The following is a 137,190-nucleotide window of genomic DNA, read 5'->3' as shown; positions in this document are numbered from 1 at the left end:
GCTTCTTCAGATGAATAGGGAGCAGCGCCTCATTTGTGAGCGCCTATTTGGGGAAACAATCCATAAGGGGCTGCAGGGCACGCTAACACAAAACACCCAACTACATGAGGCAGCCCCCCCTCCTCCTCCTCCTCCTCCTCCTGCCACAACTGAAACACCAGAGCCACAGCCTCAAAAGAAGGCTACAGGGAAGGCTGCAGGGCAGCGTGGAGGAAAGGCTGCAGGGAAGAGAAGAAAATGATGACCTGGGTTCAGTCTGGTCTGACAGAAGACGCAGGCTGTTGTAGGACCACAGTCTGGGGACATCTAGATCATCTGCTGGTGCTGTTGATCTCTGGGATTCTTGGACCAGATTGTGCTCCCTCTTATATGGACTCCGCAAGATCCCAATTTTCTGGTACACCGACTTTTTACAGCGTTGACTTCCTCTTTATTTTATTTTGACCATGAATAAATGGATCATTTTTTGAGTTTAGCAAAAGACTTTATGTTTTTTCTTTGAAATCATTGATTTTACACACAATGTTAAATTAACAAGGGACAACAATCTCATTGAGTTTGAAAAAAAACACACCAAAAATACATTACTAATGTTAATAATGTTCAAGTGGTAAGTCTTGAAAATCCAAAAATTTACGTAACCAAAAACGGTGCTTTGGGTTAACTTTATCTAAAAACTAAAAAATAATCACTATAAAAAAAAAAAACAGAATAATGGGTTCTTTGTGGTAACTTTACAAACCTAAAAAAAAAAAAGGGGAAAAAGTATTATTAGTATGGAAACATTGTTTTTAAAATGCATACTATATCATTCATGAGATCAAAGAGAAAAAGAATCCAGAAATCAGTTTGGGAGAACTCTGATTATGAACAGCAAAACACCTTCGTTCTTTATAGAGCCTTCGTAAAGAAGAAATAAAATGCGCTGCATTCAACGATCACAGATTTTGCAGCGTGATGAATGTGCTACCTACAATACGAACACTAGTTTTACTAGACCGAGTGCTTCCGTTTAGTTTTTGCTTATGAGCATGCGTCGTTTTTTTGTCCGTCGGACTAGCATACAGACGAGCGGACTTCGGGGTCCGTCGTAGTTACGACGTAAAGATTTGAAGCATGCTTCAAATCTAAAGTCCGTCGGATTTGAGGCTAAAAAAGTCCGTTGAAAGTCCGGAGAAGCCCACACACGATCGGATTACCAGCCAGCTTTAGTCCGTCAGCGTCCGTTGGACTTTTGTAGACGAAAAGTCCGACCGTGTGTACGCGGCATAAGGCCTCATGCACACCAGACGCTGGTGGAAACTCTGCTGAACACATGTTTTTAAAAGCTGAAACCGGCATTTAGAAACGCCCGTTTTGCCACGTTTGCATGCCGCGTTTAGCCGCGTTTTAGTCTAGAAGCGTCTGCAGAGCAGAGAATGACATTTTGCGACCTGACTTTGGGGCCACATATCTCACCAAGTGGCCCCGAGATATGGAGCCCCAAATCGGGTCGCAAAATGTCAAGCACTTCTGCAGCAGAGAATGACATTTTCCGACCTAACTTTGGGGCCCCATATCTCGGGGCCACTTGGTGCTAGGAACCCCAAATTTGGATATGTTATAGTGTAATGCTGGCCATACACTATACAAAAATCGGCCGAACACATTTTCAAAAAACTAACGTTTGACCGTGACCGCAAACAATCGTGCCATCATGTAATGACCGATAAATCATTCAGTGGACAAAAATAATTTTTTGTTCTTTTTTTACATATACCTTGTGCAGACAGTTCGGACGGGAAACACATTAACCTTGCAATTTATCGTACGTTCGGCAGAAATTTTCCTAACTTGCCGTTCGTTTTTTTCACAAAAATGTCACAAACGATTATCGATTTGTGCCCATTAACTTGCCAAAAAACGAACGAAGTGTCTATATGAACGTTTTTTCGGCCGATTTTTTGTATAGTGTATGGCCAGCATTAGTCCAACTGTGTTAGTACACCAAATTTGGGGTTCCAAGCACCAAGTGGTCCCGAAATATGGGGCCCCAAATCGGGTCGCAAAATGTCAAGCACTTTTCTGCAGCAGAGAATGACATTTTGTGACCCGACTTTGTGACCCCCATATCTCGGGGCCACTTGGTACTAGGAACCCCAAATTTGGATATGTTATAGTGTTAGTCCAACTGTGTTAGCACACCAAATTTTCCTAGCACCAAGTGGCCCCGATATATGGGGCCCCAAAATCGGGGTGTAAAATGTTCCTTTAAAAACACTTATAAACGCAAACGTGGCTGAACGCCAGTACCGGCGTTTAGCCGCATTTGGCGTCTGAAACGTGGAAAACTTTTGCGTCTGAACCCATTTTTGGCTTCTGGAAAAATGAGGTTAAACACAACTGCCTAAAAGCGAGACTGTGTACATGGACACATAGGATAACATTGAATGGGTTCAGGGGCAGTTGAAAAAAGTGTCCAACTGCCTCTGAACGCGAGTTTAACAGCGTCTCTTGTGCATGAGACCTTACACTGAGCACAAAAATCTGCTGGACTGAAAAGTGTTCTTAATAATTCTGGAATGATTATTCACCTGATTAAGGTCAGACCAAAGGAAGGTATTTGGAAAAACGTATTCAAGAGGCTGAGGATCAGCTGCAGGAGGACCTATTTTTAGCTGATCAGGTCCCACAATGGCTTTTAGATGCATTTCATCCCCATGAGGGGATACTTTTACCAGTGTGTTGCAGTTGATATAGATCTATATATATATCTATATCTATATATAGATATATATATCTATATGTATAGATATATATATCTATAAAAAATCCAAAGGGTGAGGTGCACGTCAGTCGTTGTAACATGTGCAAAAGCAATTAAGCCTTCCCAAAGGCTTATAACAGAAAAAAAATCAAGAGGGATTGCTGCACAAAAAAGTGTTTTAATGAAAAAATTAAAACATCCAAAGTATACAGGCAGTCACAGTATTAAAGGTTTCGGGTTGGTACAGATCACGCCCTTCTTCAAAACTTCATGCCCACGAATGACTACAAAGTACAGTTTATATAGAGAGAACTCATCTGCACTCTATCAAGCAATCAAACAGTCTGTCTGGAATCAATTAATTACTGGATCACAGATAACAAAAACTTTATAGTGAACTACGTAATATAATATAACAATATAGTCCCGGAACAAAAAGATCAACAGGTGTAACAGCATTTCCACACTTCACAGATGGTATCAATCGGGAATAAAAAATAAAAATTGTATACTGTATGTATACACATATATATGTATGTACATGTCTGAACGTGCACATGCAAACATATATGCACTAAAATGTGCTATATAAGAATAATGTGTAACGTGAACAATGAAAAAAATTTATATAAAAGAAAAATAAAATAAACCATTTAAAGAAATAAATACAAATCAAAATCTGAATTTAACCCGTTAGGTTGAAGGGTGTCAAGCCGATGTATCCAATTAACTTCTCTTTTTCTCAACTCTAATTCCCTATTGCCACTCCGTCTATTATTTGGCACCCCGTCAATCACCATAAATCTGAGTTGGAAAACAGTATGCCGTAGGCATAAAGTTTTGAAAAGGGGCGTGATCTGTACCTCCCGAAAACCGTTACTACTATAATATGCCTGTATACTTAGGATGTTTTATTTTTTTTCATTAAAACACTTTTTTGTGCAGCAATCCCTCTTGATTTTTTCTATACATATACACACACAAACATATATATATATATATATAAAGATTTAAATGTAAGTCTGTGAAAATCACAAAATTATATAATATATACTGTGTGTGGAGATAGATATATATATATATATATATATATATATATACACACACACACACACGTACATACATATACACACACACACACACAAACAGTATCTCACAAAAGTGAGTACACCCATCACATTTTTGTAAATATTTTATTATATCTTTTCATATGACAACACTGAAGAAATTACACTTTACTACAATGTAAAGTAGTGAGTGTACAGCTTGTATAACAGTGACCTTACTGCTCCTGTGTCCAATTGGGACCTTGTACCCAAACAAAATTGATGTCCTTTTTTTCCTACAAATAGAGCTTTCTCTTGGTGGTAGTAGATCGCCTCTGCGGCTTTTATTTTTTGAATTTTGAAAAAAAAGCAATATTTTTTACTTTTTGCTATAATAAATATCCCCCAAAAGTATATAAAAAAATATTTTTTTCCTCAGTTTAGACTGATATGTATTCTTCTACATATTTTTGGTTAAAAAAAAAAAAAAAAAAAAAAAAAATCGCAATAAGCGTATATTGATTGGTTTGCACTAAATTTATAGCGTCTACAAAATAGGGGATAGATTTATGGCATTTTTATTATTAATGGTTTTTTTAATTAGAAATGGTGGCGATCTGCAATTTTTAATCGGGACTGCGACATAATGGCGGACATTTTTGACACTATTTTGGGACCCCTGTCATTTATACAGCAATCAGTGCTATAAAAATGCATTGATTACTGTATAAATAACACTGGCAGTGAAGGGGTTAAGTGTGTCCTAGGGAGTGATTCTAACTGTGAGGGGGTTGGGCTTCAACACACAGGACAGTGATCACTGCTATCGATGACAGAGATCGGTGATCACTGATCTGTCACTAGGCAGAACCGGGAAATGCTTTGTTTACAAAAGCATCTCCCCACCTTCTTCCTTACCGTGACACGATGGCGGGCACCCGGCAGACATCGAGCCCGCGGGACCCGCGGTCATGGTCACAGAGACCGCGGCGCTCTCGCGTCACCACTTCTTAAAGGGTACGAACCTGTATGCTCTTTTTCCTACCAGTGCCATTCTGACGATGTAAATTGGCATGCGCTGGTCGGCAAGTGGTTAATTAATCAACACTTACTTGTCCCACGGTCCAGCGAAGCGGCCACCTGGAGCCTCGCTCCTCTCCCCCTCCTCTCCTCAGCGCCTCCATTGATACTGTGGGCACCCGCCCGTGACAGCTTACGGCTTCACGACTGGGCGCGCACTGCGCATGTGCGAGTCACACTGCGCTCTGCTGTTGGCCAGCCAATCTTCTGGGACCTGTGTTGTGTCCCAGAAGATCACTGGCAGGGAAGGACCGCCTAGGGCGAGAGGAGGAGTCACCTAGGCGGCCGAGAACCGTAAGAAGGAATTGCCAGATGTCCCTCTCATGAAGGGCGCCTGGGCTCGAGGCTTCCAAACCTTCCGAGCCTCCTCCTCCCCTCCTGAGTAAGGGGCGGTAGGGCCCATGCAGTACCCGGCTTGGTCTGCCGGCGAACGGGTTCCCCTTCGCTGGAGGGGAGGGCCGCTCAAAGCGATTTAGCGCCAGACATAACGGGTTACTTTCATAGGTTCTTTGGGGAGTAGCCTAGAGCTACCACAGAGATGACCGATCCGTCAAGGATCTCTGCTTGCCAAGCCCCTGAACACGCACCATGGAACAAGCATCTTTGCAAAGTAAGCATGAGTTTATGAAACTTGTTATACAACTTTACGCAACACGTATCTATGCAAACATGCATTCCTATGCGAACATGAGGAATCCTGTATATTTTAAGTAAACATGTATTAACATGCCTCATTATGCAACCATGCATGTTGAGGTGATCATGCAACTTTTAGGCAATCATGCAACTTTAGGTGATCAAGTAAACCTGTATTAACATGCCTCATTATGCAGCCATGCATGTTGAGGCAATCATGCAACTCTTAGGCGATCATGCTTTTTTAGACGATCAAGCCTCTCTGTGTGATCAAACATCCTTGTGTGATCAAGCATCCTTGTGCGCTCAAGCAGCCTTGAGTTATCAAGCATCTTATGCGATCAAACATCCTTGTGCAATTAAGCACCCTGTGCGATCAAGCATCTTGTGCGATTAAAACATCTTGTGTGATCTAGCATCTTATGCAATCAAAACATCTTATGTGATTAAGCATCTTGTGCGATCCAGCACCCTTATGCGATCCATCCAAACATGCATTTATATCATGTTACGCAATCACGTGTTTTTAATGCGATCACTGCTGCTCCCTTGCTTGAGGGCCCGGTGTGGGGAAGGGAGATCCACCACATTTCTTTCCACTCTGGGAAGAGGATGCGATTAAACAGCTCACCTCTATAGTAACCCAACCAAAGCTGAGGACAAACGTCTTCAGTAACAAACAGGGGCTGGAAGATTGGAAACAGCTGCAACTGACAATCCCAACAGGTCACCCCGATTAGCCACCTTTGGTATCTCCGGGGAGAAAGATGCTGTGGAGACATGACTAGAATCCTCAGAGTCTGATGGAGGTGCCTTAGGAGCCTTTTTTGAGGTGTCTGTACCCTTCTTGGAAGGCATAGTCCTAAGCACCAAAGCAGAGGTACTAAAGTAACCAGTGCGCCACCTGCTGAGTTATAGTCCAGCAAAGAAAAGCTGCTATTAATACTCAGCCTGATGCTGAGTAAATGTGTACTGGGAACGCCTGTATTTACCAGCTTTTCATGACCTTACTGCTCCTGTGTCCATTCAGCCAGCTGCACTGTATGCTCCAAGGCTGTCTTATGGGCTCGGCAGCCCTGCGCTGTGTGATACATGTGGATGCCGTGCCCCGCACACGGCGCCGCGCTAAGCTATGCCCCATTCCGTCCCCCAACACACACCTCCTTACTTTTAAAATTTACAATTCCCGCGGGCACCTTTCTCCAGGTCCGGCGTGAGGGGAGAGGATAGAAGGGTAAACATATAGGAAGAAACACGGGGAGCCGCCGCTCCCCCGAGGGGGGGTGGCACAAGTTATCTGTTGTAGCCTCCAACACCCTTGCTCCCCAGGGGGGGAGAAGCTGCAGTAAGGTGCTAACTTTACGTGGAATAACCAAGAATCCTCCCCTGTAATATCCTCCTGGTGGCTGAGACTAAGCATGCTGCAGACTGCTGCTGGTGGACTTAAAAGTTCCTAGGATTCTTCACTTACCTGATCCCCGCTGCAGTATTCTGCATATATCAGACAGATCCAACCTTCACCCATCACGGCGGGCTGCGTTTAGTAAACCTTCAAGGACCGGGTCCCTTTTTATCGGGGTTCCACTCCCTTGGACCTGTATAGAACCCTGCCAGGAAAACTTTATGGTAATGTGAGCATGACCAAAGCACTGGGTCCCGGGGTCCAGCCCTCCAAAGAGGGGCGTTACAGGCAAAACCTCATTCTTCTAATACGGGGTACCATCCACTTTGGCCTTAGTGGCACTTTAGATGAATCCGGTCTGTAGAGGCTGTTTAAATCCAGTAAGGATCTCTCCAGCGGAGCTCTTCAGAGCATATCTTCACTCGTGACCAACACCTTAGTCACTGGCAAAAAAAATTAGGTGCTCCCGGGAGGGGTTATATAGGGAGTGAACTTCCTTTCTTGGGGTGCCAGTGTCCATCACCTGAAGGTGGCCTATAACCCACATAGTAATTACTATGCTGTGTCCCGTGATGTACGATGAAGAAAATGAGTACACCCCTAAGTGAAAATGTCCAAATTGGGCCCAGTTAGCCATTTTCCCTCCCCGGTGTCATGTGACTCGTTAGCGTTACAAGGTCTCAGGTGTGAATGGGAAGCAGGTGTGTTAAATTTGGTGGTATTGTTCTCACTCTTATACTGATCACTGGAAGTTCAACATGGCAAAGAACTCTGATCTGAAAAAAAAAAAGAATTGTTGTTCTACATAAAGATGGCCTAGGCTATAAGAAGATTGCCAAGACCCTGAAACTGAGCTGCAGCACAGTGGCCAAGACCATACAGCAGTTTAACAGGACATGTTCCACTCCGAACAAGCCTTGCTATGGTCGACCAAAGAAGTTGAGTGCACGTGCTCAGCGTCATATCCAGAGGTTGTCTTTGGGAAATAGACATATGAGTGCTGCCAGCATTGCTGCAGAGGTTGAAGGTGGTGGTGGTGGGGGGGGTCAGCCTGTCAGTGCTCAGACCATACGCCCCACGCTGCATCAAATTGGTCTGCATGGCTGTTGTCCCAGAAGGAAGCCTCTTCTAAAGATGATGCACAAGAAAGCCCACAGTTTGCTGAAGACAAGCAGACTAAGGACATGGATTACTGGAACCATGACCTGTGGTCTGACACCAAAATAAACTTATTTGGTTCAGATGGTGTCAAGCGTGTGTGGCGGCAACCAGGTGAGAAGTTCAAAGACACGTGTGTCTTGCCTACAGTGAAGCATGGTGGTGGGAGTGTCATGGTCTGGGGCTGCATGAGTGCGGCCAGCACTGGGGCGCTACAGTTCATTGAAGGAACCATGAATTCCAAATGTACTGTGAGATACTGAAGCAGAGCATGATCCCCTCCCTTCAGAGACTGGGCCGCTGGTTAGTATTCCAACAAGATAACGACCCCACACACACCTCCAAGACGACCACTGCCTTGCTAAAGAAGCTGAGGGTAAAGGTGATGGACTAGCCAAGCATGTCTCCAGACCTAAACCCTATTGAGCATCTGTAGGGCATCCTCAAACGGAAGGTGGAGGAGTGCAAGGTCTCTAACATCCACCAGCTCTGTGATGTCGTCATGGAGGAGTAGAAGAGAACTCCAGTGGCAACCTGTGAAGATCTGGTGACGCCCAAGAGGGTTAAGGCAGTGCTGGAAAATAATGGCGGCCACACAAAATATTGACACTTTGGGCCCAATTTGGACATTTTCACTTAGGGGTGCACTCACTTTTGTTGCCAGCAGTTTAGACATTAATGGCTGTGTGTTGAGTTATTTTGAGGGGACAGAAAATTTACACTGTTATACAAGCTGTACACTTACTACTTTACATTGTAGCAAAGTGTCATTTCTTTAGTGTTGTCAAATGAAAAGAGATAAAATATTTACAAAAATGTGAGGGGTGTACTCACTTTTGTGAGATACTGCCTGTGTATGTGTATAGGTTTCTTTGCATGGACATTTCTCAAACAGATAGCACTGGAACATTTGCACAAACTGTCCTCTCTGCTTCCATTGTTTTAGTTCTGGTCAAACACAGCTATATAAATAATGGTTAACAATGGCATGACCTTTTGACATATATAAAATGTGGCATGTATGATATAGTAGTGCCATCTAGGAGGTAGAATTTTGAAATATTTCACCCATAGAAAATGAATGCAACGGAAGTCATAAGAAAGGGGCCACACCCATGTGGAAATGGTTAAACTTTCTAAATAAAAGGCCAGTAACATACAGTACCTGACCGCAAGATTGTGTTTCCAGCGCGATACCATCGCACTGGTTCTCGGCAACAGGGTACTGTGCATGTCGCGCTGGCTCACTCATCGGGAAAGGAAAACTTTGTTTTCCTTCCACAATGAGTGACAGGCAGTGCTGACAGCTGTCTGGTATGAATCCTGAGGGGGAACGCCGTGCCAAATTTTAAATGAAAAAACCGGCGTGGGTCCCCCCCCCCAGAGCATACCAGGCCCTTAGGTCTGGTATGGATTGTAAGGGGAACCCCCTACGCTGAAAAATCGGCGTGGGGGTCCCCCCCAAAATCCATACCAGACCCTTATCCAAGCACGCAGCCCGGCCGGCCAGGAAAGGGGGTGGGGACGAGCGAGCACCCCCCCCTCCTGAGCCGTACCAGGCCGCATGCCCTCAACATGGGGGGGTGGGTGCCTTGGGGGAGAGGGGCGCCCTGCGGGGCCCCCCCACCCCAAAGCACCTTGTCCCCATGTTGATGAGGACAAGGGCCTCTTCCCGACAACCCTGGCCGTTGGTTGTCGGGGTCTGCAGGCGGGGGGCTTATCGGAATCCGGGAGCCCCCTTTAATAAGGGGGCCCCCAGATCCCGGCCCCCCCACCCTGTGTGAATGAGTATGGGGTACATGGTACCCCTACCCATTCACCTAGGGAAAAGTGTCAAAAAAAAAAAAAAAAACAGTACACAGGTTTTAAGAGTAATTTATTAGGCAGCTCCGGGGTCTTCTTCCGACTGCGGGGGGGGGGTCTCCTTCCAACTTTTACCGGTGTTCCACCTCTTCTCCCGGGCCCCACCACTATCTTCTTCCAGCTCTATTGCCAGCGAGGAGCCCGGTCTGCTGGCGCTGTCTTGCCTCTTCTTCCGATGTTGACACGACGCTCTCTCCGGCTGGAATGCTTTGTGCGAGCTGCAGAGCCATTTATATAGGCGGTGACCCCGCCCCCTTGTGAAGTTTTCCTTTCCCAATGAGTGAGCCATCTCGGCGCTGGCTCCTGCGACGGAGCTCACAGGTGTCAAATCTCGGCGAGAAATGCGGCGAGATTGACACAATATCACAACATCAGAGATTCTGAACCAGAGCGCTGAGTGTTCTACACATAGTAATGATATCAGTCTCAAGTTTAGATGCTTGTAACAAGCCATTACATCTAAAGCACAAGGTTCTAAAAATTTACTCAGCCACTCTATGAAATGGTGAACTACCCTTGGGGTGGAGGTATCCCTCTTAAGGGAATCAACCCATTCTGACAACATTTAACGGATTAAAACCACTGCCAACACAAAACAGAGGGCAAGAGCAGCTGACTCAAACTTGGATGTAAGCAGAGACTAACTTCCTGTAAGTGGAACCAGTCTAGCGGTATTCCTGTTAAAAGGTGTGTCAATAGTGCATCTACAGTGGGAACACACCAATTTACAAATTTCCTTTCAAAAAGGAAAAGTTCTGACTCGCAGGTGGGGCTTAGGACTCTAGGTGTTTCCAGTCCTAAGAAGCCTGTCTCAAATAGTGGGTGTAATGAAACTGCCTTTGCTACTGTAGAAACGCTAAAAGACCCAAGTCCTAGAACAGCAGGCTGATTCTCCAGATGCAGTGTAGTATGCACTACATCAATAAAGTTCAAAACAACCCCTGAAAATCTGAGGTAATGGCAAGAGACTGCAATACCTCAAAAACAAATCCCTTCAGAGCCCTAGATTGCTAGGGCTCAGGAAGGTGAGAGACAGACTCTGCAGTGGATGTTGCAGGAAAGCACTTACACACCCCAAGCAGGTGAGCAAAAGCAGCCTCCATGTCCTGAGTGAACACTGAAGTGCCTTAGGACATGGGCAAGGGCTGCTGAGGAAAACTCAGATAAGCATATAAAAACTGGGTTCCCAGATGGAAACTCACACTTTTAAAACCACCCCCAGAACCATACATGACAGCAGGACTGTCCTCTTTGCCTTAGCCAAGAAATGTTGTATCCACACAGCAGTAATGCAGCTAGGCCTCTGCTACTCACAAACCTGGGCAGCTAGTACCGATGTGGGTTGTAGGTGGCTGGAGGTTACTACGGGCAGTGGAAACAGACCAAGAGATGCAGGTGGAGCTTCAAGGTCAGAAACAGCATTTGGATGTCTCTTTCTCCAGGTTGAATGGCAGGAGCGAACACAAAGCACATGCATTGCTCAACCAGACAGATAAAATTAGCACGCAGTCCCATTGGTGCAACAGCAAGTTCATTTCTGGTACCTTAACCCGAACGGCCTTACCCACAAGTGAGTCTTCAGAAACAGGGTCACATCTGGAACCAACGCAGTACGCTTATGTGTGAAAAGCACCACAGGGCAGCCTAGCCCCATGCGTACAGTCTAGCATGCTCTGGGTAAAGTCTGCAAAGCTAGGCTGAGTTACAGTGCATCAGGAAAGTATTCACAGCGTATTGTCTGTAGACCTCAGAGACAGGATTGTATCAAGGCACAGATCTGGGGAAGGGTACAAAAAAATATCTGCAGCATTGAAGATCCCAATGAGCAGTGGCCTCCATCATCCATAAATGGAAGAAGTTTGAAACCACCAGAACTCTTCCTAGAGCGGGCCCCCCAGCCAAACTGAGCGATCGGGGGAGAAGGGCCTTAATCAAGGAGATGACCAAGAACCGGATGGTCACTCTGAGGGGGCTCCAGCGTTTTTCCGTGAAGAAAGGTGAAACCTCCAGAAGAACAAACATCTCTGCAGCACTCCACCAATCAGGCCTGTATGGTAGAGTGGCCAGAGAGAAGCCCCTCTTCAGTAAAAGACAGCGCACCTGAAGTTTGCCAAAAAGGCACCTGAAGGACTCTCAAACCACGAGAAATAAAAATTATCTGGTCTGATGAACTCTTTGCCCTGAATGGCAAGCGTCATATCTGGAGGAAACCAGGCACCGCTCATCACCTGGCCAATACCATCCCTACAGCGAAGCATGGTGGTGGCAGCAAAAGTATGTGGAGATGTTTTTCAGAAGCAACTGGGTGACTAGTTATGATGAAGGGAAAGATGAATGCAGCAATGTACAGAGACATCCCTGATGAAAACATGCTTCAGTGCGCTCTGGACACAAGACTGAGGCGAAGGTTTACCTTTCAACAGGATAACGACCCTAAGCACACCCCATCAAGATAACAAAGGGGCTATGGGACAGAATGTCCTCAAGTGGCCCAGACTTGAACCAGATTGAACATCTCTGGAGAGATCTGAAAATGGCTGTGCACCTACACTCCCCACCCAACCTGATGGAGGCTTGAGAGGTCCTGCAAAGAACAAATGGGAGAAACTACCCAAAAAAATAGGTTTGCCAAGCTTGTAGCATCATACTCAAAAAGACTTGATGCTGTAATTGATGACAAAGGTGCTTCAAAGTATTAAGCAAAGGCTGTGAATACTTATGTACATTAATTTTATAACATTACAAAGATTTCAAACAAACTTCTTTCACGTTGTCATTATGGGGTATTGTTTGTAGAATTTTGGAGGAAAAAAAAATAATTTAATCCATTATAGAATGTAACATAACAAAATGTGCTAAAAAGCAAAGTGCTGTGAATGCTTTCCAGATGCACTGTAAATCCAATCAAGATAGCTGCAATATAGAGACCAGCTGAAGAAGTGGTGCAAGTGAAAAATCTTAATTGAAGATGAAGATGAAAGAATCCACGAAGAAAGAAGGCCCAATAAATAAACAAATAAATAAATAGGACTTTCAGAAATCTGAAGAAAAGGTTTTTAACCTTTCAGGATACTGGCAAAAAATAAAAAACACTGAGAGATACTGGCTAGAGGAGGGGTTATACAGGGTCTGGCGTAGTCTTACGTACTAACCTTCTGAAACCCAGTGTCCCTCACTGGACCAAAAAAAAAAAAAAATGTAGTTTACAATAGCTGCCCTCCTGACAATGCTAGTCAGTCCTGAATACTTTCACAGACCTGGAACAAGTATGCAAACTGGGAAAATAACAGACGTGAAACAGGTTTGTGGATCCTGAAAGAAAGAACTTCTAATTTGCACATATCTTTTGGGTCAGAAAATACTACAGCAATCAGATTGTTAAAAAGGTAATGAACTAATATTTTGTAGGAGGAAAAGTTAAGCAAGGGCAGCCTATATAGTGTTTTCCTTAAAAAATACTTTTAGGTACAAACAAAATTGAATGCCTTGCTCAACTTGTGTGCATCTCCTCTCAGCGTGGCCATTGTTCCTTCTGCTGAACACTGCAGATGCATATGAAGTTTTGGGCAAAGTGCATATTACCGATATAAGGCTTTGCGGTGTTGTCTACCCACTTGTATTCATATGATTACAGCTATCATAACAGGAATTTTGACTTACCTGTAAACTCGCTATATTGGAGTACAGTACAGGACACAGACTAGTATTCATAAACTCTGTGGTATAGGCTGGTACCTTCAGGTGACTGGACACTGGCAAAGTACTTAAGGGCTTGGAGTGCCACCCATATAACTCTATCCCACTCTGAGTAACAAATGACTAGTACTGTATTGCAAGATATGGAATTTCCAGGTAAGTAAAAAAAAAATTCCTCTTATCGTAATCATACAGTACAGAACACAAGCCCAGAGAGATCCCAATCAATTAATAGGAAGAATGGGCAACAACTTGGCAAACAGAACTTTGCCAGCTTCAGAGTGCCACCGCAAGAACCTTACAGCTCAAAGCAGCATCCAGAGGACTGGACATCTACCTGGTAAAATGTAGAAAGCGTATGAGCAGAAAACAAGGTGGTAGCCATATGAAACTGGGCCAGAGAGGCTTTGTGCTGAAATGCCCATAAAATCCCCACCAACCTGGTGGAGTGGGCACATAAAAGTGCAGGAGTTTTATCCTTTGGAGTGTAAGCTCTAGAAATCAGTTGTGTTATCCATTGATTGATGGTGGACTTGGGAGCAGGATGTCCCTTGCAAGGTTCCAGGCAATGAAGAGCAATTTCCTTTGGGTGCTTTGAAATGGGACACAGACGAAAGGAACAGGTCTTCACTGAGGTGGAAAACTGATATCACCTTAGGAAGAAAGGATTGTTATGGGCGTAAGATTACCTTGTCATTGTGAAGATTGAGGAACAGATCCCTACAAGAGAGCTATCAGCTCAGAGACTTGTCTGACAGACAGGATGCCTTTGTAGGACAGGTCCTACATTTTGACCCTGACCCTGATTTTAGATGCACCTTGAATGACGGTTTTAAAAAGGTAGAGCAAAGACTGAGGTTTTTGAAAAAAGAATAGACAAGGCCGAAACCTCTCCTTTTAGTGTTCAAAGCCAAGTTCTGATTATTGAAGGCCAGAATGCAAGGCATAGAGTCTCTAAGATCAAAGTGCCTGAGCTCACATAAGGCAAAGAAGGTTCTCCAGGTACAATAGATCTTTCTCTAGCTTTTCCTGCTTTTAAGTGGTTGTTAACCCACTTCTATTAAATCAACTTATCCCCTCTGTACCATAACAAATGTGTCCCTGTGTCATGTAAAAAATCTGGCGATCTGTATATGAGCTCGGCTCCCAGCTGACTTGTCAGCTCTCTTTGGCTCACAGTTCCAGTTGGTGGCGCCGAGCACTCCCGCTGACGTCAGCCAGGGAGGAGGGGGAGAGAGAAGCGATCCGACAGTCAGCTGAGCGCCAGGAGCCGCGCTTATATAGGTACAGATCGGCAGAATTTTCACATTATACAGACACAGGGACACTTGTTATTATGGTACAGAGGGGATAAGGTGATTTAGTAGAAGTTATGAGAGGAGCGGGGGTCTGGTACGAGCAGACAGGCAAGGAGGGGGGAGGACAGAGGAGACACAAACAGAGGAGAGCAGAGCTGCGGATGAAGAAATCACATAAACAGACCACAGCTCAGCAGCCCTGATTATCGTAGTCAGTTTACAAGGGGGGGTATAGCCAGGCAGGATCAGCCAGGGATTTGAGGTGTTACAGGGGACCAAATGACCGCACAAGAACTGTGCTGTACAACATGCTTTAAAGGCCCAGGATCTGTTTCTATTTTTTTGGGGGTGGGGGGTTAACAAACGCTTTAAGCAAGGTAGGAACAAAAGACTCAGACGACTCAACAGCCATGCCATTAAGGCTAGTTAGTAACTAAGCAGCAGGATGGAATAGAGGGCCCTGCGACAGCAGGTCTGGCCTGCTGGAAAGAGGCCAGGGATGATCTACTAGTCAGAGTATGTCTGTGTACCAGGTTCTTCTAGGCTAGTTTGGTGCAACAAGAATCACCTGCTTCTTTTCTTGCTCTATTTTGTTGAGCAGATGTAAATTTTTTACTGGAGGAAAGGCACAGATTACCTTGTACGAAGACAAGGTAATTATCAAGACATCCACTGCCAGTGCTAAAGAGTACTTGATCCTGGCCACAAGCAGAGGTAGATTGTTGTGGAATCTGGATGGCCAGAATACCCACATTTGGGGTCCCCCAGCTCTAACATATCAGGCTGAGGATATCAGGGTGAAGGTCCCATTTCACTTGATCCAGGAGGTGGCATCTGGAATTCCTTGCTTGATTGGACAAGAGCATGGGTAGGTTAAGAGGAGCATGCTCACTCCCAGCCAACAAGATGTTGTGCTGAAGTGGTATTTTTTGAAATTGTGCACTTGGAACAATCTCAAACTAAGGGATCATGAAGCTATAATTAATATGGATAATCTAACCTAGAGATGTCTCTCTGACCTCAATTCCTAAATGTGGGATCCGAAAGAAGACCTTTGCTTTGGATGTGTATCTACTCAGACCCAAGTATTCCAGGTGAAGATGAGGCTGGAGAGCAGATTTCTGGAAGCTGTTCACCCAGACAGCATCTCAATTGTCCTTTAGGAGTTGGCAGACAGCTGAAAGGGAGAAGGTTGTCTATATAATCTGTGAACTGGATGTTCTTAGAAGGGCAAGCAGAGGTGCTAGGACCATTGTGGATACCATTAGAGCACAGGACTGGCCAAAAGGCAGTGCAAAAACTGGAAATTGTCTTGCATTGCACTGTAAAGCACAGAAACTGTTGATGAGGTGGATAAGTGGGAATATGCAGATAAGCATCTAGAACCTCAGATGCCAGATGAACACCTGGCATCTTACAAGCAGCTTCATATGCCCAGAATTTAAGCCACAAGACTGAATAGAGCCACACATGTGCATAGAGATTAGAGCCATTCTAGAAAATGGTTTCATTAGTTGTTCTAGAGCATCCACACAAAAAAGAGCAAGGCAGAGAGTAACTGTTGTAATTGTTCAGTTAAGGCACGGCCCTAGAATATAGGGCCATGTTGGTTGTTCATTTCCCTAGTCCAGTTAGCTGCAGTTTAACAGACAAATCTTCTAGAAAAAGCTGGGTCTGCAAGAGTAAAGAACCTTTAAGAGCATCTCAAAGTTTCTAGCGTCTTTTTAGATTTAGCAGGTCTCCTTGTACCCAAAGGGTGCATGGTACAATGGAGAGGAATAGAGTGCAACAACCCCAAGGCTTTTGCACACAGAATTGAGGATATCCACATGTGCAAGCATACTGCATAAAGCTGCAACTTCAGGTATTTGGGAGGCTGAGGATAAGACATCTTCTTCAGCCTCCTCCGACCCTGCCTTTAAGTATCCTCCTTATTCACGTCTATGTGGGGCATATCAGGATCCGACCCAAGTAAAGACTGAACACAGAACATGGCCTTTTGTAGGCTTGGACAGAATTGACTGTATTAAATACATTAGTTGTCAGAGAAATTGTGACAGTCAGCCTTTGTCAGGTAGGCGGCTTGTAGCATGCGGATGCAGAGACTGTGGTTAAAATAGAGTCCAGATCTGATGCAGGGGAAGCATTGGCACCCTGAAGCGGAGTGTTGTGCAGGACTTTGGCAGAGCATATGTTCACCTGGTTTTTAGCAAAAATTCTCATTCTCTCTCTCTATATCTATCTACATATACACACACCTATATTTAAATTTATATTACACACATACACTATAGTTCTACCTTAATCCCAGAGTGATTTCTCCACAAGTGGAAAAAAAAAAAAATAAAAAAAAAAAAAAAAAAAAAAAGGAGGTTCATCACCTTAGGACACTGGGGGGAAAAAAAAAAAAAAAAAAAAAAGATGCAGACTCCAAGTGGAGTAGAGTTATAGGGAAGGCACCCAGGGGGCATGTTCTAAAAAGCTTTGCCAGTAAACAATCACCTGAAGGTACGAGCCTATAACCCAGGGTCTAGGAATACTCAGCCTGTGTTCTATGATCTACATTTGAGATAAAATCATTTCCTTTTATACCACAGGCTGCTTCGCATCATAGTGACACAGCAGAGGGCCAGCAAGATGAAACTTCCTCTACCGGAGTAACTGGGCAGAACGTGACTAAGACATTCCTGTCCTATAGCTAGTTTGTGGTTCTAAGACACAAACATAAATAATGCTTTTCTCAGCATAAGTAGAGATATACTATGAACTTGGGGGGTGGAAATAAAGAAACCCTTGTTTAACAATGATTTATAGAACACTAAAGAAAAGTAAAACAGGAAGGCAGAAAAGGAAAGGTAAGCGCCAAAGAGTAACAAGCAACATTATGTACATATGGAAACTTTGACACATATAATTAGGGCACTACAATAACACTACAACAGATTCTGCATTGGCTTGTTTGGTGCTTTAAGAAGAAACTTCTTCAAAACACGGAACACAAGTAGGAGTTACTTTTATAGTGTACATGGGATAAACAGCACTATACACAAGCATGTATCACACACACTAATCTGTTCTCATACGCAGCACCAGGTAATAAATGAATAAGAAGAAAATAGGCTTCCTCGTTACAGAGAAAGTTCTTAAGTCCAGAATAGCAACTGGCAGAGCAGTCAGTCAGGCTGGGATTGATGAGTAACTAGGTTCATTCCCATCCAAATAAAAAAAAAAAAATAAAAAAAAAAAAAATTACTATATACATGTGAATGGCTCGCGGTCACTGGGACAACAGCGAGCAAACAGCCAACTGTACGCGGTTGTCAGTAAACAGAGCAGCAGTCCCACTGATCAAATTTTGTCTTTGTGTTTCACTTTGGAAAGCCTGCGGGTTGCACCACTTTTATTCAGCAATTTTAGGACACGATCCTTGTGATCCAAAACTTTAAGCATGCAGTCCCGGGACTCTGTGATTTGATCCATGACAAGCTTACAGCGCTGCATGTTACCCTGTAAAAAAAAAAAAAAAAAGTAAATACAGTTATAAGGTAAACAGAAGATGATATAACCCAGTACTACACTGTTTTGGTGTTATGGTGTAAATTAAAATTTTTATTTTAGACAGTAACATTTTGTAATCACTTCATGACCAGAGCTAATTCAACTTTGCAACAGTGCATCAGTTCAATCAACAATTGTTTTTATCCTGTAAGATATCCATATGAATGCAAGACTATAGGACAACAGTTTTTCTGTCAGTAGCATAAAATCTTGATTTGCCTGTTACTTTCATAAGCAAACCCCAAGTACGGTAATAAGAAAATAAAAATGTAAAATTTCAACATTTTGCACATTTTTCTAACTCTTGAATAAAATAAAATTATTTATGTGCAGCACTTGTAATTGTAAACCCAAGAAATATGCATTAAAAAGTATTTAAAAACAGGTACCTTATAATTTTGACAAAAAAAAAAAAAAAATAAAAAAAAATAAAACTGCAATAACTAACCAAAACCTATGCCACAATTTTGCCAATTTGTACCCATTTATAACACTGGGTTTGGTGAATAATCCTATTTAAATAATAAAAAAAAACAGTGGTGCCCGGTTGCAAAGCAGGCTTGGTAAGGAGGGGGTTATTTTGCTTTAAGTTAAGCCCGCTTTCACACTGGGGCGGTTTGCAGGCGCTATTGCGCTAATAATAGTGCCTGCAAACCGACCCGAAACAGCCGCTGCTGTCCCACCAGTGTGAAAGCCCCGAGGGCTTTCACACTGGAGCGGTGCGCTAGCAGGGCGGGAAAAAAAGTCCTGCTAGCAGCATCTACGGAGCGGTGTATATATCGCTCCTGCCCATTTAAATCAATGGGACAGCGCGGCTATACCGCCGGCAAAGCGCCTCTGCAGAGGCGCTTTGCGGTGGTTTTCAACCCTTTCTCGGCCGCTAGCGGGGGGTAAAACCGACGGTAAAGCGCTGCTTACAATAGTGGCGCTTTACCGCCGACGCCGCCCCCGCCCCATTGTGAAAAAGGGGCCTTAATGATTCTCCCTAGGTTTTTTGTTTTTTAATAAATAAACCTTTCTGCTGCCAGAAGACAGTGCTATATACTGTATGTAGCCGAGCTGATACAGCTCAGCTACATCATGGCAGGAGTAACTATTTATGTTTTTAATCGAAATATTTATTACATTTTTTGTTTGGTTTACAGAGTACAAAAATAGACAAATAAAAAAGGCATACAAAATATCAGCTAAACAAAAACCGTTCCTCATATGGATTAGAAATATCACTAGAACACCTACATATCACAGTAATAAAATGTTTAGAAAGTTATGATGCACATAGCATAACATGTAAAGCACAACAAAACTTTTAAAGCAATTTGTCCTTATACATCAATTGGTTTTTGTGAACTTTTTGTAACTTCATGCTGATCATGGGAGGATTAGAGCTCTTCCACAAAGTGGAATGGCAAGATTTTGCTGCATTTACAAAGTGAATTAAAGTGAATTAGAAGAGATCTCTGGTATACTGCTGTGTGGGGGAAAAGACGATGATGGCTTGTCTGAAATTTTGTAGTAAAGTGCTGAGCCATTTCCCTTATTCCAGTGTAAAGATTTCCAGTGTTCTATACCATTTGGACAGAAAATTGAAAATGGTCTTGTGTTTATTTCAGTTATTAAACAAGAAGCCCTTATATTTAACCGAATAGAAGGCTATGATTTCATAATGAAATGCTCCTAACGTCACTTACTACAACCTGTAAATATTATACCCTTTTTCCTTGTGAAAGGTGGGCAGCAAATATGCAGTCCAAATACCAAATCTTTTTTTTTTTTTTTTTTTTTTTTTTTAATAAAACACACACACACACACACAACATAGCAATAGCATATCCACTGTCCTTGCTTTCTTTATTTCTAACAAATATGACAAGACCAGACAATTTGTTGATGCATTCCTTTTACCATAAGAACCAATAACTATCCAATATTAATTTGCAATAAACCTTTAACCCTAAACCAATAAACCCCAAGTTAAAATTCGACAAAAATTTAGTGACTACAAAACACATCTAATTCCACATACGCAGAATTGTGTGTTACGTTGTACATTGTTTTTTTTTTAAACTGGAATAATTGGAGGAGGAATCTTCTACAGGGGGAAAAACAAAAAATGAAATACTGTATTAAACATAAAATTAGAGATTGCATGTAATACCTGTATTAACTCATTGATCCTGTGCAAATCATCATCTGTGGCAGTCTTCTTTTTGGGGATGAGCCCCTCTTGCAGAACAGTTAACCGATCAAACACATCTTGTTCCAGTTTAATCTGGGAGGAAGAGAATGGTTGTTAAAATAAAATAAAAAAAAATAAATAAATAAAAAGAACAAACAACTACAAACTGAAAGGCTCACCAGCTGTAGCAACTGTGCGGCACAGAGATGCGTTTTCCAGCCCTGCACACGACAAGCAATCCCCTTCTGGTTGGCCATCTCCTGTAATGTCAACTTTTTCTCCTCTGTAACAAAGCATCACAAAAAGGAGCTCAAATTTGGTCTGTTTCCTAGCTGAAATGTTGTCACGCTCATAATTGGCTCATAGCAGATGACTCTAATGCTGCAGTCGCTCTAGAAGCTTCTCTAGTGGGTTCATACGAAGCCCTACGAAATACATAGAGTTAAAGATCCACATCCCCTAACTAGATCTATGCGCACGGTGATCAGAGCATGGGGCAGCAGTTGTCTCCTATGCTAGGAATAACTTGGGACATTACTCTCCAAACACTCCCTTATGGATGAACCCCTCTCTACCAGAATTCCAATCCATTCCGGATCCTGCTCTGTGGGCTGGTCATGGCATCTGCAATCTATCCCACATTTGTGAGGGTGGCGCATTACAAACATTTGACCAAATTAAAAATACATTTGATCTACCCAACTCCTATTGCAGGGATATGCAATTAGCGGACCTCCAGCTGTTGCAAAACTACAAGTCCCATTATGCTCTGCCTCTGGGTGTCATGCTTGTGGCTGTCAGAGTCTTGCTATGCCTCATGGGACTTGTAGTTCTGCAACAGCTGGAGGTCCGCTAATTGCATATCCCTGTCCTATTGCTTTTGGTTTTTCCAGCTCCGGCATGGTTTCACTACACAATTTGGGACATCTCCTTTGCTTTTGTAACAGCCTGATATGGAATTACTCCTTCCGGATGATTCCCTTAAAAAAAACATTATCGTCCATTTACAGGGCATTACAGCCGACTGTACATCATGGACTGGAAGGCTTTTATTCCTTCTGGGTTGCGGAGTTGGATACGGAAGACTGGGAGGATGTGTGAGAGATTCCCTTCCTTAGCTCATTGCCGCTAGATACTATCTAATCAAGTTTAAAACTATACACAAGTTTCATTATACACCATGCTGATTACATAAAATCTACCCAGATTGCCCACCATGCTGTTGGCGTTGCCAAACTGACTCTGCCAATTACTTACACATGATTTGGTCTTGTCCCTTACTGCAGGTCTTTTGGACCAATGTTCTCACTTTTATCACCAGCTTAACTATTGTTCCTATACCCCAGATGGTGGATGTCTGCATTTTAGGGCTGGAAGATGCTCTGGCCCCACCCAAAGCTGTTCGCACGTTGCCAAGTTTGCTTCTGTTTTACGCTCGGAAGAGCATTGTACTTAAGTGGAGAGCATCTTCTGCACCTACTCTCAATATGTTGAGTTGAAGTTACTGTTTAATTTGATCATCCCGCTGTATAAAGAAACCTACACATACAAGGGCTGCCTGAAGAAAAAATTTAATAAGGTGTGGGATGTATGGTTAGACTCTGATACCACCGTGACTCAACAGCAAGACCCTGACACTAATCTATCTTAACCACTTAGGGGCCGAGCATCTTTCTGAAATTTGGTGTTTACAAGTTAAAAACAGGTTTATTGCTAGAAAATTACTTAGAACCCCCAAACATTATATATATTTCTTTTAACACCCTGTAGAATAAAATGGTGGTTGTTGCAATACTTTCTGTCACACCGTATTTGCGCAGCGGTCTTACAACCGCACTTTTTTTTTGAAAAAATACACTATTTTGAATTAAATAAAAGTCAGCGACTTTACTAGTAAAAATCAATCAAAAACACCCCATAGTTTGTAGACAATATAACTTTTGCGCAAACTAATACGCTCATTGGGATTTTTTTTTTTTACCATAGCAGAATACATATTGGCCTAAATTTCCGAAGAAATTTGATTTTGTTTTAAATTATTTTATTGGATATCTTTTATACCCGAAAGTAAAAAAAATGTTTTGTTTTTATTTTTTTTCCTAAATTGACGGTCTTTTTCAGTTTATCGCAAAAAATAAAAAAACCACAGAAGTGATTAAATACCAGCAAAAGAAAGCTCCATTTCTGGGAAAAAATTGTCAGTTAAAATAATGCAGTGCCGTATCGCAGAAAATGGCCTGGTCATGAAAGGGGGTAAATCTTACGGAGGTCAAGTGGTTAAAGCAGAGTTACGCCCTCCACTTTAAAAATAAAAAGTCAGCAGCTACACATACTGTAGCTGCTGACTTTTAACATTAGGACCCTTAACTGTCCTGGAGTCCAGCGATGTCGGCACTGCAGCCGATGTTTCCATCGGCTGGTCGGGTGCTGCTGCTGCCACTGGGGGTAAGGGAGCCTGGCAGTGTAGCCTTTCGGCTTCACGACCGGGTCCCTACTGCGGATACGCGAAGCACACTGCGCTCTTGCACTGGTCCGGCTGAAGGGGAGTGAGGAGGAAGGGGACCGAGCTGCTGACGTAATTCGCCGCAGCCCAGTCTCCCAGAAGTGGGGACAGGGTAGCTGTAAAAAACAAAAAACAAAAACCTGGTATCCGCTTCCCCCAAAAGGTGGCAAATGTGGCACAGGAGGGGGGAATCAGATAAGTGGAAGTTCCATTTTTGGGTGGAACTTCGCTTTAATGTAAAAAAAATAAAAATAAAAATCTGCTTTGTAAAATATTTGGACGATTTAGTTTTTTTTGCAAAACTGATAATTTTCTATGGGACACTATACTACAAAATAGTCCCACAAACGCGGGCCATTGATTTCAACCAAGATTTGTTAGTTTGCACATACAAAAAAGTATTTTTTCCTAACAAATTCATTCAAGACCATGTTGCAAAAAGGAATTACACCCAAATGAAGGTCTAAGGAGCAAAGCTAAATTTTAGACAACAAAATCCTAAATTTACAAGAATTCAACTACAGGTGAATTTAATTATTCATTTACCAGGTTACTTAAGGAAAACCCCTCCATGTCAGCAATGGCACCACATGGGCGAGAAATGTCACAAAGCCTACGAAAATAATTTCTTTACACAAGAAAGGTGAAGGCTACAAGAAGATCAGCAAAGCTTTACTCATCAGTCAGAATCCTGTAGCAAAAGTGATACAAAAATTTAACAAAGATGGAGCTGCAACCATCTTACAGACGTCCACGGAAGTTAACACCTCGACAGGAGCGGCGTATGCTGATGAGAAGGGTTAAAGGAAAAAAAAAAAAAAAAAATAATCATCATGCAAGTTCACTGCAGTTAGCTAGAGAAGTGGAAAGCCAAACTGGGGTGATTGTTTCCCGTGACACTACACTGTGTACACTGCAGAGGAATTGCATGCATGGGTGTGGTCCATGAAGGAAGCCTATCCTGAATCCCATGCAAAAAAAAAAAAGCCTGCCTAGAATTTACCAGGACCCATGCTGAAAAGGAAGACGACTATTGGGACTCTGTACTCTGGAGTGGTGAGACAAAAATAAATGTTTTTGCAACTGATGGCTTCAAAACTGTATGGCATCGCAAAGCTGAGGAGCACAAAGAAAACTATATGGTGCCTATAGTAAAACGTGGTGGGGGCAGTGTCCTCTGGTGGGGCTGCATGAGTGCTGCTGATGTTGGGGAGCTGCATTTCCTTGATGGTATCATGATGTAACAGATGTACTGCTCTATATTGAAAGAGAAGATGCTACCATCACTCCGTGTCCTTGGTCGTCGTGCACTTTTCCAACATGACAATCATCCAAAGCCACTGTTGCATTTCTGAAGAACAGGGTGAAAGTGATTCAGTGGCTAAGTATGTCTCCTGATCTGAACCCAAACAAACACCAATGAGAAATTCTGAAGAGACAAGTTAAGCATCACTCTCCATCCAGCATTCAGGCTCTACAAGAGTTCATTCTTGAAGAATGGAAAAAGATGGATTTTGCAATATGTCGCCAACTTGTTCATTTCATGCCCAATACTTGATGCTGTCCTTACAAATCATGGAGGTCATACAAAATACTAGATGTAGAAGGATTTGTTATGGGATGTAGTCATTTTTGAATCAACTAATTTGAGTAAAACTGAAGATTTTGTAATCCAAGTTATATTATTAACCTTACTTTCATGTAATGAGCTGAACAAATGTTCTATAAAGCTCAGTTGTCATGTCAAAATTTTGGAAATTATTCATGTATTCATTGAGATACTAATTAAAACACCACTTTTTTTGCTGAGGTGTGTGTATGTGTGAAAATATATAATATATACACACACACCTCCCTGTCACTCCAAGACCAAACAAAAGCAAATACTGCATATTTTAGTATATCATTTTGCCTTTTTAGGTTACTGACCTTTGACCCGTACATCACTATAACGTTGGAAATGATGGTAAGCTGCTTTCCAAGGATTACGATAATGGCGCAGCAGCGTAATAGGAGGTCGAGGCCTAACAGGAACGTAACGTACACCTTCCTCATCTGCAATTAAACAAACAGATTTTACAAACACAAGACAATTAAAACATTGAATCTAAACAGATTAGGAGAGAAAGCTACAATACCTATGTACTCCTTAGGAGGAGACTTGCGCTTCTCTGGCCTTGATGTTAAGGGCTTTACTGTGTGACATCTTTCCTCATCTGTGCTGTTGGTCTCCATCATGTCTCCCTCTTCAGTTGATATAACATGCTGCTGTTTGCGAGGTTTCTTGCGGGGAGAGGCTCCTGGAGGCAATTCCCCAGCAGACACAGAGATATTATTGGCAAGAAGAACCAGTGGGGAGGCGACAGATCCAGGGGTCAGTGGATGAACTGCTGGATAAATGAAAAAAAAAAAAATTGGATAACTGCAGCAACAGCTTATTGAAATCTCCTATCCTAGTTAAAGAAATTCCAAAACAGCAAGCATAATCCCAACTGTCAATGGGATTTTATGTTGGGAGTTCGACAAGTTAAGTAGAAAAACTTATTAAAGTGGAAGTTCTACCTATAGGTAAGCCTTATTCTAGACTTACCTATAGGTACTGTAAATCTCTCCTAAACGTGTGGCATTCAGGAGATATTTACCATTTACTGCGCTGATGAGGTCATCAGCACATGCACTCTGAAGGTACGGCCGCCGGTGCTGTTTCTTTAGGTGAGTGTGCCGTGACCGGCGGCTCCGGCGTACATGTGCGGGAGTGACATCACGCGGTTCCGGGCAGTCACAGAGCCGGAGTCCGTGGCCCCGGAAGGAAGATGGGCGAAGATGGATGCGGCCTGCAGCGGGGACGGCGCAGGCTTTGTTTGCAGGTATCACAATGTGCTCGCATGCGATGCAGGGAAGAAGAAAGGAAGAAAAACCCACCAGTGGGGATGACGTCACTGCCATGCATGCGTGGGAATTCAGCCAAATTTGCCATTGCTGAATTTGTACAGTGAGCTGTGTGTGCCCGGTGGACAGGCAGATAAGTAGTTTTAGAGCGGAAGAGACAAAGAATGCCTTTTGCATTAAAAATCCTGCCCGTTTGCTCATTTTTATAACTTAGCCTAATGTTACAATTTAAAGGGGGGAAAAAGCCTAAAACAAATCATGAATTAAACAGACGAGGTTTATTCTGTGTGTACCCTGGACTTTATAAATGAAAAGACATAAGGGAGAAAATTGTCACACAACTCCTTGAAGCAGATTAAACTAGCCAAAACTTTATCTAGATAAAAACTAAGCAGGACATCATAAAATTACCAACCTGAAACTGGCCTAGTTATATCCATTGGTTCTGCCTCCTCCTTCACTTTCGCCTCAGGGACTGCTGCTCCTGAAGGTGCACTGCTCAGGAGAGGTGGAGGTGCAGATAAGGCAGGAACAGTAACAGGAGGAACATGGATGCTGCTGGGAAGGGGTCCAGGCATAGGCTGAGATGGTGGGCTGGGCACAGCAGCTGCAGGATGATGAGAAGAGGGCAGAGATGCAGCTGCACTCGGCTGATCACCACCTGTGCCTGGATCCCCAGTCACGCCTGGAGTCACGGAAATGTGAGGTTCGGCTTTTGGTTTTACACTAAGAAAAGAAAGGAAAAATAATTAAAAAAAAAAAAGTGTGTAAAATTGCTTTAAAAAATGCGTGTTTAAAACATAATGACAGTAATCTGCACATCTTTTGGTAGATGAAGCGTTTTTATGGCTGTCTGTATCTCTACAGGAAACACTTTGTCACTTCCTGTTTTGTTGCCATGACAGGAAGTAATCTTCTGGCTGCAGCAGGGGTTAATATAAATAACGGGCTGTCATAGGCTGTCAAGAGAGCCCTACTATGCTGGGTCAGCTCCGCCGTTCATGGAAACCATACTACAGCTTCTATGAATGAAATGTGATCTATGAATGAAAGGGTCAGACCCATCAATAATCAACCCTTCCTCCATTCATAAATCCTTTTCATTCATTGAAGCTGTAGTACAGCCTCTACGAATGCAGCAGCTGGAAGGAAAAGCCAGGGATAAATTTGGCTGATGAAAGCCTGTGACAACCATTAGTTTTTAACCCCTGCTGCACCGAAAAGGGGGAAGACTTCAACTAACAAAAGAGGCATTGGTACAAAGTACACATCCTACTGACTGAAAGTTATGTGCCTTGTGCTGATTTTTTTATTTTTTTGTCTGAACTTCAGGCTACTTTCACGCAGCCAAGGGCAGCCACCAGCAAGAATCTGTAGATTCCTGCCTGTGGTTCTAAATGCTGCCTGTACACACTGTGTGCCACCAGCAGCAGTCAATGGCAGCTGTCAGATTTGTACACCGAACAAATCAATGGCAGGTGCTGTTTGGCTGTAACTGCTCAGTTACATGTGAATAGAGCCTCCATTCGACCTTGGACACAGTGGAGTTGATTTACTAAAACTGGAGAGTGCACAATCTGGTGTAGCTCTACAATGAAACTAATCAGCTTCTACTTTTTTGTTTTGTCAGAGCTTAAAGCGGACTGCCACCCAAAAGTGGAACCTCTGCTTATCCAACTTGTTCACATTTGGTACCTTTCAGGGGTGAGCGGGTACATGTTTTTTTTACAGGTACTCTGTCCCCACTTCAGGGAGACTGGGCCACGGCGAAGTACATCAGCAGCTCGACCCCCCTCCTCCCTCCCCTTCTGCCGGGCCAGTGAGCGCAGCGCGCCTGCGCAGTAGGGACCCGGTCGTGAAGCCAAAAGGCTACACTGCTGGGTTTCCTTACTAGCAATGGTAGCGGCAGCACCCGACCAGCCGATGTAAACATCAGCTGCAGTGCTGACATCGCTAGACTCCTGGACAGGTTAAGTGACCTAAGGTTAAAAGTCAGTAGCTACAGTATGTGTAGGTGCTGACTTGATTTTTAAAGGGGCAGGCGGCACTCCGCTTTGATTGAACAAGCTAAAGTTAGAAGCCAATAGGCTACCATCCATAGCTGAATCAGACTTTTACTAAATCAACCCCAGTGTGTGCCCAGGGTAGACGTTTCTGCAGAATTCTGGCCCCACACAAACTGACCGCAGCTAATTGGAGACTCTGTATACGGCCATAGCACAGAGTGTTGCCACTTCTGAATGCAACAAACCATCTGCGCCCATGTGGTGGTGTAAATGTAGCCTAATAGGTCAATGAGATGCACAAGTGTGTGTGTGGGTCACACTTAAATCTTCACTGACGGCACACTCCAGTAACTCACTGGAAAGATAAGCCAGAATTAGATGATAGCCCCAGAGTCTACATCTTAACAGTCAATAATAGAAGCTCTCGCATTTCCTTCATCACAGGTTCCCCTTTAGATCCCCATGAATTGTACATCTGAATTACCCAGCAGGCCGAGGTGAAGCAGACGTGCTTCGCATAGAGCTGTCGTGGCGTGGGCTTACTGCATCTCCTGGATGTGGAGGAATAAGGCTTTTTCTAACAGATAGCCTGTTAAAGAAACATACAGTGGATGAGCAATAAAGTCTATAAAAAACATAGCAAAGTACAGTGTGCAAAGTTATCATTACAAAGCAAAAACTATTTATCTTTCACTAGCTGCATTGTGCAACACTATAGAGCCACTGGCTGACCAGTAAGAACTACAGTACCATGCTATAAGCAGGCAGATATTTTACCTAGAATGACAGGCAAAGAGTTTATCATCAATAAAAGGCACACCAAAATAAATTGCATTCCAAAAAACACACACATACACCATTTTTGGGCAAGATATAAAAAACTAAGGTTGCAGTGAATAAACAGATACCCAAAATGTCAAAGTCTCAAAATTGTGTGCACCTGTGAAATGATGAAAAACAATGGTACTTAAAATTTTTCATGTGATAGCATGGACAGGCAACAAGTTCTCTCTGTGGTGACATTAGGGGTTTATTAGACCCCAAATGTCTTCCCTAACACTACAGCCAATTAAGCTTAGTTCACACTTGATTAGCTGCTTCCTAAGGTAGGAAGTGAAGAAATGCTTGATGTTTCTGGTTTCATTACCTCCAGAGGAGATCAGGGAATAGGTGTTTCTTGGTATCCTTCTGCTCTCACTATTGGGGCAGTTTATTGCCACCTGGGTGCCCTGGAGGAAAGTGATCTACAGCTGTCTAAACCACGTTTACTAAATAGATGATTGTTGGCTGAAAGAAAGGGAAAGAAAGGAAAAAAGATCCCAATCTCATAGCTGCAGCCATAAACTTGTTTTAATCATTTAAAGTGGAGTTCCACCTATTTTAAAGAAGATGGCAGGGAGGGAGAAGGGAAAGGTGATCTTCCTTCCGGTGCTAGGGGAGGAAATGGGAGCTGGGTGCCTGTAAAAACAGGGTGCCCGCTCCCCCCCCCCAAAAAGGAAGTTCAATTTTTGGGTGGAACTCCGCTTTAAGTCCAGGGTGTGAAAAAAAATGGCTTAAGGCTGGCAAGTAGCTTATTGCAGTGTTTCTCAGCTCCAGTCCTCAAGGCGCCCCAACTGGTCATGTTTTCAGACTGTCCATTATTTTCCACAGGTGATTTGATCAGTTTCACTGCCTTAGTAATTACCACAGCTGTTTCATCTGAGGAAAATCCTGAAAACATGACCTGTTGGGGCGCCTTGAGAACTGGAGTTGAGAAACACTGGCTTATTGAATCTCTGGATTTGCTGTAAAGCTTTTCCTGTACCATCCAAAACCTTGATATGCTATAACAAGCAACAGTTATTGTGACAGGGAAAGATTCATGGCTAGAGTTGGTGTATCCTTAAAATAAAACTCATGTTATGATAAATAGTCAAAATTACTTTTCAAAAATATCCAGGCATGCCTGGAGACATTAGTTCCCACTCAGCCAAAAACAGGGGAGAGGGGGGTTGGAAAGTCACCAAGAAATACTTCTTACTGAGTGGGTGTCAGAGGAATCTTAAATATTGCTAAAGCACCGTTGCAGGGAATGTAGCAGGAAAAGAAAAAAAAAAATCCTAAAATTTGTTTGCATAGACACAGATTTGACATTTAAAAGGTAAACTGCAAATCTACATTTAAAGCCCAAGCTATACACTGTATACATTTAGGCTGCAATAAAATGCACAGCAGAGTGTTACTAATTGCAGAACTGTAGCTGTGGCTATGAATGGGCTTGGCAAACTACTGCATTTCCCAAAGAGAAGCACAGAGAGACTAGTCTATTTCCACAGTGATTTCAATGGAACAGAATACAATGCTACAATTTACTGTTTTGCCGCACCCTAGATATACAGCATTTCAATTAACCTATAACACCATTATTGACATCTACTACTGTGGCTAAGTTTTCCTGCTTTAGAGCTTACAGTTATAACACACAGTAGTGCTGCAGGTAAGAGGTAATTCTAGGCAGCCAAAAACTGCCACTGCAAAAAAACTATTTTATACGTGAAAATTAAGTTTGCCTGACAGCAGGGGAGGACACTAGAAAGTGAACACAAAATACTGGAATTAAATGCACATGCAAATAAAACAAGCATAAACTGATGTGATAAGACTACTTCTACATGTGCCAGCACTTTAACTTTAATTAAAAAGCAATGTCTTAGAGAATAGACAAACATACCCATCAGTGGCAGGCTTCTTGCGCAAGATGCTGGGCCTGGGAGAGGATCCCTGAGCAGGGGAATTGCCCATACCTGGACTCTGATTGTGGCTCTGCATGACAGCTGCATTAGCTGGGGTTGTGGTGAAAGTGCTTAGAGGATTGGCAACAATTGTTGCCCCTTCTGCAAGGACAACTGAAAATAAAGAAAAGACATTCACAAACCCTCCACTTTGTTTCTGGAAAGGATAAGTCACATGCATATCTAAATGGATCAAGAAATGTAATACGAAATGAAAATTAAATAGAAAAAAAAAAAAAAAACATACACAGCACTGCCCTAGAAAAGGATATACAGTGCCTTGAAATTTTCCACATTTTGTCATGTTACAACCAAAAACATAAATGTATTTTATTGGGATTTTATGTGATAGACCAACACAAAGTGGCACATAGTTGTGAAGTGGAAGGAAAATGATAAATGGTTTCCAAAATGTTTTACAAATAAATATCTGAAAAGTGTGGTGTGCATTAGTATTCAGCCCCCTTTACTCTGATACCCCTAACTAAAATCTAGTGGAACCAATTGCCTTCAGAAGTCACCCAATTAGGAAATAAAGTCCCCCTGGTTGTAATTTAATTTCAGTATAAATACAGCTGTTCTGTGAAGCCCTCAGAGGTTTGTTAGAGAACCTTAGTGAACAAACAGCATCATGAAGGCCAAGCAGGGTTAGATTATAAAAAAATATCCCAAGCTTTGAATATCTCATGAAGCACTGTTCAATTCATCATCCGAAAATGAAGAGTATGGCAAAACTGCAAACCTACCAAGACAAGGCCATCCACTTAAACTGACAGGCTGGGCAAGGAGAGTATTAATCAGAGAAGCAGCCAGTAGGCCCATGATAACTCTGGAGGAGCTGCAGAGATCCACAGCTCAGTTGGGAGAATCTGTCCACAAGACAACTATTAGTCATGCACTCCACAAATCTGGCCTTTATGGAACAGTGGCAAGAAGAAACCCATTGTTGAAAGAAAGCTATAAGAAGTCCTGTTTGCAGTTTGCGAGAGGCCATGTGGGGGACACAGCAAACGTGGAAGAAGGTGCTCTGGTCAGATAAGACCAAATTGAACTTTTTGGCTTTATAAACAAAACGCTATATGTGGCGGAAAACTAACACTGCTCATCACCCTGAGCACGTCATCCCCACCATGAAACATGCTGATGGCAGCATCATGTTGTGGGGATGCTTTTCTTCAGCAGGGACAGGGAAGCTGATCAGAGTTGATGGGAAGATGGATGGAGCCAAATACAGGGCAATCTTAGAAGAAAACCTGTTAGGCTGGGTTCACACCTACGCAGAATGGATGCAGCAGGAGAATTTTTATATTTCAGGGATGAATTCAGGCAAAGATTCTGCCTCGATTCGTTCCCTGAAACGGAGAACAGGGACAGACAGCGTTGCTGTGTGATCAGCGGCCGGTTTAGGTGGGAGTCTGCAAAAGACTTGACTGGGGCAGAAGTTCACCTTCCACCAGGACAACAACCCTAAACATACAGCCAGAGCTACAAATGGAATGGCTTAGAATGGCACAGTCAAAGTCCAGACCTAAATCCAATTGAGAATCTGTGGCAAGACATGAAAATTGCTGTTCGCGGATGCTCTCCATTCAATCTGACAATCTTAAGCAATTTCGCAAATTAGAACGGGCAAAAACTTTACTCTAGATGTGCAAAGCTGGCAGAGAATTAACCAAAATGACTTACATAGTAGAAAACTGAAAATAAACAAATGCAGCGCTATGTGATGCATCACTCACTCAGGTGAAAAAAAAAATAGATAATTGCCATGGGCAATGCGCGAGTGAATGTTGGAGCAACTTGAATTCCCAAAGAATATAAATGGTGAAAAAATATATAAATTTAAATACTTGTCAAGCAAGTGCACAGTGAAAGAAATTATATATATATATATTTTTATTAGAAAAAAAAAAAAAACACAACACACACATAGCACTGCATTTGTTTATTTTTAATATTTTATAAACAGATTATGGGAGTGTGTATATGCTTAGCGGCTGTGGATTGGATCTCTTACGTTTAAAACATTCTTTGGACACTCTTCATTGGTAGCTCGCAAGACATCTATCTATAACACATAGTAGGTGAGGTTGAAAAAAGACAAGTCCATCCTATGTGTGTGATTATATGTCAGTATTACATTTTATAACCCTGTATGTTTCGGTCGTTCAGGTGCTTATCTAATAGCTTTTTTAAACTATCGATGCTCCCCACTGAAACCAGGGCCTGTTGAAGGGAAATCCACATCCTTGCCGCTCTTACAGTAAAAGAACCCTCTACAAAGTTTAACTGCTTGCCGACCAGCGCACGACGATGTACGTCGACACAATGGCACGGCTGGGCAAATGGGCGTACCTGTACGTCCCCTGAGTGCGTGCGCCGATGCGTACTCCGTGAGCGTGCCCACAGGTTCCGCGGACTCTATGTCCGCCGAGGGCCCGCGATCGTGACGCAGAGCGGTAGAATGGGGAAATGCCCATGTAAACAAGGCATTTCCCTGTTCTGCCTAGCGAGACGATAGGGATCACCCCCCAGTTAGAATCCCTCCCTGGGACACACTTAACCCCTTGATCGCCCCCTAGTGTTAAGCACTGATCGCTGTATAAATGTCACTGGTCTCAAAATAGTGTCCGATGTGTCTGCCGCAATCACGAATATATATAGATATAGATATAGATAGATAGATAGGATATATATATATATAGATATAGACGCCATTACTAATAATAATACTAAAAATGCCATAAATCTATCCCCTATTTTGTAGATGCTATAACTTTTGAGCAAAACAATCAATATACGGTTATTGCGATTTTTTTTTTTTTTTTTACCAAAAATATGTAGAAGAATACATATCCGCCTAAACTGAAAAATAATTTATTTTTTTTATATGTTTTTCGGGGGATATTTATTATAGCAAATAAATATTGCTTTTTTTCCCCAAAATTGATGCTCTTGTTTATAGCGCAAAAAATAAAAGCCGCAGGAGGTGATCAAATACCACCAAAAGAAAGCTCTATTTGTGGGGAAAAGGACGTCAATTTTGTCTGGGTGCAACGTCGCACGACCGCGCAATTGTCAGTTAAAGCGGCGCAGTGCCGTATCGCAAAAAGCGCTCTGGTCAGGAAGGGGGTGAATTCTTCCGGGGCTGAAGTGGTTAAGGTTAAGTCTCATTTCTTCCAATTTTAATGAGTGGCCACATGTCTTATTAAACTCCCTTCCACGGAAAAGTTTTATCCCTATTGTGGGGTCACCAGCGTGGTATTTGTAAATTAAAATAGCATCCCCTCTCAAGCGTTTCATCTCCAGAGAGAATAAGTTCAGTGAACGTAACCTTCCTTCATAACTAATATCCTCCTGTCCCTTTTCTTAGCTTTGTCGCCCTTCTCTATCCTCGCTCCATTTCCAGTACATCCTTCCTGAGGTCTGGTGCCCAGAACTGGACCAGAGTCTTGTAGAGCAGGAGAATTATTGTTTCATCTCTGGAGTTAATCCCCTTTTTTAATGCATGCCAAGATTCGGTTTGCTTTATTAGCAGCAGTTTGGCATTGCATGCCATTGCTGACAATATAACAAGTATAGGCGCAAAACAAGTCAGACATCATAAACATTCTGATACAAATCTGCTAGGGTAGAAACCAATTCCTCAGCTGCAACATAACACAAGTAGAGAGGTGCCTCTAGGTGCAAATAGAAATAGCATGACTAGAAGGCTGACATGGGAACGTGGGCGGGGTCATGTAACAAGCAAGATATTAGGGGCGTGTGTATAAAACAAACACAATATGAAGCTAAAAACGAAGCAATTATAAAAAAACAGGGCAATTAAAAAACAATCATATAAGCTGTTCTGGACAAATGTCATAAGTAATATGTTACCATTGGAATGGCATTAAAAAAATAAACACATGGCCGAGGTGACGTGAAAAAAAAATAAATCTAAAAAATAATCATATTTAAGAACAATGAGACTAGGTGTAGTAAATACTATTAAAAACAACCAATAGAAGCTAGAGATAATGCCAAAAAGGTAAAAGCTAATACAAAGGAATATAGTAAGTGATTTTATAAAATGGTAGAAATTTCGATTCCTTCGTTAATGCCACTGGGTGAGAGAACGTCTAAATTTGAAATCCAGAACGTTTCTCTCGCACACAGCTTTTTAAAACACTCTGCTACTGGGAGAGAGTTAGAGATTTGCTCAATCACCCAGACCTGCAGGCCAACCGTAGACTGTTGATGAGCTTGAAAAAAGTGTCTAGGGACACTATGCGGGTCGGTACCACCTTCAATTGCTCTCCTATGTTCTCCGAATCTAACCCTGAGGGCTCGAATAATCCAGCCTACGTAAACTAGGCCGCATGGACAACTGAGCCCATAAACATCAAAATTGAAGAGCAATTGTAAAAGTCCTTCAATTCATACGTTTTCCCTTTTGTAAAGGACTTTTGACCATGCTGAGCGTATTTGCCAGTTTTGCAAAGGGGCTTACGGCACTGAAACATCTAGACCAATGGGATAAGAACAGGCTTTTTAGAGGGGTTGCATCTAGATTTAATTTTACTAGGAGCCATTTTTGTTTTCAGATTAGGCGCCCTACGGTATGTAACCCTCGGTGTCTCTGGAATGAACGGGTTTCAGTAATGGATCCTGCAATAGGATGCTCCAATGTCTGTTCAAAATGTTTTCCATTTTTTTGAAGTTACAATGAAAGGTAGTGATAAACCGTGCATTATAATTGTCTGGTTCACGGGGCACTTTAGGAGTTCTTGTCTTCCTTTTAGATAGTATTGGAAGGCTTGATCAACGTGAGCTTCAGAATAATCTTTAAACTTCTTTTTCAGTAACAAACTCTGATCAACATAGTCGCTCTCTCGTACAGTTCTGTCACAACCGACAGACCTGACCCTTCGGAATATTGTTGATCCACTTAGGAAAATGACAACTGTTGTAATGTAGGTAAGAATATCTGCAGTAGGTTTTATATAGTTTTTTGAGACTATGGTGGAGGTGACCTCATTGTGACCTAATTCAAGGTCAAGAAAAGGTAGCGTATTGGGATTGGTGACAAACGTGAAAGACAGCCCGTATTGATTCTTATTACAGTATTCCACAAAAAGGTAAATCGTATCGACAGAACCATCCCAGATTATAATTATATCGTCGGATGTAGCGACCGAAAAAAAAACGATATTTTGTGCGAAGGGGTTATTTTGGAAAATATATAGATTCTCCCAAAAACCCATAGATAGGTTTACATAAGAGGGCGCAAAATTAGCGCCCATAGCAGTTTCTTGTATCTGCACAAAAAAAAAAAAAAAAAAAATCACTGTCAAAACTGAAATAATTATGTGTCAAACAAAAAGACGTAGCATCCAAAATAAAGGATGCCTAGCGGGGTTAATGCAAGGATCCTTGGCCAGGAAATGCTCCAAAACTATTAGTCTGAAGGAGTGAGGAATGGATGTATATAATGAATTGACATCAAGTGAGAGCCAAACATAGCTTGGCTCCCACTTGTATGCAGAAAGGAGTTCAAGTAAGTGGGTTCCAACCCTAATATAAGATTGCAACTGATGGACAATGGGTTGAAGAAATTTATCGATATACAAACTTAAACCCGTGGCAACACTATCCATGGCAACTACAACTGGTCTGCCTGGAGGATTGTCAAAGTTTAAATGCACTTTGGGAAGATGGTAAAATAAGGGAATTTGATAGAAGTCCTTAAAGCGGAGTTCCACACAAAAATGGAACTTCCACTTTTCGGAACCCTCCCCCCCTCCGGTGTCACATTTGGCACCTTTCAGGGGGGAGGGGGGTGCAGATACCTGTCTAAGACAAGTATTTGCACCCACTTCCGGCATAGACTCCCATGGGAGTCTATGCCTCTTCCCGTCCCGACCGCGCTGTCTGCTGAGAACACACAGCTCCCAGGAGAGAGCGGGGACCACTAGGGACGCGCAGCGCGATTCGCGCATGCGCAGTAGGGAACCGGCAAGTGAAGCCGCAACGCTTCACTTCCTGATTCCCTCACCTAGGATGGCGGCGGCAGCTGCCGAGAACCGAGCGGGTTCTCGGCGTCCCCTGCCGACATCGCTGGACCCTGGGACAGGCAAGTGGCTATGTATTAAAAGTCAGCAGCTGCAGTATTTGTAGCTGCTGGCTTTTATTATTTTTTTTTTTGCCGGTGTGGGTGAACCCCCGCTTTAAGAAGAAAGGACTTCTCAGATTTATTCATAATATTTTTTTGGAAGGCCGTAGAGACCAGAAAATTGATTTCTTTGGTAAATTCCAAAGTAGGGTCCTTACTGATTTTTTTGTATGTGGTCACATCAGAAAGTAACCTCCTCCTTCTTTTTGGATGCTACGTCTTTTTGTTTGACACATAGATATTTCAATTTTGACTGTGATTTTTTGTGCAGATACAAGGAACTGCTATGGGCGCTAATTTTGCATTCTCTTATGCAAACCTATCTATATATTTTACAAAATAACCCCTTCGCACAAAATATTGTTTTTTTTCGGTCGCTACATCGATGATATAATTATAATCTGGGATGGTTCTATTGATGCGATTGACCTTTTTGTGGAATACTGTAATAAGAATCAACACGGGCTGTCTTTCACGTTTGTCACCAATCCCAATACGCTACCGTTTCTTGACCTTGAATTAGGTCACGATGAGGTCACCTCCACCATAGTCTCAAAAAACTATATAAAACCTACTGCAGGTAATTCTTACCTGCATTACAACAGTTGTCATTTTCCTAAGTGGATCAACAATATTCCGAAAGGTCAGTTCTGTCGGTTGTGACAGAACTGTACGAGAGAGCGACTATATTGATGGAAGTTTGTTACTGAAAAAGAAGTTTAAAGATTATCCTGAAGCTCACGTTGATCAAGCCTTCCAATACTATCTAAAAGGAAAGCCTCCTAAAGTGTCCCGTGAACCAGACAATTATACTGATCAGCATGGTCAAAAGTCCTTTACCACAAAAGGGAAAACGTATGAATTGAAGGACTTTTACAATTGCTCTTCAGATTTTGACGTTTATGGGCTCAGTTGTCCATGCGGCCTAGTTTACGTAGGCTGGACTATTCGAGCCCTCAGGGTTAGATAGTACTGAATACAAATGCACGCCACACTTTTCAGATAATTGTAAAAAAAAAAAAAAAAAAAAAAAAAAAAAAAAAAAAAAAAAATTTTTTTTTTTACTTTTTGGCCACCCTTCACTTTACCGCCTGTCAGCAAAATATAAATTTGCGTACATTTTAATTACGCAAGCGAAAATTCTCTGTTCATTATGATACCGACAAATGTCTACCCATTCTGGCTGTGCTGAATGCTATATTCTCTAAACAATCACACTCTAAACTGTGCTGTAAATGACACACTCAGATTGCCCCACTCCATACAGTGTGCTGTACCCCAAACTGCCCAACTCTATTCAATATGCCGAATGATGTACTCAAGATGCTCCCCTTCCATATATCACGTGGTATATGACATACTCCAATTTGCCTCATACTCTGAAGTAAGCTACACAATAGTCCAGACTACCCCATGTTGTACACTATGCAGACATGGAATAATAAAGCACTTCAGTCTGAATGCCGTTACATATTCCATAACGCTAAGTCATTACAGTATTAACAATGCATTAACCCACAGCTTCCCAACACAACTAATTGCATTTCCCCTTCCAAATGTCCTAACCCTCGGAGATGAAAAAGATGCATTTGTGTGAGGATCGCTAATCATAATTATTAAATATAAAACAGATCTATATATCCCCATGTATATCTATTTATATCTATTCTATATTTTTGGAATTTTTTTTTAACCACTTCCGGACCTCCCAGCGACGTTTTATGTGATGACTTTGAAGGAGGATATTGTTGTTATGGCAGCAGCTAGCAGAAGGTATCCCCTTCTTCAGCGGGCTGTCCACTAATAGATAAAAGTGGTCTCTGCGGCAGATTCGCCGCAAGATCACTTTTATCAGCGGCGGTAGAGGGGCCCCCCCTCCCGCCACGATCCGGTGCCCTCCGCCGCTTACCGGAGCCATTGGCAGTGGCGGACGCGATCGCGTCTGTCCCCTTGCTGGGTATGGAGACGAGTGAGGGAAAGATGGCCCCCACCCGTCTCCATATCACTGCAGGGCGGACGAGACGTCAAAAACGTCACTTCCGCCCATAGCTCTTAAAGGGCCATTTTTTTCCCCAATTTTTTAAAATGACTTTTAATGTAAATATGAGATCTGAGGTCTTTTTGACCCCAGATCTCAATTTTAAGAGGTCCTGTCATGCTTTTTTCTATTACTAAGGGATGTTTAGATTCCTTGTAATAGGAATAAAAGTGACACAAAAAAAAAAAACAAAAACAAAAACAAAAAAAAAAAAAAAAAAAAAGATTTTTTTCTTATGAAAATGGTGTTCAAACCACACTTGTGAGGTATTGCCGCGATCGGTAGAGCGAGAGCAATAATTCTAGCCCTAGACCTCCCCTAACTTAAAACATGCAACCTGTAGAATTTTTTAAACATCGCCTATGGAGATTTTTAAGGGTAAACGTTTGTCACCATTCGACGAGCGGGCGCAATTTTGAAGCGTGACATGTTGGGTATCAATTTACTCGGCGTAACATTATCTTTCACAATATAAAAAAAAAAATTGGGCTACCGTATATACTCGAGTATAAGTCAAGATTTTCAACCCTTTTTTTTTTAGGGTGAAAGTGCCCCCCTCGACTTATACTCGAGTCACCGCCGTCTGCCTACATGATCAGCGTGTCATGCAGACAGACGGCAGCCAATGTGTGATATTACCATTCAGCGGCCATTCCACTGTTCAAAAGCCACGCCTCCTCCTCGTCTGTGATAGGCAGAAAACTCCATTTCCCAGCAGTCAGTGTACAGCCTATTACGGACATTCTCTCATCCTCGTCTGTGGTATGAGGATGAGAGAATGTCCGCGATAGGCTGACCGCTGAAAAATTGAGTGTTCTGCCTATCACAGACGAGGAGGAGGCACGGCTTTTGAACAGAAGAATGGCCGCCGAATGGTTTTAATACACGTTGATTGGTGCAGAACGGAACATGGAGGATGGAGATCGCCACACGGGCATGCACAGGACACAGGTAGGATGCACACATACACAGGTAGGATGCACATATACACAGGGACACATGGAGGCATGCAGCTGCAGATGGCCATTGTTGACCCTCTTTTCCACTTAGCTGCTGCATTTCTCACCCTCGTCTTATACTCAGGTCAATAAGTTTTTCCGAGTTTTTTGTGGTAATTTAGGGGCCTCGACTTATACTCGGATCCACCTATACTCAAGTATATACGGTAACTTTACTGCTGTCGTATTTTTTTTTTAATTCAAAAAAGTGTATTTTTGCCAAAAAAAAGTGTATTTTTGCCAAAAAAAAGTGTGCTTGTAAGACCGCTGCGCAAATACAGTGTGACAGAAAGTATTGCAATGGTGTTAGAAAAAAAAAAATGTATAACGTTTGGGGGTTCTAAGTAATTTTCGAGCAAAAAAAAAAAAAAAAATGTTTTTAACTTGTAAACAACAAAGCTCTGAAAGAGGCTCGGTCTTTAAGTGGTTAAGCTAAACAACTAGTGATTGCATTTATAAAATACATTACCAGGAGGTTTTGCATCACTTGAAGCATGCTGGGAGTTGACAGAGGACGTCTGGACACCCTGAGTGGTTATTGATCCTGCAGGGTGGATTCCCTGTGAACTAATTGGAGGTTGCTGGATTCCCTGGGTACCAATAGGTGAAGCCTGAATGCCTTGCGTACTGAAGGGTGTAGGCTGCATCCCCTGTGCATTGACTGGTGCAGGTTGGATCCCCTGAATGTGACGGGTATGCGATGTATCCACATTTATTAGCTGCATTGGGTTCAGGTGTACAGTGGAAGCCACTGATTGGGCTGTAATTGCAGAGTTTGGAGCTTGTGCTGAAACTAAAAAGGGAAACCCAAATGAACTGAAAAACAATATTAAAGCAGTCATAAGCAAGTCTGATCTAACTTAAAAACAAACAGATTTTTTAAAATAAGTTCCTGAAATCACTGATGACCGTTACTTTTACCTATTTTTTTATGCAACAACAGAGTATCTAGTATACAATTTGGGAGCTCTATAGCACTTACTAGCTGCAGTGTGTAGACCAAATAGCAACTGATACAACAGCAGAGCAAGCTGCATTACATGTCTCTTATGTTATAATGTGCTTGTCAACTTTCAGCAAATTTAAAAGGTGGTAAAATTGGTAATTTTTTGCATCTGTCTGTGAATGTCCGTTATGGACATTCATGGACAGTTGCAAAAAATTACGGATTTTACAAACTGTTTATAAAATTTACAGACAGCTGGCAACCCTGGTGCTTGTGTTGACAGAAAACAAGGTTTCAAGGTCATAATGATGCCAATTTATAGTGCTCTAGCATTTCAAGGTGTATTGACACTTTAACTTACATCATTCAAAGAAAAATTAATAAAAAAAAAAAATTATATTCCTAACACCAACCTGGATACTGACGTATAGTGGACACAGAACTGGTTATAGGGGTGTACGTGTGAGCAGCCAGAGGATAGGCAGATTGGGGATACGTGGGCAGAAAATACTGTAGCTGTACTGGGACAGGCTGCCTGTGAAACAGAAATAAAACAAAGATGAAAGAACAAACCAGACAAAAATAATTTCGGACATCAAAACAAGACAGGTGAAGGCTAATTTTGTTTGTTTAATAAATTTCTAAAAGTCCTAATCTGAAAGATTTTCGAATTTACTATAAAATTAATCTTTTTGTCCAATGGAGGGACAGATAAATTCAAATACAGTTGAGTTATACTGCCACCTACAGGAGGAGGACTGGACACTAGCAAACTGAAAAGCAGTACTAAGGGCATAAACAAAAACACAGAAAGGCTGGATCAGTGTCCCTCAATGGATTTTCTTGTGTATTGAGTGGCACATTCAGATACTGTTGGAATAGCCACAATACAGATGAGAGGCAGGGAAAACCAGCAACAAATATTAACAGGCCTCACTAGGAGGATCAGGAACCACCTGCAGCCTAGAAGCCACCTGAAAGACCAAGGCCCAAATCTGTATGCATGAAGCAGGGCCACCTTATGAACAGAGGAACATGCCAATACAACCAAGGGGAGAGCATGGAGGATCATGCTGATGCTTTAGTCTGAGAAAGAAAAAGTCACTGCTAGAAGGGAGTAAATCCACATGCAACGGAAAAAAAAACCTGAGCCAGTGAGAAGCTGATTAACCAAAACCCAATAACAGGTGGCACAATAATGCATTTGGATACAGGACGCAAGGACCTGTTTTTAACCAACTGAACAAAAAAACACCAGTGATAACTCCCAGCAAGAAAAGATCCCAAAGGGAATCTAGCAAAAGTTCAGGCAGGAAAGCCCAGTTGTGATCTACACGAGAATGCCCCAGGCCTAACCATCCACCAAACTTGGCATCACCAACGTAAAACTCCAAATAAAGCAGGTTGCCCAGCCAGATAAGCAACCTTTCTAAGCCAGGTACACCAGATATTGCACAGTATTAGTACAAACAGGGTCAGGAAAGCGCCACAATGCAGAACACAGATTAGCGGACACGCCCTGCCATGTCGATTTGGATAGCTGCTTTATAGAAGACCCAAGCAGCAATGAACCTTGTCTGAAGAAGAATCGACAAAGAAGAAATAAAGCTAAAAAAGGGCCAGTGCAAAAACTGGTTAGAAGACTGAAAGGACATCCATCCTCCTAGGACACTAGAAAAAAAACAAACAAACAAAAAAAAAAAAACCCCCCCAACACACACACACACACACACACACACACAAGGTTGGGTAAAGAAAGGGTTATGCTGGGGCCTGACTTATGATTTTGCTGTTTGCCACTGTTCAATCTTCCAGCAGGATACAGTATAAACTAACTACATACATTCCTGTGTCCCTCAACAGAAGAGTAAGACGTACAGCTTAGTTTGTTTTGTGGTTTAAAGCCCCACTTGGTTCTAAAATGATTTTTACCATCCCAATCTCCAACCCACCCTGTTACCCACCATACTACAAAACAATCCTGGAGTGGGGCTTTTGGTATGAACCAGGGTTGCATCCCCACACACAAGCCATGTGACAAGCTTGACAGTTACAATGTTCCGTAAACCATATAAAAATTAATGATTCATTTCATCCCTAGCCTTAGGTTTTCTGTTTTTAATCATTTTTACATGAAGATATTATTCCTATTAAAAAGATAAGCTCACCTTTAAAAATAAATAAATGCGCATCTTTTTGCAGGAAAATGGTTTTATTTTTTTTCCAGCAGCCTTTAAAGCAGGGGTCTCAAACTGGCAGCCCTCCAGCTGTTGCAAAAGTCCCATGAGGCATTGCAAGGCTGACAGTTACAAGCATGACTCCCACAGGCAGAAGCACAATGGGACTTGAAGTTTTGCAACAGCTGGAGGGCCGCCAGTTTGAGACCCTTGCTTGAAAGCATTAAACCCTCAATCAACAGATCATGGGAGCAATCTCAGGATCCTTCAGACGGTCAGTGTAGATGTTCCCATACAGGCAGGCAGGAACTGCATGACAGGAAGAATCAATGAACTACCTAGAGTGCTCATCAGCTATAAGCCAACTGATGGTAGTTGTAGTTCTCCCATTTACAGAACTCTTTGAATGACCATGGACTTATCAATTACCCCATTTACGGAAAGTGAACCAAGCGCTGCTTCTATACCAAACCTGAAAGTATAAAACAAACACTCAATATGCAAATGCTGCACAACTGATTAGGATCATGAATGCACACCGATTTTCAAGGTCACACACTTCTTCAGGCAGCTTCCTCTTTGTGTTGAACCATGTGCCATGAATACATTGCATCGCTAAGGATCTGGTAATCGGATGAGTGAGGAGCATATCCATTCAAATCACACTTGGCACATTCACATGCCTACTTGATCTTTACTGTTGTGAGTGGTACAGGCAGGGAGCACGGCACCCTGGATATTCACTTGAAGAACTCATCAGCTTTTACACTCAGTTATCACTTATGGATTTTTTTTAAGATTTTTGCACTGGCACTTTAATATTTACATATCATTTTTTTTTTTAGATAATTACATATTGATTGAGGTTTGGTAAAGAAGCAGCACTTGGTTCACTATTGAGAAAATATATGTTTTGGGGGTTTTATGTAATCTTTAGACCTGAAATTACTTTAAGCATGTGTGCAAAACTGAGAATGAAATTAGAAGCAAAATCTGGAAAATACTTATCGAAGGTTAAAATAATAAGCAGATAAGGCTTTTTCCAACAGGCTCAACAAAGTGAACAAGTGGAGTCCAATTATGCGCCGTACACATGATCAGACTTTCCGACAACAAAACCGTGGATTTTTGTTGGCTCCAACTTGTCTTGCATACACAAGGTCACACAAATGTTGGCCATCAATTATGAACATGGGAACGTGGTGACGTACAAGATGTACGACGAGCCGAGAAAAAGGAGGTTCAATAGCCAGTGCGGCTCCTTCGGCTTGATTCTGAGACGCATGAACTTCTGTGTGTCGGACTTTTGTTGTCGGAATTTCCAATCGTGTGTACACAACTTTGTTGGAGGAAAATTTGAGAACCTGCTAGACAACAAATGTTCGATGGAGCATACACACGGTTGCAGCTCACATCCAACATTTGTTGTCGGAAAATCCGATCGTGTGTACGAAGCATTAGATGCAAAAAAATCCTTAGGAGTCCTAGAATTGAAAACGAAAAAATAAACTAGACTAAACAAAAAACAAAAAAAAACAAAAAAACAAAAACACACACACACACAATTCCCTTAGCATGGCATTAAAGTTAACAAAAAATGGCGGCTGCAACAGGGTAGCTTTTCTTTCAATCCACATGCCATCAGGAAAGCTGATCATTCAGTACCATCAATGTCAATCGGTTTTACCTGTTTTCACTTCTGGCCTCCATTGTCATGGGATTGGGTGAAGCTCTGTGACCAGGTATAGGTATCAGGTTACCTCTCTCTGCTCCATATTCTGACTGTATTCGAGGTGAAGTATGTGTGATCTGCTGTGGGACAACCTTAGCTGAAAAACACAATATATCAGACACATGATCACAAAAATAAAAAAATAAAAAGAATACAAGATCAATGTGTCTCAAGACCTTATACCCAATATAGATTACTGTCTTTTTTACATAAGAACCTCATACAAGCTTTGCGTTGCTCATTCAGGTGCTTAGACACATCTTTGATATTACACAGCATAATTTGACCTATTCAGTGCTAAATGTGTTTGTTCCCATATTAAAGATGCCTATATAAGAGCAGTGTGCATAGCAAGTTTTAGCAAGGAAACATGCAAAGCTTCCTGCCAGCTTCAAGCAGCCTTGTTTAACCACTTCAGCCCCCCAAGAATTGGCCCCTTAAAGACCAGAGCACTTGTTACAATTTGGCACTGCACTGCTTTAACTGGTAATTGTTTTTTTTTTCTTTTTTGCAATATAATAAAAACGGCAAAAGAACAAAAAAATAAATACATAATAATGATATTTTCTACTTCTTGTGATAAAAAAAAATCCAATAAGCTCAATTTTAGTCATACATTTAGGCCAAAATGTATTCAGCCACATGTCTTTGTTAAAAAAAAATGTCAATAAGCGTATATTCATTGGTTTGCGCAAAAAAGTTATAGCGTCTACAAGCTAGGGTCCATATTCTGGAATTTACGCAGCTTTTAGTTTATGACTGCCTATCTCATTTCTTGAGGTGCTAAAATGGCAGGGCAGTACAAACACCCTCCCCCCCCAAATGACCCCATTATGGAAAGTAGACACCCCAAGGAAATAGCTGAGAGGCATGTTGAGCCCACTCACAAGCGATTGAAAAATGACAAAAAAAAATTTAAAAAAATGGAACACACAGTTGTCACTAAATGATATATTGCTCACACATGGCATGGTTATATGTGGAATTACACCCCAAAATACATTCTACTGCTTCTCCTGAGTGTGGGGATACCACATGTGAGACTTTTTGGGAGCCTAGCCACGTACAGGACCCTGAAAACCAAGCACGGCCTCCAGGATTTCTAAGGGCGTCAATTTTTGATTTCACTCCTCACTACTCATCACAGTTTCAAAGGCCATAAAATGGCAAGATAACACAACCCCCCCCCCCCCCCCCCAAATGACCCCATTTTGAAAAGAAAACTCCCCAAGCTATTTGCTGAGAGGCATGTTGCCTTCATGGAATGTTTTTATATTTTGCCTCAAGTTTTGAAAAATTTTATTTTTTTAACACAAAGTTGTCACTAAATGATATATTGTTCAAACATGCCATGGTTATATGTGGAATTACACCCCAAAATACATTCTGCTGCTTCTCCCGAGTACAGAGATACCACATGTGTGGGACTTTTTGGCAGTCTAGCACGGCCTCCACGATTTCTAAGGGTGTAAATTTTTGATTTCACTCCTCACTGCCTATCACAGTTTGAGGCCATGAAATGTCAAGATAGCACAAAATTACCCTATTTTGGAAAGTAAACACCCAAAGGTATTTGCTAAGAGGCATGGTGAGTATTTTGCATCTCTTTGTTTTTGAAAATGAAGAAAGAAAAGGAAAGTGTGTGTGTGTATAAGATAGATAGATAGATAGATAGATAGATAGATAGATAGATAGATAGATAGATAGATAGATAGATAGATAGATAGATAGATAGATAGATAGATAGATAGATAGATAGATAGATAGACAGACACACACACACATTTTCCTTCTTCATTTTCAAAAACAAAAAGATGCAAAACACTCACCATGCCTCTTAGCAAATACCTTTGGGTGTTTACTTTCCAAAATGGGGTAATTTTGTGCCATCTTGACATTTCATGGCCTTCGAAACTGTGATAGGTAGTGAGGAAGTGAAATCACCATTTTACACCCTTAGAGGCGGTGATTGGTTTTCGGGGTCCTGTACATGGCTAGGCTCCCAAAAAGTCTCACATGTGGTGTCCCCGTACTCAGGAGACGCAGCATAATGTATTGGGGTGTAATTTCATATATGCCCATGGCATGTTTGAGCAATATATATAATGTACTGACAACTTTGTGCAAAACTTGTGGCAAAATATAAAATATTCCATGGACTCAACATGCCCATCAGCTTAGGGCAGTGATGGCGAACCTTGGCATCCCAGATGTTTTGGAACTACATTTCCCATGATGCTCATGCACTCTGCAGTGTAGTTGAGCATCATGGGAAATGTAGTTCCAAAACATCTGGAGTGTCAAGGTTCGCCATCACTGGGTTAGAGTGTCTACTTTCCAAAAAATGATGGGACGACTTCAGCATCAACGCGGGCGAGTCCCTCTCCAGCCCCATCACCTTCTAAGGACCCTGAACATGATTCTCTCTTCCTCCGGGGCAGCCCTCTCATCATTCCAGCACTGGGGACTCCCCCCTCCTCCCCAATTTGGCCGTCCACAATCCCTGCGCGGCTGATCGCCCCGGCTTCTGACTAGAAGAGTCATCAATTTAATAGACCTAATCAACAGACAAAAAAATTAAGTGTTCTTACTCAGTTTAGACGCTGAGAAAGCCTTGGATAGGCTTAGCTGGCCCTTTATGTTTTCTACCCTCGAATATCTGGGCTTTTGGGGGGCCATTCCTCAGGGCGATTAAACATCTATATGCAACTCCATCCGCTTCCATCAAAACACCTTTTGCGACATCAACCTCCTTTCCCATCTCAAATGGGACTAGGGAAGGATGTCCGCTCTCTCTACAGCTTTTTGCCCTGTGTATCGAACCCCTGGTGGCCCAGATCCGACAGGACCCCAGCATTAATGGTATAATGGTTAGGGGATGTGAATTTAAAGTTTCGTTATTTGCTGATAAACATACTCCTAACCCTAACGCAACCCCACGTGACCCTTCCTAATCTTTCCTCTACAACCCTAAGCTACCCGATAGTTTAACTTATCAGATGAGCTCACCATGGTTGCAGAAGAACCTTTTACACTATGTACAATTAGTGAATCCAGTGACTAGGGTTTTATTATCCTTTGACAAGCTTAGAACTAAACATGAGCTTCCTCACAGCGCTTTCTTTGGTTACCTCCAAATTTGGCATTATGCACTTAGCTTCACCCCTAGCTTTCAATTCTCCACACCATCCCCATTCGAATTTTAATCTTGTCTGGTCCATCACAGAAAGGACTGACCTTGTATATATATAAAATTTCAAACTCTTATGACATGGTTACTTTGGGGAAGCACAGTTACATGTGTAAATGGGGAGGAACATCTTGGAGTGGAATTATCCCTTGAACAATGGAAAACTATATGGTCCTGCGCAGCCAAGACCTCTATATATACGCTCTATAAAGACGGCACATATAAGGTACTTCTCTTTTGGCACATGATACCATCCCGCCTATATGCTATATACTCATAGGCCTTGGATCGCTGCTGGAGATGTCTCCAAGACCGGGGCACGTTACTTCACACTTACTGGAACTCACCATTTCTTCAACCTTACTGGCATTCGGTCCAGGGGCTTCCCCACCAGCTGTTTGAGGTGGATATCCCTCAAACTGGCCACACAAATGTTAACGGCGGCTAGATGCTTAGTGGCCCTCACTGGAAAAAGCGAAACCCCCCCCAACATTAGCTGATCTTTATTCTAGAATTAAGGATTTGAAGGTTATGGAGTCCATGTCAGCTCGCCTGGCAAACCGGGTGGACAGACATATAGTGATATAGGAGTGTTGGTATCTTCGGATAGATTCCTGAGATTCCCCTAGCCCTACACAATGTGGATCATTCAGAGCCCAGGTGAGACAAGACCAGGAGAGGGGAGCCTAGCTGACTTGTATTATATATATCTATGTAGATATATATATCTATATCTAGATATATCTATCTATCTCTATAAAAAAAATTTTTTTTCCCCTTAAAAAAATAATGTGCCAATGATATGCTTGGCAGATGCTCTCACTGTTATTTTTTCAGCACTATGTTCTCACTTCTTACAGAGCTGTAATTTAGCCACCTATGTTATCAGACATTATCTCATATCGGATACTTGAGAGTCGCCTATGCGCTTTCCAGAGTAGCCTGTTTTTATTATTTCTTTCAATCTCTTTTTTTTTCCCTTTTTTTCTCCCCCCTCCTAAATGTCATATTCCTTTTGTATTGAAAGTATTAAAATCCAATAAAAAATTTCAATTATATATAAAAAAAAAAAAAAATGCAACAAATTTATTCCCTAGAGTCTTTGCTAAAAAAAAAAAAAAGAAAGAAAAAAAAATTAAAAATAAAAAGTGCATAAGAGTTTGGGGGTTATATGTAATCTGCTAGAAAAAAAATACTGATTTAAACTTGTAAACATAAGATGCCAGAAAAAGCCTGGTCTTAAAAGGAGGAGGTAAACTTCCAACTCTTGCTTTTACCTATAGGTAGTGTGAATATCTCGTAAACAAGCAACATTTAGGAGATAATTTAGTGTACATGCAGGCAGTGACATCACTGGCACATGCGCTCTGAAGGAAACCACTGTGCCGTGGACAGCGGCTCACGCACGCATGCGCAGGAGAGACATTGTTGCGGCTCTGGCCAGTCACCGAGCTAGAGTCCGCCAACCCGGAAGAAAGACGGGTGAAAATGAGAGCGCTGGAAGAACTTAGTTTTAAGGCAAGTTTAACAAAATGTGCTAGTATGCATTTTTTACCTTGCAGGCACAAAACAAACAAACACACAGCTTTAAAAATGGTTCAATAAAAAAATAGTATGGGCAACACCAAGAAGCAGATTTACAAGCACTGTTCAACCACAATCGAGTTACGCAACTCACCGCATAAATAAATGTCCAATAAGTGCTCACTAGAAATGCGTTATTAAAGCAATTCCAACCTAACTAAATATTTTTCTGCCTCAGAAAATGGTCACTTACCCACAGGAATGTTGGATGCAGTCACGGCTGTAGCATGGGAAGAGTGAGTTGGCATTGTCATAGTAACAATAGTGCTGGTGGGAACTTGTGTGTGAGGTGCAGAGCCTGCATTCAGTTAAGGGAAAAAGACAGTATTAAGCTAACAAGCACAGGATACCATAACAAGCAAGTAAAAACACCCTCTCTAATGAAGAAAGATGTGCTATTCAGATTCGAATGAAAATAAAATAAGGAAACTAATCTGGTGGGGACCTGTAATATAACTGTAATGTGTGTAGCATACTCCCTATTTCTAATAAAATGCGTCTTAAAGCGGAACTTTACCCATAACAACTTGATAAAAAAATATAATAATGTTATTTAGCAAGGAATATACATTCCACATTAATAATTATGCTACCAAAATTACAGTGTTCTGTAAATTGATTTCAGCATTGCTCCCGTTTTGTCTTGCTGGAGGCTGCCATTTTACTGAAGCCCAGAGCCCCTGAACAGCAGTAAATCATAAAGCAAAACGAAACCTATTGATTTAACGGTTTCAAAACAGCTACGTTCCTGAAATGGCAGGATCAATAACTGTCACATTTGCTTGTGCTCTCAACCAAACTGTCAACCCATCAATTGGCTGGTGTCAGAATTAATCACATGTGCAGCACCATGGCAGATCAAACAGAAGCAGCTTCCTTGTCTGTAAAGGATAGGAGGGTTTAATTCCACTTTAATGAGGAAGTAAACCCTGGTGGGTTTTACTTCCTCTTTATTTCCCTGCAAAGGTAAAGCATAATGGGCTACTGTGCATCGCACCAATTATGTGTCCCTTACCTGAAACCGAAGCCTGCGATGTCATCGCTGTCCCCACTAGCAGTGAGCGTCCATCTTCAACCCCTCATCCTTCCGGGGCCACAAACTCTGTGACTGGCTAGAGTCATGTGACATTACTCCCGCGCAGGCACGTGGGATCCACCAGTCACAGCATGACCCCTATTAGGGATGGCACGATGTGTCCTGTCTAAAGTGTGCATACGCCGTAGACCATCAGCGTAAATATCTCCTAAACCGTGGAGGCTTAGGAGATATTTCAAACGCCTACAGGTAAGACTTAATATAGGCTTACTTGTAGGTAAAAGTGGTTGTACAGGGTGTGCAACCACTTTAAGGCTGTCAGCAGATTGCCTTCTACAAATTCTTCAGTGCCTAAAAATGGAGAGCAACTGAGCATGTGCAGAGCAGGGTGAGACAGTGTATTACTGGATTTTAAACAGTATAGACCTGTTTAATGTTTTACATAGCTATACCTGCAAAAGAGGGTCAGCCTGAGGTGATCTAGCATGACTTCATTTTCTGACTAAAGTTCCACTTAGATTGCATCTGTCTCCTGGCTATGATCAAGTTTAAAGGAAATCCTGCTATGCCCTGATCATTGTGGGGGATGGTTGGAGAGTTTCTCTTGGTTTGATGAGGGCATCCTTTCAAACGGAGGGAAGAATGAATTCCTGGGTTATCAGAAATGCTACAGAAACTGCAAGAATCCTCCTGGCCCAGTGCTGCCTAAACAGGGCAGATCTGCAGTTCTGGTGCCTCTGGAGTGGCTGCCCATGAGTGCCCAACTTTGGGTGTGAAAAGCCCACAATATTTTAAAGTCATGGTCATAGCACTTCAATAAGCTTCCTTATTACACTGGCTTCCTGGGCTACACCTTTTAGCAGAGACGGTATTACCCTAGCCCGTGTCTTGCACATTGGCACCCTAGGACTCATATTTTTTATCACTTGATTTGAGCAGTATAGCACCTTACTTTCACTTACTGTATAGTGTAGCTTTTTTGGCCTCCTTAAAGTATGAGGGAAGAAGGGAATGCAAGGCCAATGAGTCTGAATCACCCACATCACTTTCCTATTTAGGAGAACCCCAATCTAGTACCTAGCTGGACCAGTTTTAGCAGGTCCCCTTAGGCCCGAGGAATGGTGTCCCCGAATTCAGCTAAGTGGACCAAGAAAGGTGTCACCTTTCCCCTACAGGAGGTGTCATAAAGCTGTCAAAGTCTGGGGCCCTTTCTTTGCATATTGGACCAGTGATAAACCCTTTGCACTTTTAGGTGTTCACTTTTTATATTACATGGAGTGTTTGTTTTCTTTTGCACAGCAGTCTTCCAAAAATGTAAATAAAAAAAAATGTTGAGGCCTTGCAGGCCTGTAAACACCTGCGATAGAGGCAAAACCCAGGAGTTAAGACTTACTGGTAATGCAATTTTCATGAGTCTTCCAGGACAGCATATAAAATATAGGCTTCTCCAACAGGAACAGAAAACATCACCAAACACACTTTAAAAAGGAAGTCCTTCTGCTGAACCAGTCCATTTTAAACAGGAACCAAAGAACACTGCATGAACAAAACATATCCAAAACAGAAAAAAAAAACAACACAGAATCCTGCTGTCCTGAAAGACCCACAGAAACAGAGTTACCAGCAAGTCTAACCCTGAATTTTCCAAATAGTCTTCCAGGACAGCATGAGAGGATTAGCAAGAACTTACCAGACTAGGGAGGGATCACAGAGTCCAGAGACCTCTTTTTCTACAGGGTCAACCACAAATAACACAGATATGGTATATCCCATTATATTACAATTCTCAGCAGAGAGAAAACCAAGACAGGAGACTAACTGCAGGAAAAAAATTGAAACCAGAACGGAAAATAGGAGCTCAGTTACACAGGATTGATTCCAAAAATGCTATATAAAGTTAAAATGGGACCAAACCCTAGTGAGGCCTTTGTCAACTGAGGACATACACAAGCCCCTAAAGCAGTGGTTCTCAACTCCTGTCCTCAGGACCCACTAACAGGCCAGGTTTGCAAAATAACTGAAACAGGAGATATAATTTGCTGCTCAGTGATTGCCATATTCTAGTCTGCATATCCTCAAGGTAATACTTAAAATCTGGACTGTTAGTGGGTCCTGAGGACAGGCGTTGAGAACCACTGCCCTAAAGCCTGTGTGGCCAATGTCACGGGGTAATTGAAGGGTTTTAGTAAGTCATCTATTTAAATTCAGATGCTTCTGATTCTTCCTATTGCTGTATGTAGACTGTATATTCAAAGCAAAGGATCATGTTCACAGCATGTGTACACCCCTTGTTGCTGCCATTTCAAAACGGAGCAGGCTGGGGTTTTATTGCAGAAGAGACACGCAAGGTCTCCTCTGCATTAAAATAAACCTACCTGCCTGCTTGCAGTTTTCTTTAGAATATACACTGAGCTGTGCAAGCACAGCTCGGTTTACTTTTCAGCACAGATACCATGTGCCAGGTTCACTGAATTCTTGCACATCACCCTGTTCTTGCCAATGAAGATGGCTGTAGCCTGGCAGCCAGAAAAAGGCAGGTAGATGAGGGCAGTATGGGACATCAGACCATTGGAGAGGCAAGTATTCTAGACTTTATTTATGCTTTAACCTATCATACATACCAATAAGCAAAAACGCACTTTCCCCTGAATGACAGGTGCCTACTAGTCCACATCTTCTAAAGACATTTAACCTTAGAAGATTTAGTCCTGCGAAGAGAGACCTAAAAATTGGAAGGTGGAGGCCAATTCTTCTTTCACTGTAGAGGTCGCTACAGGCACTGGCAAATTTCTCCTTCTCTTTCAGTTGGTATGCCTTAAAGTGAACCAGTCAGGATCCTTAAACTTCTAAGATGTCCTAGATAGGGAGAGCCCAACAGTGCCCTGCCACAGTAAACCCAACACCAAGGGGCCCCAAGTGAAAGATTATAGGCCAGATGAGATCCTGGAAACAGGTAAAAAGCAAGTCGATGTCTTGCTGGTCTCATGGGTGACTGCATCTGCCCGAGCTGCAGCCTGCATCAAAGAATCCAAAAAGCAGTATCTGTTCCCCCACCTGTGGCATCCTGACAGCCGCTGCTGGGTAGAACAGCCATTAAGGCACCAGGTGACCCTTCCCTTTCCACCAAAAGCAAAACTTAGTACCAGAGCCTCTGGTGCCTGAAAATGAGGCCACCCTGCCTAGTATTAAAGCCTGCCATCATCCGGGCAAACAGGAACATAGCAATGCAGCAGCTGCACAATCCCCCACCACACAGTGCATGCAACCTAGACACCCAGATTGAGATCTTGTATGGTTTGCATTAGTCATCAAGCATGTGAGTTGCTTCCAGACAAGGCCTTTGACAGGCACAGAAGGAGAACAAAGCCACCTCCTTCCTGTAGTGAGGAGGGGGTCCTGGAGGGCATCTAACAGAGAACCCTTCCAGTTCCTCCCAGAGGACCCAGGTAGGTAAAGATGGGTTTGGCAGAAAGACTGAAAGACTTCCCTTTAAAATGTCTTTGGTGATGCATTTAATGTTCCTGTTGGATAAGCCTGTATCTCATATGCTGTCCTGGAAGACAACTTGGGAAAGTTTATTATTCTTAAACTAAGTCAGATTTCACTCATGGGTAAACTTTCATAGGTTTAAATACAGAAATGCTTAATTTTTAATAGACTGCCAATATAACTGTTGGGACAATGAATTAAACCACCAAGTCTATCTAGCCAGCACACATCTTAAGAGAATAATAGCAGATAATTCGCTATAGTACTTTCTCAACTAATCTTTGCATGGAATTCTCAACATTGGAGCAAAGAAAATGGATTGTAAAAAAAAAAAAAAAAAAGTTCAACAGTCAAACCATTTTACCATATATGTTCCAAATGAAGTGATTATAAATATTTGTACCTGATGTTGTCACAGAGGGCAGGGTGTTCGTTGCCAAAATTGGAGCCACTGTCGCTGCAGCTACTGGATTGCCAGTGCCAAAAAGAGTCTTCTATCAGAGAGAAAGTAAATAAGCCTTTTGTTACAAATTAATCCTCCTAGCTAAATAAATACTAAGGCCACATGTACACACTGCTGCTGGTAAATGGACGTGTAGGAGCAGTTGGGCGTTTTATTCAGCAGTCCCTGAACTCTCCTCTTTTTTATCTTATCAGTACATGTACAGAGGGTCATTTATAGGCAGTTGAGTTTAGAAGCATTTTTTGGAACGCAAAAATATACGTTTAGGACAGAAATTCAGAGGCATTTGAAAACGTCAATTGCCTGTAACACATGTAAACGTGTTAATTTGCGCTTAGCTGCATTTCATTTACAGGCGTTTCTTTTTTTAAACGCTTCTAAAACACAAACACGGCAAAAAGCCAATAAATGCAGCATGTAAATGGGGTAAAACTGACGTTTTTAGCATCGGTTACCATCTGTCAAGTTAAATCATTCAGAAAGGTTGTAAAAAAGTCCTTTGTACATGAAGCCTAAGTTTAAATATACCCAAGAAGCTTCCCATTAAAAAATATCACAGATCTGCAAATTACTGAAGTTACTTAAACATTGTGAAGAGAATTCATGCAAGAGCAGTAGCCCGTAGTATCCACTCATTTTTCTGATCTCATTGGTCCAGACATGCAAGCATGAAAGTTATTTGTTTCTATGGCTTCCTGGATTTTGCACGGTCTCCATGAAGCTAACTTGTCACAGACCAAGGAAATTCAAATGAAGCATATTGTAAAGGAAATTATAAATTCTGTATTACATTTTGTATGCTTTAAACACTGCACTTATTGTGCACACAACATTATTGTTTTGATTACATGTTTACATTCTTTGGATTCACGATTAGGAAATTAGTCTGCCTATGTTACACCCCATGTTACCATGAAAGAATATTCATTTTTATTATTATTTTTAAAATTGTTATTATTACTATTATTAATAATAGATACCTGCATAAGCATGTGTGAACCCCCCCCCCCAAAAAAAAATGCTTAAACAGATATTATCTACAGTGAAATCTGAATGTTAAAATCCTTACTGTACATCCCAGGACAAAGGAAATCATCTTCATTATGACAAAGTTGTTCCAAAGCACTGAATATGGGAGAAGGGCAACATAACAACAAGCCTCAAACATGACCCTATCACAATGACAAAGAAGTGTGTCCTGGGATGTACGATAAAGAAAAATCTGATGCAGAGATATAATAGCTGAATTTAAATGCAAATCTTTCTATATAATGTGAGCATGCTACCACCATAGCAGTCTTTTAAAGATACTTTGAATGAGCAAAGGGACAGCCTCTCTTCAAAGCACATCCCAGACCCACTTATGCTCACTTTTACTGCACTTTGCCAGTACTCCATTGGACATGTAAAATACTTAGCGTTTACAGATATGGGGGAGTTTGAGACCTCCTCCAACGATACAGTGCTTGGGCCCAAGAAGCCAAACACCAGACCCAATCACTATCACTTGAGGAGAATGTGACCTCATTAACTCTGTGTAAGCTCTGACACCATCTGACAACATAACTAGTTATCATGAGTTTATGAGTTATAAATGACAGGAGGGAGTTATGTGAATTCTAGCATCCCAAACATGGCTCAATTCTAACAAGCGATGCAGATTACATACTTACATCATAAATCCCCATTCAACTTAAAGAGGAGTTCCACCCGAGGTCCAGTCAAAAAAAAAAAAAAAAAATTAAAAGTCAGCAGCTACAAATACTGCAGCTGCTGACTTTTAATTGGACACTTACCTGGCTCGTCTCCCCCTCCATTCAGCGGCGCCGGCATTGCACTGTAGGCGCCGGGCTGTGGCTTCACAGCCTGGCACCCACTGCGCATGCGCGAGCGGCGCCGCGCGCCGTGATTGGCCGCTCTGTCACCTGGGACCTGTAATGGGTCCCAGATGATTGACAGGAGGGAGGGAGCAGAGCTGAGCCCTTCCTGTGCCGAGGGGGAACCAGCCCAGGCACTGGAAGAGGCAGACTACGAGGGACCCCCTAGCAACAGGCATTTAGAAGTAAAAAAAATATCCAATGTGATGCCTTGATTGATATCACTCAGGGCATATCTAGTTACAGAATTACTTCGTAACTTCAGCATACAGCTTCAGCTACCTATTCCGTACCTCCGGATGGCTTGCATTTTTGTTAATTCATATTAAAATTACCCAAATGTTCAAGACCTTGATGTTGTCCCTGTGTGTGTGTGATGTATGAACAATACAATATGTTTTACATTACCTGAGCCATTGCATGCAGCTGCTGCTTCTGAGCTCCCAACGCTGGATGGGTAGGCAGTGTAATGCGAGTTCCAGTGTCCCGAGCCTGAGCAGATCTTTGGATGCTGATGGTTGCAGGAGGTGGATGCTGCTGGATTGACAGAGTGGGTCTGAAAAATACATTAAAATGTTATGTTTGTTATATTTTCTGTCATCTGGTTTAAATCTGGTAAAAAACAACAAAAAAAAAAGTCCTGTGCCAGGTGTACTCACCGCAGTACTGGCTCTGCAGCATGGGCTGGAGTAGTGGTAATTACTGGCGACTGTGCACGAGTAGCAGACACTGTAGCTACTACAGCTGGTGTCACTGAAGTAGCTGTAGTTACTGGAGGACGAGACTGCAGTAACAAGCAAAAGTAACATTAATGTTTTTCAAGACGATTAAAAAGCATGTTTCAAAAACAAGTATGTACAATCATTAAATGTGAAAGATATAGCCATTTAAAAGGTTTCCAATCAAAAAACATTCTTCAGCAGAATTTCCTGTGCCAAAGCGGTATATACATTAGCATATAACTAACCTGAATAGGCGGATGGATGATATGCTGAGCTGCAGACTGGGCGGCAGCAGCAGAAGGCATCTGAGCAGATGCTGGTCTTAGGACAGTGGTGACCTTGGAACTGGACATTACAGCAGCAGCTGCAGCCCCTAGTAAAAATTAAAGTAAATTAAGAATGGCAAGACAAGGGTCAGACACATGGTAAGTTTTCTCAAAGCCAGAAAATGAGAATGATGTTTTAAAAATTTTTGAAAAAGGTTACAATTGAACATTGTCTCTTTCAAGTATGCACCTTGTGATTGTACACAACGCTCCTAGCAATTTTTCCATTCTTCATAGCATCCCTGAAAGTTCTCAAGTGGGATGGTGTTCAGAGCCTGCATTGCGGCTCTTTGGACACCATTTTGGTACTGTGGCTAACGTCCAAAGAGCCACTTCGCAGGCTCTGAACAATATTCCAGGGATGCTATGAAGAATGGAAAAATTGCTAGGAGTGTTGTGTACAATCACAAGGTGCATACTTGAAAGAGACAATGTTTAATTGTAAAATTTTTCAATAAAAAAGGTACATTTTTATAATATTCTCATTACTTTACACACACACACACACACACACACACACGCACGTAGAGTATATCTCAGCAAAGCATGCACATTTCCCTTTGTTTTATCCCTTTTGGACCCTGCAAGTACAGAAAAATACCGGTTTATCATCTGGAAATGCTGACAACACATAGCTTTTTTTGTGGACCAAGTGATGTCAGCCCTGCCCAGTTTTCTCTTCCCAAACAACTCTCCCATCTCCACAACATAAAAGGCTAATCATTCAGTAATACCAAGAAAAAGACTTGGAGGGCCAATTATGCCTTGTTTCCACTGAGCGGTTCAGTTCGGTACGGTACGCTATTTTGGGTGTTTTCATTATGAAAGCGGCCCATACAACCGAACCGTACCGCTCCATTCAGGGTCCTGCTTCAGATGTGGGGCCATAGAAAATGGAACGGTTCAGTTAGGGTGGAGCTACGATACATTCCACTGATTGGCTGACAGAAAACCCTCTGCTGTGCTATGCTGAGGCATTTTTTCTAAACCCTGTATGGCCCCTTGTGGTCCCACTTGCAGTGGAAACGCTCACCAGAATAGACCGGACCATGCTAGGCCATTCAAACTGTACTGACCCAAACCGATCCGCTCAGTGGAAACGAGGCATTTCTTTCCTTGAGGCAACACAGGAAGTGAATACTGGAAACATGACAGCTCTGAATTTCTGACAAGGTCAAAAGGTATTTTTGGCACTTATTGAACAGATGACAAAACACAATTGTATATTGAGCAGACGATAAGGGAGAAAATAAAAAGGTTTTTCTGTAATAATGGCCTACTCATTTACGTTTAGGTGGTTGTTTAAGTAACGGCAAGAGAAATGTGCAGAACATAAGCAGACGTTAAAATGTTGATTTAAAAAAAAAAAAAAATTAAAAAAATAAAAAAGGAGGAGGAAGGGGGAGGAGGGAGAATAATCATTACAAGTTAGTACTGCAGATGTAATCTTTTCAGACAATGCTAAAAAAAAACAAGCAACTGAGGGTACAGATCTGCTGGGAGTAAAGATGGCCAAAAAGTTAGAGTGGTTTTTAAACTAGGCAGGGAACATATTCCAGAGGGAGGCATTAGTGGTAGGTTGACTAAAGCACATAAAGCCAAAAGGTAAGTATAGTTACAAGTCCTAGTTGCAATCTCAGAACACCCAATAAGAGGATAGTATGCGACCGGTCTAAACTACGTGTCATGTTCACCAATGCCAGCAGTCTGGCGAACAAGATGGGTGAACGAGAGATACTGTTGTACAAGGAGGATTGGGATTTTGTGGTAATTTCAGAGACCTGGTTCAACATCTCTCATGATTGGCTGGCAAACATTCAAGGGTATACCCTTTATCGCAGAGATGGAGAGGGGAAAAAAAAAAAAAAAAGGGGGGGGGGGTATGCCTATATATCAAGAATAATTTACAAGTGAATGCGAGAGATGACATCACTAAGGGAGCTAGGGAGGAGGCGGAATTCCTTATAGGTAGAGCTCCAAAAAGGGATGAAGCTAGGGGGAAAATAATACCGGGAGTATACTATAGGCCCCCTAACCTGAGGGAGGAGGGGGAGACGGATCTCCTATTACAAGTTGGGATTAGCAGCAAGGATGGGAAGTGTTATCATAATGGGGGATTTTAACTACCCATAAACTGGGCGGAGGGAACTAGGCATTCGTCTAAGGCTTGCCAGTTCCTAAATGTCTTGCAGGACAATTTTATGGTTCAGATGGTAGACGCACCAACTAGAAACAAAGCGTTACTGGATCTACTGATTACCAACAAAGCAGAACTGATCACAGATGTGGAAATGCGGGGCAATTTAGGAAATAGCAATCACAGGTCAATTGGCTTCAGTATAAAAAAAAAAAAAAAAATTTTCACACAAATAGGAAACATAAGGGGAATACAAAGACACTGAATTTCAAAAGAGCCAACTTCCCTAAACTACAAACCTTGCTAGAAGGCATGAATTGGGAAAAAATCTTAGTAACAAAGAACACGGAGGAGAGATGGGTTTGCTTTTAGAGCATATTAAATAAGGGCATTAGCTAATGCATCCCATCGGGTAATACATTTTAAAGAGCAAACATAAGTCCTAAATGGCTTACCTCCAATGTAAAAATGCATATAAAAGCAAAAGGAGAAGGCCTTCAAAAAATACAAGGTTGAGGGATCATCATCAGCGTTCAGACTTTATAAAGAATACAACAAGAAATGTAAGGGTACAATTAGGGCGCTAAGAGAACACAAAAGACACATAGCGGAGGAGAGCAAAAATCCCAAGAAATTCTTTATGTATATAAACAGTAAAAAAAAAAAAAAAAAAGGGGGGGGGGACCATATTGGCCCCATAAAGTATGAGGAAGGACATCTGGTTACAAAAGGATAGGGAGATGGCAAAGGTATTGAATTTATTCTTCTCCTCAGTCACCAAAACTGCAGTGTTTATCCTCATAACACATCACAGGAAGCACCTCCATGGTTAACAGAGGAAAGAATTAAAATTAGACTTTTAGGAAACTTAACATTAAAAAGGGGGGGTTCCGGCCAGGAAAAAAAAATATTTAAAAGTCAGCAGCTACAAACACTGTAGCTGCTGACTTTAAATAAGCACACTTACCTGTCCCGGGTGCCCGCGATGTCGGCCGCCGAGGCCGACCCGTCCCTCGGGTCCCGGCACGGCCATCCTAACTAAGGGTAACGGGCAGTGGAGCCTTGCGGCTTCACTGCCCGTTTCCTACTGCGCATGCGCAAGTCGCGCAGAGCTTTGTGAATGGGACACGATGTGTTGTGGGACAAACACAGTTCCCTTAACACACCGTGTCCCATTCCCCATTAGACAACGCGGGGAGGAGAAGACAGAACATCACTGTGGTGTAGGAAGAGGCAGATTAGGAAGACTGCCTAGCAACAGCCATTTCAGGTGAGTTAAAAAAAAAAATTTTTTCCAATGTTTTTTTTGTGGTGGACCTCCACTTTAATAAATCACTGGGACCAAATGGTAGAGATATCTCTCTCTCTCTCTATATATAGAGAGAGAGATATCTATCTATCTATCTATACTTTGTCATCCCCATGTCTCGGTCTTCTTCTCCCTCCCTTTATCACAGACTAACTACACCCCCTTTAAGCCACACCGAGTAAACTGATACCCAACATGTCATGCTTTAAAATTGTGCACACTTGCGGAATGGCGACAAACTACGGAGTTAAAAATCTCCATAGGCGATGCTTTGAAAATGTTTACAGGCTACCCGTTTAGAGTTAGAGGTCTAGCGCTAGAATTATTGCTCTTGCTCTAACAATCATGGTGATACCTCACATGTGCGATTTGCGTATGCATTTGCTTATGCACACGAGCACGGAGTGATGGGGCGCTTTCAATTTTTCTTTTTTCCCCCTCTCTCTTTTTATGTTACTTTTGATTTTTACACTGTCCCTTCAAAAAAAATAAAATATTTATTTTTTGGATCACGGTTATTCCCAATACAAAGACTGTGAACATCCCTTGTAATAGAAATAAGCAGGACAGGGCCTCTTCAATGCGAGATATGGGGCAAAAAAAAAAAAAAGAAGAAGGATAAAAATTAAAAAATAGGCCCTTTTAGCCTGGAGGGCGGAAGTGACATTTGATGTCACTCCGGTCCTCCAAGGGCACAGAGTTGAGTGGGGGCCATCCTGCCCTCCCTCGACTTTCTACCCATTGCTCCAGGGGATTGGGTGGTTTCCCCTTTTACCGATGGCTCTGGTAATCGGGGAAACTACCAGAACCAGACGCTGGATCGCCAACTGCTTAAAAAATTACAGGGGTTATGGCAGCTAGCCGCTGCCATAATCTGGGTATTTAACGTTAAAGTAACAAATGAAAATTTATATTTATATATATATATATATATATATACACACACATATATATACACACACACACACACATAGCAAATAAAATAGTAAGTATGCATATTTAAAGAGGAGCTGGAAGGGAACGAAAATCCTGTACAAGATGTTGTATAGTTAACAAGGCTCATTATTTAGCAGTTTGGTGCAAGCTTTCATATTAAAAACCTACAATGTCCAGCATAGTTTATCGCTGCTAATTGCTGAATTAATGGCCAAAAAAGATGCCTTTACAGTTTACCATTACTAACAACCCAGTTCCTTGAATGTGAACCAAAGTGGATGAAAGTGCAAACTTCAGTCTGTCATCATCCCGATTTCCTGTTTAAGATGCCTGACCTGAGTCAAGCAGGCAGCCAGTGGAGTCTAATAATGTGATTGCCTGTTCTGTATAAGCTAACAGAATGATGATATGGAGCCTAAACTTCAATTTCTATAAATGAAATAAGCATATAAATTAGATTTCCAAGTGCTTAAAGTTATTATAGATCATATCTATAATAATTTAAGCACATGGAAATCAAATCTATTTTGTTTTAGGAAGGGGATCTTCTATTCCAACTGAAATACTGGGACAGCACATTTAAAAAAAAACAAAAAAACAAACACAACATAAATAAATAACACACACGCACACACGCGATTGTTCATCAAAGCAGCCATCATTCAACGTGGGGGTAAGAGAGAATACCTCTGGGGAGATGAGAAGCTCCAATATGTAGAGGTGGCCCTGGAGCGCTGCTGCGGATGATGGACATCTGGACATTGGTGGCAGCCATGATATGATGCAAACTATTAGGGTGTCCCTAAAGAAAGAACACAAGTCAAATATGAAGAATAACCAACCTCTGAGCCTTGGAATACAGCTGTGGGGATGGGATGGATCATTGTAAGGGTCACCATACACATTACAATCTGACTGTACAATCTCCGTACAGTCATCCTTGGATCTACCAAAACAATGTAATATGAGGATCTACCTAAACTACCCAATCAATGTGTATAATCAGGTAAGCCCTTGCACTACATACTAGTTGGTATTTCCAAAGGAGATTGTACTGTTTTTGGTGAGCTTAATGCAGAGCTGCTGAATTTCCCCCCGTGCAGAACCAGCCATTCAGTCTCTCTATATCATAGACCCAGCCCCTCATCTCTACTGTACACATGCCGTATTTCAAATGGGCAGCAAGTTATGTTTTCGTATAAAGGGTTTGCCACAGGAAGCTTTAGGTCATGAAGTCATACAAACCCAGAAGTCATGAAACCAAGTTCCATCCAATGAAGAATCATGGCCGTGAAGTCCTGTTAAATTTATTAGTTAGCAAAGGTCTCTATATCCTAATAGCATCGGTATTGCTCAGTTTGGTCTAGTTTGTTTGCTGTCTCAGCTTGCTTGTATAAGAAAGCAAAGAACTGTATATTTAATAATACAGTTGTTTCTTTATACTCGAACACAAAGATTACCAATTGTGCTTAGCCTCAAGATGGCTAATAAAACACTGCTGAAGATAAACATCAGTAAGAATAAAATCAGCTAGTATCCCTAGGATAGTGTTTTCCATATTTTTGATGACCACTAACAATCCTTTACCATGACAGGACAGTTATTAAGCTCAGAATCCACAATAAATAAAAAAGCATCAAGATAACTATTTTTCTATTTAGGGTGTGGCACTGACCTGCTGTCCACTGATGGTGGCAACAGGAATAGCAGAAGCCTGAGGAAGACCACTCTCCATGGTGACTGTCACTGGCCCAGAGACTTTAGGTACAGCAGACAGGGCAGAGGGTGGTGCTGGTGCAATGGGGCGACTGGGTATAGTGGGCTTCAGTGGCTGCTGTGGGAAGACATTAAAAGTCTACTTATGCCTTAACAAAATATTCATATAATTGCCTTCAACAAGGATTTGAAAGACAAAACTAAAAGGCTACGAAAATAAAAAATAAAAAAAAAATCTAGGAAAGCACTTCTTTTGGAGCAATAGATGATAAAATCTTAAACGCGAAAAGGCATTCCAAAATTATGGAATCTGATATTTTAAAAAAACAAAAATGATAAGAATTCTCTAAGGTGCAAGAATCAAATATCCAGCAAGACCATTAAAGAAGCACAATACATCATTAGTAATTTTGTGGATGACTAAACAGTTTATGGGCCAGTTAAATAATTAACAAGTGCATACCTTCAGAATTCCCTCAGAGAAGGAGAGTGGAACAGCAGGAAGATGAGTGGACTGAGCAGTCATGGTGAGAGGGCTCGCTGTGTGGTGTGGAACCATCTGCAACTGGGGGTAAGGTCTGACAACTACAGCTTCCTGCTTGTCATCTCGAGACGGAAGAACTGAATTAGCAGTAAGGGGATCACGGGACAGGCTTTCCATATCACGGGTTGTTTCCTCACCTCCTGGATTAAAAATATGGCAGTTACAGGATTTTAGATTAGGATGACATTTACATAAGGACATTTCCCGTGTAGGGAAAGTATTTGAAGGTTTGCATGAAACAGAAGATGAAAATGTATTGATAGACATTACCTGATCCAGGGATATTCTGCCCCACAGTGCCTCCACTACTTGCCATCTGTGGTGAGGGAATAGGGGCCCCTTGCCGGGGAAACTGTTGTGAACTCATGTCCTCCTAATAAGAAAAACACCATAGATACATTAATTATTAATAATAATTAACGTAGTAATTGTGTACAAGTTGCAAGTTTACTACAGCTTCCATATACAATTGCAGTAAAACAGAGAGGCATCACCTAAATAAGGTTGTAATAGCACAATTATTCAGTCAACTAAACTATGTTTCATGCACTACTACCTGGTAACGTGTGGAATGATCATGGCTTTCTATAACAGAGTTGGACAGCATCAACCTACTTCTTTGGAGTTTTCAAGATTCGTAGTTTAAAGAGGTTATGCAATTTTCCCCAAAAATGAGGATACCCACTTCAATCCAAATTCATGCAAACAAGAGGCATCCTGGTCTGGCTGACTGACACTAAAATTCAGAGAGGCTGGCAATTGCCAGACAAAGCAGACAGCATCTGTTTCCTTAAACACTAAAATCACTGACAAAGTATACGATTCTAAAGCTTCTCTCTGTAGCATCATTCCACCACTAGGCTTCGGTTTTACTATTGAATCATGCAAACAAGCAGTTGAGCCTGTAAAGTGTAAAATCCCAGGGTTTCTGGGTGTCTGGGGGGCATAGCCCACTCAAAATTTATGACAGGTTCTAATACTTGGCAGCTGTGTGCTGTTCAAAGCAGTAATCACATTTAGGGCCTTATGTCTCTGAAAGCATATGACCCTAAAATGAAAGTACTGCTCAGAACAGCATACAGTCACCATATATTTCATCCTGTCAGATTTTGGCAGGCTTTATACCACACCTGTGCCTCCCATACACCCAAAATGATCAGGTTTTTTTTTCAACTGAATGGACTGAATACCCAGATAATGCATGAGGCCTTGAAGGCTGTCTTTCTAGGAGTCAAATGACTCGAGTCAGGGTAGATATAAAATCAATGATTTTTTTTTTTTTTTTTTTTTAAGTCCGATTTAAAATCGTATTATTATTATTATTTTTTTTTTTAATTTATTTGATCAAATTTATTGTAATAAAATGTCTTTGGAGTAAAAATCGATCTAAAGTTTTGTATTTAATATATATTAAATAATTTTGTTGATTCAGCATAAAATGGAGCTTAGTTATGAAACACAAGGCTGTATATTCTGCAATATTTACATTTTTTGGTAAACTCATTCAATGAATCCAAGCTGAGCTAACATGCACTGCATTGATGCATTCACACAATTTCACAGTAACCATGAGATAAAACAAACTTCAGGAATATTCCTTTATCCCATTGTTTTGCAAATCTATGTACACTTCAAACTGTATGATTGAATCGGTTCAGATATCGCTGTTTTACTAACCTGGCAGCTTATTATTCTAAATAGGAAAACTTCATTTTGATTGCAAATATTAAAGATTCTAACTACCAGCAAGAATAAGTCCTTATATTCAAAGAGCACCCGTCATTTCAGATCCATCATGGCAGTGCCTGTTAGCCGGCAATCACTCACCTGCTGCAGCCACGTCCCTCACCTCGCCATCCCATTAAAGTGAATAGGACTGTGGGTGAGTCAACAGCGGGGTCAGAGGAGGAGCCACTATTGGATGGAGATGAGAGTTGCTCTTTAAAAATTATGATTTAAATTGAGCCTTTTTATTAGTGATTTAAATCAAATCCACCCTGTCCGGAGTAGAGGTTTAGTTTTCTTTTTGAGAAGCTAAAACAGGTTAAAGTTTTTTGACAAACTTGTACTGAAAATAATTCCTTATTAGCTACACTATAGCAGGGGTATGCAAACTACAGACCACATCTGGCCCTCTACAAGATTTTACCAACCATGATGCCATTCTTATGTGAAGAGGGGATTCTGATGAAAAAGGGAGAGGGACTTCAGAGGAAAAAAATTTATATATATATATATATATATATATATATATATATATATATATATATATATATATATATATATATATATATATATATATATATATATATATATATATATATATATATATATATATATATATATATAAGTTTTCAGACAACAAATATTTATAAAAATCAATGAGGCCCTCACACTGCAGAGACTGGCGACTCCCGAGTTAGCGCTGACAGTGTTTTCATTTAAGGCTGACAAAACTAATCAGAAAAAGAAGAATGTGGTGATTTACAAACTACAAAAACATCTTGCATCTGTTACACAATTATAACTCATGGAAGCAGAAGAATGCCACATCAAAGTACAAACAGCACAAATATAATATAATATTATAAGTCCTGAGCTACTAGCCAGGCCTCAAGGGTTACTCACCAGTTGCACCACCTAACCCCGACCCTGCTACTAAAAACATGCCCTCATAAATTATCTCATTAAATGACACTTAATGTTTTATGCAGAATTAAGTTAAAAAAATAAATATTAACCTATTTGACTGTGCCCAAAAATGCAGCCTGCCTGTGTCTACCAATGCAGTCTACCTGTGCAGGGGAGGATAGGAACAAAAGAGCGCAAGGAACACAGCTATAACAGCTTTCATTTCAATTGCTGCGTTCCCGCTGCCGAACGTCATATACAGCCCCGCCCTCTGGCTGGGGAACTTTGATTGACAGATTGCCCGTTCCGGGATTGGACGGGTGATCTGTCTATCAAAGTCCCGGGACCAGGAGGAGGGGCTATATGTGACAGCAAGCAGCGGGGAACACAGCAATGTGCAATGAAAGCTGCTATCGCTGTGTTCACTGTGCTCCGTTCATCCAGGCGGCTGTCCTTTCTCTTCCCCTCCACGATCGCTGGGATAAGGACTCCCATTCAACCCAGGCTGCCAGCGGTGCTCGCCAAGCCTCAAAATCCACTCGCAAAATGCGAGCTGAATTTTTGAGGGCTGTAAAACACATTACACACACAAAGCAATTTAAGTACAACTGTGTTCAAAAACATTTGTATACAGGTTACAAAAATACCAAGCAAAACTCCAGAAGGAAGAGCGCCTCATAAAAGACAGATTACGCATAACTTTTCTGGCCATCATCATTATCAGGTAAAATTTAAAATACTCCCCAATTTCTAGACTGGACTAACAGGCTCATAAACTGTACAATAGTGTAATTATCACTGCATTAAAGTGGTTGTAAAGGCCAACTGTTTTACTTTTATGCATTCTATATATGAAGAGAAAAAAAAAAACCCGTGTGCTACAATATTACTGCAAATTTGTATCTTTATATTTTTCAGAAGATACTTGTTACAAATTGCCTAATACAAACTTGTTACAAATGACCATGCCAGATCTAATTTCTATGCATACACATACTGTAAGCAAGTATACCAAGAATGGGTTTACATGGCTGCTTTACCGTGTACTTTTATGAGACAGTATTCTGTTTTCTTTGTATTGCTTCCATTGTGCTCGATGTTCTGCCAGTCCCTCTGCTTTCCTATTAAAAACTGACCGCACCAAGCATGAGAGTACACCGTGGTCAGTTCTCTAGCTATGCTGGGAACTAAGTGTGCTCTCATCCAATGATAAGACTTTTCCCGACACCCCCCTTCACTGGGAAGCTCAATGTGCTGCTACTTTTCCTCCCTCAGCTCTTATGCAGCAGAGAAAAGATGGAATGTGATTAACCACTTCCATACCGGGCCCTTTATGGAACTTTTTGTTTACAAGTTTAAATTAGTATTTTTTGCTAGAAAATTACTCAGAATCCCCAAACATACATACAATTTATATATATATATATATATATATATATATATATATATATATATATATATATATATATCCCCTAGGGAATAAAATGGCAGTCGTTGCAACTTTTTATGTCACACAGTATTTGCTTTTGCACAACAATTTTTTAAACTCCTTTTTTGGGGGGGAAAAAATCTTTCATTAATTAAAAACTAAAAACAGTAAAGTTAGCTTTTTTTTTTTTTTGTATAATGTGAAAGATGATGTTACGCCCAGTAAACAGATACCAAACATGTCACGCTTTAAAATTGCGCACACTTGTGGAATGGCGCCAAACTTTGGTACTTAAAAATCTCCATAAGCGCCGCTTACATTTTTTTTTTTTTTTTAACAGGTTACTAATTTAGAGCTAGCGGGTCCTGGGCTAGAATTGTTGCTCTAACGCACGCAGCAATACTTCATGTGTGTTTTGAACGCCATTTACATATATATGGGCGCGACTTACATATGCGTGCAAGCACACGGGGGCGCTTTAAATTTTTTTGTTTGTTTGTTTAGTTTTATCACTTTTATTCCTATTACAAGGAATGTAAACAACCCTTGTAATAGGAACGGTGCGTGACAGGTCCTCTTTATGGAGAGATCTGGGGTCTCTCCTCCAGGCTGGAAAGACAGAGATCAAAAAAATAAAAAATGAACGATCTTTCTTCCCAGCCGAGTCCTCAGCATTGTTTACTTCCGCCGGCCGGATATGACGTCATAACATTACACCCGGGCCTCAAAAGGTCAAAGAGATGACTGGGGACCGTCTGGTCACCGGAAATCTATGATTAACGTCCGGCAGGAAAGGCGGTGGAAGCACCAGAGGGGTGCTTCCCCTCCCGCTGCCTGTAAGAACGATCAAGCGGCTGAACTGCCGCTATGATTGTTCTTACGGTGCACAGAATCGCCGGCTATAAAAAGATATTTAAATGATGCCTGCACCCACTCAAAGTCAGACGTCATATGACGTCCTTTGCCTGGAAGTGGTAAAAAATAAAAAGTATTTATAATGCATTTTTATATCTATGCAAAAATGTTTTGCCCTTCATTTCCATTTTAAATTGAATGGGTTGTTTTACAAGGTGATCGGTTACAAACACTTTAACTTAAAGGGTTAATCCTCTGCATTGTGTAAAAAGGCTGTTTTATCCTGTATGCACAGTTCCTCCCCTCCTGCACTGTCTATCTGGGGAAGGCCAGCTAACACAGGCAGAGTAGCCAACCTGCACATGCTCAGTTGTGTCTTTTATGCTGGAGAGAACAGTTACTTGTTCTCAGAGCTAGCCATGTCACATGATATTGGCATCACACATGTGGGAGCGTATACAGGCTGAAGTGGAAATCTCCTCCTTCTTGAATTATGGCAATGGAGAAACTCTGCAGTTTATCATGTAACCGTAGTATATCATCCAAAAAGGCATATAGTAGTAGTATTTTAATGAAAATAGCAGATTTTTAAGCTGTGGGCACTGTGGGGGGGGGGGGGGGGGGGGCGGATGAACTATTTTCATATTACTGGGTTTAGTAAGACTTTAACTAAAGGCAGGCATTGCTTTGCGAGCATGGCAGCGTAATATTTATAGTCTGTTTTCGGTTCATGTACAGAAGCTGCAGCATATAGCTTTGTACCAACCCAAAGTGAAGGCACTGCAGTCTTTCACCAAGTTTGCTTTATAACATAAAATGAATGGAATAATCAGAAACTGAATCACAGCTTACAGTAAAGACTGAGTCAGTAAGATCTTCTATATTAAATTCTTCAACATGCCATTACATCCATCAATATCCCCAGAATTAATGGCAGGAAAAACTGTTTGCTAAAATTTTAACCTAAAATTATAAATTTTCTTACAACAGCAGAATGGTCTGTTCCTGACAAAACTCATAATGGAACACGCAATCAATACTGCAGGAACAACAAACAAAGACCAGCCATAACATTATGACCACTGACAGGTGAACACACATACATAGACACACACACTTTCAACAAGCAGATTTGTGTTCAGACACTTTACCAATAGATTTAGTACAGCTTTCATTTTATTTTATTTTTTTTGCTGCACAACACAGTCCCAACGCATAGACTAGGCAATTTGGCTAATGTCCTACTCGTTCAGTTCACAGTGGTGTGTGCTGAACAAAAAAAAAACAAAAAACACAAAAAAATTGTCACTTTGCAACATTTCAATAAAGTTGAAAAAACAAAATGTAAATAGTGTGATGCATCATTTACAACCCATCAGCATTGTTACCTTCACAACATACACCAGTGGCCGCAGCATAATGAGCCCTTAACTTGCTGTACTGATTATATGATACAATTTCCTCATGTGTAAAATGATAGACAATAACAGACATCACGTATCTCTCACGATTGTCGCGGCGTAAAATCTTTCACATTATACCAAAAAAAAAAAAAAAAAAAAATCGGGCTAACTTTACTGGTTAGTTTTCTTATTATTCATTTAAGTGTAATTTTTTTTCCAAAAAATTCCATTTGAACGACTGCTGCGCAAATACAGTGTGACATAAAATATTGCAACAACCACCCTTTTATTCTCTAGGGTCTCTAATTTTATTGTGTAAGTGGTTAAACTTCCCTCATTTACACACCAAAGTGTATTCCCTTGATCTAGAGGACAAATTGTTACAATGTTTATACTTAAGTTCCACTGCTAAAGAATGTTGTGATTCTTGGCAGACTGCTTGTTTTTTTTTTTCCTTTGGCCACTTTCACACAGGCGGACCCTGTATGTCCCTTTTTCATCCATCCGTTTTCGGATGAAAAACGGACATACGTATATCCCTATGGGATAGCGGATGTCAACGGATGAACATCCAATGACATCAGACTCCGCTATGCTCAGTTTCTGATGACGGAAGAAAACCCTACTTTTCCATCCGTCTGCGGATCGGATGAAAACGGACTCTATGGTCCGTCTTCATTCGATCCCCCATAGAGGAGAGCAGCACTCTCACAGGTCGGTCCCTGCACAGTGTGCAGAGACAGACCTGTCATCTGCCTGCTCAGCGGGGATCGATGGAGCGATCCCCCACTGAGCAAAGCAGAGCCCATACACAGACACGTCTGTGTGAAAGGGCCCTTTCTTTTGACGGCTGTCGGCTTCAGCAGAGCAGAGAGAATTCTCTGCATAGAAAGAATCGGGAAATACTTTGTCAAGATCGCAACGGGGGAAATAAAATCAGGATAACGATTCTTAACGATTAAACATGCAGCTCTAACATACAACGTTCCATAAGAAATGCAAAGCTGCAAACAAAAGATTGCAATCTTACATTCTGGTTTTTAGGTCTCATGCACACTGGACATGTAGAAAGCTGCTACAGATGGGCACAGCGATAGCTCAAGTGAGGACTCAAACAAGTATGAAAAGGAGTGAGGGGTGAAATTACTACCTAAACATTATTGCCTTAGCCTAGGTTCACATTGGTCCAATTTGTCAAATCACACGCCAAATCGGCAGCTATTGCCGTCAATGGCACCGTCCGCATCAGTGAGGCACCGCCTTTGCCCAAAAGTAGTTCCTGCACTACTTTTGGCGACTTCAGGGGAGGAGATTTGTATAGACATCTGGGAATGAAACTGCACAGATCTCTGTCAAATCACCCCCTAATTCGGACTGCATTGCCGGGATGAAATTGTGCGAGTTTAGCTGAACTTGCACGATTTCTAACCCGCAGCAATGTGAACCTAGGCTTACTGTAAAAATGTTTAGGCTTTAGAATCACTTTAAATTCCCTGTTAGCCGCTGTCATCTTCCAGGTGCCGGGTTTTTAGCCTCTTGATTGGAATTTATAACACAGCTGGGATGTGCTGGGAACACATGTGGAGCTGTGCATGTGCAGCTCGGTGTGCATTAAATAGAAGACTGCAGTGCCGGCAGTGTTTGTTATATAAAAAAAAAAAAAAAAAAAAAAAAAAAAAAACACCACACACACACACACACACACACACACACACACACACACAATAAAAAAAAAAAAATAGATGAGCCAGCGCTAGGTGGAAGGAAGAGGGCAGCTTGCAACAAGGTCAACATACAAAAACCTTTCTAGATTAATTAGCGTTACTAAACCCAGGACCCTGCATGTACTATATCTGGTGTCCCAGTACACAGAAATGCAATTATAGTAAATATAAACTAGGGTTGTCCCGATATCACTTTTTTTTAAGATCGAGTACAAGTATTGATACTTTTTTTCTAATACTCTCCGATACCGATACTTTTTTTCTAATACTCTCCGATACCGATTCTTTTTTTTAATGTCACGTGACAGTGGCACTAATGAGGCATGGACTGTGTCAGTAGTTTTTTATTTTTTCACAATTAAACAGACCCCTGACACCTCCCCTTTGAGAAATGGAAAGGGACTGGGGATAGCGATTCTCTAGTCCCTTTCTCAGCAGCCTCAGCTGCACTGGAGATAAATAGAAAGGAGACAGCGGCACCTCTCCATTCATAAACTGAAGCATCGTACACAGTTTACAATGTTCAGTTATGAATGGACAGAGTCAGTGATCTCAGATCTTTCAGGAAAGCACAAAGTTAACAATGGGGGGGGCGAAGGAGGGAGGGAACCGGAGGAGCACATGGCCGGGGGGGGGGTTGGGGGGGGGGGGTACCAGAGGAGCCCATGGAAGAGCACAGAAGAGGACACAGAGGGGAGACGGAGGAGTATTCAGCGGAAGTTATAATCACTGCTCTCCCCTCTGCGGCTTCCAACTGCTTTAATGAAAGCCACGCAGGGAGATCAGTGATTATAACTTCCCCTCCCACCGTAATGATCATTCCCGAGTGTCCAGGTATTGGGAGCATTTGCAGGAGTACAATTACTCCTACAAATACTCTGTATCGGGATTAACACTAGTATCGGTACAACTCTTATATAAACTGCTAAATATCCTCTCTCATCAGCAGTTATAGTAGTCTTGTGACTTCTATCAGTGTCCAGTCGGTTAAAGCTTATGAGGAGGAGTTTTCATTTTCCTGTGACTGTCCTATGAGGCTGCATGACCATTGATCTTCTGTCTGGAGAGTTCTGATCACATGCACCCTCCCAATAAAAAAAAAACACTTCTAGCAATAGACAGCAAACTGAGCATGTGCAGAGCGCCCCAAGATTCTGTACTATAAGGAGACGGGTTGGGGACTGCGGAATAAGAGGGGGGATCAAGCAACCTTTTTAGACAATGCAGAGGATTAACCCCTTAAGTTCCACAGTGAGTATAACTATCATGCTCTACTGCATATACAGACTGGGTTTACTGCTAAGGGTTTAGTAACACTTTAAGTAAACAAAGTGCAGCGCCTGTAGCGGTGAAGAATTATCAAAAGCTAAACCGAAATAAATGTGATGAAAAAAAAAATACATAATTCATCAGAAATTTGATGCAATCATAAAAATGACTAAAAACATGCAAATCACCCAATACAATATAGTAAATGTATTAATTTGTGCCTTAAAAAAAAAAAAAAAAGTATAAAATCAACCAAGTTCATAAAAATAGGGTGCATCAATTCTGTGACGAAGATCAGAGAATTAACAGATAATTGTAATTTTTACGAATGAATCATATTTTTGACGAATTGTTTCTCAAGGTAAAGTTTTTTTTAAAAAGGCAAGTTTTTTTTGTTTGTTTTTTAACAAACATGTTATGCTTACCTGCTGGTTTTGCATAGAGCAGCCCCGATCCTCTTCTCGGGTCCCCCATCGACGCTACTGGCCCCTCCCTCCTGCTGAGTGCCCTCAGAGCAAAAAGCTTACTATGCTCTGTGTGCCACACACATTGCCATGGCTCAGCCCCCTCTATCCCCTCATTGGCTCACTGGCTGTGATTGACAGCAGCGGGAGCCAATGGCTACTGCTGCTGTCTCAACCAATGAGGGAAAGTCCCTGGAGAGCGGGGGCGCTGCACAAAGTAGTTTTTACCTTCATGCATAGAATGCATAAAAGGTAGAAAAATCCTGAGCCTTTACAACCACTTTAAGCTTCTGATAATTCTACACTGCTACACTTTATTTACTTAAAAGTGGATGTAAAGACTGAAGGTTTTTTTTACCTTCATGCATTCTATGTATGATGGTAAAAAACCTTGTGTGCAGTACTCCCCCCACCTTATACTCAACTGAGCACCCTCTCAATCCAGCGATGTGCATAGGAGCCTCAGCTGTCCAGGGTCTCTCTCCTTATTGGCTAAGACACAGCAGCGGGAACCACTGGCTGTCAATCACAACCAGTGAGCCAAAGAGGAGAGAGCAGGGGGCGGAGCAAAGCGATGGCTCTGTGTGTCTTATGGACACATAGAGCAGGACTTAGGTGCAAGCACGCACTAGTGCCACCATAGCAGGCAGCTTGCTATTGGGGGCACTGGTCAAGGGGTAGGAGCCACGAGCACCAGAGGGGGGACCCAAAAATAAAAGGATTAGGGCTGCTCTGTGCAAAACCATTACACAGGGCAGATAAGTATAACATGTTTGTTAAACAAAAATAAACCTTTCGAATCAGTTTAAGGGCCAGTTCTCACCACATGCAATGCCTTTTTTTCTGCATCAAAACTGCATGGAACCTACTGCATGGAGTAGGTTATACGTGTTCCAATGGCATAGTTCACACCAGTGCAGTGCGTTCCAGTACTTTTCAGGGAAAAAAAAAAAAAAAAGTACAACATGCTGCTTTTTTCCTGCACAGAACTCTACTGCGGAAACGCATCCATTTTTTGTGGTGTGAATGGGCACTAAGTGTTTGTTAATGCAGAAGAGGCATCGCATGTCTCCTCTGCAACAAAGAGCTGCCTGGCTGCAGTTTTTGTATTAGGCGTTGTTCAACTTTAAACGCAGCAACCATTGAGAACTCACTCTGACTTAGGTTTGGCTCACACCGCCACCAGGCTAAAACACAGCGGCTGACGTGTGCTGTAAGCAGGCATTGCATGCACTGTGTTCAGTGCATCGCACCATTTACTTGTTTTTTCTTTCAACTTTATTGAAACATAATGTTGACATTGTAATTCATCTTTAAGCAATGCAGCACACTGCAAGGTGGTGCAGTGCGTTTGAAACATGCCGCAGGGGGGAAAAATGAAATAAAAAATTTAGGGCTGCGGAAATTAACGATTAATTCCTCGATTAATCGTTAATTTTTTTGGATCAATCAAAATGTTTTTGATCGGTAGGCTGCCTGCCCTGGGGCCGCTTTGGGCCAAGCAGTGGCTGCAGCGCTCCGCTCCCTCCTCCACTATATGTCATACACAGTCTGTGGGCATCTCCCGCTGTGTCTCTGAGGTGAGCGTGAAAATTTTGGCCGCGCTGTGAGAAAAGTCCCGCCCTCCTCCTAGATCAGCTCATGTGATAGACGCAGTGTTCTGTCTATCACACAAGCTTATCTAGGAGGAGAGTTGGAATTTTCTCACAGCACGGCCAAAGTTTTCACACTCAGCTCGACACACAGCAGGAGATGCCCGCAGACTGTGTAATCCAGGCACTGACTACAGTGAGGCTGCGATTATGGGCACAGCAAGGCTGAAAATATGGGCACGGTGAGGCAGAGATTATGACGTGGGACGTGCTAGCCATGCCCTGCTTTGTCCAGCTTCGAAAATTTTGATAAGCAACAGCCCTAAAAAAATTTGTTGCGTGTTGTACTTTTCTTCATCATGGTGATATCATTTAAAGCTAGCCATACATGGATCAAAATTGGGCCGCTTTAGCAGGGACTGGCCAAATTTCAAGTCACGTATGGGCAAGGAGTTAGTATAGAAGTTAATATACCGGTTGACTACTGTACAACCACCATCAGATTTTCCCTGGTGGATCAACTGTGGGCTATAGCCTGCAACGCTGATCAGTGTAGTCTGAGGGAGGGGAATAGAGTCAGTTTTGCTTTTCAACTTGCTGGTTGAAGATAAGAAGTTGTAAAGTCTCAGGGTTTTTCACCCTATGCATCAAGGTGAAAAACCTTCTGTACTGCAGCTGCCCCCCAAAGTCCCCCTTTTTCTTACCTGAACCCAATCGTTCCAGCGATGAGCATGAGCCCAGCAGCTCCAGCCACTGGCTCAGGTCCTCATTGGTCCTCATTGGATAGCCATTGGCTCCCGCTGCTATCAATCAAATCCAGAGACATGGAGTCGGGTGGTGCCAAGTCCTGCTGTCTGTGCCAATGGCCGCAGCTGCAGGACAAGGGAGCGCACCCGCACGTGTGACCCCCATGGAAAGTGGCTCTCGGTGGGGGCACTCGCCAAATGGGAGGAGCCAGGAGCGCCACCTTGGGACCCCAGAAAAGGAGGATCAGTGGCCACTCTGTGCAAAACCCTTGCACAGAGCAAGTATAACATGTTTGTTATAAAAATAAAAAATCTTTACAATCACTTTAACCACTTGCCAACTGCACTATAGCCGAATGATCGCTGCAGTGCAGACATATTTCTGGGAGACCGTCATGCGACAGCCTTCCATGATAGTGCCTGCAGCGGCAGGAGGACACTGCTGATCACAGATTGTGGTAAAGAGCCAATCAGCGGCTCTTTACCACATGATCAAATGTGTCCAATCGGCATTCCTTTCCTCACGCTGATAGCATGAGGAAGGGAGAAGATAACTGGCTTCTCTAAAAAGGACATGTGCACTGATAATTCAGGGCACTGATTATCAGTGTAGCCCCAACAGTGCCGCCTACCAGTACCCATCCGTATAGGAGAGAAATTACCGGTTTGCAAAATTTTATAATAAACCATAACAAAAGTTGTTTTTAAACCTCTATGTGTTTTTTTTTTTTTTTGGTTTGTTTAGCAAACAATAAAAAAAAGACCCAGTGGTGATTAAATACCACCAAAAGAAAGCTCTATTTATGTGAGCAAAATGATAAAGACGTCATATGTTTACAGGGTTGCATGACCGCGCACTTGTCATTCAAAGTGCGAGACCGCTGAAGGCTAAAAGTGGCCAGCAGACAAGTGGGAAAAAAAAGAAAAAAAAAAAAAAAAGAAGAAGAAAACACCCCACACACTGCATCCAGTCTACAGGCTCCTTAAGACATAATGAAAATTGCCCGGTGCATGCAATATGAAAGACTTGCCCAGCACATCCGAAGCCAATGTGGTCTTCAGTCAAACAATGTGCAACACAGAATGTGATTGGTCAGTATGGGTTACTCTGTACAAAATCAACAGACATAGGAATGGGGTGCAGTAACCTATAGCAACCAATCAGAACGTGTCACCTATGTGACCTGGCAGAAGCGATGCGATTGAATGATCTGGGGGGGAGAACTAACAGGATGGAAGCCTGCTTATACACACACATAGTCTACATACCGCACCCGCCGTGTGATTGGAAGTGTCTGTGCCGGTGGGCCAGCGCTCCGGTGTTCTCAGTACGCAGCCAGACACACTGCTCGCTGGGACTTGTAATCCCCTAGAAGCTGCAGTGTGGAGCCCCAGGACTCGGTGCCGAGGCACGCTGGGACTTGTAGCCCACCTCAGCAGGGTTGCAGCAGGGCTGTAGGGGGTAGTCCTCTGCCAGTTACGGGCACAGTCCGTGCAGCAAAAGCAATGGAACACCTACATTCAAGGCGACGTCCCCTTCCTCTTCACCGCACTAAGCACCAATCCACACCGTCAGCGTTCCCAGACACGGTTCGGTCCTCTCTCAGACACTACTTCGGTTTCCGGTTCCGGTCTCCGTCTTTCTCTTCCCTCAGTCTGACTGTACCGCGCTCCGCCACCGGTCACGTGATGACCGATGTGCCCGCCCACCCATCAAACAAGGGAAGCTGTAGGGGGCGGAGCCTGTGGGATGGGCAGACTTCTCTCCTCCCACAAGCTGAAAAGGAAATAGACCGCCGGAGCGGGGAGAGGAGTGTGTTGTGTGCGGATTACCGCAGTGGTGGCTGTAGACAGGGATGTATGGCGGCCATACTCGATCATAGAGGGGGCTCAGATCTCTGGAAATGTCCCTGACCATAGAAGAAAGTAATATGTCACATGGGACCTTCCAGATCATCAGGAGCCCCGACACAGAGCAGGACGTGGAGTGGATCCCTGGGCATCCCAAACATTACTTCCTAAAAGGATTGCATCTTCAGTTACACATTTCTTGGGGTCTGTGCCCTAAGGTTGCCACACCATCCCTTTAATCCCCTCGTTCGTATCATTTCTGTATGCTTGCTCTGCAACATTTTTATTAAACAAAGACATTTTCTAGATTTGCCCCTTGAGGTAGACTGGAATAAATAGTACATAGCAATCGATTTACTAAAGGCATATAGGTTGTTTGTGTGCAAGAGTATCAGTGAATCCTCACTTTGTAAAGAATACCCAATCATATGCAAGGAAGAAAACAAAAACAAGTGTTTTGCTGCCATGTGATTGGTCGATGGAAATCGGCAAAGCTTCACCTCGTTTACTAAGGCCGGCCATACACAGTTCAAATCCGCCTGAGATTCGAACCGTTGTCTCAAACTTGTGGCCGCTGGGACAAGCTGTCGCGGAACTACAAGTCCCATCATGCCTCTTCCTGAGGGAGTCATGCTTGTAACTGTCGGCCTTGTAATGCCTCATGGGACTTGTAGTTTTCGCAACAGTTGGAGGGCCGCCAGTTAGAGGCCCCTGCTTTAGTGGGTAGGCTGAATGTACCACGTTGATTGATCAACTTGGGTACAACCAGCCTGCTGGATTCTCTTGCGATTATCGCTTGCGGCTGCTATACAGTGCCTAGAAAAAGTATTCACACCCCTTGAAATTTTCCACATTTTGTCATGTTACAACCAAAAACGTAAATGTATTCTATGTGATAGACCAACACAAAGTGGCACATAATTGTGAAGTGAATGCAAAGTGATAAATGGTTTTCAATTTTTTTTTTACAAATAAATATCTGAAAATTGTGGTGTGCATTTGTATTTTGTATTCAGCTTCCTTTACTCTGATACCCCTAACTAAAATCTGGTGGAACTAATTGCCTTCACAAGTCACCTAATTAGTAAATAGAGTCTACCTGTGTGTAATATAATCCCAGTATAAATACAGCTGTTCTGTGAAGCCCCCAGAGGTTTGTTAGAGAATCTTAGGGAACAAACAGCATCATGAAGGCCAAGGAACACACCAGACAGGTCAGGGATAAAGTTGTGGAGAAGTTTAAAGCATGGGTTAGATTATAAAAAAATATCCCAAGTTTTGAACATCTCACGGGGCACTGTTCAATCCATCATCTGAAAATGGAAAGAGTATGGCACAACTACAAACCTACCAAGACATGGTCATCCAGCTAAACTGACAGGCTGGACAGGGAGAGCATTAATCAGAGAAGCAGCCAAGAGGCCCATGGTAACTCTGGAGGAGCTGCAGAGATCCACAACGCAGGTGGGAGAATCTTTCCACAGGACAACTATTAGTCGTGCACTCCACAAATCTGGCCTTTATGGAAGAGTGGCAAGAAGAAAGCCATTGTTGAAAGAAAGCCATAAGAAGTTCTGTTTACAGTTTGCGAGAGGCCATGTGGGGGACACAGCAAACGTGGAAGAAGGTGCTCTGGTCAGATGAGACCAAAAATGAATTTTTTTGCCTAATAGCAAAACGCTATGTGTGGTGGAAAATTAACACTGCACATCACCCTGAACATACCATCCCCACCGTGAAACATGGTGGTGGCAGCATCATGTTGTGTGGATGCTTTCAGCAGGGACAGGGAAGCTGGTCAGAGTTGATGGGAAGATGGATGGAGCCAAATACAGGGCAATCTTAGAAGAAAACCTGTTAGAGTCTGCAAAAGACTTGAGACTGGGGTGGAGGTTCACCTTCCAGCAGGACAACGACCCTAAACATACAGCCAGAGCTACAGTACAAAGGAATGGTTTAGATCAAAGCATATTCATGTGTTAGAATGGCCTAGTCACAGTCCAGACCTAAATCCAATTAAGAATCTGTGGCAAGATTTGAAAATTGCTGTTCATAGACGCTCTCCATCCAATCTGACAGAGCTTGAGCTATTTTGTAAAGAACAATGGGAAAAAAATGTCACTCTCTAGATGTGCAAAGCTGGTAGAGGCATACCCAAAAAGACTTGCAGCTGTAAGTGCAGCAAAAAATGATTCTACAAAGTATTGGCTCAAGAGGGCTGAATACAAATTCACGCCATACTTTTCACATATTTATTTGTAAAAAAAAATGTTAAAAAAGATTTATCATTTTCCTTCCACTTCACAATTATGTGACACTCTGGGGGTTATTTACGAAAGGCAACTCCAATTTGCACTATAAGTGCTCTTGGAAGTGCAGTCGCTGTAGATCTGAGGGGGACATGCAAGGAAAATAAAAAAACAGCATTTTTGCTTGCACATGATTGGATGATAAAATCAGCAGAGCTTCCCCTAATTTCAGAACTTCCCTTCAGATCTACAGCGTTCTACAGCAAGTGCACTTGTAGTGCAAAGTGGATTTGTCTTTAGTAAATAACCCCCTTTGTGTTGGACTATCACATAGAATCCCAATAAAATACATTTACATTTTTGGTTGTAAAATGACAAAATGTAGAAAATTTTAAGAGGTGTGAATACCTTTTCAAGGCACTGTAGCTACTAACAATAATCACTGTCTTCTCCTAGTACAGTATTTGTAGCTACTGACTTTGAATTTTTGGTGGGGGGGCTGAACTACTCTTGAACGTACACTGACAGCTCCTAGACGCAACTCCATAAAAGCCTGTGTGTCAATGTACACATAAGCTTTTAGCAGAGTTTAGGAGCTGCCGCATTTAGATGAGTTAAAACCTCCTTCTCCTGAACGTGGAAGAATAGCGTTCGGGATAGAAACGTTTTGGCCACCACCGTGGGAAAACGCAAATCGTGGCAAAAACGTGGTTTGCGTTTTTTATAGCGTTTTGCATTTCCCCACGGCTGCAGTCAGGGTAGGTACAGTGTACATGTAGCCTTAGGGAAAATGCTTTTGCAAAGTGAATAACCTACTTGCCCTTAGTAAATCAACCCCCATGTTTCTGTCTAACTGCTTAAAGTGACACTAAACTCTGCACTAACTACTACCTGTGGTGGGATGGCGTTTTAACGCTCCACCACCAACTCTTATACCTACAAGCTCTACAATTAGACTCAGCAAGACTGGGGACACAAACCGCAGGGAACTAACATGCTCATATACCTAGATGAACCTTATAATCCAGTCTGTGATCGACAACTATTTCTCCCCTGTTCTACCTCATTGCTGGGAACCATCTCTGTCTAATAGAGAAACGGCTGAGGGTCTCTTTTTCCACCCCCTCCCGCTCTTAAACAATAGCTTTACATTGACTAGGCTATCGTATTGTATGCTCCTGAAGAAGCGTTAAGGCGCGCAACATGTCGAGCCTATAAGTTTTTACAGAATCTTGGCTACCATCACCACATGGCAATTGATTCAACGATATGTACTGTAACTATATAGATCAATAAGTTGTCTGTGTCTCTTACTGATCCTGGAGTTTCGTTGTCTCTTGATTCACTGTGTATTGAGTGCATATTCTGTAAATGTTGTATATTACACTTAGCTTTTATCCTATCTTTGTCTTTCCCCGTTTTTAATACATTAATTTTGGAAATAAAAATCAGATTTTTAACGATATAAGTATCCTTATTGTGCCTACAAAGTCTTGGTGCCTGCCCACACTTTTACGTCCTCTAGACACTAAACTCTGGTTTAAAAAAATACAGTTGTGCTCAAAAGGTTTACATACCCTGGCAGAATTTATGATTTCTTGGCCATTTTTCAGAGAATATGAATGATAACACAAACACTTTTCTTTCACTCATGGTTAGTGTTTAGCTGAAGCAATTTATTATCAATCAACTGTGTTTACTGTTTTTAAATCATAATGGCAACAGAAACTACCCAAATGACCCATAAGTTTACATACCCCAGTTCTTAATACCATGTATTGCCCCCTTTAACATCAATGACAGCTTGAAGTCTTTTGTGGTATTTGTGGATGAGGTTCTTTATCTTCTCAGATGGTAAAGCTACCCATTCCTCTTGGCAAAAAAACTCCAGTTCCTGTAAATTCTTGGGCTGTCTTGCTTGAACTGCACGTTTTAGATCTCCCCAGAGTGACTCAATGATATTGAGGTCAGGAGATTGAAGTGGCCACTCCAGGACCTTCACTTTATTCTGCTGTAGCCAATGACAGGTCGACTTGGCCTTGTATTTTGGATCATTGTCATTTTAGAATGTTTAAGTATGTCCCATGCACAGCTTCCTGGCTGATTAATGCAAATGTTCCTCCAGTATTTTTTGAAAACATACTGCATTCATCTTGCCATCGATTTTGACCAAATTTCCAGGTTTTCAGAGAGTCCTGTATTTCACCTAAAGTTATTTGTGGGTTTTCCTTTGCATCCCGAAACAACTTTCCTGGCAGTTGTGGCTGAAATTTTAGTTGGTCTACCTGACCGTGGTTTGGTTTCAACAGAACCCCTCATTTTCCATTTCCTGATTAGAGTTCGAACACTGCTGATTGCCATTCTCAATTCCTTGGATATCTTTTTATATCCCTTTCCTGTTTTATACAGTTCAACTACCTTTTCCCGCAGATCCTTTGACTTTCCCCATGACTCAGAATCCAGAAACGTCAGTGCAGCCGTGGATGTAATTGGAAAATTGCATTCAAATATCTACCATAATTTTCCTTTTCTCACGAGCTCCATGGCAGCACAGCTAGGTATAGGCTCTGCCCCCCATGCCTCCAGGACCTAACTCATATAAATTTTAGCCATCCTACAGCCTCAGCGTTCTGTAACTAGTCCTACCAAGCTGGGTGGGATCTGTGCTGCCATGGAGTTTGTCAGGAAAGGAAAATAACGGTAAGTATTTGAATTAAATTTTCAGTTTTCCCGACGGCTCCATGTCAGCAAAGCTGGGAACTAACTAGCCAAAACAGGGGAGGGATAATGCTACACATCCCTCAATTCTAACTAAAAAAACAGAAGCCAGGATGCCTCTGCCAAACTCAACTGTTATCGAGCCATGTATATGAATATTTTGGTGCCCACGTACCTGCCTTGAAGATAGTTTCAAACACTCGGCCTGCTGTCACTCTCAAGGTCGAGTCCCTTCTAGTAAAGGGTGTTGTGATTGTGATTCTCCTGGCACGGCCAACCCTTTCAAATAGTAGGCCAAGGAGATGAGCTCTACCAACCAAGAGGCAATAATCTTGCTGGAAGCCGTAAAATCATTCCAATGTTCCACCTGGAATGACAAACAGATGCTCCGACTTCCTGATGGCAGAAGTCGCCTTGATTAAACATTTTAAAGCTTGGTCCACATCCAATGGGCTAATTTCTTGAGTACTCCCCAAAAAGGAACGTAGAAGGACAACCTCTTGTGTGATATGGACTCTGAAGGTCAGTTCAGGCACAAAATTCGAGCATTGGCATGAGTACCACCCTGTCTGGAAGTACTCGAATATGGGTTCTTTAAACCCCAAGGCCACCAATGCTGACTCTTCTGGCTAATGCCATTGCCACCAGTAAAGCAGTCTTCAGTGAGAGGTACCACAGGGTGACTGAAGGCATCTGATGCAATAACATCCAACAGCAATGGGAGATCCCATTTCGGAAACAACAATTCGAAGTTTCAACCAAATTGCATCTTGAAAAACAGTATAATTAAGTGTTGGATGCCCACTGTATGCCGGTGAAGGCAGAGATAGCTGAAATGTGTGCCTATAGCATACTTACGCATAGACTTCTGAAAATTTCATCATAAAATCTTGATCAGCAATAATACTGGGAATTTATGTCATATTCTACTATAGGCACGGTTAGCGCTGTCCTTTCTTGTTTTCGTAAGAGTATTTACAATCTTAACAGAGCATTCAAAATCCATTAGCCTCTGCCTCTCTAGACCCAGGCCATCAGCCAAAGCCATGCTGGATGAGTGGGACTTTGGAGAAGATTTGATCTTACAGAGGGAGTCAATCCTTGACACTTATAAGGATGAGCAAAGGGTACCAAGGCCCCTTCAGCCAATCTGGGATCATCACCAGAACTGTCACCTTCCCCTGCCACAGCCTCAGCTGGAAGCTGAGAATCAGAGGGAGCAGCAGAAAGGCATAATCTGTCTTGGATATTCACTCTGTAGTCAGCACCTCCACCCCGATTGCTTGCAGATTCTGGGCCCTGGAATGGAACTTCGGCAACTTGGTGTTCACTGGGGATGTGAGCGGTCTACTTCTGGAAGAAAAATACCAAGCTCTGTTAGTTCTCGAAAGACTTGCAGTAGTCTAGACCATTCATTGTCATAGCTGCAGAAGATTGACTTGGGCAGATTCTAGAATTAGAGAAACCTCCATCAGAAGGGGGAGAGTGAGCCTTGTTTCCAGATGTAGGCCACAGTCGTTGCGCTGTCCAACTTTACCAGGACAGGCTTACACAGGGACATTGCAGATGATTTAGTTTCTTCAACCACAAGTTTAGGCCACTGGTCCAAGAACCGGACTTGAACGGGAGCGAGAGTTAATCTGAGCCTACCTGAGCTGTTGGAGCAAGGCGATTTTTATGGCTCAATCTGAGACGTGAAGGATGAAAGATCTCCAAATATGGCCTAAAATGCTTGCCTTAATGGACCACATGTAAATCACCAAAGTTGTACCTATGTACACAGAGGAGCCACATAGTGCCCCTAAGGCATGTATTTGGGAGGCATAATCCCAAAATAACAGAAAGCATCCTGACATGGAACCCTTTACTGACTGTGTTAGCTTCCCAGTTTTGCCTGGACTCCCAGCCAGAAGTGCAGAAGCTAACCTCTGGAGTGAGCGTGAGCGTGGAAACTGACTCTTAAGTTTTTCGGTCTCCTTTAACTCAGGAGACATTCATCTTGAGGCAGGAAGCCAAACCATGACCACTATTAGATTTAGGCTTGACCTTCTACGATCAAGAAAAATGCAGTGATAGCGTTTGTCCTTGAAGATCACAACATCTGATGGTAAGGATATGTATATGGCCAATCCCACAAGGGACACACACTGACCAGAGGGGTGATCCCAACCCCTGGACATCTTTCATTTCAAAAGGGCATAACTTTCACATTCTGCTGTAACAACATATTCTTGTAGAACGAGCACTTGATCTATTCAACGTAAGAGAATTGTCAAGCTGTCCTCTGGAGGTACTTCAAATACTTCCAAAGCTTCACTTCTATTTAAAGGCATTTCACCAACCTTGCCAAGCTGGACAAAGGTTATCCTCATCTTCCAGTTCATAAGAGACTGAAGAGGATTGATTGGCATGAGAAGGCCCTGAATAGAAGACTGGACATTGCCAGAATAGATGGCCCTTGCAGAAAATGAATTCAGCAATTCTTTAGAGTGTCTTGACCATATGCCTAATTTTGACAACTTGGTCACCATCACAGCCTGCCTGAACAAAGTAGGAATCACATATTCATTCACCTCTACTTGGGAAGATGCTGACAAGGGTTAATTTGCCCGAGGAGGTTCTGAGTCTACTCATTAGCACCATATATGACCCAGTCACAGAGTGAGTGGAAACGACTCCTTTCGAGTGTATTGACCACATGCTTAATGAATGTGACAACCGGTTAGGTGTCGTCGTCATCTTTATCCTTGGTCTCTTGAACAAGGCAACATTCTTTCAGTCATGCTCGTCTGTCTTCTCTTTGGAAGAATCTGAAGCAGATTGCTTGCCTAGGAAGGCTTGAGACTGCTCGGTCACCCTTTCACAGGGTGAGTGGAAACACTCCTGTAGAGTGTATTGACCACAGGCTTAATGAATGTGACAACCTGTTAGGTGTCGTCATACTTATTCGTGGTTGCTTGAACAAAGCAGAATTACGCAGTCATGTCCACCCGGAAATTTCGGAAAATGGGCTGTTTCACCTGGTATAGCTAGGCAGCTTTTCGTTGCCAGAGCAGATAACTCTTTCAAAGTGTGAGCAGAAACCACTCCTTTAGAGTGTATTGACAATGTGTTTATTGAATGTGACATCCTATTAGGTGTCATCTTTACCCCTGGCTGCTTGAGCCAGTGGGATGCATACTGTCAAATCCATCCGGAGATTCGGAAAATGGGCTGTTTCACCTGGTAAGGCTAGGCAGCTTCTCATTGCCAGAGCAGGTAACCTTTTCAAAGGGTGAGCAGAAAACACTCCTTTAGTGTTTATTGACAATGTGTTTACTGAAAGTGACATCCTATTAGGTGTCATCCTTATCCCTGGCTGCTTGAGCCAGTGGGATACATACTGTCATGCCCGTCCGTGTATTCCTCTTAGAGTCTGAAGAGGGATGTTTTGCTTGGGAAAGCTGTGAGACTGCTCCTTGCCAGAGAATTTAACCCCTTCACAGGGTAAGTGGAAATAACTCCTTTGAGTGTATTGGCCACTTGTTTAATAAATAAGACAACCTGTTAGGTATCATCAAAATTCACACAGTCATGTTCCTCCACACAGAGTCTGAAGAGGCTGTTTTGCTCTGAGACTGGTAATTACCAATAGATAACCTTTCCACAGGGTTTTGCGTGCTATTTAACAAACTAGTCCATAAAAAGAATTAAATGCAGTAAAATAGTTTGCTTAGTAAAAAAAAAAAACCCTAAAGAGTTAACCAGTGCTAGAGGGAGACTGAAGCCTCCATCTACAGCCCCGATTCACCAGGTGGTTCAGGAGCTAAACCTTGCCTTGCCAGGAATCAGGACATAATGAAAAAGTTTTTTCAGAACAGTGACAAAAAAGGTAGGAATTTTCAACGGAATTACAATAATATTCTGCAATGTACACAAACCAAGGGAATTGTAGACATCATAAACATGCGTCTCCCCATTTTTTCTTTTTTTGGTGAAAAACTGGAGAGCACATAGAAATATACAAGGATATCCCATATCTCAACAGGCCAAGGCTGGCTCTAGTAGTCATCCACAGGTGACTCCTCTACCCTCTCTGGAAATTCTGGTCTTTTGAGGGGGTTGACATAATGGCACAACAGTAAAGCAAACATGAGAAGCCACCAACAGGTTATTGCCATGTGGGAACAGACAAAGTGTTACTTTGTGTACCTGTTATGCAGAGTACTCCCTGTGGAGGAGCTCAGGCTATGCATAGAGGCTGCAGGGAGCAAGGCACCACATTACCCAGCAATGCAGCATTTATTTGGATACAAAACATTTGTCAAATTTAGCTCACCCATCCTCTGTCATCCGACCATAAACACCGGCACAGTGCAGGTGCGCGTGCATAGGGGAGACTCTGCCAACACCGCTGTCTTCTTTACATGGACCCAGCAGACACCAGACAACCACTTGCCGACTACCCACACAGATATATTGCTGCAGGACATCCACTCTGCGCTGGATCACATATCTGATACGTGATCAGCGCTTCCGGATAGGGGGCACACACGCCTGCCACCCTGGCTGTACTGTGATTTGTTAGTGCACAAACTAATTAGCGTGTCCAGGACAAAGATTGGTTACCAGGACCGGCTGTTCGGCTCCGTCATTCAGGAAAGGGAACACAGAGCTCCAAATACAGGTGATCTCGCTGTTTTTTATTTCCTGCAAAGCAGGGAAAAAACAAGGTCGCTTAATAAAAGCAGCACACATTACACATAGTTAGGCACACATTTAACCCATTGATTGCCCCTAGATGTTAACCCCTTCCCAGCCAGCGTCATTAGTACAGTGACAGTGTATAGTATAAACACTGATCACTGTATTAGCCACTTGCCAACCCCAATACATATACATACATTGTGGTTTGCATGTGGTTTACCGGGGTCCCCGGTAATTTTTTTTTTCAGCTGGCGACTGGCTTTCTCATGAAAACAGTCCAAGAGGCTCATTAGCCGCCGGATCGCTTTCAGAAGTGTGGGTGTGTGTGTGTGTGGGGGGGGGGGCGCCCCTCACTGGTGTTTCTCTGGCTTACCGAGACTGACGGTGTAGCTGGCTGGTCACAGAGGCGGACAGAGATCAGATTATCTCTGATTGCCTCTATGGCCTTGGAGGACCAGAGCAACGTCATGACCTCACTTCTTGTCTACGGAGAAAGTATTTTTTTTTTAAAGCAAAAGTTCTAAATCTTTTGCTTTTAATTAAAGGTAAAGGAGAGATTAGAGCACCACCATCCCTAAGTTGCACACGCATATGTAAACGATGTTCGCACCACACATGTGAGGTATCACCACCAACATTAGAGCGATAGCATCATTCTAGCACTATACCTTCTCTGTAACTGTAAACAGGTAACCTGTAAAAATGTTTAAAGCATCGTCTATAGAGATTTTTAAATACCGTCGTTTGTCGCCATTTCACATGCTTGCAGAATTTTAAAGTGTGACATGTTAGGTATCTATTTACTCAGTGTAACATAATTTTTCATCTTTTACAAAAAATTGGGATATACATCGTGTTTTGTTTAAATTCATTAAAGTTTATTTTTTTCCAAAAATATTGCGTTTGAAAAACTGCTGCACAAATTCTATGTGACATAAAAAATTGCAACGATTCTAAATCACTCTTCATAGCTTGACCTGGGGCCTTATTGTTAAACAACCAATCACACGAACATAAATCCATGGTAACTCCTCCTCCCCCTTCTCCCCTCATCCCCTCTTTCCATTAACCCCTTCCTCCCCTTAAACATCTACTGGTATTACGGATTGGAACTAGTGGACTACCACTGCACCTAGACCTTGCACTAATAATGGGACTCATGCACATACCTTAACACGTCATCTACCGCATGTTGCATGTTGGCAAATCAATACTAGACAAAAGAAGCCCTCCCCACGTACAGTTAGTTCCCGACAGGGGTAGGTGGGAGATGTGGCAATATACCCGGTATCCAGAAAATGCATATAGCAGGAATACACTATCTTTCCCTTGGCAAGTCCACTTGCTTCATTACGGCTCTAGAACCTTCTATAATTTCAAATGTTCTAAATGTTTGTTATATACATTGCCTCGTTGTGAATCTTCTATTTGCTCTGACCTTCTTAAACCTCTTGCAGTCTTAATGTATGCCAATGTTAGCAATTTATTCCGAGAATGTATTTTTGATTGGTATTATGTTCCACTATCTGTGACATGCAAACTTTTCAATAAAAAAATTACTTGAGAAAAAAAAAACATTGCAACGATCGCCATTTTATTCCTCTCTGCAGAAAAAATATATAATGTTTGGGGGTTATAAGTAATTTTCTAGCAAAAAAAAAAACTGATTGAGGCTGGGTTCACACTAGTGAGAATTGGGTGTGGGTTTAAGGTTGACAGGAGATTGTGCCTGGTGTTCTGTCAAATTAGCTAACTCATCAGAAACTCCAGCCACCTCACTTCCGGTTTCTTTAACCCATCAGTGATTGGAGATTTCGACAAATTTCTGTTTGGACACAACACCGGCAACCGAATACAGTCCGCTGCATGATATTATGAACGAAGATCGTTACTCACTCCAATACTAACCAAAAAAATGGCCACCTCAGAGGCAGCGACAACTTTGTCTTTGTTAGCCGCTGTGGTGTCAAAACAGCCAAATCTGTATTCGGTTGCCAGTGTTGTGTCCAAACAGCAGTTCGTCTAAATCTCCAATTACTGATGGTTTAAAGCAGGCATCCTCAAACTACGGCCCTCCAGCTGTTGCGGAACTACACATCCCATAAGGCATTGTAAAACTCTGACATTCACAGACATGACTAGGCATGATGAGAACTGTAGTTCCTGAACAACTGGAGGGCCATAGTTTGAAGATCCCTGGTTTAACCACTTCCCTACCCAGCCATAGTAATATGACGTTCACAGATGGGATCTCCCATCCTGGGTGGACGTCATATGACGGCCTGGGATTCCCGGCCGTCTAGGGGGCGCGCGTGTCCCCCTAGTGGTTAACCCCTTCAGTGCCTGTCACATTTCAATGCAATTTTATAGCATTGATCGCTGTATAAATGTGAATGGTCCCAAAAATGTGTCAAAAGTGTCCGATGTGTCCGCCATAATGTCGCAGTCACAAAAAAAAAATCGCGATCGCCGCTATTACTAGTAAAAAAATAAATACATTTTTTTTTTTTTTTAAATGCCATAAATCTATCCCGTATTTTGTAGACGCTATAACTTTTGCGCAAACCAATCAATATATGCTTGTTGCAATTTTTTTTACCAAAAATATGTAGAAGAATACGTATCGGCCGAAACTGAGGAAAAAAATTGTTTTTTTTTTTTTTTTTTTTAAATTGGGATATTTATTATAGCAAAAAGTAAAAAATATTGTGTTTTTTTCAAAATTGTCGCTCTTCTTTTGTTTATAGCGCAAAAAATAAAAACCGCAGAGGTGATCAAATACCACCAAAAGAAAGCTCTATTTGTGGGGAAAAAAGGACGTCAATTTTTTGGGTACAACGTCGCACGACCGCGCACTTGTCGTTTAAAGTGCGACAGCGCTGAAAACTAAAAATTGGCCTGGGAAGGAAGGGGGTGAAAATGCCCTGTATTGAACCGGTTAAAGAAACCAGACGTGAGGTGGTTGGAGTTTCTGATGAGGTGGCTAATTTGACAGAACACCTGCTCTCAATCGAGCCGGTTCACATATCCCTGTGGTGGCTGCGGACTGAATTGCACAGGGGTCCTGTGTGTCTTTGGCTCCGTTTCAGGTCCGAATTCAGGCAAAAATTTGGACCTGATTCATCCCTGAAACAGAGAACAGGGACGCACGGGACCCCTGCTGTGAGCCGCATCGATATTAGGTGTGAACCCAGCCTTAAACTTGTAAACACAAAGTGTCAGAAAAGGCTTGGTCTTCAAGTGTTTAGTATCACTACTGATGTCAGTGTCAGTTAGTGTACCCCCCAGCCAGCGTCAGATTGTCCGCCACACTATCACAGTCCCACAATAAGTCCCTGATTTACTGTAGACGATATAACTTTCATGTAAACCAAATAATATACACATATTAGGATTTTTTTTAACAAAGACATGTAGCACAATACATCTTAACCTAAATTCATGAAGAAATTAGATTTTGTTACATTTTTTATTGGATATGTTTTATAGCAGAAAGTACGAAATATTGTTTGTTTTGTTCAAAATTTTCACTTTTTTTTGTTTATATCGCAAAAAATAATAAACCCAATGGTCATCAAATACCAACAAAAGAAAGCTCTATTTGTGTGAAAAAATTATAAAAAATTAATTTGCACACAGTGGTGCACGACCACACAATTGTCAGTTGAAATAGCACAGTGCCGAATAGCAAAAAATGCTCTGGTCATAAAGGGGGTAAAATCTTCTGGAGGTCAAATGGTTAAAGCTGACATTCAAAAAAATCAGCTTTTATCCATTCTAATCCTCCACCCCTCACCTTTTGAAAAAGACAACCTTTCTTCAAATTTTTTCAAAAAGATTTTTCTTCTCATCCTACCCCCTACCTCTATTCTTGCCTGGGTGATAACGCTGTTTCACTCTCCTCCTGCAGCCTCCTAGAATACAGACATCACACATACCAGGTAGCACTACTTTCCATTCATGTAAACAGAGGTGGCACCAGATCTCACAAATGTACAGACAGATATCTGGCGCCATGTCTGTTTACACATTGTTCTATGTATGAATGGTGAAAATCCTGGAATATGGAATATCAGTATACTAGGAGGCAATACTATCCTTCATTAATAAAAAAATATGTAAACACACACAGCACCAGATCTCTGTGTACGTTTGAGCACTGGAACTGTGTCATACTGTGTCACATAAGTGGACAACGCTGGTTCCGCTGAGCTGGTAAGTACTGGTATGTTATTACAGCAAAAAAGAGCAGGTAAAAGGTAAGGGAGAAAAACAATGTTTTCTTTGGGATGGTGGAGTTCCTTTTTCAAGTAGACATGTGCATTTCGTTTCGTTCCGAATCGAAATTCGGACGAATTTTTCATTATTCGGAAATTCGGATGCATCCGAATTTTCGAATTACAAAAGTGATGAATTTAAACGAATCCAAAAAAAAGCGAACGAATTCGAATCGAATTCGAAAACAAATTTGAATCGAATTCGAAAACAAATTTGAATCGAAATCGAAAGCATATTTGAATTCGAAAACATATTTGAATTGAAGTCGAAAACATATTCGAATCGAATTCGAAAACATAATCGAATTCGAAAACAAATTTGAATCAAATTTGAAAACAATAGAAATCGATTTTCTAAAACATACAATAAAATAGAATATAAAATCATAAAGCAATAGAATACATATATATAATATTTTTTTAATTCTGTTTTATTGTTTTTCTATGCTTTTCTTTTCTTTTCTTTTCTATTATTTTCTATTCTTTAATAGTCTTTTCTATTCAAGTTCGAATTCATTCTATACGAAATTCGAATTTCGGAACATGGCTTCTGAAAATCGAATTTCGTATAGAATGAATTTGAATTTGAATAGAAAAGATTAGAATAGAAAAGAAAATAATAGAAAAGAATAAACTAGAAAAACATATATTGTATTTTATTCTATTCTGTTCTTGTTTTTCTATTCTAATCTTTTCTATTCAAATTCAAAATCATTCGATATGAAATTTGAATTTCGGAAAATGGTTTTATATATATATATATATATATATATATATATATATATATATATATATATATATATATATATATATATATAAATATATATATAACCATTTTCAGAAATTCTAATTTCGAAAATCGAATTAGAATAGAAGTAAGGAATAGAAAAGAATAGACTAGAAAAACAATAGAATAATATATATATATATATATATATATATATATATATAGAGTTCCAAAGGTTGCTGCACTTAAAAATTTGATGCTTTGTTCCATCAAATCTTTAGAAAAAGATTACAAAGCAAGTAGAGTCATTCCAAACAGAATCATTACAATCATTTGTTCAGACAAAGATTACATTTCAGGCTGATTTGTTCGCACCCTTCCTTAGATCAGTCAGAACACATCTCAACTTTATTTTTATATATACAAGGTCGGTGGGAGGACCTGTTTGCTGACACTAGATTGAAAGCTGTGTGTGTGTATATATATATATATATATATATATATATATATATATATATATATATATATATTATATTTTTTTCTATTCTGTTCTATTGTTTTCTATGCTATTCGTTTCTATTACTTTCTATTCTATTCTAATCTTTTCTATTCAAACTTGATTTCAGTCTATATGAAATTCGAATTTTGGAAGATGATATATAGATAGATAGATAGATAGATAGATAGATAGATAGATACATATATATAGATAGATAGATAGATAGATAGATAGATAGATAGATAGATAGATAAATATATATATCTATATAGATATAGATAGATATATATCTATCTATATCTATATATAGATAGATATATAATATTTTTTTTTCTATTCTGTTCCATTGTTTTTCTATGCTATTCTTTTCTATTCTAAACTTTTCTATTCAAATTTGAATTCATTCTAGATGAAATTTGAATTTGAATTTGAATAGAAAAGATTAGAATAGAAAATAGACTAGAAAAACAGTAGAACAGAATAGAATAAAATATAATATATATATTATGTTTTATTCTATTCTGTTCTATTGTTTTTCTAGTCTATTCTTTTCTACTCTATTCTACTCTTTTCTATTCAAATTCGAATTCATTTTATACGAAATTCGAATTTCGGAAGATGGTTTTATATATATATATATTATTTTTTTCTATGCTGGTCTATGGTTTTTCTATGCTATTCCTTTCTATTATTTTCAATTTTTTTCTAATCTTTTCTATTTGAATGCAAATTCATTCTATACAAAATTCGAATTTCAGAAAATGGTTATATAGAAATAGAATGAAATCGAATTCTAATAGAAAAGACTAGAATAGAAAAAACAATATATATATAACATCTTCCGGAATTGGAATTTGGTACAGAATGAATTTGAATTTGAATAGAAAAGATTAGAATAGAATATATTATATATTTTTTTCTATTCTGTTCTATTGTTTTTGCATGCTATTCTTATTTTCTATTCTATTTGAATCTTTTCTATTGGAATTCGATTTCATTCTATATGAAATTCGAATTTCGCGAAATGGTTATATATAGTTTACTTTTTCAAATTCGGTCAATTTTTTTTCGAATACGGTAGAATTTTTTCGAATTTGATAGGTTTTTTTTCGAATGCGGTAGAATTTTTTCGAATTTGATAGGTTTTTTTTCGAATGCGGTAGAATTTTTTCGAATTTGATAGTTTTTTTCGAATGCGGTAGAATTTTTTCGAATCTGATAGTTTTTTTCGAATGCGGTCGAATTTTTTAGAATTTGATAGTTTTTTTTCGAATTCGGTAGAATTTTTTTCGAATTTGACAGTTTTTTCAAATGCGGTTGAATTTTTTCGAATTCGAATACGAAACTAAACGAATCCCGAAAACGAATGTAATGAATGCAACTAATTTAACTAAATGAATTTAGTTAAATAACGAACCTAAACTAAACACATTTTTTCATTCTGCACATGTTTCAAGTATAACTCCATTCAGTTTTTTGTTTAATTTTTAAGTCCCCCTGTAAAAAAAAAAAAAAAAAAGTGTTGCCAATCTTTACTTGCCCTCTTCATACTCCAGGGAAGTCCCTGACTTCCTTCCTAGTTCAGTATTGGTGGTTCTCCTGGAGGCAGAACAACACTGCCCAGATCCAGTGACACAACCTGACATTTACACTAGGGTGCCCACGTGTCCCGGATTGCCCGGGATTGTCTCTCAATTCATATTTGTGTCCCGGGCACCTTCATTCATTCAATACAGTGTCCCTGAACATGGGCATCCGCAGAACTTTTTTCAGGGGGGGCATCATTTTGGGGTCACCCATGCACCGCCCCTTTTCGACAATGTCATTATTACATTATCATGGTCAGAGACTGCAGACGTAGTACAGTTCCCAGGATAGGTAATGGATAAGGGTCAACAGCTTCTCTTACCAGACCCAGTGAAACTACAGTAGTGATCCCTCCGGCTGGACGATCGATCACTCTGGGTTTCCAAGGAGCGACTCTGGTCAGTAGTGTAGCATGTCTGTACCCTGGTAGTGGCTCAGTCTTTCTCTCTCTGGTGGTGCTGAGCAGCGTGGCTCTCTCTGGTGGTGCTGGGCAGCGTGGCTCTCTCTCTGGTGGCGCTGGGCAGTGTGGCTCTCTCTCTGACTTCTGCCCAGCACACTCCTTGTTCTTTGTCCTGTAGCGCTCTCTCCCTCAGCTTTTTTCAAGGCTGCAGTCTCTCTATCTCTCTCTTGATCGTGCTGTTACCTCCTCCCTTGTGGAAAATGGGGTCGACAATCTTTAGGACTACATGTCCCATGATGCTCTCCTCTCCTAGTCTCCTTTGATTGGCCCTCAGTTATGGCCAATAAGGAAGGAACAAAGCGGGCAGGAAGCTAGGTGGGGAAACTGGTGAGAGCCGCCGTCTCTTCTCCCTGACAGGAGAAGGGGGGGGGGGGCGAGTGGGAGAAACCTCTGACAGCCAGAGAAAGGGGGGGGGGTGAGCGGGAGCAATGACAGCCCGCAGCTCACCTTTCTCCTGTCACAGCGCCGCCGAGTTCTCTGCTGGACTGAGCAAGGAAAATAGTTTAAGTCACACTACACTGATGGGAGGGCTTGACAGCACCTCGATGGTGTCACCCCACTGGCGGGTTACACCCGGGTACGGGCCATCCACACCCGTTAGCGATGCAACTGTGCTGAATTTAAGATCTGATCCGTGATTCCAGGGGGGGGTCTTGACCCCCCTTGCCCCTACCTGTGGACGCCCATGGTCCTGGCTAATTGTTAGAAGATCCACTGATTCCTCTCTAATTCTGGAATTGCTGCACCTTTTCTCTTCTGTCACTAGGTAGCACTGTAGCTAGTGACATTACATCAACAAGGGCATAGCAAGGTCAGATTATGAATGGATGGGATGTCTCAGCCAATTGGCACTGGTTTCTTTAGTCCCTTGGCCTGCTGGGAGAGCCTATTTATTTGGGTGGAGTCAGGTGATCGAGGTTCTGGACGGCTGTCTAGGTGGACGTGTGTTATGTCGCCAGAGCCTATCCCGGGGACACCTGGCTGCTAGGCTGCCTGAGGCCTATCCAGGAGAAAGAGCAGGAGAAGCAGTGTAGGGTTGGAACTGCAGGATTGAAGTCCAACCGAGTTGCAAAGGTTCAACCGGACGGGGAACCAGTTGTAGTCGGAGGTAAAGGGGAAGCAGTGGCCACTAAGGGACCATCCGCCTTATTACCAGAGACTACTGTGAGTAAGCTCGAGCAAGTACCAGAGCAGTCTTCTCACCAGCCGGGGACGATAAAGAAGTGGGAAAGCTTCAGCAAGTGCCAAGCCAGGCACCCAGCGGGTTAGCGGGGATGACGCTTGAGGAGTATACAGTGGGTTGGCTGTAGAAGAGCTCAGGAGATCGGGTGACGACTGGGATCTGGAAGTCTAGTGAGAGACTGGGAGCTCAGTGAGTGAAGACCTACAGTGGGATACTGTGAGAAGAACTATACTGTGATACCAAGAGTTATGTACCTTTAGTGACTGTTACAAGTTCAGTTGCCATAGGGGACAGCGGTCCTACCTATACAGACATGGCATCCGACTGGAGGCCTTTCCCTGTATAGCTGTCTACCTATAGTGTCTCGGAGCCTGCCAATTACCATTGCATCTACCTAAGGGTGTCTCCCACAGTTCTTGTTAAGAGACAATAAATCTCTTGTTCGCATTCAAAAAGTGACTGGCGCCCATCATTTCATCTTGCATTACACCCACTATGCCTTGTAACCCACTTTACAAGGAAGGATGTCAGTTCTCCCTAACTCTTGAGGTCACCGTCAGGCTTCTAGAGGTCTGGGATGTCACTACATTTATTTATTTATTTATTTATTTTTACATACAGTTTTTTTTTTCTCTGCAAGGAGAGAGAAAGATACAATATGTGCAGCCCCACGGCAAAAAGCACAGTCCACTAAGGCCGCATATATGTGTTATGTCGGTGGGAAGGAGTTAAAGTGATGTTAAACCATGGGGAGACACTCTGACCCCCCAGTGCGGCCCTTCCTCCTAGGCCTACATGGGCCTTCATTGCTCTCTTGCTCGGCTGGTCAGAGGGAGACATTGAGGTACCTGATCTATAACCAGTGTACTGTTACCTCTTTACCAATCTGGACAGATGGCTATCCCAGTAGTATCTTGGAATATTAGGGGCCTCCGAGAGCCCCTTAAACGCACAATGATTTCCATTACTCTTTGAAAACACCTGCCTGCAATATGTGCCCTGCAGGAGACCCATCTGGTACCAGAAACTCTGTCGTGTCTGCAGTTCTTCTGGGTGGGCTCAGTGTGTCACTCTACTCATACCTCCTACTCCAAGGGGGTGAGTGTTCTGATGCACCGGTCCTTGGATTACTAGCAAAATCATAGACCCTGAAGGGAGATTTGTGTTTCTGATATGTAGACTATCTCAGGTTAAATGTATTCTTGCAGCAGTGTATATACCGCCTCCTTTTAACTCTGTAGTGCTAAGACTCCTTCTGACGTACCAGCTGGGTAACCCTGACATTCCCCTAATACTAATTGGGGATCTCAATGGATATTTAGATCCCGAACTGGACTAAAATTTATAGTGGAAGTAGGATGGATGGATCCATGGTGGTACCACAACCCACTACAGAAACAGTTACCCTGTTTCTCCAAGTCCCACCTATTCCTGTCCAGAATCGACTTGTGTCTCTGTACCCAGGCTGCCGTACTCTTGGTCCAAGACACAATATTTAGTGAGAGGAATTTCTGATCACTCCCCCCTGGTGGTATGCCTCAATGTCAGGCCCACATCGACCCTACCAAGGGCTTCCTGGAAGCTTAACACCTTTTGGCTCAACCTCTTCAGCTCCTATAGCAGGATTACTAACGAGATCTCTGCATACTGGCGAGACAATAGGGAACACCCTGACCCCCTAGTTGCATGGGATGCCTTCAAGGCATACCTGAGAGGCTTATTCATCACTAAGGTAAATGCAATCAAATACAATTCTAGGGTACAGAAGAAACATGCTGCACAGCTGGTCCGTCGACTGGAGGTGGAATTCATTGCTAACTGTTCTGATGATACTAGAGAAGCCTGGATGGCTGCGCAGGTGGTGGTGGACCATCTGCCAACATCATCGGCAGATAGGAAGCGCTTTTTCAATAGGCAGGCCTTCTATCACGAGGGGGAGCAGACGGGTAGGTTGCTGGGAAAAATTGTACAGTCGAACCAGACTTCTTCCATTGGGGCCCTACGCAATGGTGAGGGGAAGGTGTTGAATGACCCTAATACTATTATGCAGGAGCTGGTGGGGTTCCACTCAAATTTGTATCGGTCTAGGCAGGATTACACATTGTTAGAATTGCAGGATTTCCTCCAAGGGATCGAGCTCCCATGTCTGTCAGCCTCCCAGAGGCAGTTATTAGACTCCCCCATAACTGAGGAAGAATTACTGAATGCGGTCAACTCTTTCCCAAACTCGAAGGCTCCGGGCCAGACGGGCTCCCAGTGGAGGTATTTAAGCAGCACGGAGCAGTACGGAGAGGCTATATTGCCCCAACTTCTTAGGGTGCTCAATGCGGCCAGGGAAAGCAAGACTCTTCCTGATTCCATGACTAAACATTGTCTTACTGCTCAAACCAGGCAAGGATCCATTGGATCCGAGCTCGTACAAACCCATATCCCTTCTGCAGGTAGGTACTAAGATCCTCACCAAAGTCCTGGCCATGAGACTAAATAAGATCATCTCGACAATTATCCATCCAGACCAATCGGGCTTTATACCCGAGAGGTCTACTGCGATTAACTTGCTTAGATTATTCATTAATAAACAGTCCTGGGCGGACAACATGGGGGACAGGGCCTTGTTGTCATTAGATGCCCATAAAGCCTTTGACAGCGTGGAATGGCAATACTTATGGGCCACCTTGCAGAAGATAGGGTTCGGCCCTGTCTTCCTATCCTGGGTGCAATTATTATACAGCTCTCAGGCAGCCATAAGGCAGGCTGGGCATGTCTCCATGTCCTTCCCTTTATATAGAGGTACAAGACAGGGCTGCCCACTGTCCCCTCTCCTGTTTGCCATCGCCATAGAGCCACTAGCTGTCATGATTCGGACCAACCCCCAATCGAAGGCTTCAAATACAGCAAAATCCATGAGAAACTCATGCTCTATTCCGATGACACCATGTTACTTCTGGGGGACAAGAAGGCATCCCTACAGGAGGTCATGGCGGTCATCACAAAATTTGGAGCATATTCGGGGCTGGTGATTAATCGGAATAAATCCTTAATACTGTTGTTAGACTCCCCAGCAGACAATCAGGGCAACGCACTGTGGCCACCTCTTTTAAATACCTAGGAGTGATTGTTACCCCGCAACCTCGAGACTACGTCTCCCTTAATTTATCAGCATTATTAGGCAGAATAAGGGATAAAACCAAAATTTGGTCAAAACTAAAGATGTCATTAGTGGGAAGAGTGAACCTCATAAAAATGGTTTTTATGCCACAGCTCCTCTACATCCTACATAATACACCCATGGTTGTCCCACTTAAAACTTTCCGAATCATAAACTCGCTGTTTAGATCTTTCATTTGGCTCAAAAAGCCTCAGCAGGTCAGGCTCGAGCAACTGCAAAAATCTAAAGAGAGTAGGGGATTGGCTATGCCCAACCCCTGGCTATATTACCTGGCAGCTCAGCTGCAAAACATTGTTTGGGCTTTGCCCATGGAGTTGGTGAACTTTGCAGGGACGGCGGACCCGACCACGGCTCGGTTGCGTCACGTCACAGGAGTAAACAGTGTGGCTATGGGTCTGGAGGCACTGTCCTATGCTAAGTCTAACAAACTTTTTCCCACCTATGTGTTAATGCAGAAGGTATGGAATAAGTCCAGACAGCTGCAAGACATCAATGGATTTACATGTTTTTGCTCTGTCTGGGACAATGGCCATTAGGAGGAACTTTGATCATTGCCTTGTGGACCAAGATGGAAGCAGTGTGGCATTACACTTATGGTTCACATCTTTTCAAGCGGCAAATTGAACTCCTTTACATCCTTACAGGCTAAATTCAACCTTCCCCAATATAAGTATTTCCCATATATTCAATTGCATCATGCAGTTAGGGCCCAGTCAGAGGGAACTCTGTGGCTACAATCACTGGCCCCCATTTTTCACTACATGACGGAGGTCTCTCATTTCAAGGGATTCATATCCCAGTACTATGCCATGCTTTCATCCACACACCTGAAGGGCTTCCCTGCCAAGGTGACACCCCTATGGGAAAGTGATGTAGGCGCATTTGAGGAAGATCAGTGGGAGGAGGCCCTGCTGGCAGTTCAGATGTGTTCTCTAAATGTGGCGCACCGCCTATCCCAACTGTACATTGTAATACGGGTACACTTTACTCTTGCAAAACTGCACAGGATGGGTCTCAGAGAAAACGCAGAATGCATTAGGTGCTCCAGAGACCACGGCAACCTTATCCTCCTACTGTGGCGCTGCCCCAAACTACATCTTTATTGGTCGGGGGTTGTTGCTACCATCATCAGAGCATTTCAGGTTGCTGTGCTAATGGACTCTAAGCAATGCATTTTAGGAATTTTAGATGACCTCTCCATTGAAAATATCCCTACACAAGCCATAGCCAAAGCGTTGTTTCAAGCACGTAAACTTATCCTCAGACATTGGAAGGGGACGGAGCCTCCCACTCTGAAAGAATGGATAACTCAAATGGGGGACACCCTGCGGTTGGAGAAGTATATTTTCCAGCACCGGGGTCACCCAGAAAAATGGTCCCCATGGTTGGATACTCCCGGCCTTAGCCCAGTAGAGTTGGTCTTAGACAGACTGTTTACATGATATTGAGAGTAACCCCTACTTCTAATGTATATATGTTGCTTTTGTTCTCTTTGTACTTTACTACATATATCTAACAAAGTCGGAGGTTCGGTAAAGGGGGGTGGGAGTGCAAGGGTGCGGAATGGGGAGGAAAGCAGAGACCGCAGGGGCTTTTCTGCTGCTTAAAGCAGAGCTCCACCCAAAAGGGGAAGCTCTGCTTGCTTGCACCCTCCTCACCTCCACTGCCACATTTGGCACTTTTGGGGGTGTTCTGAGCCAGAAGTTCAGCCCCCTTCCTTACCTCATAGTCTTCTGGGACACATCACAAGTCCCAGAAGACTACGGGTCCATTCACAAGGCGCAGTACGACTCGCGCATGCGCAGTAGGAACCAGGCTGTGAAGACGCAAGGCTTCCTGTTTCTCTTACTAGAGATGGTGGTGCCTGTCAATGGGGTCACTAGGCTTGTTGTCTCTCGTGATCCTAAACATTGTCTGCTGCGACTAGTGGAACAAATGCCAATACTCAGAACTAGGAAAATACTAATATCTCTGTTATTATATTATGCACGTAAGGCCATCACGATGACCTGGAAACAGTCATCTCCCCCCTCGGTTAAATTCTAAAAAAGCCTTGTCAACGCCAGTTTGCCCCTTTATAAAGCCACCTACTTGAGCAGGGGCTGCCCACAGAAATTTGATATGGTATGGTCCTGTTGGCTAGACGATAATGCCACGGCGTCTGATGTGATAACTAATTCCTAAATTAACATTATGGTTATGATATGCTAGCAAGTTGACCCAACCTTTCTTGTCACATTATCCTGTCATTTTAGAACAGAGCACAATGTTTCCTGAATTAACCCTCTCCCCCATTGGGGTTTAGATAAGCAAGTTTGTATATGTTAAAGGATGTGCCCTGGAGTGGTCTGTTGCCACTTTAGAGGATGTGCCCCTCCGTGGGTAATGTTTGGCCCGTTTGTGGGCAACTCTGTATGACAATATAAAACTTAATAAAAAGATTTTGCAAAAAAAAAACGAGATGGTGGTGCCTGCACCTGAAGCCAATTGAAGAATCGGTTCGGGTGAGGACATCGCAGGATCCCTGGACAGGTAAGCGCCCTTATATTAAAAGTCAGCAGCTACAGTATTTGTAGCTGTTGACTTTACTTTTTTTTTTTTTTGGGAGGAGTCTGGAGCTCCTCTTTAACTGCAGACAGGAAACAGGAACTTTATTATAGAGAAAAGACATAGGGGGTGATTTACGAAAGCCGTGTGCCATCAGTAGAGGCGCAATGCACATTTCCATATTTACGAAATGGTGCACCGGTAACAGAGCACGAATCCCCCATTTACTATAGCGATCTCGCGCAAGGAAGAATGCAATCTGTGCACCACTATGGACATGGCGCACGGCATCTCCAAATCAATATTGACAGAAGATAGAGGTGCCAATATTATGGGGTGATGTGAGGAAGTTTAGTAACAACTGCCCAAGTAACAAATATGCCCAAAATAGAATGAGAAAGTAACTTTTTCAGAGAAAGCCTGCTGTGCTTGCAAGTACGTTAAGAACTGCATGAGATCAATGTAAGCACTGCAAATGCGCAAGCGGCTGTTGCGCTCGTTCACATGCGTTTGTTCACTGTGCGGCCAAAATCTTAGTAAATGTTAAGCGACGTACATGCAATTGCATGGGTTGAACGGGCGCACCTGTAAATTTTTTTTTTTTCGCTGGTTCACCTTTATGTATTTTTTAAGGAGATTTGCACACAGGTCATGTTAGCATGTTATGTTGCCAACATGTGACATGCACCTTGTTTAAATTATGTAAAAAGACTCTCGCTCCTTGTAAAAAGGGCATTTAACCTTCCCCCTCTAATGCATATTATTTCCTTGGGCTAGCTTTTGCTTTTAAAGGGGAACTCCACACTCCATTCTACAATGCTCTTGTCTCTCCCCTCTAACCCCTTGGATTTCCATGGGCTAACTTTTGCTTTTAAAGGGGAACTCCACACTCCATTCTACAATGCTCTTGTCTCCCCCCTGTAACCCCTTGGATTTCCATGGGCTAACTTTTTCTTTTAAAGGGGAACTTCACACACCATTCTACAATGCTCTTGTCTCCCCCCTCTAACCCATTGGATTTCCATGGGCTAACTTTTGATTTTTAAAGGGGAACTCCATACTCCATTTTACAATGCTCTTGTCTCCCCCAGCTAATCCCTTTGGATTTCCATGGGCTAACTTTTGCTTTTAAAGGGGAACTCCACACTCCATTCTACAATGCTCTTGTCTCCCCCCTGTAACCCCTTGGATTTCCATGGGCTAGCTTTTGCTTTTAAAGGGGAACTCCACACTCCATTCTACAATGCTCTTGTCTCCCCCCTCTAACCCCTTGGATTTCCATGGGCTAACTTTTGCTTTTAAAGGGGAACTCCACACTCCATTCTACAATGCTCTTGTCTCCCCCCTGTAACCCCTTGGATTTCCATGGGCTAACTTTTTCTTTTAAAGGGGAACTTCACACACCATTCTACAATGCTCTTGTCTCCCCCCTCTAACCCATTGGATTTCCATGGGCTAACTTTTGATTTTTAAAGGGGAACTCCATACTCCATTTTACAATGCTCTTGTCTCCCCCAGCTAATCCCTTTGGATTTCCATGGGCTAACTTTTGCTTTTACTTTAATGCCGCGTACACACGGTCGGACTTTTCGTCTACAAAAGTCCGACAGCCTGTCCGACAGACTTCCGACGTACCTTCGGCGGACTTGCGGCAGACTTTGTTACGAACGGACTTGCGCACACACGACCACACAAAAGTACGACAGCCTAGTACGCGGTGACGTACACCAAGTCCGACGAGACTATAAAACGGAAGTTCAATAGCCCGTACGACACCCTTTGGGCTCCTTCTGCTAATCTCGTGTTTATCTCGTGTTAGTAGAAGTTTGGTGAGAGACGATTCGCGCTTGTGAGACTCGTATTTTTCAGTTCGTTTTAACTGTTGTTCAGTCTGTGCTTGTGAGGTTTGTATCTGCTTTTCAGTGCGTTTGGTCAGTTGGCATTGAGAAATCTTTGTTTTATTGGCCGCTCGTTCCTGATTTTCAGGTCGTTCTTCACAGGCCTTGCTGTTCTTCAGTGCGTTCTGTTTAGTGCGTTCTGACCAGCCGACCGTTTTGAAGCCATGTTACCTGTACGTACTCGTCGTAGAGCTCGTGCATTGTATGTGCTTGGTGCTGTAGTTTATTCTTCAGCCCAAGACCAGTCCATGAACAGGGCGAGGAGGAGTTCATGGACCAAGAATTGGTTGCTTCAGCGTGACCAGTTCTGTCACATGCCTTTGCTCCGTGAGATCCGTGAGAATAATCCTGAGGATTTCAGGAACTTTCTCCGGATGACGGACCCCGTTTTTGACCGTTTGTTGGCTTTGCTGACCCCCTATATCAGCAGGCAGGATACCTGCATGAGGCAAGCCATCACTCCGGAGCAGAGGCTGGTCGCTACCTTGCGGTATTTGGCCACAGGGAGAAGCCTGCAGGACCTTAAGTTCTCGACAGGCATCTCCCCCCAGGCTCTGGGGATCATTATCCCAGAGACCTGTTCTGCCATCATACAGGTCCTGCAGAAGGACTATATTAAGGTAAGATATTTTTCTTTTATTAGCATCACATGTTCTTTTATGTAATCTTTGATAATATAATGTATTTCTTGCTTCAAACACTACTTACCATCATTGCAATATAGTGTGAATGTCCCCTTTTTATCCTCACACATGCTGGATTTTTTTCCTGTTATTTTTTGTCATGCATGTATATTTTCCTTCAATAACCTTCCCAGCATGAAGTGATGGGAACATATCCACCTAGTCTACTCATTTGGAATGTATTTTGTTTGAGTGTATTTAGTTTGCTGCTAATGAGCAATTATCTAGATTTCACAACCCCCCCACCCCCACCTAAACTCACTCCAAATAGTTGGCTGCTAATGAGCAATTATCTAGATTTCACAACCCCCCCACCCCCACCCTCGTTAAAATTTGCTGGAATGTTCTGTGGTGTTGATTTGTCTAAAGCAAATATATGTGGCACTTTGCAAAATGCATGTGCACTCTACAAGTGCATTTGTTCCAGTGCTTTAGTAAATGAGCAGAAGCTCTGCTGATTTCCATCATCAAATCATATGCAAGCCTCAAAGTGTTTTCATTAATTGCCCTTGCATGTGATTGTGTACTCCTTGCAACATGAATGCCTTTTTACATTACCTCATTTACTGTAAGCTGGTTAGCAACTGCACCTGCAGAGTGCGACAACTGCAGTCTTGTAGCCTTTTTAGTCCCTAAATTCCTGCGTGTCCTCAAAGTAATTTTTTTTAGGGATTTCACAACCCCCTAAAATGTAATCAATGTTCCATCAGAGGGGGTGAGCAATCTGATAAGTGTGCCTTTCCATATTAGTTATTCCAGAACAATTAAATTATTGAATGTTATACTGATGCTGGGGAATAATGTTTTTAATTGTCTAATTTTCTTGCAATGTTAGCTTACAAATTAATTGATTTTGGTTTTCTTTTTTGATTTCCCAGTTTCCTTCAACGCCACAGGAATGGCAGACTGTGGCATCCCATTTTGCCAGCCGTTGGGACTTTCCCAATTGTGGAGGGGCTATAGATGGGAAACATGTCCACATTGTGCCACCACCCCATTCGGGGTCATATTATTTTAATTATAAGGGGTTCCACAGTATTGTTTTAATGGCGGTGGTGTCGGCACACTATGATTTTTTATATGTGGACGTGGGGAAGAATGGCCGGATGTCGGATGGAGGAGTATTTGCCCAGACGGAGTTCTGCCAGCGTCTCCAGAGTGGTGGCCTGGGATTGCCACCTGATGAGGATAACGTGGAAGGACTCCCCTTTGTCTTCATTGCCGATGAAGCCTTCGCTCTCAGCAAGCACCTCATGAGGCCATTCCCCCAAAGAACACTCACCCCGGAGAGGAGGGTTTTTAATTACCGGCTGGCCAGAGCTAGAAGAGTGGTTGAGAATGCGTTTGGAATTCTGGCCAGCCGGTTCCGCCTGTTTCAAACAGCCATTAATTTGGCGGAATACAAACTTAATTTTATTGTTTTATCGTGCTGCATTCTGCACAACTTTTTAAATAAGCATGCTCCAAATTATATAGGCACAGTTGGGCCTGAGGCCGGACAAATAGAAGCCAACCTTCCAGGCCTGGATACTGTCCGTACTGGCTTGGCCCCCCAAAGTGCCCGTCAAGTTAGACAGCAATATGTTAATTATTTTATGGGTAGGGGGGCCATTGCAATGGGCCAGGATATCTAATTTTTGACAATAAAAAAATTATTGATGAAATCTTGCATTATATTTATTGCTTGCCTTTCTTTTGGGCTGTCTCCTAGGTTATGGTCGAGCAGTTGTAGTGCCAACTGTATTGTAATTTTAAATGTCTAAATAAGCTCCATTGCCACTGTAAACAACTTTTTTACAATTATAACTAAAATGATACTGAGCCTTGAAATAACAAACCACACATTTATTTAATTCCTATAAGGAGATGTTTTTATTAATGGTTGTTATGCATTCAGTTCTGCATTTAGTATAAAATGTTCATTGACAAAAATAGAATGATATCTTAATAATGTAGCAAAATATAATTATATCTAAATATTTATACCTAAATCCACAAAAAAATATTTTTGGCTTTTTGATTTTCACAAACAGGCTTTTTTATTGGTTTTGGGAAAATCAAGTTTTGTTTTGTGTTTTATTTTTTTTTTTGGGTTTTTAAAGCAATTTTTGTGTTTATGTTTTTATTTTTTTAGCAAGTTATTTTTGTTTTTATTTTTTTTGAATAAAGTTTGTATATTTTTGTTTTTTTGGTTTTTTAAAATCAAGTGTTTTTTAATTTTTTTTTTTTTTTTAATCATGTTTTTTTTTTTTTTTTGGTTTTTTTAAAATCAAGTTTTTTCTTTTTTTTGGTTTTTTAAAATCTATTTTTTTCTTTTTTTTGTTTTTTTAAAATCTATTTTTTTCTTTTTTTTGGTTTTTTAAAATCTATTTTTTTATTTTTTTTGGTTTTTTAAAATCTATTTTTTTTTTTTTTTGGTTTTTTAAAATCTATTTTTTTTTTTTTTTTGGTTTTTTAAAATCAAGTTTTTTATTTTTTTGGGTTTTTTAAAATCAAGTTTTTTATTTTTTTGATTTTTTGTGTTTTTTTGAAAATCAATTTTTATTTTTTTGTGGATTTGTGAGGTATTTACAAGAAACAGCCCTCCTTTTTTACATTAGCTTAAACAGCCATTTATGTTCTGGCCAAAACAAAAAAGAGAAGGCCCAGAATGGGGTCAGCAAAACAGGAAATGAAGGACATGATTGATGTTTTGGGGTTTAAAAAAGGGCATTTAGATTCGACCCAAAACATCAATCATGTCCTTCATTTCCTGCTGCATACGATCCAGCCGATTCCGCATTTGATCGATCTCCCCATTCCAGGCCATGATTTGAGCAATTAGCCGTTGGGCACTGTCTGGGGTAAAATAGTCAGTTGGACCTAAAGTGGAATGAAAAAAAAAAATATGTTTAGAAATATGCACACATAAGTTTACCTTACCATAAAGCTGGTGTCTCAGACACTGACCTGGTGGGGTGCCCATGTCGCAAAGTTCATTAACATCCTCGGGGGTGGCGCTGTTGCTTGACTCCAGCACAACCAGATCACCTAAAATAGAGTAGAAAAATTACATAAAATAAAAGGCAGCCATGCATAGATTACCGTAAGCTGGTGTGTCAGACACTGACCTGGTGGGGTGCCCATGTCGCCCACCTCTCCTTCCTCCACATCCTCAATGGGACTTGGGCTTATTTCCCAATCATGTTTTGCTTTGGGTTGGCTGAGTGATTTTTCCCCTATGTGAAACAAAAAATTATTTTAATCTAATTAGCACACAGATATTTTAGTACATAGTAATTTTCCAACATTTGTAATGAAGTGGTTTGTGTAGAGTTCCTATTTTACCTCAATATTTAAAATTTGAAAGACATATCGGATAGATAGATATCAATATCTCAAAATATAGTTAATAATCTTTTGATCTCTCTCTATATCTGGACCAAAATCTCAAACTATCTAACTAAATGTAAAGCCAAAAAATTAAGATAACTTCAAATCTTCCAAAAGAATGTTTTAAATTTCTATATCTATCTATCTACCTATCTCTATATTTCTCTCTCTCTATATATATATATTTCTCTCTCTCTCTCTCTCTCTCGTTTTTATATATATATATATATATATATATATATATATATATATATATATATATATATATATATATATATATATATATATATATATATATATATATATATATATATATATATATATATATAGTTAGATATATATATATATATATATATATATAGTTAGATATATATATATTTATATATATATATAGTTAGATATATATATATATATATATTTATATATAGTTATATATATATGTATGTGTGTATATATATATATATATATGTATGTGTATATATATATATATATATGTATATATATATATATATGTGTGTGTATATATATATATATATATATATATATATGTATATGTGTATATGTATATATCTATAGATATGTAACTAACGAGGTTTCTTAAAAGATCGTTTAAAACGATGAAAACAAAAATCGGATAGGAAGGAAAAGCACATGGAGCAATATACAAGGTAATAAACACAAGATAAAAACACGACAAGTACTTACTTTTTTTAAGAACTTTCCGGATACGTCGGTATTGATCCGGCTCCCTGAGTTTCAGGTCAGACCATCTTTTTCGCAGTTGGTCTTTGGAGCGCTGGACCCCAAAAGATGCCTGCAAAGTTTCCACCACCTTCGCCATTATTTTGGCCTTGCGCAAATTTGGCCGTGCGTACGGCCCATACTTCCCATCATAGTCGTCTTTGTGAAGAATGGCCACCATCTCCACCATCTCTTTAAAACTCATATTAGAGGCCTTAAATCTAGGCCTCACAGATTTTGTTGACGTTCCAGCCTCCGGGCTGTCTCCACTACCTGAGGTCGTCAACATTTCAGGTGTCTCCGCCATTCTTTAACTCCACTACGCGCCGTAACAAAAAATGGGCGGAGAACATGAGTTAATTTCGAACGTCAGGGGCGGGCGACGCAGGCGGAGTTTCACACATGCGTAGTGTATAAAGAGCCTTGCGCACGTGTCGTACGTACGTTCTGTGCGTCGAATTAGGGGGCGGAGAACATGAGTTAATTTCGAACGTCAGGGGCGGGCGACGCAGGCGGAGTTTCACACATGCGTAGTGTATAAAGAGCCTTGCGCACGTGTCGTACGTACGTTCTGTGCGTCGAATTAGGGGGCGGAGAACATGAGTTAATTTCGAACGTCAGGGGCGGGCGACGCAGGCGGAGTTTCACACATGCGTAGTGTATAAAGAGCCTTGCGCACGTGTCGTACGTACGTTCTGTGGTAGGTGATAGTGGACCTGGACGTTACAAAACGAAGGTAATTTTAGATATATTCTTTTTTTATTTTTTTTTTTTTTTTGGTTTTTATGGTCATGACTTTGTAGCAAGCGGCCTATATGGCTTGATAGATTGATGAGGCCTACATAGGGAGAAGATGATGAGGGGTTAGCCGAAACCTATAATAAAAGTGTTTTTTGTCTTGTGACTTCATCTTTTCCAGATATAATGAATCCCCTATTTAAGGATCCAGAGTTCCTTACATCTTTTATTTCCAAATATCGAGAGATGAGGAATTTGTGGGAGGTGAAACACCCTCAGTATTATGCTAAGCATGTGAGGAAGTCAACGCTGGAGAGACTTCTGGCCTTTGTCCAGGCGACCATCCCGGAAGCAACAATGGAGACATTGCTCAAGAAAATTGGGGGCTTGAGGAACATGTATAAGAGGGAGCATAAGAAGATCCAGGAATCAAGGAGATCAGGAGCATCAGCAGATGATGTTTATGTACCCAGGCTGTGGTACTACAATCAACTCCGTTTTCTGGATGACCAGAATGAAGCCAGGCCATCACTTTCAACCCTTCCCTCCACCCTTCCCTCCACCCTTCCCTCCACCCCAGCAGAGGCTGATGAGGAGCAAGCTGGGTCTTCCATCCTGGATGAACCAGATATGACCATCTGGAGTCAGGTAAATGATTTAAACAAATATTTACTGTACTAATATTAATGATGTTAACTGGATGTTATAATTGTCTAAAATAATTTGGCACTCAAAATTGGGTATACATATCAATTGACAGTAGTGGCTAAATATGTTTGGCACCTGCTTGAAATAATTATGGTGTCTGATTAGACTCTTTTATTAAAGAGAAGTATTCACATTGAATTTGCTATTCATGAGAAGCAAACTGTGTGTCATTGATGAAGCCAAAAAAATATACTCAAACTATTGTCCTTTTTTTATACACAGGATGAGTCCATCCAGGAGGAATGTGGGGAAAGTGGAAGGCAGGAGGAGACCAGGCCCATGGACAGCCTGGAGGAGGCCGGATTCACCATCATCCTGGAGGAGGCTGGGCCCAGTGTCAGGCAGGAGGTGGCTGCTCCCAGTGAGGTGGCTGCTCCCAGTGAGGTGGCTGCTCCCAGTGAGGTGGCTGGGCCAAGCGAGGTGGCTGGGCCCAGTAGAAGCCTGACCGAATCCCAAGTGCCTCCCCTCCACCTTCCCAAAAAAAGGGCCAGGAAGGGGATGGTCACACAGGACGCATCCCTGCGCCTCATGCAAGAGGCCACCCGTTTTTTAAAAAGCCCCCCCGAAGCGGAAGAATCCTATGGCTGCTACTTAGCCAGCAGGCTTCTTCAGATGGATTGGGAGCAGCGCCTCATTTGTGAGCGCCTATTTGGGGAAACAATCCATAAGGGGCTGCAGGGCACGCTAACACAAAACACCCAACTACATGAGGCAGCCCCCCCTCCTCCTCCTCCTCCTCCTCCTCCTCCTCCTCCTCCTCCTCCTCCTGCCACAACTGAAACACCAGAGCCACAGCCTCAAAAGAAGGCTACAGGGAAGGCTGCAGGGCAGCGTGGAGGAAAGGCTGCAGGGAAGAGAAGAAAATGATGACCTGGGTTCAGTCTGGTCTGACAGAAGATGCAGGCTGTTGTAGGACCACAGTCTGGGGACATCTAGATCATCTGCTGGTGCTGTTGATCTCTGGGATTCTTGGACCAGATTGTGCTCCCTCTTATATGGACTCCTCAAGATCCCAATTTTCTGGTACACCGACTTTTTCCAGCGTTGACTTCCTCTTTATTTTATTTTGACCATGAATAAATGGATATTTTTTGAGTTTAGCAAAAGACTTTATGTGTTTTCTTTGAAATCATTGATTTTACACACAATGTTAAATTAACAAGGGACAACAATCTCATTGAGTTTGAAAAAAAACACACCAAAAATACATTACTAATGTTAATAATGTTCAAGTGGTAAGTCTTGAAAATCCAAAAAATTACGTAACCAAAAACGGTGCTTTGGGTTAACTTTATCTAAAAACTAAAAAATAAACACTATAAAAAAAAAAAAAAATAATAATGGGTTCTTTGTGTTAACTTTACAAACCTAAAAAAAATAAAAAAAATAAAAAATAAAAAGGGGAAAAAGTATTATTAGTATGGAAACATTGTTTTAAAAAGGCATACTATATCATTCATGAGATCAAAGAGAAAAAGAATCCAGAAATCAGTTTGGGAGAACTCTGATTATGAACAGCAAAACACCTTCGTTCTTTAGAGCCTTCGTAAAGAAGAAATAAAATGCGCTGCATTGAACGATCACAGATTTTGCAGCGTGATGAATGTGCTACCTACAATACGAACACTAGTTTTACTAGACCGAGTGCTTCCGTTTAGTTTTTGCTTATGAGCATGCGTCGTTTTTTTGTCCGTCGGACTAGCATACAGACGAGCGGACTTCGGGGTCCGTCGTACTTACGACGTAAAGATTTGAAGCATGCTTCAAATCTAAAGTCCGTCGGATTTGAGGCTAAAAAAGTCCGTTGAAAGTCCGGAGAAGCCCACACACGATCGGATTACCAGCCACCTTTAGTCCGTCAGCGTCCGTTGGACTTTTGTAGACGAAAAGTCCGACCGTGTGTACGCGGCATAACTTTTTTTTTTTAGTCAAAACTTTTTTTATTGACAAGAATAATGGGTAACTGTTTTAAATAAAGGGGTACACAAATTTCCCCATTCTAGAGTTATACATAATATCAGACATGTATGTACATATAATACAGTTACCTAGTGTTAGGCACATATAACCTTGTTTTTTGTAGAACTTAAAACAAACAAAACTAATAAAAAAAAAAAAGAAGAAAAATTAATTTAAAAAAAACTAAAATAAAAGCTAACATAAAATAAAATGAAATAAAATATTATCAGGCATAGGCTCATTCTGTGAAGGAATGTGATGTAGATAATAATAATAGTAATCTGAAAATGTCTATTTTCTTATGTGCATACATATTTTTCTCCTTACTCATTATATAAGTATACAGGTTTGCTCTGTTCCTATATTTTCTCAAGATTGCGGGTACCCCCTACATCCCACACATCAGAAGAACGCGGAACTGGAGATAAAACCAAAGAGAGCCAAACCTCGTTATGAAAATTCTCCATCTTCTTTACTGTCTTAACCAATGAGATGTACCTATTAGACTAACATAGCAATGACGTATTTGTGTGTATAAAACATTAACACCGCCTTGAATAAATCAGAAGTGTAATGAGTAGCAATGCTGAGCGTGTCTCAGAGTGTTTACTTTTATATGCATGCATATCCACACTTTTCAAATTAGAGACAGCAGCAGATAACCTTGGGCTCGATTGGAGCTCTTAATCATTTCCATAACAGATGGTGCCGAAACCCGGGACCTCAGGCTACAGTCGAAGCCGTACCGCGATAAGCATTCGGGCGTTAACTGATTGATGAGACGGGGTTTGCGCAGCCCTAACAGTACCGGTGAGTTTAATTAATATTCTTACCACTGTACGACTCTCTTATCTTTCGGTTGACGGCTGGATTCTGTCGGTATGCTGAGACTGTCTTAGGGGCAGGTATTTCCTCGCCTGAGGTTGTTTTAACGAACCTGCCAATGGGTTTCTGCTGACTGTATTTTTTGTTCACTGTCTGCCATTCTTTGGGCTACGAATCTCAGCAGTCTAAGGGTGCTACATGTGTGAATGGGTAGTCTCATCGCCAGATGAGCTGTCGACCTCTGGAATGAGATTGTTTCCCTCGTAGCAAACGTTATAGACTCGTTACTCTGGGTTCGACAAACCTTTGAGGGGTATTTCAGCTGCTGGCTTTGCAGCCTGAAGTGCTACGTGTGTGAATGGGTAGTCTCATCTCCAGATGAGCTTTCGGCCTCTGGCATGAGATTGTTTCCCTTGTAGCAAACATCTATAAACGTGTTTATTTTTGCAGGGTGGTCTGCCCTTGTGGTTATCTTAGCCTGCTGAAATTTTGCAGTTCGAAGAGTGGCAGGTGTAATGTCCTGTCGTGATTGTATTTGTGGTTTATTGTTTGCTATATACACGAGAGGGGGTGGGGACTGGTTAAGGTCGGAGGGGGGCTGCCCGGGGGATCTGTTGGGTCGCGGGCCGTTGCTCCTCACTACCCCTGATGTGTTTGTTCTTGTTCTGAGATTAACCGTACATTAGTCTTATGAGCTCCCACCGAAGGAATTTGCTGATAAGAACGCTGAGAAAAATATTAACCCCTTGGTTGTACGAGAGAAAGTGATATTGTAATGAAAGTGATATTGCAAAGAAGGAGAGAAGAAGATGTTGAAATAGTTAACAAAGTTGAAAGAAATGGCGAAAGTTATGTTGCTGAAGAGACAGGGAGAAAAATCCTGTGTGATAAAGAAAATTGGATAAAGGAAGTTAAGAAAGATGGCGATTGTATTAAGTATGTGTATCACAGAGCTGATGATATGTTGGAACTTGAAACAAAGGAGGGGAGGGACAGCACTGCCCTCCGTCTAACAACCACTCCTTTCTCACCACCCAAGCACAACCCACTGTGACAACTCAGCCCGGCGGCCATCTTAGTGCACCCATGCCTTCACTTTCTACCCAGTGGTTCATACCACACACCTGTCTTCCCCAATACGGGAGCATCACATTCCCAGGCCGGATATGTTAATGATAAAGAAGCCCAACAGCAGGCAGCAAGGCCACCCACTGATTTAACCCCCAATCCGGCTCCAGACTCTCAGTTCCGAGAGGATCTCAAACACATGCTGGCAACCGTAAAGAACAGTGCCCCTTGCCAGACCCTGCCCCAACAACAGCCTCGGTTACCAGAAGGGGCACCAGTGATGTATGTCGCTTTTACTCTATCACAAGCAGCGGCCTTAGTGACAAGTCTGCCTGACCCAGAGAAGCAGCCAATTCCCTTCTACCACAGGATAGTGCAGATACAAGAAACTTACTCAGCTGCCTGGAGAGACTTGATCAGCCTATGCCAAATCAAAGCAGGATATGTCTTTTGGCCAGTCATGCAGATGGCCTTCAATGATGCCTGCCTGACAAGTGCCACTTCCTACACCTCAGGCGTGGAGTTCTGTGCACAACTCCACGACTGGGCAAAGGAGAAGTTGACGGATCAGAAGACCACAATCCAAGATATTACCCAAGATAAAGGGGAGTCTGTGAAGAAGTATCATGCTAGACACATAAAGGCATACACACACATGTTATCAACTGCTTTTGTTTCAGGGCTCAGAGAGGATATCAGAAAAGGCCTGATGGTGGCCCGCCCTGAATACCGTTCAATGAAAATGTCTGATTTATTGTTGGTGGCCAGAGGTATAGAAAATCAAAAAGGTAAAAAACCAACGCCCCTCATGGTAACCCATGACGAAGATCCCACCCACACTCGTCCACCACCACTGCCCAATACCAGGGTAAGGATCACCTGTTACAACTGTGGGAAACGGGGTCACATAAGGAAAGAATGCAGAGCCCCAAAATATCCCAAACGAGACAGGGAACCCTATGCAGGGCAATGGGGACATGAACCACCACCACCACGCCCCAACTCTCACTAGGAAATGGGCAAACCCGTGTCACCCCTTATGGCAGTGTCCTCAAGTGGAACTGGGGGACCCTTAGCAAAAGTCACGTTACCCATACAAGGAAAACCTACCACCTTTCTCATTGACACGGGTGCAGCCAGAAGCGTGTTGAGGGCGGTGAACCTGCCTAATAATTCTTTCCTTTCCACTTCCTGATTTGCTTGCCAGATTTGTGGTGTCCTCTACATGTCCCTTGAATCTACTAGGAGCTGATGTGTTGTCCAGACTACAGGCCTCAATCAGGACACGCCTGAAGGGGGGATGAAGTTACATACTCCCCTATCTTTAGAAGACTAATCTGCTTTGTGTTCTCTGCCTCTCCTGATGACACTTAATGAAGAAAAAAACTTCAAGTTCAATACTGCAGGAAGTACTTGACAGAATCCCTGCGTGCCTATGGTCCACAGGACCGGAAGACAACGGTCACTTAAAAGGTGCCACCAGTTTCAGTCAAGCTAAAAGAGGGCGCATCATTGCCCCGGAAACCACACAATAACCCCAAGAAGAGAATCCTAAAAAGAGAACCAGGTACCTACTGTGGATGCCTTTGACTGCAAAATACCTCACAGAGGTGGACCTTACAAACGTTTTCTTCAGTGTCCACCCTCACCCCTCCTGCTGGTACCTTTTTGCATTCATCCACGGAAAGAAACGGAAACATACCTAAACAGTTGTGCCACAAGGGGTACAGAATTTTCCAAGCCAGTCTGCAAAAGCTATGGCTACCATCCTTGACACATGACAAGAGGAACACCCGGAAGTGATTCTCTTCCAACATGTTGATGACCTTCTCCTTTGTGCAGCTGACTTACCCCCTGTTGAAGTCACCTCAGAAAGCCTGTTGTGCTATCTTGCCAACCAGGGCTGCAGAGCCTCAAAGCCCAAATTGCAGTGGTGCTCAACACCTGTCATTTTCCTTGGACTAATTTCCTAGTGCAGAGCATGGATTCCAGAAGCCTTCCTACTGATGCTCTGCAATCAGACCCTTCCAGATGTCTCCTGAAGAAATATCTAAAGTTTGAAGCCTTTAGGTGCGCCACCCCCGGCGCTAGGGCTCCCAGCCTACGGCAAAATGCTCAAGTTCCTTGTATCCGAACGTCTGGGACATGCTGCAGGTGTACTCACCCAATCACACGGCATCAGCCTACGCCCCGTAGGATATTATTCCCGTCGGGTGGATGCGGTAGCAAGAGGAGGCCTATTGTGTCTGCGAGCTGGATTTGCTACACAAGCCTTGCTTGACAAAACTTTGAACTTGGTCCTCGGACACTGCCTCGTTCTGCTTGTTCCCCATGACGTTGTTGCCATATTCAACCAAGATCCAGCCGAAACACTTGTCCACTACCAGACACTTGAGACTCCTGTGTTCCCTCCTACTGGACAGCATTACTCTATTAAGTTGTCAAACACTGAACCCTACCACCCTTCTTCCACTTCTCGAGGGGGGAAAGGAGGAGGAGGAGTAGAGTCTTGACTTGTCACCCCCGTGACCGCACAGGACACGCGGTCACCACTGAAAACACTGTTCTACAAGCTGAAGCCTTACCACCGGTGATGTCTACACAGGATGCAGAGCTGTAAGCACTTACTACCGCACGTAAATGGGCAGAAGGAAAAAGAGCCAACATTCATATGGACTCAAGATATGCTTTCAGCATTGCCCATGATTATGGTGTTATCTAGGACAGAGGATTCCTGATGGCTGCAGGAACACCTGTAAAAACTTGATTGATGCCTTGCTTCTCACAACCCAAGTGACTATTCTGAGTAAAAGCACACGACAAACTAAACTCAAAGGAAGCTTAAGGCAATCATCTAGCCAATTCAGCTGCCAAACAGACAGCTGGTGGTCCACGGGAAGTGGACAGCAGGGTGGTAGAAGACCACCCCGTGCTTACCTTACAGACTTTCCCAGTGGACAGAGTTTATCTAAAAGAACTACAGGAAACAAGTCCGGATAAGAAGGAAAGCTGGAAACGGAGAGGAGCAACTCTCAGAAATGGACTATTCGAGTGCAACAAGAAGCCTTGTCTACCCAGGAGTATGTACCCAGCCGTGGTGCAATGGGCACATGGAGCTGCCCACTTGACAAAGACTTTTATGAACTCTCTTATCAACAAGTGTTGCACCAAGAGTTACTCCACTGACCGACAGCTTCTGCAGATCATGCATTATCTGCACCAAATGTAACCTAGGATGCACAGAAGAAGCACAGAAGAAGCACAGAAGAAGCACCTGGCAAAAGCCCTATACCCCATTCCAGAGGATGCAAATTGATCATTCTCAAGTGCCAAGAAGTGACAGATTTGAAAACGCCCTGGTGGAAGTGGTCACGACTGCCAGGACCACAGCTAAGAAACTACTGAGTGAGATAGTATGTAGATTTGGGGTCCCAGAGGTGATATTGAGAGATCAGGGACCAGCCCTAACAACAACCCTTACAAAAGAGATTTGGGCAACACTGGGGGTTCAGTTGGCACTACACATCCCATACCACCCTCAAAGTAGCGGGAAGGTAGAAAGGATGAATGGGACACTAAAAACAGGATGTTAAAGATGGCCCAAGAGACTAACATGAGTTGGCCAGACAGTTAGCCCATTGCCCTGTTCAGTGTCAGACACACCCCCAGGGGAAACATGCCCTATCCCCTTATGAAATTTTGTTTGGTTCAGCTCCCAGACTTGGTTGTTACTTTCCACAACAGTTACAGTTACAGTCTGATGTGTTGACTAATTATGTAACCACATTATCACGAGAATTAACCTGAATGCATGTCCAGGTGTTTTCTTCCATTCCAGATCCTGAATTAGATACAGGAACACACCAACTACTGTCTGGAGATCCTTGAGCCAAGTTATGATGGTCCATTCCAAGTTTTGGTGACCACAGCCACCTCAGTCAAGTTGGCCAGGAAGAACACCTGAATGCACGCTTATCACTGCAGGAGAGCGTGTTTTCGGGTGCTGCATATCCTTTTTCTGTTTGATCTAGGGGGGAGGGGCCCAGGAGGTGGCCATCACAAAAATGATAACATAATTACATTTTGGTGTAACTCTTCAGGTACACATGTGACCACCTTTACCTTAGATTACTGTGACATAGTACCTTGTCCGTTTGACCCTTCATGGTGATGCCATTGGTATAGTGATATCCCTGACGGTAAGGACATATATGTATGCCACACAGACAGTTACTGGGGACAGAGTTGTGGTTTTTGTGGGGGCCAGTGGGTTGGAACACAGGGCCAGACTGGGCGACCACAGAGTGCATTAGACAAAAAAGATGAAAATAGAAAGCCCCCATATCCTAACCAAAGATACCCCTGATACATGCACTGACCCAGCACACAGTCAGAGGAGGAAGCGAGCAGCTCTCTCCGGAAGCTTTTGATCCTCATGTATACATACATGTCATAGGGGTTACAAGGGGGGTCCCTGATGAGTTTAAAGCCAGGGATCAGGTAAAAGCTGGTTTTGAGTCTTTGATCCCCATAACAACTGTCAGCAAGAATGTAGATTGGATTAACTACATGTCATGGTTATGCAATAGAGTTTGTCGATCAGCATACCTGTCTCCATGTGTTCATCTCTAGAGACCAGCTGACCCTCACCTGACAGCTTTTGTAACCTCCCCTCTAAGCATGGCCCCACCCCAGGCCCTATCAGGGAACCCTATATTAACCTGTGCACTGCAAGCCAGCAGTGCTGATCAACCACTGTGTGTTAGCCTCTGTGTGTACTTGCTATGTTTCCTACATCTGATTTCTGTTACCGACTTTGGCCTGTTCCCGGCCATCCCTGTTTGCCTGTGACCCTGATGTTCCAGCCAGCTCCCTCCTTCCTCTGCTCCTGTAGTCTACCGTGAGCGTGAGCTGTGAGACCCTGGGGGCCGCGACCTGGAGCCAGACTGCAGCGCAGTCCATCCTCACCACTAGAGGCTCTGGTGAACACCTGCTGGCTCTTAGACTCCGCGCCCTGGGGAATCTATGCTCTAGCTCCCAGTGGGATCTGTGTCAGTGATCCAGTAGACCTGATTCCTGAACCTCCCAGGGTTTAAGCCGCAGCAGTCACCCGTAGGGTCCACTACCTTGCGGTGCACTCCTGATCCCAACGGTGTGCATCTGTCACCCAGCCTCTAGGTGACCTGACACTACACATATTATAACCAACAGAGATGTGTAAATTACACTAAAGATGCCCTCCAGGGAATTGCTGACCAGTTAGCCCCCACTTCCTACATGACATTCCAGAACCGGATGGCCTTAGACATGGTGTTAGCCGAGAAGGGGGGTGTTTGTAAAATCATAGGAAAAAACGGGAACCTGGTGTACATACATTCCTGATAATATTGGCCCAAATGGTAAGGTTACTCTAGCTATAAAGAAATTAGAAGATCTGTCACTGGAGTTGAAGAAGAACTCAGGTATCACAGACCCATGGGACCAATACTTTAGCTGAATGAGTGGGTGGCAGAAGGTGCTCGTCCAGATAGGGGTAACGGTATTAATAATCCTGGTTCTTTTAGCCCTGATTGTATGCTGTATTCTACCTTTTGTAAAAAGTTAATGAGCAAGGCTGTAGACAATAGCACACCTACATTTCTCCACCAAGAAGAAGAGGACCTCCTTATGATGGAAGATGACAAACCGTTCACTCCTCTACAGTCACTCCCTGTCCATAATCTCACAATCCTTTAGGGTTTTAGGGATAGATAGCGCCTGACTGCACCTCTCCAGCTGTATTGAGGAGGGAAGTGAACAGTTGCTGCCCAATTCTATATACAGCCTAAAAGAGTTGCTGAGGAGAAGGGCCAGGCCAAAATGGGACCTTTAGTATTAGGGACAGAAAAGAGAAAATAGTCATTTTAGGGGGGATTGTGAAGGAATGTGATGTAGATAATAATAATAGTAATCTGAAAATGTCTATTTTCTTATGTGCATACATATTTTTCTCCTTACTCATTATATAAGTATACAGGTTTGCTCTGTTCCTATATTTTCTCAAGATGGCGGGTACCCCCTACATCCCACACATCAGAAGAACGCCGAACTGGAGATAAAACCAAAGAGAGCCAAACCTCGTTATGAAAATTCTCCATCTTCTTTACTGTCTTAACCAATGAGATGTACCTATTAGACTAACATAGCAATGACGTATTTGTGTGTATAAAACATTAACACCGCCTTGAATAAATCAGAAGTGTAATGAGTAGCAATGCTGAGCGTGTCTCAGAGTGTTTACTTTTATATGCATGCATATCCACACTTTTCAAATTAGAGACAGCAGCAGATAACCTTGGGCTCGATTGGAGCTCTTAATCATTTCCATAACAATTCCTCTAGGCTTGTCTATTGGCCTTGTTACCATATGAGTTACCTTCAGCACAGCATATGCATTATAGGAGATTCCGCAGGCTCAATAGGAGTGCCCATCTACAACATTAGAGTCTTTATAACCGTAGCAGTCTATCCATTGTTAACTGGGGGGAGGGGGCAAGGTTGGGGTTATCCAACCAGTTTTGCCATATAAGATCACATTTTTTGGAGCCTTTTGGGTGTTGGTATGCCAATTGCTCCCTAAGAAGGAGGGAATTGACATATGCAATCCACTGGGCCTTGGTAGGCACGTTAGTCGCAAGCCAATAATGTGCTATGAGTTTTCTGGACAGATATAGTAGACTAGTTACCATTATATAAACGCCTTTTGGATACATTTCAGCATCAACCGAACCCAGGAGACACACCAGAGCTGTACATGGTATGGGCGTCTGTGCTACAGCAGATACAGTCTATGTGACCACCGTCCAATATCTAGCAAGTTTCGGGCAGCGCCATATCATGTGTATAAAATCTCTCCTGTGTGTAGCACATTTAGGGCATAAGGGGGAGTCTATTCTGCCCCATTTATATAGTTGTATGGGTGTACAGTATGACCTATGAAGTATAAACAATTGTGAGAGTTTATGAGATGCGGCAAATGACACCGCCGGGATCGACTCCAGGGCCATGTCCCATTGGTCACCGTCTATGTCTCCCACATCTGTGGACCAATGTGTTCTACATTTAAGTAGAGCCAGATTTTGGATTGTGGCCACCAGGGTAGCATAAGCCCTGGATATCACTCCCTTGTGGCTGCCAGCTTGTAGGACCTCCTGTATCAGAAAAGATCTAGTAATATTTAGGCTGAGTTTATAAAGCATGCCTGAGTTGGAGGTATTGATAGAATTGATTCCGTGTTAAAGGGAATTCCCTGCATAGGTTTTCAAATGATTTGAGTACATTGCCATTATATAATTGTGTAAAGAACCATATCCCTATTTTTGACCAAGAGACAAATCCCTGTAGTTTGAGTAACTCAGGGTAGTTAGGGTTATTCCAAATGGGGGTAAACTCCATTGGACCATCTACGGATAGTGCTCTTTTAACTGTCTTCCAAACTTTCTGGAGTAGTATTGCCGTCGGGGAGGGCGAGGGGACACACGGTAGACCCATCTCCAGGTGGGAACCAGCTGTTAATATGGGATTGGTGCGAGACACCAATTGTATAATAGGGTCACCATACTCATGCAGATCCCAGCCCGCAAGTTGTTGCAACTGTGATGCTAAGAAATCTTGGAGTGTGGAACCGCCAGGCCCCCCGTCCTTGCCGAACTGCAATGTTGTTAGGCTGATACGGGCTCTACCTTTTTTTCCAAATAAGATCTCAAAATTGGGTGTCAGTCTTCTTAAACCACTTGTTGGGAATCCACATAGGGGAGTTGTGGAAGATATATAGGAGTTGCAGGGCCCAGATAATTTTTATCAAATTTACCCTTCCTACCACTGACAGTGGAAGCTTACACCATCCCTGGCATTTTACATGTTGTCTTTCCAGTAGTGGTGCTAGGTTCAGTTTCAGATATTCAGTAAGGTCTGGTGATATCACTACTCTGAGGTATTTAAAAGTATTAACAATGGCTATTTGGGACGCCTCTGAGGGGAGAGGTGATACTAGTGGGTCTATGGGCTTAAGTACGGATTTAAACCAATTAATAGTGAATCCGGAAAATTCACCAAATTTCAGGGTCACCATCCGGGTCCGCAGTGAGTCTCCTGAGTCTGCCAAATATAGTAAGGCATCATCAGCATACAGAGATAACTTGTCATCCAGCCGACCTCTGCGGAATCCCACAGTGTCCCCATTACTGCGGATTAACATTGCGAGTGGCTCTACTGCTAGCGCAAATAAAAGTGGGGACAACGGGCAGCCCTGACGAGTACCCCAGTGCAACTGGAGGGGCTGGGAAAGGGAGTTATTAACTAGTACCCTGGCCTGGGGTTCAGAATAAAGCACTTTCACCCAGTTAATAAAGGTTTTCCCTAGGCCAAAGCCAGCCAGGATTTCCCAGAGATAGGGCCACTCAACGCTGTCAAAAGCCCTGGCAGCATCCAAAGACAGAATGACCCTACCTCTGGGATTATCTACTGGAGTTTGAATGTTGAGGAAGAGGCGTTGGATGTTGTCCGCCGTGCACCATGTCAGAATAAATCGGGACTGGTCACGATGTACCAGCCACCCAACAATGCCCGCAAGTCTGTTGGCAAGAACCCTCGCCAGCAGCTTGACATTGATATTAAGCAGCGATATGGGACGGTATGAATCCGGCATCTGTCTATCCTTGCCTGGCTTGGGAAGGACCACTATAATGGCCTCCTTCATCGAGTCAGGCAGATGTCCCATTTTAGCCGCCTCTTGTAGGGCCCGCAATAGCAGAGGCAGGAGGATAGACCTATACCTGGTGTATACCTCGACAGGCAGCCCATCCGATCCAGGAGATTTGTGGTTTGGTGCATCTGCCAGTGCCTCAGTCAGCTCTTCTATCGTGATCGGAGAATCTAGTGCTTCTATTTCAGCTGCGGTTACCTGGGGAAAGGTACAGTCCCCTAAAAACAGAGCCAGGTCAGAGGGGGTATTTTTAGTTTTAGAGGTGTATAAATTTGCATAAAATTGCTGAAATGTATCCAAAATGTCAACAGTAGAAGTGCTAATTTTTCCCTTGGGGTTTTAAATTTCTGTAATGGAGGTAGACTTCTGCTGCGCTTTAGCGACCATAGCCAATAACTGACCTATATTCTCTCCCTCCTCAAAATAGTTCTGTTGAAGAAAATATCTCTTTTTTTCAGCTGTTGATAACACCACCTGGTTATATAGTGATTGGGCCTCTTTCCAGCTATTTTGGTTGGCTGGGGTAGGATCCGCCACTAGGGCATCTCTCTACTTTGTAACTTAAGGAGGACCGTGTTCTCCCTTTCTCTAGATCTTCTTTTTATACCTGTTATTTCCCGTATGAAAAGACCCGCAGGAAAGCCTTCCCAGCATCCCATACTACTGCCCCACTAGCAGAGTGTTTATTGAATATCAAAAATTCCCTCAGCTCGCTAGAGATGGGGTCTGGGGTAGGAAGCAAAATTAACCAAAACGGATTAACTCTCCACATTGGTCTGACAGATCGAGCTGCTGTGTCCACCCGGAACCAAAATGGAGAGTGATCCGAAAGGAGGCGGGTTCGTAGGCCGTATCTAAAACATGTGGGAGCAGCATATCATTACCCATACCCATATCTATTCTAGAGAGGCCTCCATGAGATGCAGAGTGACAGGAGTAACACTGCACATCCCTGTTACGCTCTCTCCAAATGTCCCGTAGACCCATCTCAGTTATTAAAGCGGCAAAGGGGGATGTACGGGGCATCACTCTTTTAGTACCAGGGCGGATGGACAGCCTGTCCAGCTGTAGGTCAATAACATTACTGAAGTCCCCCAGAGCTAGAACAGGAGTCCCTGGGTGCAGTGCCATAAATTGTGCTCATTTCTTCAGGGGATCAGAATTAAAGGGTGGAGGTAAATACATTGCTGCAACAATACATCTGAAGCCCCCCAGGTTGCACAACAGGAATACAAATTTTAACTTCTCTGTCAATCTGCTTCTCCATACAATAAAAAGAGATCTTATTAATCAGCACACTTACTCCCCTAGAGAAGGAAGAGTATGTGGAATGGAATTGTACCGGAAATTTACGAGTTTTAAGCAGGCGGACAGAGTCAGGTTGTAAATGCGTCTCCTGGAGACATACGACATGCAGTTTCATTCTAGTTAAATAATGAAACATTGCTCCTCGCTTTGTCCCATCACTCAAACCCCTCACGTTCCATGAGAGGAAGAGTATACCCTTATTATTATTGGTAGACATAGTACATAGTGACAGAATATGGGGGAGTATTATTGGCTTGTCCTCTATATTGCAAGACTAGGCCCATAATGTAATATTTCATTATAAACTGCAGTAGTAACACATGTTTGGCGCTCCCTCTAGTGTTAAGTTGAAGAATGGGCAACTGTGGATTTACCTATTTCAGACTCAATTGTAAAGAAAAATGGAGCTAAAAAGAAAAAGAAAAACAAGACTGCAGTAATAAAAATTGTAAAAAAATAAAATAAAACCAAAACCATAGTTCCAGGTCAACAGGACCCAAGTAAACATAGAGTACCCCTCATCATGAGGGGGGTACGTCCGCTCAGCACCAGGCTGCTGTGGGGGCAATAACGTAGCCCTAAAGGTAAATAGATCAGACGATTGTCAAACTTTATACCTTAATGTATGTCCGAAAACGTAGTAAGGTAGCCGTGTATTGTGGAGTGGGACCAATAGATCGTAAGATCAAACAAAAGTAACCTGCCCCACCGCACAGCACATCTCTTGTGCTTAGCACCGGTGATACGAATTCTTTTCAACCTTCAGGCTGGCGCTGCTCCAGATTCCGTCCCTCCCTGTCAAGCCAATGCATGGCAGATGTAGGATTGTCAAAAAAATGCGATGATCTATTGGCGATTACCTTCAATTTTGCCGGTATAACATAAAATACTGAACATTCACTGCCCGCAAACGTTTCTTGATATCCAGTAATTTCGCCCTTTGCCTTTGTACTTCCGCCAAGAAATCAGGAAACAGCGATATTTTGGTATTATCCACTTTGAGAGAAGGAGCAACCCTGGCTTTGGACAATATTGTGTCCCTGTCTCTATAATTGAGCAGACGGAACAGGCCTCTGGGGTGCGCCTTGTGGTGGGGGGCGTGATGGGACCCTGTGGGCTCTCTCAACCGCAAACATGGGTGAAAATGCATGCTTTCCAAACGTGTCAGCTAACCATGCTTCGATGAATGCCACAGGATTCTTGCCTTCTGCCCTTTCCGGGATACCCACTACGCGTACGTTGTTTCTGTGAAGGCGGTTCTCCATATCCTCCAGCCTAGATGCGTTTGCGGTCGCCATGGAGTGAGTGTATTTCACATCCCTCTGCAATGGCTGCCACTCGTCCTCCAGTGTGCTAATGCGCCCCTCCACTGCAGATGTGCGTTCACGCAGCTTTTGCATATCCTGACGCACAAATGATATTTCCATTTTCATGCTTTTTACTTCCCCCGCTAGTTTAGTGATAGAGGAGTTACAGGTAGTGACTGCAGCCAGTATATCCCTGAGTGTTGGCTCTGGGTCAGTGTTAGCATCATTGCCCTGCATGCTGAGCGCCGCCATATTGGATAGCTGTGTGGGGCTGTGAGACAGGGATGACAGAGCAGGTGGATGAGCCAGGATTGGGTGGTGTCATCTAGGTCCCTGCTATCCGCCTTTGGATCATGTCTGCTAGGCCCTGGGGTGGATGCAATGTCTTTCCCCCTATTGCAGAGAAGGTGCTGGGCTGCCTCCTTGGCGGAGTGGGGCAGGAGGCCCCCATCTCGAGCCGGGGTGTCTGGCGGGGGAGCCTTGTCTGCACCTGGACATTGTAAATCACAAAAATTATACTGGCCTTATGCTCTGGGGATTCCGCGGAGTGCAGCGGTGTCTGTCCTGAGGCTGTAGGTCGCAGGATGGCGGTGCTGTAGCTCGGATTCCTCAGGATGTTCAGCGGAGCTAACGGCTGCACGTCCTCCTACATGCCTCGCTCGGCCACACTCCCTAACTTTTGCTTTTAAAGGGGAACTCCACTCTTTTTTCCAAAGGCTGTGAGCTGCCTTCACCAATCCAAATCACATCCCTTTTCAGAGCATACAACAGGGCCAGCTAGGAAAGGGGCGAGAAGAGCGATTGGTCAACCCTCTCCTGAACCATACAAGGCCACATGCACTCAACATAGCTGGCTACCTTTGGGGCATGTTGGGCTTAGCTCAATACCAACCACAAAGCACCTTGTACCCACTAGTTTAAAGGGGTTTTCCACATTCCGTAAAGCCCCCTGTCTGCAGCCCCCCACAACCCCAGCCTAGGGTTATGTGGAAGAGACCCCTGTCCCCCTGAATATGGGAAAAAGGTGATTGACTTTTGAGGTGCCCGAGCCCCTCCTGCCCCTAAGCATCCACCCCCTTTTTTGGGCCGGCTTGCTGTGTGTTTGGCTAGGGGTTTGTTAGTGTGTGGGAGGGGCACAATATATTTTTAGTTTGGGGTGGTATTTTTCACGTGGGGGTTCTCATTTTAAGCCTTAACAGACCCAAATGACCTTGTATGTATTGGGGGGCAGGCTATTTTTTGTTTTGGGTTAAAATCTTGCAGCTGCAATGTATATTTGTACGTTTTCTCTAAAGCCGTACATCTTTGAAGCAACATTTTGGATACATGCTACAGATGCACCACTTTACAGGCAGAGTAAGCTCCCCCAAGTTACTAGCTTTTAAGCGATTTTGCATTATTTTTTTTTCAAAAGAAGTTTATCGAAACAGAATAAAAAATGTACATAAACAACAGCTTAAAAAGGAAACAGTAAGGACGTGAATATATATTGTTTCAAACTTAAGGGTATAACAAGCATAGTAAATCAGGTAAAAGCGATAGTTATTTGTATTTTCCCCCGGCAGGTTCGCTCAAGAGTATTATGGTGAAGCTGGGCTTATTGTTGTTTAGGTCATCTATTTCACTTGTGACTTCTACTTCTTTATGTCTGAAAATGACCAACAACTTTTATATTGAGCTGTGTTGAATAAACAAGCCTGGTTATGTTGTGAAAGTATCAGCATTATCCTGGGGAGTGTCTCGTGGTTTGTAGCGGGTAGATCCTAAGTGGAGGTTAGACCTCCTGAGCGAACCTGCTAGAGCATTATGTAGTTCTTTGGGTTTTATGGTATACAGCATACTGATATAGATCAGGCCTGCTGGATTGTGGTCTGCGGACCTCTGACAATCCTGTAGAACACCTGGAGCGTAATCGAAGACCTCTCTGGGTAATAGGGGATACCTAGGTGGGGTGAGTAGGGAAACCCTCCTGGGTCTGTTATGAGACTGGGGTATCATCTTCGTCAGTTACCTCCTTTGTTGGGAGCGTGGAATGGGAAGCAGGATGTTATGTGTGTGTCTCTATGAATAGTCTAATTTTCAGATCTTAGAGGGAAGGATTCAGGTATGTATGTCGAGTCCTGCTTGAATCTTGAAAGGTTCCGTGTACTCCAGCGCTGTATGGATTAGTAATATGGTCTAAACGTTAGGGGAGAAGTGAGGGGAGGGAGGGGCTAGAGTGTTGTAGTCTTACGAGTCATTATCCTATTCAGTAACCTATTCGATAGCCCCTCCTTTTGTGACTCGGTATAGCAAATCAGTGTAAGAGTTTGGTATATTCTGTTGTAGATTGAAAGTGGTGCCAGCAAGCCCACGTGTTCCAGAATGTTGCGGAAGAGTCGTGGGCCTGGTGTATAAGACTTTCCATCTCAGCAATCCTGTTTACAAGTTTAATCCATTCCTTCAGAGTAGATGTGAGGGGAGATTTCCAGTGTACTGGAATACACATTTTGGCAGCGTTTAGTAGATGTAGAGCTAGCGATCGGTGGTATGTTTTTCTAGAGAGGGTGGAATGGTGAAGAAGTAGTTGAGCCGGCGAGAAATCTAATGAGAGTGTGGTAATTTGTGTTATGAGGCGGTGTATGTCTGTCCAATACTTTTGAATCATGGGGCATTCCCACCAAATGTGTAGAAGTGAGCCATCACGGGACTGGCATCTCCAACACGTGGGTGGAATGAAGGGGTTAAGTTTGTGTAATTTAAATGGGGTGTTTACCATCTTGAAAAGATTTTAAATCCATTTTCCTGTGCTGATACATTCACCGAACCCTTGTGTATATGGGAATAGATTTTTGCCCAGTCCTCTTCAGAGAGGTTTATAGAGAGTTCCGTTTCCCATTTCATTGTGGCAATTTTGGATTCAGTAGTGTATTCCTCAAATATGAGGGCATAGAGGATGGAGATCAGGTGTCGCTGTGGTTCCGTGCTGGTGCATAGCTTTTCAAAAGGTGAGTGAATTCTTGAATATGCTGTGCGTGTCTTGGGATCATTCAAGAAGTGACGCAGTTGTGTGTACGTCCAGCATGAGGTCTGTCAGTTGTCCGCCTGGTTTACAAATGTGTATGTGGGTGATAGCTTTACCATCTGAAAATAAGTGACCTGCTCTTACATCAGATTGGGCTTTTATTCTGGTAAGAAAGGTGTGGTCCATTCTCGGGGTAAATTCTGGATTGTGACACACTGGTGTCAGTGGGCCTGCTGCAGAAGAGATTTTAAATTGGTGGCACATTTTTTTAAATGTTCGTAGTGTGATATCAATAAGTGGATGTTGTTTGCATTGTTTAGGGGTATGAGAAGTAGCCATCCAAGGTAGTTGCCTAAGCGGAATGGGCGAGAAGGCATGTTCAATTTGGATCCATGCTTTGGAATTTGCGTGTACATTCCAATCAACAACTCTCGCTACTTGACTAGCCCAATAATATTTGCGGACATCTGGTAGACCCAGACCGCCCTTTGATTTTGGTAGGGTTAATCTAGCAAAGCCTAGTCTGGGTCATTGTGAAATTGGGATAGGAACCGTCTGTAAAACATATAAGATTTTTGGTAGTACATTCATTTTTACAATAGCTGTTCGGCCGAACCACGAGAATAATCCTGTCGACCATGATTTGAGGTTTTTCTGAATATTTTGAAGAATCGGGAAATAATTCAGATTGTATAAGTCTGATATGTGGGTTGGGATTTCGATTCCAAGATAAGTAATTGATTTCGTGTTCCAGAGAAATGGAAGGTTTGCTTGGGACTGTGCTTGTGTCTCTTTTGTCAAGGACACATTTAGTGCTTCTGACTTAGCAAAGTTTATTTGTAAGTTCGCTAAAGTGTCAAATAAGGACAGGTCTTTAAGAAGGTTAGGTATCGTGGTGTGTGGCTCTTGTAAAAACAATAAAATGTCATCCGCAAATGCTGCCAGCTTGTATTTGGTCTGAGCAATCGTGACACCAACCCTTTCATGACTAAGCCTATTTTTGAAATTTGGTGTTTACAAGTTAAAATCCATATTTTTTGCTAGAAAATTACTTAGAACCCCCAAACATTATATATATATATTTTTTTGGCAGAGAATCTAGAGAATAAAATGGAGATTGTTGCAATATTTTATATCACATGGTATTTGTGCAGCGGTGTTTTAAACGCAAATTTTTGGAAAAGGGACACTTCCATGAAATTTAAAAAAGTTACCCCAATTTTTTTGTATAATGTGAAACATGATGTTACGCCGAGTAAATAGATACCAAACATGTCATGCTTTATAATTGCACGCACTCGTGGAATGGCGACAAACTATGGTAGCTATGAATTTCTATAGGCGACGCTTTAAATTTTTTTTACGGTTACCAGGTTAGAGTTACAGAGGAGGTCTAGGGCTAGAATTTTTGCTCTCACTCTGACGATCGCGGCGATACCTCACATGTGTGATTTGAACACCGTTTACATATGCGGGCTCGACTTCCGTATGCGTTTTCTTCACTGCGCGAGCTCACTGGGACGGGGGCGCTTTAAAATTTTTTTTTTTTATTTTATTTATTTTTAGACTTATAAATTGTGTTTTAAAAAAAAATGTTTTTTTTTTTTACTTTTATTGCTGTCACAAGGAATGTAAACATCCCTTGTGACAGTAAAAGGTGGTGACAGGTACTCTTTATGGAGGGATCGGGGGTCTAAAAGACCCCCGATCCCTCCTCTGCACTTCAAAGTATTCAGATCGCCGAAAACGGCAATTCTGAATACTGTGTATAAAGAAGAAAAAGCACCGCGCTGTATACCCTTAAACAATTAGCACAATCAAGTAATAAATGACATACAATAAAAAAGAAGAAAAAGCAGCCGCTTATAGGTGAGATACACACACTAAACAATAAATAAAATAGAAGAAGCAGCGCTGTAAACCAAAATGTGATAAATAAATGTCACAATAGTGATAAATAATGCATAAAGTCCATAATCTGATCAATTGAGTCAGTACAGTTCTAACAGTGACAATCTTCAAAGGTGAAACGGATGAGGAACCCCAGCATGGGTCTCTTCCAGAAATAATTAGCGAATGAAACTGGATACCTTCACCGCACCACTGTGATATGAGTAAAATACACGCTTACCAACTGGCAAGCTTAAGAAAGCTTGTGACCTTAACCCGGTCGGGGCCTTTCTTGAGATGGAGACACCACTAAACCGCTCCTTAGACTGTGACTGGACCACTAGCCTCCATAAAAAGGGGAACCTGGATGCGGGAGATGCTAAACTCCTATCCAGGAGTTGTTCTCACAGACTGTGCGGCTGCTGTGCACACACCGGCATCTGCAACCTCCCCGCTCCCCGGCTATACATGTCCACGTATAGCCGGGGAGCGGGGAGGTTGCAGATGCCGGTGTGTGCACAGCAGCCGCACAGTCTGTGAGAACAACTCCTGGATAGGAGTTTAGCATCTCCCGCATCCAGGTTCCCCTTTTTATGGAGGCTAGTGGTCCAGTCACAGTCTAAGGAGCGGTTTAGTGGTGTCTCCATCTCAAGAAAGGCCCCGACCGGGTTAAGGTCACAAGCTTTCTTAAGCTTGCCAGTTGGTAAGCGTGTATTTTACTCATATCACAGTGGTGCGGTGAAGGTATCCAGTTTCATTCGCTAATTATTTCTGGAAGAGACCCATGCTGGGGTTCCTCATCCGTTTCACCTTTGAAGATTGTCACTGTTAGAACTGTACTGACTCAATTGATCAGATTATGGACTGAATACTGTGTATTTTTTAAAATTCGGTGCCATTGGCAGCCGAGTAAACGGGAAGTGGCGTCATGAAGTCGCTTCCGCGTTTACATTGAGAAGGCTGGAACGAAGCCGCCCACGGCTTCGTTCCAGTCCGCCCACAGCCGCCGGAGGCATCCAATTGGACACCGGGCCTCCCGATCGCACGGGAGGCCCGGTAAGAGCGGCGGGAGGCTGTGGGAGGGGGGGGATGTCCCCTCCCGCTCCTCCGGTATAACAGCCGAGCGGCTTTTAGCCGCATCGTTTGTTATATACGGGTAGCCGATCACCCGCTCAAAACAACGGTACCGGGATGATGCCTGCATCTGCGAGCATCATCCCGGTATAACCCCGGAAAGCCGAGTACGCACATATGCGTACGGTCGGCGGGAAGGGGTTAATGTCCGGGTTTTCCTTGATGCGTAAGAGTACATTTTCAAGGGTGACAACAAATATTAGTGGGGAGAGAGGGCATCCTTGGCGTGTTCCGTTGGAGATGGAGAAGGCACTCGACAGGTGGCCATTAACCCGAACTCTAGCCGTTGGATTAGAGTATAAAGCCAAAATGAAATGTAACATACGATCTCGTATGCCGATTTTTCGAAGTACTTCTGTCATATAGCCCCAACTCACCCTGTCGAATGTCTTCTCCCAAGGAAAGGAAAAAACCGTGTTGTTGTGTTGAAGTCAGCCATTTATGAATATTGAGTGCTTTGATGGTGTTGTCTTTTGCCTCTCTCCCTGGAATAAAGCCCACTTGATCTAGCGAGATCAAGTTGGGTAAGGGGGGCAAAAGTCTGTTAGCTAAAATTTTTGCATATATTTTGAGGTCCACGTTTAGTAATGAAATTGGTCTGTAATTGGAAACTGAGGTAGGGTCTTTGTTTGAAATTACGGTGATATGAGCCATTAACAGATCTCAGGGCGGTGGGGTCTTTGGGGACATGGTATTAAATGCCTTAATAAAATGTGGCTTTAGCGTATCTATAAATGCTTTGTAGTACCCAACCGTCAGACCATCTGGTCCTGGGCTTTTGACTGGTTTTAGTTGTTTGATTACTGTGTCCAGTTCCATTACAGATAGCGGTAGTTCTAGGTCTGTACTTTCTGCCTCTGTGAGGGGAGTGGGACAGTGTTGGGCGAAAAATGTTCTAATTTCACAGTAAGGGGTGTATTTGTCTTGAGATTGTAGAGTCGTGTGTAATATTGGACAAATTGGTCTGCTATTTGTTCATCAGATGTCTGTTTTTTCCCAGTCGAGTCATGTATACAATGAACTATCGTGGTAGCTTTTTTCGCTCGTAGTGCTCGTGCCAGGAGCCGACCTGCTTTGTTTCCATATTCATAGATTAGTTTTCGTGATAGGATATAGTTACATTTTGTTGTTTTATTTAGTTCATCTAATAACTCTGCCCTAGTCTGAGTCAGTTCTTGTAGAGTGGCTAGTGCGTGGGTCCTTTTGTGTGCTTTTTCCAAGTCATGAATGCGTGTTGTAAGGTGTGTGACGTATGCTTGTTTTTCCCTTCGTTTTTTTGCTGCTATGGGCATGAAATCCATGTGGACGGGATTTCGATGGACATTGTAATAGAATTGTGGTCAGAAATGAGCATCGGTTCGATCGTCGTCTTTAGGAGCATGGGTAGGTCTCCTTGAGAGCAGGTAATCCAGTCTGGAGTAACTTTCATGTGGGTGTGAATAAAATGTATAATTCTTAACATTAGGATTTAGAGTGCGCCATGAGTCGTGTAGTGAGAATTCTTGGAGAAGTTTGTTTATAGCGCAAAGTGCTCTGAAAGGTAGTTTAGATGTGCCAAATGACGTGTCGATCAGGGGGTTCAATAGGATATTGAAGTCTCCACCAAGTATTAGTGAGCCTTCCAGGAAATCCACAAGTTTTTGTAGGGTATTTCTGAAGAAAGGTACTTGTTTAACATTGGGAGGGTAAAGATTGGCTAGTGTAATACGTTTACCGAACAATGATCCCTTGATAAAAAGGAATCTGCTGTCTTCGTCTGGGAGTGAATCTGTGATCTGGAAAGGGCAATTTTTTTGCAAAAAGGATGGATACCGCTTTCGTTTTAGATTCATTAGAGGTTGCATGCAGTGCTGTTGGGAAATAAGGATTTGATAGTTTAGGAATAGAATCTGCTTTAAAGTGTGTTTCTTGAATGAATAGTATATCCGCCTTGAGTTTGTGCATGGAGAGTAGGATTTGTGAGCGCTTTTCGGGTGTATTAAGACCTTTTGCATTAAGGTATATTATTTTCGCCGAGTTGTGGTTGTGTACGGCTTGTGAGTCAATCGTTTTGGATATCGGCATAGTGAGGATTTGAGCTTATAAATCCAATAAAGTAATGAAGTAAGTCTACGTAGAGTATGTGCATGGGGATCTAGTTCCCAGTTGTTAGAGTAAGTTCTACTCTGGTATATTATAACCGGATCTGAACCCTTGTGTAGGAGGGGGGTTTGGAGTGTAGTAGCTAGGAGGGGAAACACATTGTAGAAGAAAGCCCTGAGCAGAGTCAGTGTACCAGAGTCAGTTTGGTTAGGGCCGATAAAGTTTGGGAGGTCAAAGCATGGGCTATCTGAATGATATCCGGGGAAATGCGAGCTTGCTCGCAGATTCAAAGTAAGTGTACACCTGAATGCAGGTGACACCGGAGTAGGTCAGTGGTATGCTGAGCTATGTGAATAATCACAATAGGCTCGTACGTTTATACCACTGTGTGTTGAAAGAGGTTGAAGCTAGCAGAAGATGTAACCAATCAACAAATATCGGGACCTGCTGACAGGGGGAGGGACATGTTTTATGATAAGGAAGACAAGGTGTAGAACGTACATTGTGCCTTTGTGGAATGGTTATTTTCTTTGCAATCTTCTATGCTCATCTAAGAAGACTAACCACGTGTCTGTGGATGAAGTTTTGTGATGGAACAAATAGGATCAGTTAATGCAAAGCTGAGTAGAGTTAGTGGTTAGATATGTCCGGTCTATGGACCATGGGATATGAACTGTAACATTTAATAACGAGTTGCAAAAGCCTACGGGTAGGTAATCTGGGACTCGATAGCAAAGAACCGGAAGCATAATAGGATTAACATAAGAACATGAGAACTTACCAACAGCTATATACTATAGGATTATGATTGAGAGAATAGAGAGACAATCATCGTAGGACAAATAGTGGAACTAAATAATATTACCTTAAGGAAATAAACAATACTGTTAATTGAACAAACTAAACATGTTTAACAAGAGTCATACCTTACTCTCAGGGAGTGCGAGTATAGAAGCGTCAGCTCATAGCCGTCATAATGTTGTGAGCATACAGTAATGCATTGGTCACACCATGTCTGTATTGAAACCTGTCACTTTGTTGTGTTATGAATGAACATTCAAGCAGTCGTGATGCTCGGTGTTGTTGCCTACAACCCTCCATGACTGTAATCTATCAGCATTCTTTAGAGGTAGGGAATCGACTATGTACGGTAGGTGTGGGCTTTGTTTATGAGTAGCTCTATCTAAACCAGAAGTGAACTGTGTCGTTGCATTAGGCCTAGCATCTGTCATTTGTCACCAAAGAGATGACAAACGGTACGGATCATGTCCGTTGTGCTGGGGTCGTCAGGGTAACCGTCTGAATATGTTTCAGAGATTCTTTAATTTCTCTGGTAGGCAGGGGGAAAGTCGGCAGATTATCACTAACCCCAATCTATGCATGACCGTGTTAACCACTTGATCCTACATAGGGAATTGGCCTGTAAATATCTTATAGTCTCTAACATGTGAGATTGCATATATTTCACTCGGAATTAGACCAAGCATGGTGGGTTATGTGCACCTATCCTGTTTTCCGTACAGAAAGTAAGCAATCTACGTGGCATTAAGGGGTGGGCTCGGAATGACAGCCATTCACTCCATAATGGAATTGTTGTGTGAGATATCGTGCATCGTTTGTAAGATGCATAACGATTTGCATATAGCCATTATATGGTCCAGCATTTGAGGAGTGATGGGGACAATGCTATGATTAACATTAGCCCTCAGGGAATTATAATTGACATCCGAGCCCCTCCCTCTAGTACATCCCTCTAGAAACTTAACCATGTACAGATCAATTCCTTAATGATAGAAGGGGGTAGCAAAACCAAGTTAGCGGGTAGTAAAAGGATATTGGTGTCAAAAGGTCCGTAGCTGTATCAGATGTGATGAGTGTAGGGGTATGTCTCAATCTGGGGAGATAATGATATCCCGCTAGGCATGTACGCCCTCATTGTGTATGGACAAATGCAGTACTCAGTATACTGAACTGAGTGCTTACCGGTTTCTGCGCGGGAAATCCCCTGTGTGGATACAGGGGAGGGAGGAAGGGGGATGAGACTCCCTGCATGGATAAGCAGAACGTGCTTCAGTCAGTCTGTACTGATGGAGTAAAGTAAAAAGGCAAAAACATTAAGGTCTGGAGGTTGTACAGTGAACAGTCTGTACTTATGAGGATTTGTTCAGGAAACGCTGTATACAGAAAAAAAGCTAAAACAAGTACTGAATGTCTCTCAGAGTTCTTGAAAGTCGGACGATCCTTTAATGATCTCTCCTGGCTCTACTTGAGTGTGGAGGTTTCGTCGTGCTGTCATCAGAGAGAGGATGCGGTTCTGGGTGCTGTGCTCTAGCTTCGGAGGGTGAGCGGTGTCTGCGGTATCGGACATCCTGAGTCTCCGTCGGTTCAGGCCGTGGTGATGTTTGGTGTGGTAGCGGTGTGCGGTACTCCGCATACCATTCAGGTACCTCCGTGTGCAGAATCCCCAGCGTGTCACAGAAATGTTGGAGGTCCTCCAGCACTCTGAGTAGAGCAGTGCATCCCTGTGAGGAAGCCAAGAGACTAAAGGGGAATTTCCAATGATAGGTGATACCCTTCGTTTGGAGCACCTCAAGAAGGGGTCGCAGTTCACTGGCGCTGCAGCGTGATACTGAGGAGATACTGAAAAAGGCGGATTTCAATGCCATGATGTTTGACCGGCGCCATTATACGAGCTCTCCTCAGGATCTCTTCTTTGAGGCGGTAGTCCACAACACAGCATATCACATCTCTCGGTGGGTCGTCTTCCTTCACCCTCGGTCTCAGTGCTCGATGTATCCGCTCCAGGACAATTGGGACTTCTCTCTGATTTTCCAGTAAGGCATTGAAGACACCGTTCACCTCAGCTTGTAAATGTTCCGGTGCAATGGTCTCTGGAAGGCCCCTCAGGCGAATATTGTGGCGTCTGCCATGGTTGTCAAGGTCCTTCAGGTGGCGGTTTACTTCCCTAAGTTGGTGTGGGTATCCAGAGTTAGGTGGTTCTTACGGATAGCTGCAGAGTGTTGAGGAGCGCTGCTTGGACTCTGCCTGTAAGTGTTTGTATGTCAATTCTCAGATCTGTGATGGCGGCCGTCAGAGTATCTTTGATGTCAGCTTCCACGGATCTGAGATCTTGCAGGCTGGGTTGTTGATGAGGAGTGAGCACAATTTCCCCGTTAGAGGGTCCCATCGGTAATATAGGCTCAGTATGAGTAACCCCTCTCGAGCAAGCAGACGATCACTGAGGGCCCTGTGAGGAGGAGGATGTGGGCGCCATGTTGCCTGCCTGTGTCCTAAACATCTCTGGGATATTTTGGCTTGGTCGTCCCGACAAATCGTGTGGTGAACGGGACCTTGATGTCGAGGAACTTCTGGAAGATGTTCCCATAGTTTTTTGGGCGCGTTGAGTTAAAGGCTTCCGATTTAGTCCGTTGAATAATCCTGTCAGCGGGAGCTCTCAAA

At 42.5% G+C, this 137,190-nt stretch overlaps 2 protein-coding genes across 9 annotated transcripts; one reads left to right on the top strand and one right to left on the bottom strand.

Moving 5' to 3' along the window:
* Positions 1 to 17,922: 17,922 nt before the first annotated feature.
* SAP130 (Sin3A associated protein 130) lies at positions 17,923 to 78,062 on the bottom strand. Of its 7 annotated transcripts, none has more exons than XM_073625793.1 (21): positions 77,838 to 78,061; positions 64,476 to 64,578; positions 64,125 to 64,345; positions 63,621 to 63,779; positions 62,633 to 62,747; positions 57,483 to 57,610; positions 57,175 to 57,299; positions 56,924 to 57,071; positions 54,579 to 54,669; positions 49,844 to 49,948; positions 44,832 to 44,973; positions 41,381 to 41,502; positions 40,491 to 40,814; positions 30,771 to 30,945; positions 28,545 to 28,649; positions 26,470 to 26,780; positions 25,304 to 25,552; positions 25,095 to 25,220; positions 20,842 to 20,945; positions 20,642 to 20,755; positions 17,923 to 18,432 (listed from the first exon to the last, which is right to left on the bottom strand). In XM_073625793.1, the coding sequence occupies exons 2-21, from the start codon at positions 64,570 to 64,572 to the stop codon at positions 18,274 to 18,276; spliced, it is 3,120 nt and encodes a 1,039-aa protein (XP_073481894.1). In that variant the 5' UTR covers positions 64,573 to 64,578; positions 77,838 to 78,061; the 3' UTR covers positions 17,923 to 18,273. The 7 variants fall into 7 exon arrangements, with proteins under 7 accessions (XP_073481894.1, XP_073481890.1, XP_073481893.1 ...); XM_073625789.1 differs by having other exon boundaries at positions 25,304 to 25,555; positions 77,838 to 78,060; XM_073625792.1 differs by having other exon boundaries at positions 25,304 to 25,555; positions 54,579 to 54,666; positions 77,838 to 78,060.
* Positions 78,063 to 108,773: 30,711 nt separating this feature from the next.
* On the top strand, positions 108,774 to 111,547 carry LOC141139544 (uncharacterized). Of its 2 annotated transcripts, XM_073625788.1 has the most exons (3): positions 108,774 to 110,351; positions 110,634 to 110,795; positions 110,832 to 111,547. In XM_073625788.1, exons 1-3 carry the CDS (start codon positions 109,890 to 109,892, stop codon positions 111,276 to 111,278), a joined length of 1,071 nt encoding a protein of 356 aa, XP_073481889.1. In that variant the 5' UTR covers positions 108,774 to 109,889; the 3' UTR covers positions 111,279 to 111,547. The 2 variants fall into 2 exon arrangements, with proteins under 2 accessions (XP_073481889.1, XP_073481888.1); XM_073625787.1 differs by having other exon boundaries at positions 110,634 to 111,547.
* Positions 111,548 to 137,190: the final 25,643 nt, after the last annotated feature.

This window comes from Aquarana catesbeiana, linkage group LG04 (genome assembly GCF_042186555.1).
Source record: "Aquarana catesbeiana isolate 2022-GZ linkage group LG04, ASM4218655v1, whole genome shotgun sequence".
NCBI lineage: Eukaryota > Metazoa > Chordata > Amphibia > Anura > Ranidae > Aquarana > Aquarana catesbeiana.
The sequence above is the reverse complement of the archived record's forward strand: the minus strand, read 5'-3'. Positions and strand labels throughout refer to the sequence as shown.

Bases quoted from the DNA above. Each gene is read 5' to 3' on its own strand.
- SAP130 (XM_073625789.1), bottom strand. From the start codon at position 64,572: ATGAGTTCACAACAGTTTCCCCGGCAAGGGGCCCCTATTCCCTCACCA. The intron at 40,815-41,380 runs GTTGGTGTTAGG...TTCCCTTTTTAG, and splicing joins CACTATACGTCAGTATCCAG to TTTCAGCACAAGCTCCAAAC. The intron at 28,650-30,770 runs GTATGTTTGTCT...TTTCTTTAACAG, and splicing joins AAGAAGCCTGCCACTGATGG to GCTATCTGTTAGAAAAAGCC.
- LOC141139544 (XM_073625787.1), top strand. From the start codon at position 109,890: ATGAATCCCCTATTTAAGGATCCAGAGTTCCTTACATCTTTTATTTCC. The intron at 110,352-110,633 runs GTAAATGATTTA...TTTTATACACAG, and splicing joins ATATGACCATCTGGAGTCAG to GATGAGTCCATCCAGGAGGA.